The sequence below is a fragment of the Marmota monax genome, unplaced genomic scaffold (genome assembly GCF_021218885.2).
Source record: "Marmota monax isolate L192 unplaced genomic scaffold, Marmota_monax_Labrador192_F-V1.1 WCK01_AAM20220418_F8-fsc00064, whole genome shotgun sequence".
NCBI classification, from domain to species: Eukaryota; Metazoa; Chordata; class Mammalia; order Rodentia; family Sciuridae; genus Marmota; species Marmota monax.
In genome coordinates, this window is record NW_026694542.1 from 6,958,220 (window position 1) to 7,069,402 (window position 111,183).

At 49.6% G+C, this 111,183-nt stretch overlaps 6 protein-coding genes and 2 long non-coding RNA genes across 19 annotated transcripts; 3 read left to right on the forward strand and 5 right to left on the reverse strand.

Annotated features, from left to right (window-relative positions):
* Positions 1 to 3,125: 3,125 nt before the first annotated feature.
* Positions 3,126 to 11,531, reverse strand: Spata20 (spermatogenesis associated 20). 3 transcript variants are annotated; one of them, XM_046420385.1, is made up of 17 exons: positions 11,398 to 11,510; positions 10,520 to 10,639; positions 10,215 to 10,394; positions 10,050 to 10,114; positions 9,721 to 9,875; positions 9,501 to 9,644; positions 9,207 to 9,408; positions 8,623 to 8,753; positions 8,430 to 8,534; positions 7,931 to 8,005; positions 7,622 to 7,831; positions 7,347 to 7,539; positions 6,888 to 7,056; positions 6,424 to 6,635; positions 4,625 to 4,824; positions 3,659 to 3,739; positions 3,126 to 3,481 (listed from the first exon to the last, which is right to left on the reverse strand). In XM_046420385.1, the coding sequence occupies exons 2-17, from the start codon at positions 10,594 to 10,596 to the stop codon at positions 3,311 to 3,313; spliced, it is 2,370 nt and encodes a 789-aa protein (XP_046276341.1). In that variant the 5' UTR covers positions 10,597 to 10,639; positions 11,398 to 11,510; the 3' UTR covers positions 3,126 to 3,310. The 3 variants fall into 3 exon arrangements, with proteins under 3 accessions (XP_046276341.1, XP_046276342.1, XP_058427505.1); XM_046420386.2 differs by lacking the exon at positions 10,520 to 10,639 and having other exon boundaries at positions 11,398 to 11,531; XM_058571522.1 differs by lacking the exon at positions 11,398 to 11,510 and having other exon boundaries at positions 10,520 to 11,262.
* Positions 9,008 to 27,658, forward strand: LOC124076465 (uncharacterized). The gene is made up of 6 exons (XR_009224568.1): positions 9,008 to 9,180; positions 9,716 to 9,862; positions 20,672 to 23,602; positions 24,396 to 24,615; positions 24,970 to 25,181; positions 26,870 to 27,658. It is a non-coding gene; the product is annotated as an uncharacterized LOC124076465 (long non-coding RNA).
* Epn3 (epsin 3) lies at positions 15,768 to 25,011 on the reverse strand. Of its 5 annotated transcripts, XM_046420388.2 has the most exons (11): positions 24,745 to 25,011; positions 22,265 to 22,413; positions 21,044 to 21,726; positions 19,762 to 19,880; positions 19,089 to 19,169; positions 18,746 to 18,880; positions 17,755 to 17,842; positions 17,053 to 17,322; positions 16,796 to 16,909; positions 16,435 to 16,665; positions 15,768 to 16,283 (listed from the first exon to the last, which is right to left on the reverse strand). In XM_046420388.2, the coding sequence occupies exons 3-11, from the start codon at positions 21,585 to 21,587 to the stop codon at positions 15,955 to 15,957; spliced, it is 1,911 nt and encodes a 636-aa protein (XP_046276344.1). In that variant the 5' UTR covers positions 21,588 to 21,726; positions 22,265 to 22,413; positions 24,745 to 25,011; the 3' UTR covers positions 15,768 to 15,954. The 5 variants fall into 5 exon arrangements, with proteins under 5 accessions (XP_046276344.1, XP_046276346.1, XP_046276343.1 ...); XM_046420390.2 differs by lacking the exon at positions 22,265 to 22,413 and having other exon boundaries at positions 21,074 to 21,726; positions 24,745 to 25,010; XM_046420387.2 differs by lacking the exon at positions 22,265 to 22,413 and having other exon boundaries at positions 24,745 to 25,010.
* Mycbpap (MYCBP associated protein) lies at positions 26,215 to 47,351 on the reverse strand. 5 transcript variants are annotated; one of them, XM_046420383.2, is made up of 19 exons: positions 47,210 to 47,351; positions 40,364 to 40,491; positions 39,406 to 39,565; positions 39,151 to 39,254; positions 38,205 to 38,388; positions 37,812 to 37,927; positions 37,159 to 37,309; positions 34,630 to 34,745; positions 34,425 to 34,540; positions 33,881 to 33,992; positions 33,185 to 33,374; positions 32,317 to 32,504; positions 31,422 to 31,568; positions 30,635 to 31,051; positions 30,127 to 30,248; positions 29,334 to 29,449; positions 28,666 to 28,817; positions 28,317 to 28,487; positions 26,215 to 26,386 (listed from the first exon to the last, which is right to left on the reverse strand). In XM_046420383.2, exons 1-19 carry the CDS (start codon positions 47,250 to 47,252, stop codon positions 26,285 to 26,287), a joined length of 2,835 nt encoding a protein of 944 aa, XP_046276339.1. In that variant the 5' UTR covers positions 47,253 to 47,351; the 3' UTR covers positions 26,215 to 26,284. The 5 variants fall into 5 exon arrangements, with proteins under 5 accessions (XP_046276339.1, XP_046276338.1, XP_058427503.1 ...); XM_046420382.2 differs by lacking the exon at positions 47,210 to 47,351 and adding an exon at positions 46,993 to 47,189; XM_058571520.1 differs by lacking the exons at positions 39,151 to 39,254; positions 39,406 to 39,565; positions 47,210 to 47,351 and adding an exon at positions 46,993 to 47,191.
* Positions 47,352 to 61,414: 14,063 nt separating this feature from the next.
* On the reverse strand, positions 61,415 to 72,488 carry Rsad1 (radical S-adenosyl methionine domain containing 1). The gene is made up of 9 exons (XM_046420575.2): positions 72,354 to 72,488; positions 71,855 to 71,988; positions 71,549 to 71,753; positions 68,581 to 68,946; positions 68,319 to 68,382; positions 67,755 to 67,902; positions 67,518 to 67,572; positions 66,698 to 66,801; positions 61,415 to 66,511 (listed from the first exon to the last, which is right to left on the reverse strand). The coding sequence occupies exons 1-9, from the start codon at positions 72,486 to 72,488 to the stop codon at positions 66,394 to 66,396; spliced, it is 1,329 nt and encodes a 442-aa protein (XP_046276531.1). The 3' UTR covers positions 61,415 to 66,393.
* A 108-nt stretch (positions 72,489 to 72,596) lies between these two features.
* Positions 72,597 to 74,909, forward strand: LOC131423257 (uncharacterized). The gene is made up of 2 exons (XR_009224569.1): positions 72,597 to 72,843; positions 73,272 to 74,909. It is a non-coding gene; the product is annotated as an uncharacterized LOC131423257 (long non-coding RNA).
* A 546-nt stretch (positions 74,910 to 75,455) lies between these two features.
* Positions 75,456 to 107,538, reverse strand: Acsf2 (acyl-CoA synthetase family member 2). Of its 2 annotated transcripts, XM_058571525.1 has the most exons (17): positions 107,372 to 107,538; positions 88,718 to 88,913; positions 88,232 to 88,360; positions 87,935 to 87,988; positions 87,422 to 87,540; positions 87,108 to 87,273; positions 86,456 to 86,551; positions 86,147 to 86,304; positions 85,782 to 85,873; positions 85,407 to 85,483; positions 79,275 to 79,382; positions 78,682 to 78,729; positions 77,752 to 77,903; positions 76,831 to 76,972; positions 76,630 to 76,740; positions 76,371 to 76,439; positions 75,456 to 76,113 (listed from the first exon to the last, which is right to left on the reverse strand). In XM_058571525.1, exons 1-17 carry the CDS (start codon positions 107,479 to 107,481, stop codon positions 76,063 to 76,065), a joined length of 1,878 nt encoding a protein of 625 aa, XP_058427508.1. In that variant the 5' UTR covers positions 107,482 to 107,538; the 3' UTR covers positions 75,456 to 76,062. The 2 variants fall into 2 exon arrangements, with proteins under 2 accessions (XP_058427508.1, XP_046276247.1); XM_046420291.2 differs by lacking the exon at positions 78,682 to 78,729 and having other exon boundaries at positions 107,372 to 107,537.
* Positions 80,784 to 85,191, forward strand: Chad (chondroadherin). The gene is made up of 4 exons (XM_046420293.2): positions 80,784 to 82,114; positions 83,905 to 84,068; positions 84,319 to 84,464; positions 84,672 to 85,191. The coding sequence occupies exons 1-3, from the start codon at positions 81,341 to 81,343 to the stop codon at positions 84,458 to 84,460; spliced, it is 1,080 nt and encodes a 359-aa protein (XP_046276249.1). The 5' UTR covers positions 80,784 to 81,340; the 3' UTR covers positions 84,461 to 84,464; positions 84,672 to 85,191.
* Positions 107,539 to 111,183: the final 3,645 nt, after the last annotated feature.

Here is a 111,183-nt window from a genome sequence, read left to right on the forward strand (position 1 = left end):
CCAATCCGGGCACCCGAGTTGTGCAAATGAGGCCGGGCTCATTTGCATTTCATGCTAATAAACAGATCCCCTAAGTGCCTATTTCTCCTAGCTGGTGTCTCTGCTCTCATTCTGTGTGTGGCGCTGATCTTGAACCCAGGGAGGACTTCTGGGAGAGGGGGGCTATTTATGACAAGCTCTGATCGTCTGACACTTTCTTCCCTCCTACGGGTCCACAGTCTGGCCTGTTGGCCTGCCCTTCTGGCCAGGGTCAAGAAGCCCCAGGGCTGACACAAGGAGGTAGGGATTCTCACCACCAGTGTTTGCAGAGGGGAAATGAGGCCAGAGGCTTACCCAGTCCAGTGGTCAGGTTTCTCTAGTTTTCAGTAGGCCCCACACCCTCATGCATCACCCAAGGCCACCCTGATCTTTGGGCTGCAGTGTTATTAAAAAATAAAATAAGCCCAGAAAAAGGGTAGGCACACATGACCATATGGATAAATTGAGATAGACTTCCTGGGGTTGGGGTCTTGGGAGAGACCTCTCACCTGGAATATCCTTAACCCAGTATGTAGGCATTAGAGGATTCTTATATTTGGCCAGAGATGCTCACCGGTTACCTGAGTGGGGAGTGGAGGAAGAAGGCAAAGGAAGACCTGGAACAGTGGTTAACTCCAGCCCTCCAAGTCTCAGCTCTGACGTCACCTTTCTAGACTGGCTTTCTTTCTGGCAAGTGTTTAACGCTATTAAGTGCCAAGGTACTGAGGATATAGTACTGAGCCAGACAATAGTCTGCAAGCTCATAGTACTTAGTCCAGGCGGGGATTCTGTTTATGTTTACAATAGTGGAATGGTTGTCTCTGCTTCCAGGCTCCCTGTTACCTGAAGGTAGGGGCAATGTCGATTTTGCTCTCTGGGCCCTAGTCCAATGTTTGGCACACAATAGGTACTTAGTAAATTTTCTGTAGCTGAATTTATAACCTCAGGCAGGGAGGGGGAAGAGGAGGGAAAAGTTCCTTTCTTTGGGTCTTGGTTTCCCCAAAAAAGAAATTAGAACTGGATGTTGTCTAAGCTCTCTTCTAGGCTGAGAGATCTCTCTATATGCAGCTTGCCCTGCCCTGCCAGCCCCTCGGGTACCCTACAACCCTCAGACCTTTCCCCTCTCCCACAGCCCGTCTGGCTTCCTCAGGAGCTGAGAGAATCTTCCCATCTGCAATGCCTTCTACTCAGGGATGATATAAACATCATTCTATGTGGTCACCTCAACAGCCCTGGGAGCTAGATGGGTGGCCCCTCCCTACTTCTCAGATAAGCAAGCTGAGGCTCACTTAAATGACTACCCAAACCATGATGCTTTGTCTCCAGTGACCCTGGCCCACAGCTGCTGCAGAACAGTCATGCTGGCAGAACAGGGAGCACATAAAGGGAAGCCCACAAAGGAAAAGGGATGCTGCGGGGGCTTTCTAATCTCACATCTACCAAGATTTATATCCAGCCTTGCCCTCTTTGCAAATTCAAGGATTCCTGGGAGAACTAACCCTTTAAGGCCCTCTTTCCTCTGAAACCATTTACAGAATCCCATTGTCATGTATGGACCTGATCCCAGATCGGAGGGAAAGGAGATGCAGAAACTAGACTGGACGGGGAGAGATAGAAGACACCAGGCTGCACCCTTCTTCACAGCTGTGGCTGGGCCTCCTAAGGAAAGCAGCAGGGAGAGATGCTGATGTGCTGAGGGCTATTAGACCAGGCTCTTACCCTCTCTGGGTCTTGAAGAACTATCCATATGAGATGCTGAAGGTACTGGCCTTACCACCTCATTCATGAGGGTCAGTGAGACCACGGTGGCAAGAAGGCTGTGCAAACTACTCAGACCGTTCCAAAACCAGGCCTTGGGCTGCCAAAAAGGCCACCTGTGCCTCAGCATGCTATACTTTCCTTCCCTGCCACCCCCTGGGCCAGGCTCTTCATGTCCAGCCTCTGATTTCCTGGCATGGCTGAGTGGGCTCCAAGGAGAAAGAGGCCAGCTGACCTTGTTGGCCAGGGCTCTAATCCCCTCCAGATGGGCTGGTGGCTTGCACCAAGGACCAGCTGCCCAGACGAAGCAGACTGTGGTTCCAGGTACCATGTGTCACTATATGTGACCATATACCAGGGAGTGACTGTCCAGTCTCCTGGCTTTTTCCTGCTCCACTCCCCACTGTTGACATCTCCCCCAGAAGTGGCCCCATTTAGGCCTCCTTGTCTCTAGCAGCTTCTTTTGGCTATCAGTATCGCTGGGCTTGGGGCCTAGGAGGATGACCAGACTCAGCAGACCCCTGAAGGCCTGGGGGGAAGCTCCCCCCACCCCACCTGTCAGCCCCATCACTCCACACCTGCCCTTCCCAAAGCACACTTCCCTGTCTCCTCCCCTGGTGGGGGCTAGATGGGTTTTCTGGAGCCTGCAAAGATGTGTGTGCCAAGGAGAGGACTCAAGAGCATCTCCCAACATCTAGCAGGCAGGAGAAGGTCACAGGAAGGTATCAGCTTACTCTGCTCAGGAAAAACTTAGATAAATTTGGGGAAGGACTTCCAACACAACAGATGCTAAAAAAAAAAAAAAAAAAAAAAAAGAGAGAGAGAGAGAGAGAGAACTTTCCTAACTGGCTTGCAAAAAGCAGGGGATGAACAATCTGACCTCTTGCCAGAGGCCTCCCCGCTTCCTGATGAGGTCAGGGAGGGATGGATCCCCTAAAAAAATGTCTTAGTTCTGATAGCAGCTGCTATCGTGAACCATGGCATATGCAATATTGCCATCCTGTCAAATATAAAGTGTCCCTTTATCCCTTCCCTGCTCAGAACAAGGGGAGGGAAGGGCGGGACTCTTTGCTAACCCCTTCTACAGGCAAGGACTGGCTTTCCCCCTCCTGGGCTGGTATACATCCCTGTCTCCACTCAGGTCCACTGTACTTAGTTTTAGCCCACTGACCTCAGTTTCATTCAGGCTCAATGACTATGGATGGGGGCAGGGTCACTCTGGAAGGTAAAGGGGGGATGGAAGAAGACAAAGAGGTCAGCTGAGGACTTGCAGAGGAAGGGGTCCTAGGCTGCTAGTTCCCAGGCCAGAGCTGATCCCCTCCCTCACAAGTGAGGCTGAGGCCCCGAGGTCACTGCGGGACGGTGTTCGGTTTATTCCAGGGTAAGTGGGTGCCCATGGGGGAGCAGTGAGGATGGCCAAGGTCACCTGGTGGCAGGGTGCCCAGGGTGGCTGCAGGTTGTACACAGCCTTGATGGGCCTAAGTTTCTGGTCACTTGGGAAGCGCCACCTTTTGCCCTGGCCCTGCGGAGTCAGTCACTGACGTAGCAGTTTTCGTAATTCACAGGGCTCAGTGATGGGCATTGAGCAGGCTTGATTCTCACACACATATGCAGTGGCCCGGTCTTCTAGCCGTCGCAGGGTACTCAGGAAGGGCAGCTGGCGGGACAGGAAGCTTGAGGGGTCCCCATCAGCCAGAATCAGCACCTGGAGCAGTGGCAGAGCAGAGAGGGTCACCTGGAGGAAAATGCTGGGACACTACAGAGCCCATGGTGGAGATGACCTCTCCTCAATCCTTCAAGGCAGATATTGGGGAACTAAGGAGAGGCAGCAAGGGCAACTCAAGGGAGGCAGGGGTGGGGCTGGGCTCATAGGGATACACACCTTGTTAGGCACAAAGGTGGAGTGGACACACTGCAGCAGAGCCTTTGTGTCCTTGGCCTGGGGGTCTCCACAGATCACAATCTGGCCAGAATAAAAAGGTCATTCCAGTGTTAGATGAGGGAGGAGCTGAACCCCAGACCTACCAGGGTTTCCAGATCCTCCCTTCGCACCACCCTTTCTCTCTAAGAGGAATGGAGACTCAGCTACCAGGAGGCCACACTGGATTTAATGCTTTGCAAGTGGAGACACAGACCCCAGGAGAATACAGTGACAATGCCATGCACAATGGTAGAGACACAAACATGGGGACACATACCCAAAAGACTCGATACAGTGGGAGACACGTATCACAGAGACACATCCACAGGGAGATGGTACTCACGTATATACATAGCAGATACCCATACAGGGGAAGATGCCATACGTACAAACCCCACCTCTCTCTCTCTCTCTCTCTCTCTCTCTCTCTCTCTCTCTCTCTCACGCACACACACACACACAACAGAGCAAACATGTAACACAAGCAGGCACACCTGAAGACGGGGGTACACATGCAGATAGGCAAATGCACACTGCCAACACTCACAAGCGTGCCCACGCCCAGAAAGGCAGGCACATGCACACACAGACACGCTCCCCAGGGTTGCACACACATGGCAACACCACACATGGGGTCAGAGCCTTACAGAGAACACTTCACCAGCAACCAGGGACCCATATTTAGTCCCTGCCTCCTGCACCCATACTCTGAAGGCCAGAGACAGGCACTCACATGGGCATGTGCCCAGGCCACAGGCCATCTCCTCAGATGCACACCCGCCTACAGGCACCTCCACTGCAGAGCAGGGACCTGCCTCAAGGGCACTTGCCGGGGACAGTCCCAGGATCCCTATCCCATACTTTCTTCCCTGTTGCAACCCGGCTCCCCTCCTACCCAGGTCCCAGCCAGAGGAACAGCACCCCCACCTGCTTGAGGGTCTGCTGGTGAGCTGAGAGGGCTCGGACCATCTCAGGCAATGCCACGGGGACCCGGCGCATACGCTCTGAGAAGGCGGTCAATAGACACACACACTTGTCCATCCAGTCCTTGTGGCCGGTGAAGCCGTGCAGCCGGAGCAGGTTGTGAGCCGACACAGAGTTGGCACTGGGCTCCGCACCATCCTGGTCTGCAGGGCAGAGGGAGGCAGGGGTTGGAGGCAAGAAAGGGTCACTGGGTCTCAGGATCCTGCCCCAGACTAATTCCGGGGCCACGGGGGAGGGGATGGAGGAAGACATCTCCTCCCTGCTCTAGCAGTGGTTGGTACATGGCTCTCTCATGGCACCTTCAACTCCTCTTGCTGGCCGGCCAGTCTCCAGGCCCCGTCTCACTGCTGATACCTCTGTCCACCACCCAGCTGCTCAAGCCAGAGTGGCCACACCCTTCCTGTCTCTCACCCCCCACTTCTAATCTGAGTCCTGCCAGGGCTGCAGCCACAATACATGCCACTTTGCCACTTCTCTCCATCCCAAGCTCAACCCTTAGTTGAGCCTTCGCCAATGCCTGCATGCACTGAACACCATGAATGGTCTCCTAACTGGTCACTTGTTTCCCCTACCTCCATCCCTTCTTCACCATCAGAGTGACTTCCTTAAGCAGGTCTCCTGAGCCTTTCCCTCCTTTTCCTGCAGGCCCCAGTGCCCTCCTTTCATGCAGGCCCTGTCCTCTGTCCTCCAGGGCCCGGGCTTCCCCCTTGGGGTCTCTCAGACTCTTCCCTCTGTCTGAACAATCTCCACAGTTCTTCTGTGACCCCATAGTCCCTACTCCTGCCTCCCAGGCCTGGTTCAATCTGATCTCCCCTCAGGCTGAGCTGGATCTCCTCCTCTTGGTTCTCTCCTGAGGCCATTTCATTTATTCAGTAAACATTTACTGAGCACCTACTACAACTTGCCAGGATTGCACTGGACCCTGGGGATAAGTCCTGCTCTTTGAGAGACCATTAACAACAGACAAGACATGGGGGCAGCCACATGGTATAGGGCTCCTACTTCTTTGCAGCCCTCATCACAACTTTAACTACATGTGGCGAGTGCATTATTGCCTTATTTCTGTTTATTAGCTGTCTTCTACTACACTGTAAGCTTCCTGAAAGTAGGGACCACGTCAGCCTCATTCCAGGTATGAATCCCTGGATGCCAGTGACCATTGAGCACCTAGATAAATCTTTCCATCAACCCTGTGAGTCAGTACCAGCATTAATATCCTTTTACATATAAAGAGAGGCCAGGGATTGGGGTTGTAGCTCAGTGGTAGAGTGCTTGCCTAACATGTGTGAGGTACTGAATTTGATCCCTAGCACCACATAAAAATAAACAAAAAAGGTATTGTGTCCACCTACAACTAAAAATTAGAGAAGGGGGGGCAGCATGGTGGCACATGCCTATAATCTCAGTGACTTGGGAGGCTGAGACAGAAGGATGGCAAGTTCAAGGCCAGCCTCAGCAACTTAGTCAAGCCCTAAGCAATTTAGCAAGATCCTGTTCTCAAAATAAAAATAAATAAAAGGGCTAGGGATGTAAAGTGCCCCTGGGTTCAATCCCCAGTACCAAAAAATAAAAAATAAAAAAATAAAGAAAGAAACAGGTTCCCACGATTGTAAGGAGCAGAGAACAGAGATGTGAGGCCAGCCCATACCAGCTCCTCACCACCACCCTGAACTATGCTTTGTGCAGGGAAAGCCAAACCCAGCTGGGTGCAGGACCCCAGGCCAACCCACACCCACACTGACCATCTTTCAGACGTAGGGGCAGGCCAGACCCCAGCTCAGCCTCGCTGCAGAAGTAGCCGCCTCCCCTGGAGTCCCAGAAGAGCCTGTCTTGTGTGTCCTGTAGCCGTAGAGCCCACTCAAGCCATGAGCTCTCCTGTGAGGCTTCATACAGGTCCAGCAGGCCCCGTACCACGAAGGTGTAGTCCTCCAGGAAGCCCCAGCAGGGCGGGTTGCTGGGGACACAGGCAACAGGGGAGAGGCTAGTGAAGGCCGGGGGCTTTCACAGAGGGGACATTTCTCATGTGTTCCTTCATTTAATCCTCAAAATCCAGCTATCTGGTGTCTGCCACTAGCCCATTTCCCAGAGGAGTAAATGGACCCAGGGAAGTTAGGAGCTCATAGTGAGGCCTCATCCAGAGGAAGGGCAGAGAGGGGCTAGGAATACATAAGGAAGATGAGCCCTCCCAGCCTGCCTGGTCCCCCACCTGTGCTCCACAGTCCCCCCATTGCCAGCATAGCAGGTGCGCTTCAGGCGGCCACTGGCCACATCAAACATGTGCCGCTTAAGGAACTTGGCACAGTTGGTGGCATAGTTGATCAGCTTGTCTATGCCCAAGACAGCCCCAGTCACAGCGAAGCCAGACACCATCAGGCCTGGTGGGAGAAGAAAGGGTGTAAAAGATGAGGCCAGAGCTCTCCAGGGAGGTCCCCACCACACCCCAGGCTCTGACCCAACACCAGTTAGAGCTGGCCTCCTGGCCCCTGTAAGGTGACCCTGGGCAGGTCACTTCCACTCTCTAAGCCTCGAATGAACACATTTGCAAATTAAGGATAATAAATCTAATAAAAGAAGAATCCGCAGTTTTAAGGGTGCCTGACAGACAGGGGAACTTGGTGAGGGGAATTCTACAAACAGGATTGGGCCTCAGACAGGACTGCCCCACCATTCCAGGCAGCCAGCATCTTGCTGTCCAGGTGTGGCTTTGGCCGGTGTTTCCGGGCCTGGAAGAGCTTCTCCAGCCCCGTGGTGAGCAAGGTCCGCACAGCTTCCACATCCAAGCCAAAGCGGGCAGCAGTCAGCTCCAGAGAATACCTAACAGTCAACACGTTCTGGCCCTGCAGCTCCCCGTTGGGGTCCTGAGGAAAATGGCCTTATCAGAGGGAGCCCACATACCCAGCAGGTCTTAGGCCCGCTCCTGTGTTCCCAAGAAGTCTTCACCTGACTGGGGCTGATATTGCCAGCCTCTGTGAGTCCATAGTGTTTCATGAGAAGCTGGCCTGAGGTCAGAGGCTCAGTGGCACCCTGTACAGGGTCTGGGAGGAGCTGCTGGATCTCTTTCACTGTCCACACATAGAAGGCACCCTCTTTGGGCTGCGAGCCCCGCTCTGGGGGTGAATCTGCATCCTCTGCGCTGTAGAAGCCTCCAGACTGTGAAAAGAGAAGAGTTGGCTGGGTCCCACAGCCTGAAGGGCAATGGAGGCCCCAAACCTCTCCTACAGCCAGGCCCACCTTCCTCTGGATACATACCCGGTGGTTCAGACTCCGGGATACATACTGCAGGATGCCTTTAGCAACCTCAGAATAGAATTCATCACCAGAAATCTGGGGAGGGAGGAGGCTGTCAGTAGAGGCCATTGGGGTGGCCCAGGTACATAGGGGTGATATTCTCCCGGGAAATTGGGAGAGGGGAGCCGGGTAGTAGGAATTAAGAGTTGAAACTAAGAGTGATGGACCACGCCTGTAATCCCAGCTACTTAGAAGCCTGAGGCAAGAGGACCTGAAGATCGAGGCCAGCCTCAGCCACTTAGTGAGACCCTGTCTCAAAACTTAAAAAATTAAAATGGCTGAGGATACAGCTCAGAGGTACGGTGCCTCTGAGTTCAATTTCTAGTACTGCGAGAAAAGAAAGAAAGGAAGGGAGAAAGGAAGAAAGAAAAAGAAAAACAGAAAAAAATGAAAGAAGAGCCACAGTACTAGGAAGGCCTTGGGAGAGGCAGCCAGGGTTAGGACTAGGCAAGGGGGTCACCTGGAAGGCCTGTGAATAGGCCACGGCGAGCTGTGCCTGGTCATACAGCATCTTCTCAAAGTGAGGGACGTGCCACTGGCGGTCCGTGGAGTAGCGGTGGAAGCCCTGTACCAGGTGAGAGATGCAGGGCTGGAGGCTGATCCCAGCCACCGCCTCCCACTGCTCCTCCAGGGAATGCCCTGCTGCCCCTCACCTGGCCCACATGGTCCCGGATGCCCCCATTGGCCATCATTTTCAGGGTGTGCAAGGCCATCTGCTGGGGCCGAGAGCCATCCTGGGTTAGACGGTGAGTGAGCCAGTAGGAGAACAGGAAGTTCAGGATCACTGTGGGGGTGGCAAGAACAGGTGAGTGAGAGAATGATGGAGTGTGGATAGTCAAGAGGCCTCTGGCCAGGCTGAGGTCAGGAGGTCAACAGTCAACCCAGAAGAGTTCACTTGACAGGCAGGCCATCTCTGGAAAGCCTGAGAGTCAGGAGGTCAATGGGCAACCCAAAGGACACAAGGTCATCACCTGAGCTGGAGAATAGAATATCATTGGCCATAGTGGACCAGGGAAGTTACAGACCAGACCAGTAACATTGCCCAGGGTCATTGACCAGGTTGGAAGATCGTTATGTAGGTCAGGGTCAGAATGTCATCATTAAGAGCAGGTATCAAGTCTCCTGGCCAGTTGGGAGGACAGAAGGCTAATGACTATGCCAGGAAGCAGAAGACCATTGACCAGGACAGGAAGCACAAGACCAGGTCTGGGGTAAGGAGGGCTTGAGGAATGCTGACCTGGAGTGGGAAACTTGGGGGCCTCAGCAAAACCACCGTACTCCTCATCATAGCCCTCATCCAGCTGCTGGAAGCAGCGGGTATTCATGGTGGCGGCAGAGGGTGGCAGCTGGCGGTCACCCATGCTGATCTCCGAACGGGCCAGCAGGGCTGTTGTAACACGTTGGCTATTTTCTAGCAGGGTGTTCTTATTCTGCTTCCACTGTGGGAGGAGAGGGCACACCTGGAGGTCAGCATGGAGCTCGGGGTTCCTTGACCTGGGCTGGAGTACCTCCCTCCTGGATGCACACCTACCTGATCCCGTATTCTCATCAACACTGTGCGGAAGCCAACTCGGGTCAGGCCATCCTCAGGGGGGAAATAGGTGCCCCCCACAAAGGGCTGGAGGTTGGGAGTCAGCCACACATTCATGGGCCAGCCCCCACCACTGCTGGTGGCCTGTGGAGAGAGCATCAGGGTCAGGGGAACTGCTGTGAACAAGTGACAGGATTTTTCCCACTGGAAAACAGCTCACCTGCACAAACGTCATGAACACCTTGTCCACGTCGGGCCGCTCTTCCCGGTCTACCTTCACACTGATGAAGTCCTCACTGAGCAGGCGGCCAATCTCCTCGTTCTGGAAGGACTCCTCCTCCATCATGTGGCACCAGTGGCAGGTAGAGTACCCCACTGGAATGCAAATGGGGCAGCAAAGATGGGACAGAGCAGCCCAGGGGCCCCACCTAGACCAGAAGCTGATCTCTAGACCCCTGGGAGCCCGTAAGGCCCACAGGACCTTTCCCCTACTGACCAACCCTTCCCCCCACACAGCCCTCCCCATTTCAGAGAAGGTGGGCACATTACCTGAGAGGAAGATTGGCTTGTTTTCTTTCCTGGCCTTGTCAAAGGCTTCCTGTCCCCAGGGGTACCTAGGTCCAGCAGGGTGTGGCATCAATCAGCAGCCCTGGGGGTTGGGGGGGGGGTCTGGGGCCCCAGCTGCTTCAAGGAGAGCACTGGAAAGGTACTTACCAGTCCACAGGATTGTAGGCATGTTGTAGAAGGTATGGTGACTTCTCATTGATCAGGCGGTTGGGGGCTTTCTGGGGTGTGGCTGGGGGGCAGCTGGGACGACTTCCCTTCCCTCCGGCAGGCATGGGCACTGAACTATTGACTGTAGCACTACGGTCCTTGTCCCGGGAGGAGCTACCCCTGGTATGGGCAGATGGGTCACACAGGTCAAGGCCTGCCCCACTTGTGCCCATGCCCACCTCCCCCCATATCCCACCCAGCTTTCCTTCGAACCCCAAAGAACCCCAACTCCCAGCCCCACACACCTTTCTGAACCACGGGGGAGACGGTGGCCTTTGTGCTCCCCCTTAAGTTTTTTGGGGGGTGAGGAGAGGTGGCTCATTGGGCGCTCCCTGCCAGGTTAGTCTCCCCCAACCTCTCAAGACCTGGTGGTGGGAAGGATGACTGTGAGGTCAGGGCGAGTCACAACGGGCAGAATGGTCCTTCCAACACCATTCTGTCCCCCTAACAGGGCCCCTCCCAAGGGTGGTTTACACTGGGCGGGGGAGGGGTCCTCTGGCATACATGGGGGCATGAACTGGGTAGAAAGGTACAGCTGCTGGTGGCTGCTCTAGGAGTGGCTGGACCACACATAAACAGGGTCAGGGACTGAGCCAGGTGATGGGAAACCAGAGGAAAACAGTCCAGAGGACTCCTTACTCAAAATCCACCACTGGGCAGCCCAATGGGCCAGGTCCTGTGTCAGACCCGGAGGACACCCAGGGAATCAGAAACACCCCATCTGAAGGAGTTCAGCCTAGGAGAGTGATGCTGGGGGCAGACCTAATAATGGACAGGCCCCACATCAGTATAGGGCAGTGACGGGTCACAATATGTTACTGAAGAAGGGCCCTAGTCCAGCACTGGGCTCAAGGAGGGCTTCTTGGTGGTAGCCTCAGATTAGTCCCCCCAGGAGCCAGCCCCATAAGTGGAGGGGGTTGGGGAGAGACGGAGGCCCTTTCTGCCAGTGCAGGTCTCAGGACCCTTCTGCAGGGCCAGGTGTCCAAGTCAGATCAGAGGCAGGTGGGGTGCGGGGAGCACCAGGCATGCGGGGCTGGCCCGAGCAGGCACTATGGACCCAGAGCCAGGGAGACCGGCCACCGGCGCCGCAGGTGCAGGGCGCACCCCAGCGGCCCGCTCGTACCTGCGGCTCGCGGTGAGACCCAGCCTGGCGCGGGGCAGCCGGAGGCTGCGGCCCATCCAGGCCCGCGCCCCCAGCATGGCTGCTCCGAGAGAAACCCAGCGGCAGGCTGCGAGGGGCGGGCCTGACGCCCTCAGAGCCGCGGGCGGGTCTTCGCCCGGACTCGGAGCTGAGTGTCTGGTCTCTGAGCGTCGCCATGTGGCCGAGAGGAGGATTGCAAACCGGTGCAGCCCGGGCTTTAGAGCCTGGGGTCCATCCCTAAAAACTGCTTTGGCTTGAGTAACCCTGCCAGCCAGAAGACGACTCTCACGGATATGGGGTGCCAGGGCCATGGGATCTCAGAGCCTCAGCTAATTTGACCTTTTTTTGAGAAATGAGACTCTAGCTGAAGGCATGTCTTGTCCAGCTCTATCCAGCTAGCAAGTCTGGTTCAGTCTCTCCAACTTCAGGTCCTGCTCAAATCCTACCCACTCCAGGAACATTTTCCTGAATAATAACACTGAGCCAATTTTATGTTGTATAGTATGCTTTATACACATGCATTGAGCCAGTATGCAGTAAGTGTCCAAGTGTCCAGTTCCTGCCACTCTGCCAGATACCGAATAGAGGGTGGACAGAGACAAGCCTGTTCCCTTGGTTTTACTCACAGACAGTTGAGAGACAGAGGCCAGTCAGACAGCCACACAAATGAATATTCAACCACCCACTGTGTGCATAATATAACAAGGTACTTGATCTGGTGGAAGGGATAAGAAGGGAAGGTTTCCCTGAGGAAATTACATTTGTGCAGTAGCCATAGAGAACAAGAGGAAAGAAATTTAAGGGCGTACAGGCCTGGGGGCAGGGCGCTGGAGAAGTAGGCCGAAGGAACAGCATAGGCAAAGGCCCCCACATGTCACAGTGAGTCAGGGATAAGGAACTGCAGGTCAGAAAGCAAGGGGAAGATAGGTCATAAATGAGGCTTGGAGGTTGGGGAGGAGGGCAGGGACCAGGTCTTGGAGGAACTTGTGAGAAGAGGAGTTTTGATGAGAGCAGGAGGTAGCTGTTGGAGGGCTTCAGTCAGGAGAATGACCCAGTTGGGTTTGCATTTGGGGAAGATCTTGCTGGCTGCTCAGTGGAGAATGGATCAGAAAGAGGCAAGAGAGGAAGCAGCAGTGATTGGGAGGCCAAAGCAGCAAGACAGGGAGATGGAAGGGTTGTCACAAGGCGGGGGTGTAGCTGCAGAGAAAAGGCAGGGCTGGGGGCCTAGGCACGATTATCAGGACTGGCCCAGTGGAAGAAGAAGGTGTCAAGCATGATTGGCACTTTGGATCTGTTGTTTGAGGTGCCTTTGAGATGAACACAAGGAGATGGAGGTGACAAGGCTTGGAGCACAGAGGGGAAGCTGTTGGGAGAGAGGAATGAGGGTTTCTCCAGGGAGAAGTCCCCCAGCGGAGACTGCATTAGAAGCAGAAAGAAGGCTCAGTTCTTGACTCCATAAGCCTGAAAAAGTCACAGACATGAAATGGCCAGAGTGCAAGCTCACAGAGGGGAGTCTCAGAAGCAAAAGGACTGGGGATTACAAGAAGGAAGGTACAGGAATTGGGAATCCATCCAGGATAGACCAGAAAAATCCCTGGGTTGGTGTGGTGACCATCATCCAATGATACCAGGCTGAGAGCAGGCAGCAACTGGAGAGCATTGAGGGAGGGCAGAGAGGAGAAATGGAGGGATACCCTGGACACTCAACGTGAGAAGAAAGATACTTTGGGGATGAAGCTAATAAGAACACATATTGATGGGAAGAATTTGGTTGAGAGAAAGCCATTGAAGCTATGGAGGAGAGAAGAGATCCTTAATACTGAGCAGTTCTGAGAGTGGGGGACTGGCAGGTGGAGATGCTCCAGAGGACATCCTCCAGCTGGGAGGAGTGAGATCAGGAAGCCTGGAGGAAACTGGGACGGTGACAAGTCCCTAAGGGTGCTAATGGGTCAGGGAAGCTGAGAGGTCAAGAGGCTGTGAGGTCATCCTCCTGGATAAGGTGTTGAGGTTGGATCTGGGTGGGGTCAAGTGAGCCAAGAGGGAAGCATCCTGAGAATGAGGAGGAGTGGCAGCCACAGGCAGGAAGGAGGCAGGGCAGCACCACAGTGCCAGTCTCCAGGAGGAGGGTCTCACAAGGAGGAAGATGTCCCAGAAGTAGTTACCGGAAGCAAGGCAACTGAACTATTTTTCCCTGGAGACATAATAGCCCCTCTTGGAGTCTCCAGGGGAGAGTTAATTTAGGTGGGAGAGGCACAGAGATGGATCTGGGACCAAGGAAGATAGAACCTTCCCAGTTTGGGTGCAGCAGAAGATAGATGGGGGCTGGGCTGTGTGTGCTGCCTGGAAAAGCCAGGGACGAGGGGCAGGGATCATTGTCATGGTCAGTGCGTGAAGAGGATGGACCCCTGGCTCTTGTTTATTTGTTTGTTGAAAAAGTCATAGATATGAAATGGCCAGAGTGCAAGCTCACAGAGGGGCGTCTCAGAAACAAAAGGACTGGGGATTGCAAGAAGTTCAGTCCACAGTTCTGTTTGTTGGCAGAACTGTGGATTGAAGCTGGGACCCCAAGCATGTTTGGCAAGTGCTCTCCCCCTGAGCTGCACCCCTCCCTCCCAGCCCAAAGAAGGAACTCTTGACCCCATTTGACAAGTAGGGAAATCGAGGCACAGGCAAAGAGAGGTGAAGTAATTTTACTCAAGGTCAGACAGCATAACCACCTATTAAGAGATTATTATCATTAAGTTCAAACTTGGGAGCAGAGTTTTAAACCCTGTCTGTCTGACTTCTAAGTAAGTGCTCTTGTCCATCTGGTCTGCAACAGTGGGACTCCCTCCCTCCACACAAACAAAGCAACCCACCCCAGGAGGACAGTGGCATCACACACCCCCACCATCAACAACTTGGATATTTCTTGGGAGGGCTATGGAAGGCTGTTTGCTCTCAGTACCTTAAAAGGGGAAGGGGCTAACAGCAGGCTGGCTTGCAGGGCCACCCCTAAGCACTGAGGACACACCAGTGTCCAGTGATCCAGTGATCACGAAGCATTGAGTGAAAGTAAAAGTGGCCGTGATGGCTCCCAGGATGAGTACCAGGCCTTGTCCCACTCTTGGTTTCTAAAACCCTTCACGAACCTGCAGTAGGAGCCGACTCCCACTGATAAAGGGAAGTTTCTTGTCAGCCTTGGTGGTGGGGGCAGGCTCAGAGCTGGATTTAAGATGACCCAGTAAACATAGGAACATGAGTGCTCCTGACCTGGCTTTGCTGCAGCTGCGTCACATCCCTCCCACCCCACACACACCTTTTGTCTGCTCTGCTGTACTCTGAGCTCCTGCAGGTTGTGAGCTCAGCAATTCTTGGATTCCTCCCAGGACAGCCCAACACTTTGTCCACAACAGTCAGTCAATATTTGCTGAATTAAATCTGGGGCCCAGTCTGGGAGCTCCTGGATGAGGAGCCAGACTGTCTGATGACTTTGAATCTCATCTCCTCACAGCCCTTGATTTGTGACTTTGAACATGCCACTTAACCTCTCTGATTCTCAATTTTCTCACCTATAAAATGGGAGCTGCTGCAAGAGAGACCTGTGCAACTGCACTTGGGAGGACCATGCACTTGGTTTGATGCTCTGCTGTTCCTGTATTGAAATTCTTAACCCAATTTTGAAGAGGGTACCCTGCATTTTCTTTCTTTTGTGGGAGTGGGAAGTAGTGGGGATGGAATCCAGGGCACTTTACCATTGAGCTATAGCCCAAGTCCTTTTTAAATTTTTTTTTACTTTGAGGCTAGGTCTAAGTTGCTGAGGGCCCACTGAATTTGCCCAGGCTATACATGAACTTGGAATCTGCCTGCCTGAGCCTCCAGAATTGCTGGGATTATAGGCGTGTGCCACCACATCTGGCAGCATTTTCATTTTGCAGTGGACCCTGCAGATTCTGTAGCTGTCCTGAATGGGAGTGACAATATTCCCTGTCTCCCAGAGTTGCAATGATTAAAAGAAATGTTCTGCCTAAAGTGCTTAGCACATTAACAAGTGCCCAGTAAATGGGAACAAACGCCTACCGTCCCCTATTAGATCATCCCCAGTGCTTGCTGATATGCGATGAATAAATGAAATGACCATGACCGAATGAGTGACAGCCTGGGAACATCTGGAAGCAAAGGTGCCAGGCCAACAGGAGATGAGGCTGTGGATGGAGGTTTGAGAGGAGTTAGTTGTAAGGGAAATGGGACCGTTTCGTGCCCTAGATTGTAGAGCAGTAGTTTCCTCCACAGCCAGTGATGATCCCTCCTGTAGTCCAGACCCCAGTGCCACACCCCACAAGAAGTCCCCTTGGTAGTAAGAGCTGAGCCCGTGGGTTCCAGTCTTTATTGTTGGGGTGTGGTCTAGCCACCTCCGCCCCCAAAAACGTCCTCAGTCTCCAACTTCAGGAGTGCACCTTCCGCCTTGCCCCGCGAGGCTGGGATCGGTGCTTGACCAGCACTGCCGCCCGGCCCAAGGTCACGAGGGGGCGTGGCCTCGCGCTCAGGCTGGGGCGTCGCTCAGAGGAAGGGGTTGGTGCCAGTCTGCGGGCCCGGGTGCAGCGGCCCAGCCGAGGCGGAGGTGGGCAGCAGCGGCTGCGGCAGGCTGGCAGGCGGTGGGGCGAAGGCTCCAGCCTGTGGGAAGACGCTGACGGAGGCGGGAAGGGTCATGCCGACCGGCACGCTGCTGAGCGGGAGGGGCAGGGAGGCACTGTAGGTCATGGAGCCCAGGGGCGCCCCGGTAGGCCCGCCGACCGGCAGGCCCAGTGCAGGTGACCCGGTGCGCAGCTGGTTCAGGGTCGGCCTGCCCTGCTCACCGAACGGGTTAGTGGGGGACGGAGCGCTGAGTCCTGCGAACAAGAGAGGGCGCAGGAATGGGCGGCGAGATCGGGGTCTTAGAGCCAGGGAAGAGGAAGACAGCAGCTGGGCAGCAGCTGGGCTCTGCTAGGAGGGCAGGAGAGAGCAAGGCTCCTGGTATTGAGGGACTCGGGGGTGCCCTACCTGTCAGGAAGGGATTCCGGGTCTTCGCAGCCTGTGGCACCTTGACCAATGAGTCAAGGTTGACCAAGGAAGAGGCCGAGGGGCCCAGGAAGGACTCTGGGGTACGGCAGGTGCGGGTCTCCTGTCCAGGCTGGGTTAATGCTTCTCCTAGTACATCCAAGTCAAAGGCATCTGGCTCCTTGGTGCTATTTTGCTTGGAAGTGGGACTAGGGTCTCCAAACAGGTCCAACTCTGAAAGGTACATGATAGAGCTTGTTGGTGGGAGACAGATTGGCCACTGAGGTGAAGGGAAGAGGGCAGGAACCCCATCTGCTGGGCCACTCATTCCCAAAGCCTCCGTATCTCTTGGCCTCCTGCTCACCCACAGGACTGCTGGGCTTCCCTGAGGGCAAGGCCTGCCCCTCCAGACCCTCCTTGGTTTTTGTGGATTCTGGAGGTTTGGCAAATAGGTCGAAGTTCGAGGTACCACCTAGAACTAGACAAGGAGAAAGAGGGAGATGAGTTGGCATAAAGGGCAGGCACTGGTCTGACCCCTTTCCTGGGAAGTGGCCCTCTTAGCACAGTACCTGCTGGCACCAGAGGGAGGGGGACCCAGAAGACCCTCTGCCCTCCGCTTACCAGGTGTGTCAGAAGACTCCATGGAGGCCCCCCAAGGATCAGCTCCAGTGCTGGGGAGTTTGTGGTGGGGAGACTTTGGTGCCCAGGGGTCTGTGGTGGGGAGTCCGGCAGGCAGCACTGGGGTCCTGCCCCAGGGCTCAGAGGAGGAGAGGGTAGGAAGCAAGTCCCAAGGCTGGCTTCGGGACAGAGGATTTCCTGAGGGGACTGGAGACCAGAGGTCTGCAGAAGGTCCCCAGGAAGAGCCACTGGGTTCTGTGTTCGGCCTGAGACCTAGAATGGGAATAGCACAGGTGTAAGCCCAGACCCCCAGCTCCCAGAATCCCTCGTGCAGGGCCTCTCCCAGTTACACAGCCCAAGTGGGAGGTATGGGAGCCACTTGACAGGTGGAAGGCTGCCTCAGGAGCAGCCAGAAGCTGGAGTCCAGGTTAGTTATCCCAGGCCTCTGGACCCCCAGGCATGGGCAATGTTGGCCACCTTCCCATTCAGGGCTGGAATGGCGAGAGGGCAGCAAGAGAACCTCTACTGAGATTCACATCACTGGGGGTTCTTTCACCATAAAAGCCAGGTCACAGAGGCAGCTGTGACTGGGGGAGGTGAGTGATTTGCCCCAGCTAATGTGGGGAAGTGGTTGACCATAGTGGCTGGGAAGGAAGGGGCTTTCTGGGACCAGCCTAGGAGCCTCTTGCAGGCCTGCATACCCACCTGGGATGTCCCATGGGTCAGCAGAGCAGTGTGTGGAGGGTGGGGCTGTGGCAGGTGCAAAGATGTCAGCCAAGTCCAGGATGGAGGACTGTGGAGGGGAGAGGCAGCTTGGACGTAGGCAGGGCCCAGAGGGAGGGCAGGCCCTGACCTGCCAGCCTAACTCGAACTCATTCCCTCCTTTATTCATTCCACAAACATCTCTTAATGATCCCTCACCTCTGTACAGCTTCCAGTTTATAAAATGTTTCCTCATCCATTGACTGCCCACTTTCATAACAACCCTGTGAGGAAGGTAAAGCAGGTGATGTACCCACTTTACAGATGAGCCAGTTCAAGCCCAAAGAGAGGAAATGGTTTGCCTGAAGTTACACAGCCAGGGAGAGGCAGCGCTGGGATAGAATTCAGGCCAGCAGAAAGAGGCCATAAGAGCAGAGATGATTTTTTTTTTTAAACAAACCTACCTCCATAGGTCAGTGTCCAAGAGAAACTGACCACAATGAATGTGGGCAGAAAGGGGACAGAGACACCCCACGGGCAGCCTGAATAGCTTTGGAGGGTGGTCTTGCTCTCAGAAACCATGTACTCCCCCACCCACCCCTGCCAGGCTGCCCAAGATGTCTTCAGCACCATGTGCCAGAACCAGCCCCTAGTCGTGATCCACAGTATCCCGTGATTCTACAATATCAGGATCAAAGAACTTGCTGTGTAGAAGGGGAAACCAAGGCCTAGACAGTGATATTCTCCAAGTCATAAAGTAAGTGGCAGCAAATCCAAGAATCTTGGTCAGGATCTTGTCACATCCCATTTTGCTATCAGCTCAAGTCTAGACCACACGTATGGGACCAGGGGCTGTTACATGCTGCCACCCCCATTTTCCTTTAATAAATATTTAAGTAGTACTTACTATACACCAAGCACTGTTCTACGCTCTACAAATACCAACTCAATTACCTCCAGGCCTGCTGGCCTACGCACTCCACTTGCTCCCTACCTGACTGGTTTTCAGCTTCTCTTCCTCCTTTTTCTCTTCTCTTCCTGGTTCTGTGTCCCCCCGATGGCGATGGTGAACCACAGCCCCTACACCATTGGCCACGGGGGAGTCATCTCCCCGCCAGGACCTAACCTCCTGCAGAAGGTACAGAGGCAGGAGGAACATGAGCAGTTCAAGCTGAACTTGAGGGGACCTGTGCGCCCAGCCTGGGGTCAAGGAGAGAGCGGGGTGGGAGGCACCAAGTTAGAGCAGCAGAGAAGCCGGTTAGTGCCCATAGCACCTCCACCAGCACCGCACTGGGGCACCTGCAGCCCAGGCCCAGGCGGCTCAGCCCACTCACTACCTTCTGGTGCTCTTGCTGGCTCAGGCGCAGAGCCAGCTGCAGCTGTAGGTCCTCGTCCCTGTGGGAGGCTGGGGGTACTGGCTGCAGGGAAGAAGATGGGTGAACTTGACTCAGCACTCCCCACCCTTGGCCAGAGGGCCAGCATAGCTTTGCCCAGGAAGCAGGGATGGAGACAGAAATGGCCACCATAAATGGGGCAGGCAGTGAGGATGTGGCTTAAGGATCAGGAAGCTGGGTCTTTCTCTTCTGGTGGCCTGAGTGCTCCCCTAGCACCACCATGTGTGCCCAGCTGCTTCTTACCTGGTCTGCCTGCATCCGCAGAGGTTATGGCAGAGTTGATATCAAAGGTACTATCACTGTCCTCCCTAAAGGACAGCTGATGGGGGAGCAGCAATCCCAGTGTTTTCAAGGATGTCTGTCAGCACGCTCCCCTCCCCCATCACAAGGCCCTTCATGCATACTGTATACCCCAACCACACGTCACACTCCCAGGTCCAACCAGAGAGGACTGAAGTCCAAGAGGAGTCCTGCCTGAAACAAACCCAGGGACACAGGCCCTGCACTGTCCTTGAGAGAGGAGTAGGGCTTGAGGCCCAGGGTGGGAAACCCGAGTCATGGAGCACCAGGCCTCTCTCCTCCCTCTGCGGCTGGCCCCGGACAACTGAGGTCTCACCTTCTCAGCCTCCTCTCGGCTCATGGCCAGTGCTAGCTGCAGCTGCAGCTCCTCTTCTCCTGACGTCTGGGGCCGCGCTTGCTCCAGGTCCGAGGCATAGCGGGGGGACGAAGAGGCAGCTGCAACAACCATCATGGCCTCTATGACCACACTAGTACCCACAGGGCCACAGTACCCACACTCCTCTGCCTGCTGAGAAGCTGAGGATCAGATAGGGAAATTGAGGCAAAAAAACAACTCTCAAGGGCTCCAGTGAGCCAGGTGTTTTACTGGGCACTTCCTGTAGATTCCCCATTCCACCCAGGAAGTGCAGATGCCAGTGCCACCTGAGCAGATGGGCAGACACCTCAGAGGGTGTCTGGCCAGGATCCTGAAGCAGGACTTGAGCTCAGGTCCCCTGACTCCTGCTCTTGGACTCTTCCAGCTGGACCCCACTGTGCTTGGAGCCAAGAAGAGTGGGAAGGCAGGAACTTCCAATATAACAAAGTCACAGCCAAAGCTCTCAGCAATGAAAGCAGGGCCATTCTAAGCCACATCAGGTAGTGCATACCTATAATCCCAGCTACTCAGGAGGCCAAGGCAAGAGAATTGCAAGTTTGAGGACAGCCTTGCAATTTAGTGAAACTCTGTCTCAAAATAAAAAGGGCTGGGGATGCAGCTCAGAGGTGGAGCTTACCTAGGTTCAGTCCCCCATCCCCAGCCTCCAAAAAAAGGAGGGCTATTCCAGAGTTCCTCAGATCAGCCTTCACTGCTGGGGGAAGCATTCAGGAACTGCACAGCAACTGCCCCTATTTTTAAGGGCAGTGCCCTCAAGAGAGAGAGTTAAGAGGAATGCCACATGTCTGGTTGAGGGCCTTTTTTTGTTTTGTTTTGTCTTGTTCTTGTTTTGTTTTGCTTTGTTTTTAAACAGATCAAACAACAGAAGTTATCCCCATCTTACAGATAAGGAAACTGAAGTTCAAAGAGTTGGTTATCCAGGTCACACAGCTTGGAAGGGGCACAATAGATGGTATCTGACCCCAGTCTGTGCAACCACCATGCCATCCTAGCGATGGTTAATTAATAAATTGAATGGCAAATGTATAATAACATTATATTTGAGCTAACTTGAGCAGTGCTTGCTATGTGGGGGCATTATATCTTGCACATTACACTCCTTATCTTGCTGGTCCTCATAACATCCCTCCAAGATAAATACTATTCACCATGGTTCACGGTTGCAAAGCCAAGGTTGGACTCTGGCCACCTCCCTGTCCCAGCCACACTCTCGGGGCTCACTCACAGGTGTAGGAGGATGGAGAACCCCGCTCACCGCGGCGGCTGAAGCCCAGCTGCCCGCTGCCGATGCCTGCGCCCTCCAGGGCCATGCGCTCCTTGGTCTTAAGGGCATGAGTTCGCTCCTGCCGCAGGCGCTCCTCGTCCTTGAGCAGGGCCATCACCTGCTTGACCTTCTCGCGCACGTTGACGCCCTGGTCCTTGCCATCGCGGTCGATGTACTGGAAGTCTTTGAGCGTCTGGATGGTGTAGAGGTTCTCGCGGCACTGGTGCGCCACGCGCTCGGAGCCAGTCTTGAGCAGATAGTCCAGCAGCGTCAGCGCCTTGTACACGTGCCGCCAGTTCTTGCCACTGTCGTTGAGCCGACGCCACAGCATGCCCATGACCTCGGCGAAGGCCACCGTGTTGAAGGTCAGGTCGGCGATCTCCGACATAAGGGAGCTGGGTGGACCCCAGGGGTCATTGCTAGTAGCCTCGCGCACTTTGATCTCCGCCTCGGAGTAATTGTGCACGATGTTCTTCACTTGGCGGCGGAGCGCAGAGGTCGTCATGGCTGGAGACTTGGAGGTGGGCGGCCCCCGCCCCCGTTGGAGGTGGAGGGCCGAGGTCCACCGTCGTGAGGTCACGGTCTTGAAGGGCGAGCCGCCGTGCTCTCAGCAGGGCGGCTGTGTCCTTGGGTCCCACATGGGGCTGAGGAAGAGAAGGTCTGGAATTCAGGATCAGTGCTCCCCTCCCAAGGGTCACTCAGCACTGACAAAGGCCTAGCCAGAGTGTTCCAGCTGGTGGGAACAGCCGTCAGTGGACACTCACTTTTATTTTTCTTATTTTACTTATTATTCAGCAGGTATTTGTAGCTTGGCATACCCATCTACACAACCACACCAGAGATGCCATGATAACTATCTCCACTCATGCATGGGGATAGTGAGACTCAGAGAGGAATTCCATGGCTTGTCCAAAATCACAGAGCTGCTAAGTGGGGGGCCAGGAGGACCCAGAGTGGCCTCAGCGAGGACCTTAACATGACTGCTGTGATGCCCACTCCCTTGCCTCGCTCCTGATTGGCTCCCTCTGAGGAGGATCTTGCTCACAGCTTTCCTGCCTTCTTTGTTCACTCTCCTCTTTTCCTCCTATGCTGATTTTTATAGTTTGATTCATTCAGCACCTGGTTCCTGGGACCTTCCCTGGGTCAGGCCCTACACCAAACTCAGTGTGTTGGTTCACCCACATTTGGTTGTAAGGGTATAGATGATCACAGTCCAGTGCAGGCATGCACAGAAGCACAGAAGATGCATGCAAGGAAAATCTGAGGAGACTTCTTGGAGGAGGTGGTGGCTGAGCCAAGATCCGGGACCCAAAGGGAAGGAGGAGAAGAAGCTGAAGGGGGAACCAGAGAGAAGGCAAAGGAAAGGAGCTTGTAGGGGTAGCTGTGTCTCTCAGAGACCTAGCCACCACTACCCCCTGCCACCCCCAGAGGCCAGAGAGGGGATGTGACCTGCTCACATCACATGGTGTGTGGTTGGAGGGCTTGGGGCTGACATCTACATTTCCATAAGATTAATCTGGTACTTATTGTCACTGTTACTAAATTGGTAATTAATGAATCTGAATATTTTACTATCTCAGTTCCATTTTCTCAGCCAAAATAGAAGTTCCCTGAAGGCAGGGACAATTCAGGCTTTCAAACTCCCAAGGCCCTGGGTACATAGAAGACCTCTAATAGCAAAGCACAGGGAGGAACAGGGCTAGCCTTCCTCTCTTGCCCCAGCCTCAGGGCCAGGCCCAAGACAGAAAAATTCTCTCAAGGCTCTATCAGAAACCAAAGAGGAACCTCTCTGCCACCTCCCTTCCTCTGGCACTGGTACAGGGACAAGGCACATGCACTGGCTGAGCTTGTAGAACCTCCGCTTCCCCCATGACATCCTGATAGCCATGGAGATCACACCTCCCAACATCACCCTCCACCCCAGCCTGGCTGTGTGTCAACTGGTCCCCAGATTGCCAAAGACAGGACTCAGAAGGCTGTCCTGCTCCCAGGGCCCTCAAAGCCACTCTCCTTCCATCCCAGTGCTGAGCTCAGTCCAAAACACCCCACAGGCCTTGGCAAGTCCTGTCAGGGCCCAGGTGCCTCAGAGGGCATGGCCCCGAGGATCTGATCCTGTGGGAGTCAGGAAAGAAGAAGTGTGGCTGGCCCAAAGTGCTGCCTACCTTCTGTCTGTCTTTCTGTCCAGCTGGTAGTAGGCCTTCTGTGGGGATGCTATGGCCTCAACTTGTTTAACTCCTGCCCTCCCCCTTGCTAGTGACTCAGACCTGTCTTTACCTCCCCAAAGGGCGGGGCAGGCCAGCAGTGGCAGAGTCAAGATGGGAAATAATTGTGCACAGAAGCTGGCCCCAGTGCATGCCCCTCCCTGCTGGCCAATGGAACTAGCAGAACCAGTCTGGTATCCTGATTCCACCAGAGCCCTACCTGGGCCTGGCTGCTCCAGCCTTTCTTCCGGTCTTAGTGGGAGGGGGACCTCCTGGTGTGGCCGGGCAACCCTGCCTGGACTTTTCTTCTAGGAGGAAGGTGGGCATCTCTGCACACCTCTGCAGGAACTGGGGTGGGAGAGGGGCCAGAAACAAAGGGAGGTGCCTTGACCTCCTCCCCCTAGAGTTTGAGGGGACAAGGTAGGGAAGAAGAGAGGGCAGAGTGAAGGCAAGGGAGTCCGGAGGGGGGAGGAAAGGCAGTCAGGAGGAGCAGCTGGGAGCCCTGCCAGCCGAGTTACAAGCAAAGGGTTTTATCGAACACAATATGCCCAGGAATAAAAGGGAGTGAAACAGAAACCCCGCTGCCGATAAGGCAGCGGCAGCCCCAGGCAGCTTGTATGGAATTACTGCAGTGACCTTGAGCCAGACCCTGTCAGGTGGAGGGAAGGACACTGAGAAGCCAGGACTTGGGAGGCCAATTCAGATGGGGCAGGAGGCAGGAGGGGACAGGTAGAGGGGGCGAGTAGGCTGGGCTGGGACGGCAGGGAGGGTAGGGGTCTATACACGACTCAGGAGAATTAGGGGGCTGGGGCTTCTCTTCTCAGGGTCTGCAGGATGGGAATGGGGAGAGACCTGGAGAGAGTCCCAAAAGTCAGCACTGTGTAAGCAGATGGCATCCCCAGAGTGGGGTTCAGAGAGATGGGCAGAACCTAGATCTGTCCAGTCACATGCACAAGTTTGCTCAAGTCCGCATGTGCCCCTCCAGCCAGCAGCCCCTCCCCATCCTCTACTCCCCTCGGTCCATCGTGAACACGGGAGGAGTGGCAGGACCTTTCTTTTGCTGGAGGGACAGGAGAGTGATGCTAGCCCTAAGCTTCTGTTGGTTCTGTCAGCTCTGGGGCAGCTGTGTGCTGGGGGCACTGGAGTGGGCTGAGGGTCACCCTGGGGCTAGACGTGCAGCAGGAACCGAGGAAGAAGGACCAGCAGAGATGTGCCAGAATTTGTGAGGAGTGCCACCAAAGATGCTAGATGCCACCAAAGACATTAATCCCGGGATGGAGAGGGAGACCCTGAGTCTTTCCCGGGGGTGACTCGGAGGGGCAGAGGACACAGGTAAGAAGCCTTCAAGTCCACTACAGCCCAGCCCTGTCCTTTCTAGCACCTGGGAAAGAGACCAAGCCCCAAGCCCACTCTGCCCCACCTGTCATGGAGGGCTCTTCTGCTGCCAGGGAGGGAGCTTACCTCCAGTGCGGGCTCCCTCAGCCCCAGCCCGAGCAGCCTCTGCAGTGACCCTCTGACCAGCAAGGCAGGGGGATGGCACAGCCTTGGGAGTGGCTCCAGAGCCATCCACCATGGACCCTCGACCCCAAGACCCACCCTCTCCCAGGAGGCACAGACCCCTCAGAAGGGTGATGGCAGGGTCCCCCAATAGGCTGCGGCTCTGCCTCTTGCCCGTTTGCCTCCTAGACTCTGGCCAGCGCGCAGCACTCAGGAGGAAAGTTGCTCGGCTGGCCGGGCAGGTCTGCCTCAGCAGTAACAGGACACAGGAGGACGCAGGGCAGGCGGTGTGTTAACCCCTTCCTGCTGCCTCCAGGAGGGCGGGGCATTCGGAGACAGTCCTGCCTGCTGGTGATCCCCCAGGGTGCGGATCTGGAGCCTGGGACCCAACCCATCCCACAGTGAGTTAACCCTTCCCTTACCTCCTCAACAGGAAACAGGGGTGGGGGCTTCCCAACACCCCCACCACACCACACCTCTCCTCCTCTAGAGGACATTAAAGCGGAGGGCAGGACCATTCCCTGGGACTGTCCCCTTGTGGGCTTCTAGCCGGCTTCCCCAGCCACCCTGAGGGGCTTCAGGACTCTCCAACTGGGAAGAAAGCACCCTGCCCTCTCTGAACCTCCTTCTCTCAGGTCTCAACTGGAGGGTGCTGGAGGCCCATGAGGTCATTATCAGAAACACCAAATGTGAATACGAGGGGCTTTGAGCCACTCCTGAGCCTCCCACCCACACCTGTCTTGCCCCATCAGCACATCAGACCACAAGCCCCTCTGCCACAGTTCAGAGAGTGATGCTCCAATCTCAGGAGCCTGTGGCCCACTCCACACAGGAGCCCTGCCCACATGGGTGCCACCCTTAGAAAACCCTGTGGTGCTGGGTCTGATCAGGGACCTCAGCTCACTTCACATTCCTCTATACAGGGAAGGTAGTGTGAAGTCAGGCCAGCTGCTTTAACATAAAGCGGGGAGAAAACAGATTCCAGAATCTCTGGCTGAAGACAAAGGGGTCTGCCCTCCAGGGTCTAGAAGGTGTGGTAGTGTCTTCTTGGGGACTGGACTCTGAGGCCAGCTGAAGTGGGAGATCTCAAGGAGCCAGGTCCCATGGGCTCTGCTTCTCCTAGTCTCACACTTTGTCAAACTTGGTGATGACACTTTGGAAGACCTGGCTCCAAGAAGCATGATCCTTTTTAGAACCAAGACAGACTGGAGCAGGAACTACGAAAGTGACGCTATCTGTCCTGTCACCTGATTTCATTCCTTGTCCTGCTACCAACTTGCGCTTCTGTTCATGCTCTCTATATCACCTCCCGGGTGGGGATGGCTCCAGGAGCAGGGCAGAGGGGAATCCGGGGGCAGGTGGGCCATGGGAACACCTGGGCCATGAGCTGACCTCACTGAGATCCAACACCAAGACACAGATGCACAGGGGAAGTGGTAGAATCTGAAAGGGTTCTTTATTAACTTATCAGCCAGTTTCCCAGGAGGATACATGGGCCCGAGAGTCAGCTGCAGAGATGCAAAGATTCCTCAACGTTCTTTATGGGGCTGAGCTCGTCAGCCAAGATCATCAGGTCAGTCACTAGGACATTCAGCAGTTCAAAGACCTGGAAGAACAGGACCAGGACAGATGTCACAGGCAAGGGCTTGCTCTGTGGAGACCTGACAGAAAGGTAGCTATTAGTCAAGAGATGCTAGAAGAGATGGAGAGAGGAGGACCAAGTTCAAGAGTTTCTATAGAATTTCTGTTTTTTGCAAACAATTTTATTTTTCAGACCTACTCTGGGAGGTAATCCTGCCCTGGGGGCTCTGGGAGCCTACAGATGTTAAAAGGGCAACTCCAGAGAGCCCAGGGAGCAGCACCCATTAGCCCCTCAAGGGTGGGGTTGGGCTCAGTCTCAATTCCACTCCTACCTCCCCGGAGGCCAATTTGTCTTCCTGTAAGATCATAGATGCCGATACTGAAAGGCGTCCAAGACTGTCCCCTACTAGGCTGGACCACACAAGCCTAAGCAATTTGATTTTTAATATCAAAGAGCTAAGGAAGAGTTTGCCCCATGAGTTCTCAGAGCCCTTTAATTCCTTTCTAGACCCCATCGATCATCAGAAATCTCAGTAACGTCACCAGCAGCAATTCTGATCAAATGAGATCCGGAGTGTTACTACAGTGCACAGTGATGTAAGCCTCACTCCCAACTGTCCACATCAGAGGAAGAGAAAGCACCACTACAGACTCGCTGACACAGCCAGCTGGCTTTGTGGCCGTCCCTTCCAAGCAACAATAACAAAAAAGAAAACAACCTAGAACCTAGGACCCACTGCTTAAAAACAGATCACGATGAAGGCTTTCCTGTGGATGTACCCTTGCTACAGTGTGAATGTGACCTGTCCCCTCTGAAATTTGATTCCCAGTGTAAAGGTGTTGAGATTGGTGGGACTTAAGTCACTAGACTCCACCCTCGAGAAGCATAATGTCTTCAGGAGCATGAGAGTTCTAAGCCCAATATGGCGGTGCCTGTGATCCCAACTGCCTAGAAGACTGAGGCAGGAGGATCACAAGTTGGAGGCCAGCCTCAGCAACTTAGGAAGACCCTGTCTCAATTTTTTTTTTTTTTTTTTTAATAAAAGGGGCTATGGATGCAGCTCAGTGGTAGAATGCTTGCCTAGTGTGAGCAAAAGCCCTGGGTTTAATTCCCAGTACTGGGGGGTGGGTGAGCTCTCTTGGGACTGGATTAGTTATAAATGAGACACCTGTGTTTTGCCCTCTTGCCCTTTGGCTTTCCACCATGAGTTGAAGCAGCAAGGCCCTTGCTGGCACCAGGTTCTTAGACTGCCCAGTCTTCAGACTGTGAATCAAAAATGAACCTTTTTCTTTGTAAGTCACCCAGTCTGTGGCACTTTGTTATAGCAATAGAGAGACAAAGATGATCCTGTGTAGTTTTCTCCCAAGGAACCTGTCTGCCAGGGTGCACATAAAGGCAGCGGTAGAAGTGGCAGAAAGAGAAGTGCTTCCTTGTTCTCCGTTCCCTTGGAGTCTGTTTCCTGACAGCAGCCAGAAGGACCTTCTAAAGCCTAAGCCATACCATGTTGCTCCTCCATTCAAGATACTGTGTGATTTCTCAGTCTCTCAGAGAAAATCCTGAGTCCTCCCAATAGGCAACAAAGTCCCATGTGGCCACCCCATGTGCCTGCCAGTGGCCTACTCCGCTGGCCTGCTCCCTCCAATGCAAGAGTTGCTTCCTCTGCCTAGGACACATTTCTAGCTACCCTTCACCCTTCTTCAAGCCTTTCTATGGTGTCACCTTCTCAGGGAGGCCCCTGCCCCTGGCCGACCCCGATTCGTGGTCTTTGTCACAGTGCTCATCTCCTGACATGCATGCATGAGGGCAGCCTTACACTCTAGGATGCCCCTCATGAGGCAGCTCTGCCTCCATCACTGATGGAGCAGGAGCTCATTTGGGGAATGAATGGAATGAATGACGCAGGGGGAGGGAGGTGTGGGGGAGGGGAGGCTGGCTACTGGGCTCCTCCCTTCACCTCTGTGTGCATCCTCAGCATATATTTCTCCTTGACCAGGGGATCTATGGGTTCGTGGGAAGGAACGGTGCTGTCAGGGGCAGGGTCGTCGGAGGAAAGCCTGTCCCGACTTGAAGATTTCAGTATTTTCTTGTCATCCTTTGCCTTCTGCTTCTTGCTGTTGATGCGGTCCTGCTTGGAGAAATGGACACACACACACACACACACACAGCCTTCAGGAGCTCCCAAGGCAGGACAGATACCTTTTCCACAGCAGCTCCCTGGGAGCTGGGCCTTTTGCTGGAGAGACCTCCAGGTTCCTGCTGCCCCTTGAACGCCCTCCCCAGACCCCAGACCATGTCCCACATGCCTCTTTCCCTGCCATCCTGGCTCCTTTTTTGTCCTCTTTGTCTCTGATTCCAAGTTGCTTCTTTTCCTGTATTGCTCCTTTCCGGCCTTCTGTCTGCTTCCCAATTTTTCCAGCTGTCGTCTTCACTTCCGTGATGGGAGGTGATTTTCGATCTAAGGGGAGTGAGTGGAAGAGCATGTAGCAGGCCCCCTGCGGTCTAGCTGGCACCACAGGCCTGTGAGGGGGCTGGGAATGAGATGGAAAAGCAAAGGGTGAGGCTTTGAACCCTCTTCTCAGAGGCTTGGAGAGAATTCCCACAGGTTGAGAGCAGAGGCGGGCACCACTTCCCTGAGCTCCTTTATTCAGGCATGTGACCTTGTGGTACAAGATTGTGGGGCAGGGGCAGAAGGCCTAGATTCTAGCCCCAGCTCCACTATGCTCCATGTATGGCCACAGACAGGTCATTTAAATTTTGGGGACTTTTCCTGCAAACTTGGGGGACTTGAATGAAGGTGATCATTAAGGTAGCTTCTAAGCCCCAAATCCTGGCAGCAGACAGAGGATACCATATGCCCACTCCATGGCCCAACCTAGCAGAGTGCCCACCACAGGGGTACAAATAGCCAAGGTACAACTGCTGTCTGGGTAGAGTGCTGGGGAAGACCACTTGGTGCTGCTCAGTGTCTGACCTTGCTCTTCTGGAACATCCAAATAGATAGTCTCCTTCTCAGGCAGGCCTAGCAGAACCCTTAGCCACAGGGAGTGGTTCACCAGGCTGTCAATTACATCTCGCCACAGCTGCAAACTAGAGGGCAAGATGTGTTGGAGAAAAACCACCACTCCCCACTTGTCCTTGAATCTGCAGAGGCTTAGGTGACTCCCTTCAAAGACCTTAGTGCCAAGAACTACCATGGAAATGCCATGCCACCAAGCAGATGGCATCCTCACCAAGATTGTGCCAGTGCTCAGATGGGAGTCTGGCTTCCCTGGGGCAGCAGCCAAGAAAAGATGGCCCAGGACTGGGGTTGGAGGCCTCCCTGAATCCCGTCCTACTTTAGCATCTAAACTACAGTTTGGGGCTACAGTTAGGCTTGGGTCCATCCCACTGGAGGGGCTGAGCCTTGCAAGAGTTTTTTAGCATGAGACTCCTGGGGCTGTATTCTGAGAGCCTTACAAAAGGCCCCCAAGCCCACCCAAGCAGCTGCCAGGCAAGAGAGAAGTGAAGCTTTTACTGGGATCTCCTTTTTTCATTCTTCTACTCATTGAGAAGGAACAAGAGAAGGAGGAGGAGGACAAGGCAAGGTATGCACCCTGCAGCACCTGCTCCCCAGGGAGCAGAGGCAGCTGTGGAGCTGCTGTGGCAGGTCCTAGAACATCCTTCAGCAATCTGAATTCAAGGGATGTTCAGCCCCTTCAGTCCAGGAACTCCCTGACAAATGTCACCAAGGGAAGGAGAAAAGGGACATGGGGAGGGGGGGCTACCACAGCTGGTGCAGGAGGTTGGACTGCAATGGCTTCTGCTCCTGGCACAGCTCCAAGGCTGCCTTGTTGAGGCTGATCAGGGCATCCTCTTTCTGGTGGTCTTCTGGGAGCTTCATCACTGCCTGGTGAGGGGCATAAGCACCATGGGCAACTGTTCTGCCCTGGCACAATGGGGGTCCCTGTGTCATCTAGTGATGAGACAGGTGGCTGAAGAATCAGGAGCCGTGAACTCTAAGGTGCCTTTTGTGGCACCTGGAACCTCCCCCAGAAATCTGTCATGAACCCCTTCTCTGAGGTTTGCCAGGTCACCGAAGGAGCCCTTCCTACACCAAAGCTTCCTGAGGATCCCAGGGAAAAAAGCTGAGTCAAAAGATCACTTTTTCTGGGCCCTCGGGAAGGTTCACTCACTGCCCATGAGGTGATGGAGCTAACTGGTTTGGGGCAAGGAGCAGTGTGCCCAGCTGTCCAGGGCCATTCTCCCCTAATCCTTTCCAGGTCTCAGACACACCTTTCTGAATTCCTTCAGGCAGAGGTTCCACTCAGTCAGGGGGACACCTGGCAGCTCACAAGGGCTCCTGGTGCTATCCACCTCTGGGATCTCCACCAGGATCTCCTCCATGATGCTCTTCCTCTGTGAAATCTTGGTCCCCACTCTAGTCTTCTGGAACGTGGAGTAATCTTGAAAGTTGCCCTGGGCCTCATTCTCATGCCGGGATAGTTGAGGCTCCCTGACTGGGTTCCTGAAGTTTGTCATGTTGTCCACATTCGACGACGCCTTCTCCAGATGGGCAGATGGGGTCACTGGCACCCTGGGGCTCAGGTGCTCTTCCTCACCTGGCCGGGCCTCCTCAGACTTGGCAGACAGGATCCTGCACTGGTTCCACAGTTGATGCAGGTTTTGTACCACACGGTGCTGGTAATACAGCTGCAGGAGAGAAGCCGGATGACAGCAGAGAGTGAGTGGCTGAAGCCAGGGGGACTCCCCCTCCCACTCCCCCTCCAGCCTCCAATTTAAAACTTTTTTTTTTTTTTTGTATTTGGGCTTCCAAGAAAGTCTGGGTTTGGATGAAGGAGTCTATGAGGCCCTGTCCCTACCAAGCACCCACTTACTAACTATCTCGGGCACATTCCCTAATCTGTCTGGGTCTCAGTTTCCTCAGTGTAAAATGAGGATATAACAGTACCCACATCTTATCATAGGACTGGTGTAAGGAGAAAGTGAGTTACTTGTGTCCTGGCACACAGATGGGTTTGGTCCCACAACTGCCCAGAGCACACGTGGTGCCACCCCGTACGTGAGGATTCCTATGGCAGAACAACTCCTCCTCAGTGAGATAGGCATCCACGGGCGAAGGCATGCGCTCCGGGGTTAGGATCCCCCTCAGCAGCTCCTGCAGCACATCCTTTGCTATGGAGACTGCATCATGAGTGGCCAGCTTGCTCTGAGGAAGGGAAAGTGGCATAAGGTGGCAGCCCAGGCTCCCAGCACCCATGTAAACTTGAAGGAAGCCAGATCCCTGGGACTGTGGCTTCCTCGGGTCGAAATTCCTGCTTACACACGTACCTGCCTCAAAACTCTTTTGGTCTTCCCACACCTCCTTGTTCCCTAACAGAGGATACAAAGGGTCCAGAGGAGGCCACTCCTGGGGGACAGCTGCTCCTGAATGGTATCTGGATTTCCCCCAGTTGAAGCAGAAGGGGCACTTCTGAGAACTGGGGGTGGCAGGTTCCCAGTTCCCATCTCACACTTACTAGGATGTCAGCTTATGGGGTGGGGTGTTGAGGTAAGCTATTTAAATTGTCATCTCTGGTTTGGAAGTCTTGTCTGTTAAATGCCACTCCACTGCACAGTACCAGACAGCAGTGAACAAAAGACAGCATTGGCATAGAGGGTCACATGATCTCTTTGCACTCCAGGGAATATCCTGCGCAGTCTGCGTCTTAAAGCACCGTTTCATCTCTCACTCAGTTGGTGCCCTGCGTGGCTGCTGCGAGCAGCCCCTCCCCCAGCCTGCCTGCCTCATCTTCTATACACAAAACTCTGGAAAGTATTTAAGCAAGAGTAGGTACCCGTTTGTGAAAAATTAACTTCTTGGGCTAGGAGAAATAAGATCCTTCCAGGCACAGCCAGAAAGAACACCAGAGTAACCTATCTGATGTTCCCAGGGGCCAACGTTCCAGGTCCCTTACCTCCAGCAACTTCCTCTCATCCTTAAAAATGTCCTGGGCCAGGGAGACTGCGTGGAGATTGACCTGCAGGAGCGCCCCTCCCAGTAGGGTGGGATGAGTTTTGAACTCCCAACATTCCCTGAAGATGCCAGCACTCGAAGACTTAAAGAAGAAGGTGAAGTTTTTCGTTTCCCCAGGCAGAATCACACCTGAGAGGCAGAGACGGGTTTCCAAGGAGGAGGCACTAGTTGAGCCCTAAGTTCACAGGTAGAAGTTTAACTAAGCCCTAAGCTAAACACACACGGTTAACTAAGGTCCAGGTCTGGTGACCAACCATCCTGGTTGGCCCAGGACTGAGAGGATTCTTTTTTTTTTTTTTTTTTTTTAAGATAGAGTGAGAGAGGGAGGGAGAGAGAGAGAGAGAGAGAGAGAATTTTTAATATTTATTTTTTAGTTCTCGGCGGACACAACATCTTTGTTTTGTATGTGGTGCTGAGGATCGAACCCGGGCCGCACGCATGCCAGGAGAGCGCGCTACCGCTTGAGCCACATCCCCAGCCCCTTGAGAGGATTCTTGAAATATGTGACTTTGAGCTTGAAATCTTGGAATGTTCTATGCAAGCAGGGATACTTGGTGATCCTAGCCCCAGGCCTATGCATCTAGATAACTGAGCCCCTAGAATATTCCTGCTCCCAAGTGGCTCACCTTCCTGTGTTCTCAAGAGACCCATCACTCTCAACAGATAGAAATAGTTAGACCACACTGGTCACAGAAGAAACAGGAGGGACAAGCTTGGGAGTTGGGGCTCCAGCTTGCGGTAGCTGGGTACTATCTAGATGTTGGCGTCTCCCAGACACGGAGCCAGTGAGGAGAGAAGTTTCTAGGTACCTTCCCGGTTGTTAAAGTAAAACTGCTGCATCCTGTCTCTCTTCAAGTGTTGGAAAGAGTCCAGCTGGGGCAGCCGTCGCCAATCGTACCAAATGGCCACAGTGCCATTATTGACTACAGTCAGTTCTGAAGATGTTTTCTCCCCTTCAAGGGTTTCGAAAGTCAATCGAACACCAATTCCTACTTGCCTCTGGGGAAGGAGGAGACACAAGGGTGGTCTAGGCTGGAGACCCTGGCTTAGGGTGACCATTTCCTCCCAGTTTGCCTGTGACTTCTCTTGGCTTAACAACCAAAGTCTCATGTTTCAGGCCTCCAGGGCCCATAGCCTCAAAGTAGTGTCATACCCCAAGAGTGGCTGTCTCTGAGGTCACTATCAATAATACAAAGAGAATTTCTACCCCATGAACATTTCTGCTCCTTAACATTAGAATAATATTTTGTAACTTTCTGGAAGTCCCATCTCTGTGAGAGAGTTTGTTTATTTACCTGGTGGGTCAGGGTACAAAGTAGGTAGCTTGTAATTTTATTCTTGCTCAAGTAAGTGTTGCTGTTAACATTTTCAGACATGCTGAGTATGACCAGATAAAAAACCCAAAATAGGAGACCATGAAGGCTCCTTGTGAATGTCACAGTCACCTTGGGCCTGCACCCATGAGAGTCCCTTCCAGCAGGTGAGTGAGGGTGAGGCAGTTTTACCTTGTCCTGCGGGTTGCTGCCTCTGATCCAGCAAGCTGGCTTCCCACAGAATAGCAGTGAAGGGCCGAGAACAGGCATAGAGACCGAATCAGGGCAGTTGTCCAGTAAGTCTCTGTAAAACCCAAGGACTTATTCACCTGTAGGCTGCACACTCAGGCCACATGGAACCCATGGAGATGATTGCCAAGCAGTCTGGGGACATAACTGGCTGTGCCCTGCAGTACAGTGTGATCAGTCCTGCTCCAGCCTACCTTCTTCCCAGGTCCTCCTGCCAGAGTCCTTCTCTTTGAACAGCAATGGGAGGGGCTGGAGGGCCCTTTTAACCTGGAAGCCCCCACCCAGGTTGTTAGAAAAGAGCAGATGGCAACAGAAAAGCTAGCACAGGTGTTGTGAAGCCTATGGCTAGAGGAGTGGGTGGAGCCACTAGCGAGGCAGGCACAGAGACACCCTGATTGCAGGGAGGGAAACCTGCCATTCAGTACTTGTGGCCACCCAGGGAAGCCACACTCTTCAGCCTCCTCCCTGGGGTGCAGGCCCCACTCACAAGCGCATTTTGTCTTCAGGGGGGCTTTCCAGGAGCCTTTCAAACACTGTACGGTCTTCCACAGTGACAGATGAGAATGGCTGCCCTCGGCCCACCACCTCCAGGCCATCAATATCCTCAGAGGGACAGAGAAAGGACACATTAGCTGACTGAAGAAAGGTACCACCCCAAGAGACCTCACACTGGGCTTGGAGGCTCTCCCAACCTGCTGGCTAAAATCCAGCTCAGCCAGGATGCTCTGTAGCTCCTTGCGTCTGTAGATTAGAAACAGACTCCGATCCCAGGTATAGCGGTACCAAGCATCCTTCTGGCCTGGCAGTCCTAAAGTGGGGTCCAAGGACACTCAGCAGGGCTGCTGTCACACCCCCTTCCCTATCCACTACTCAAGGCCCATGAGAACACCCATTTGACACCATTTCTGAAAAAGGTGAAAAACTACAGTTTTCCTGGGGCAGCCAGACTCATGCCCCAGAGCTTCCCAGAAGCCCTGGAGACCCTAGGAGATTAGTTTCCAAAGAGCCAAATCTTTGGTTTACAATAAGAAGAACAAGAGCAGCTACCTTTTACTGACAATGAGCCAGAATTTCTTAATGTGCATAACTCACGTCTCCTCTTTAACCCTCTCACAATGCTATCATGAGTATTCTGCAAATAGGGACCTGAGGGCTAGAGGGTCAAATTCCTCAAGGGAGTTCAGAAACCCAACCCAGCTAGGATCTGAACCCAGGCAGGCAGGCAAGCTCTCAAACAGGGCTGCAAACAAAACACCACAAACCACACAAGCAAGCCATGGGTCAGATCAAATGTCCTTGATGCCATACTGCAGAGGTAAAGAGATAAGCTTCATCCTAGTAATTCAGTCTATTTAATTCAATATGTCAAAACTATTATTATTATTTTGATTAGCTGAATTTTGATTATTGTTACTGCTTTATTTATGAAATACTCACAGACTTACAGAAAAGCAGGGAGTACAGGCAAATCCTCATTCCTACACCATGGGGGGAGAAAGTAACTGACCAAACACCTCTTACCCCAGAATACTTTTATTTAGTGTGTGGTGGGGTACAGGTAGTAAGGATTAAACCCAGGGTACTCTACCACTGAGCTACAATACTAGCACTTTTTATTTTTATTTCTTTTTTTGTGATAGAATCTTGTTAAATTGCTGAGGTTGGCCTCCAACTTGCAATCCTCCTGCCTCAGCCTTCTGAGTTGCTGGGATTACAAGCATTTGCCACTGTGCCCAACTGCCTCAAAATATTTCTGTGTGCATTTCCTAAAGCAAGGGCATTCCCCCTTGGGATCACACTCCACAGTGAAATCAGGGAGCTGACCTTAATAGATAACTCACATCTTACTCTCTCCCTCCCCATTCAAGTTTCAACAACATTCAGACTCCATACATCCAGCAGTCATGTCACTTCAATCTTCTGTCTGGAACATTCCTCGGTCTTCCTTTAACTCTCTTGACCTTGACACTTCTGGGTGTTGTAAAGCAGTCCCTCTGTTTGAGTTTATCCACTATTTCCTCACAAATGGATTCATATTCTGCATCTTCAATACTTTTTTCCCTTTTGCATAATGACAGAGCAAGAGTTGGGGGAAGATTCCCTTCAGAGGGAGCCCAGGGAGCTGGCAGCTGTTCCCCTGAGGGCATCTAGGCTGGAAGAACCCCCACCACAACCAGGCACTCAGCCAGGATCTTCCTTGAAATCTCTTGCACCATCCTGAAACGTGCTGGGTGTGTGTGATTCCAGGGCGAGCTTCCACCAGCCTAATTCCCCAGGAGACTGAACATCACCGCAAATCCATCAGGTCAGGAAAAATCTAGAGGGAGGCCCTTTCGAATGGCAGTGCAGCTGTGTTGAGAAGTATCTTTTTAATCGCCTTCTGGCCCAGAGATCAGGCTGGAAAGTGGATCCAGCCGTGTCCCATGGGTCACTAGGGCTGTCATCGTCCTTTCCTCATGGAAATGTCCTGGAGGGAGCGGGCTCCAGGAGGTGTGAGAGCCCATCCTTACTCAGGCTGCTCTCTGCTCCTCCTCAACCCGGTAGCCCCAAGCCCACCCGGCACATGGACTATCAAAACTATTATCAATCCACCATGTAATCAATATGAAACTTATTAATAAAATATACTTTTTCAAACGAGTCTTCAAAACCCGGGGTATAGGTTGGGTGTAGTTGTGGCAGGCCTGTAATCCCAGTTGACCTGGGAGGTTAAGGCAAGAAAAATCCCAAGGTCAAGGCTAGGCTGGGCAATACAGCAGGACTCTTGTCTCAAAAAAATAAAAAGGGCAGGGATGTAGTTTAGTGGTAGAGTATCCCTGGCTTCAATTCCCAGACCCAAAATAAATAAATAAATAAACAAATAAATATTTTTTAAAAACTATGAAAGCAAGCAAGCAAGCTGGGTGCAGTTACACCGACAGGGTGCCTTCACCCCATAGACCAGCCACATTCCAGGTGCTCGCGGCTGCCGGTGCCTGGAGGCCGCCGCACTAGACAGCACAGCTCTATGGCCCTCACTCCCACCTTGCCCTTTCTGTGATTTCTATCAGGTGTTGAAGGCAGAACTAAACCTCATGAAGGGTGGGGTCTTGCCCAAGATCACACTGAACCAGGCTTTGGTCCCAGGTCTACCTCAGAGTGCGGCCATGCTGTCGCACCACACTGCCCTGCTTCCCACACCAGTTACCAGAAGCCAGGTGGTTCACAGCCCTGCTGCTCACCTGTTTCCACCCGGATGGACCGGGGCTTCCTGATGCGAGCAATGGGTTCCACGAAGCCATGCTGAGTTTTTGTTTTGGTTATGACCAGACCTGTCATCTCATCTCCCAAGTATTCCAGTGGACTCCAGAACACACTGGTGTCCTTATAGCTCTGGTAAGGAAAGAGAGCACAGTGAGGTCAAGTCAGTGCCTCAGCTGGCAGCTGGTGGTGGCCTGGGAAGACAACGGCACCATAGACTTTTCTCTGAGGAACCTGTTGCTGCCCTGACGGCAAAAGTACCTACTTTCTTGTTTGTAGGATGCCCTGTGGTAGCCTCTACTGACCCTAGAAAGATAATGTAAGCTGGTCCAGATGCTGGTACTCACTGATGGGGAGTCCAGAGGCAGGAGACTAAGCCTCTAGGAGACAAATACTAAAACTCATAGTAACTCAGTGACAAACTGACTCCTGGCGACCACCACAGGCTTAATTAATTGAACAGTCCACAAACATCCACTAACAAAATTTAGTAAAGGTCCCAAGGGCTTTGCAATGCTTTGCAATGCATAGATTATTTTCTCCCCAAGTATGCAACCTGAAACAAGTCATTTCTGCGTCCCAACCCCTGCCCCCCATGGCCCAGCACTGGGCACTTGGGAATGGCCGCCCTTACTTTCCCATCATGTTGTGTTGGAAGTATCCGGTCAATGAGCTCCCGCTCCTCCTGGATCTGTCTGTAGGTGTCCCCGGAGTGCATCAGCAGCTCACTGACAGGCTTCTTCAGATGCTCTTAAGAGTAGGAGGCAAGAATGCAGCTATTAGAATGCACCAAATCAGAACAAATGGGCCCTGGAACTACACAGGGCAGCCAGGTTGGCCAGCCTGATTATAGAACCAATAAACTACGGTTTAGGAGCAGCAAGCTTTTGGGAATGAACAGCACAAATGTGGTCATCATCCAGGATCTGGACAGGTGGGGGGAAAGAAAACACACACACGCACACACACACACCAGAGCCTTCGAGCCAAATGGAGACTAGGCAGGAGCCCTGTCCACTCTGCTCACCACTAAGGGCTTCCTGCTGCTTCTTTCGCAGAGTGATGTGACGCTGCCAGTTTTTCAGAAAGTTCTGCTGAGGAGGTGGGACCCAGGGATGTCGCTTCTCTTCCTTCAGGTCTTTCTGCTGCGGTTCTTCCTTAGCTGAGATGAGGGTCATCAGACTGGGCGGGATGTGGATCAGCTCAGCCAGCTGAAAGGACAAAGTGAGCACATGGAAAGCGGTGAGTCGGCCCAAGCTGAAGTTTCCAGACACCTAGGTTCTGCCATTGTCCTGTTCTGCTGAGAATTCCTCTTTAGGACTGCAGGGTGGCAAGTGACAGAAAACAAATCAGAACCTGGAGGCTTTGGGATCAGACGTCAGCCCCTCCCTTCTTTCCTCCAAAAGGAACCTTGGTTCTGAGGTTGTAGTCATCTTTCAGCATGGCCTCTTCCTCATAACTGATGCTAACTGGCACTTTTGCCCAGGGAGATGGAGCTGTTTTTACATGTTCCCATGCCCCTTAGCACCTGCCCAATGAAAGCGAAGTATCTAAGGGACAGAGAAGCACTGCATGATGAGGAGGTCACCCAGGGAGCAGTGGTAAGCCACCTTCCTCCACCACAGAACTGGGGAGAGCAGGCACAGAATAGCAGAGAGCAATGAGCTGGGCCCTGCATCCGAGTGCCTTGGTGGCTTGGCCTACATACACCATGTCCTCTCCCCCTTCAGGTACGTGAGGCAACATCTGTAGCCTGAGAGCAAATCCCTGACTTCAGCTGAACCAGCTTCAATTGGCTTCTGGGACTTGTAACCAAAGCATCTAAACTACCCTCGGGGGAGGGTCAATGATTATCTCAGACTTGAGGCCCAGAGAGGTTTGACTCTTAGTCCAGGTCCTGCTTGAGTCTCCAGCAGGGAGACTAAAGTGGCTTTGGCGACTTCTCTGAGCCAGGCAGCTCAACACAAACGAACCTGGGTGTTCCCTCTAGCAATCGCAATTCTCTTAAAGTCCTGGAGACTCCCCAAGATGTGGTGAGGCAGGATCTGATCACTGCCATCGAAGTGGTCACCTGGACCTGGGGGGAAAAGAGGGGTGGAAAAAGACAAACTATAGGTAGCTGGTGTGACCTACCCAAGGGGCTGCCTTTCTAATGGGGATCCAGCTTTCTTTCAAAGTTGACCCATGAATTCAAAGCCCGGGGGTTCCAGGGTCAAGACTGATCATACCAGAGTAGTCGAGGGGCTTTGTGGCTACTTCTGGATTAGCAGGATGTGCTACTAAGTGGCAGATCTTCCTCCTAGTATCCTTGGGTTTGGGTTTGCGGATGATAAATTTCTGGGAAATGAAAGGCTTGTCCTCTGTTTCAGGAAGGCGAGGACTGTGTTGCTAAAAAGAAACCAAAGAGAGAATTCCACCTGAGAGGAGGCAGTAGAAGAGCAGTACCATCTTCTCTGCCCTGGTTCTTGGTGGAATTCCTGAGGGCTGACCAGTGTGTTCCCCAGCTCTGTCCAGGAATCGCCGATGTAACAGACAAGAGGCAGAAATGTCTGGAAGGAAAAAATATCTTGATGACTCCAGACAGTTCAGGTGAGAAGTGGCTGCCTCTTTCAGGAAAGGCCTGGGGTTGGGGATCAGCAGCTTCATCTAGATCTCTCTCTTTTCTGAGTCATCCCATTTTCCCATCTGTGAGATGGGGATAGTGTCACGTCCCCTCTGGGAAGCAAAGTATGGCATCATCTTGTCTCCTGTGGTTCTACATGAATCTCAGAAATGTGAAAACAGCTGGGCGCGGTCGCAGGCTCAACTCAAGAGGCTGAGGCAGGAAGATCGCGGATTCAAAGCCAGCCTCAGCAATTTAGTGAGGCCCTGTCTCTAAATTTAAAAAAATATACAAAACAGGGCTGGGGATGTGGCTCAGTGGTTAAGCATCCCTGGATTTAATCCCTGGTACTACAAAAGACAAAAAGAAAAGAAAATAGAAAAGAAATGTTAAAACAAACAGCACAGTAAAATCCTTTAGATGGTAAAGTGAATAGAATTTGTGTTCAATGGCTTTTTCCCATACCACGAAATGCCCCTGTGAGTAGCGGGCTGCTGGAGAGACCTTGGCATGGCTGATGTTTTAGGTTACACAGGCTGGTAGCAAAGTGTCAGCAGCAAGGGACCCATGCACTTTATCCTTACCTTCTTCAAGTCTTCCTTCTTGATGGCTAAGGCAAGAATGTCATCTCCTTGTAGGATATTGCTCACGGGCTCAGGCTCCTCCTGGATGGGGGGTGTGGGCTGTTCGGGTGCCTTGGCTCGCTTCTTTTCTGAAGAGAAGCAAAAAATTGGAAGTGCTCAAAGATCTTTCTGTACATATAACTATATAAATAAAATTACAAATCCTGGGCTAGGAATGCAGCTTAGTGGTAGGGTGCTTGCCCAATGTGTGCGAGGCAGCTAGGCCCTGGATTCAATTCCAACACTGCAAAAAATAAAGTAAACAAATCAATAAATCCATATTAGACTGCATGGTAAAGGCAGAGCTGGCCACCTGGACAGGATAGCAGAGGCTGCCAAGATGGTCTGGATAGCACTTGGCTGAGGGGGTGGGAGTTCTCTCCTGGGGGAGCTCCTACCCACTCCCCCAAGCTGGGTCCAGTGGCTGAGACTTCTGTAGCCAGAACTGAGATTAAAATATATATATATATATATATTCCATTTCTGCTTGTGTTACTTACAAGTTGGACAACCTTGGTGCATATCGCCTGACCTCTCTGGGCCTCCCTCCATCTTCCATATGTGAAAAGAGGAAAATGGACTAAATCAGTGGTTCCTAAATGTCTGCCTCAGAATCTTCTGGGGAGTTTGACAATTACAGCTTCCTGCGTACTGCTTGCCTGGCCTTAGAGAGCTATCATTTTTCTTTCTTTCCTTTTTTTTTTTTAAACTCAAGGGAGTTTTATAAATTAAATCCTGGGATTCTGATGCCCAGTGCTTTGGGACACCTGGGCTAGCTGTTTTCTTAGCCTCTTCCAGAGCTGGCACTGGTCTGTTCTGTATGAAGGCATTGGTTTCTCAAGACACTGGTTAAAATGCAGATGCTCTGACGGGGAGCAGAACACCTCTGACCATCTGTTTCATATTATTTCATGTAAAAATGTGGAGCAGCTTCTTTGTGCCAGGAACTGTGCTGGGTTCTGGGGAGAAACAGCAGAAGGTGTCTTCAAAGGGCACACAGCTCATGAGAGATAAGGCTGCCACCTAAGCTGGGGCACTAGGGGGCATCCAGGGGTCCACTGGGTCTGTGGCATGGTCGGGAAAGGCTTCCCAAGGAGGCGATGTTTAAACTGAGAGTGGAGAGATGGAGCCCAGTCAGAAGAGGGAAATAGAGATTGGGAAGAGACATTCCAAGGAGCAGCAGGAAGCGGGCTGGGGGCAGGAGGAAAGGGAGCCCTGCTTTGGAAGGCAGATCGTGTGTTTTAAAATAGCTGGAGCGCAGCAAGGTGGGAGGCAGGAAGCAGAACAGGAGAGGGAAGCAGGAGCCCACCGTGAAGAGTTGAGCCAGGCAGAGGACTTTACGGTGTGGTCCACGGCAAGGCAGCAGGGATGGGCCAGGTTATCTAGAAGCCAACTGCAATAATGAAGTGGTTGACAGGGACAGGGGCTCACAGGACTGGAACAAAGTAGAGAGACTGAAGTGTGCATCTCTCTGGTGGCTGCTGGGACACGCTACATGGACATCACATGGGACAGAAGAGGGGCACTCTCTGACCAGGATGCTGCCTGCCTTCCAAGACCTGGCACAAATGTGTTGAGTGTACTGCTTGTTTCTCTGGCTGGTAACCCCATCCTTTTCCCTCTGGTTCTGAACTGTTTGAAGTAAGGCCCTACACAAAACAATCACAAGAAAACCTAAGCCCTGACTTCAGGGCATTTAAAACAAAATTTGGTTTTATCTACAGTTCTCTAAGTATCCTAATCTTTAAGAGACCATAGCACTAAAATATCAAGGCAGGGGTGTTGGCTGACAAAATCAAACTACCTTTTAAAGAGATGTCTACATAGTTGATGGGGTGAGGGGAGGGGAAAAAGAAAAGCCAGAATCATTCCAGACATAACTCTGAATTCTGTCCATCAGCCGCAGCCCACGTCCTCCGCTGCAGGGTCTGCAGGAGTTCACGACATCCACACAGACAGGCCTGAGCAGCTCAACCTGAGCTTTGGCCTGATCTGCCTCCGTGCGTGGAGATGCAGCATGGGGTTTTGATTTCTATTTCTCTCTCCCTTCTACACAAACACACCAAAGCTGGTGGCAGCCCACAAGAGAATTAGAACCAGCTGAAGGTCTGCTTTTGTAAATATGTTGGTATCATTCATCTTTTTCAGGACATCTGTTTTTTCTGCCCATCACCTTGGTTGGTCTACATCTTCCTAAGGGATTACATTCTCCAGATGGTGTTTTTCTCTGGTGGCTATAGCATCACCACGTGTAAATACAAACTATCAACGCTGCTGAAGATTTCTGGGGGCCCAAACCCCCATCCCTTGGAGTGATACAGAAACTAATTCTTCATGTTTGGTTGAGATTGAAGTAGTCAATGAAACTTGGGTCTGAAGTTTTTCTGAGAAAGCTATCTTGATGCAGTACAATAGGGCTCTGTTACTGTACACCGCCAGGAAAGGGTGTGTTTCAGTTAATAAAATGGCCATGAAAATGAGATATATATTAAAGTTAAATTCATCCTAGAGATGGATCCAAGGACCTTCAATGTGTTATAAATGACGGATGAGATGATATAAAAGATTACGATATGGCTTCTCCTGTTGAGGGACTGAAAGATGAGTCAGACCGTAACACAAAACAATCACAAAACACAAGAGCCTGCCTGAGAAGCCCAGCCAAGAGGTCTGCTTAGGCATCAGAGAAGAACAGAGCCCTGAAGGTCACAGAACTGAAGGCTCTCAAGAAGGTTTGGAGGAACGGTTGCAGAGACAGCTTCCCATGATCCTGAGAACATGGACGGGGCACATGTGGAGCAATAAAAAGAGGCGTAGCGCTTGCCTAGCATGTGTGAGGCCCTAGGTTCGATCCCCAGTACTGCAAGAAACAAACACAGAAAGGAGATGTTCCAGGTAAGGCCCCGTCTGAGCTCAGCAGGAGCAGGGATGAACAGGCAAGTGTGGGATACGGTAACACAAAAGCCCTGCTGGGGAAGTGGGGTGCCGCTGGGAATGAAGCCAGGGCAAGGCGGCTCTGTGAAGCATGGCTCTGGCATCTACCCTCTGGTCCAGGAGAGTGAGCTGATGACAGTGGCATTTAGATCCATGGAGTGGGATGGAGGGGAGCCAGATGGACTGCAGGGAGACCAGGGAGGAAGCATGAGCCTCCAGGGGGCTTTTCGAGGCCTGCTGCAGGATGCCCCGTGGTGGAGTAAGTCACTACTGAACCCGTGCAGGCCCAGCTCTTTCCTCTTCTTTCTTCTGGAAATGTCGGCTGAGCGGGGCCACTGGTAAGACACAGAGCTGGCCTTTCTCTGCTCTTCCTGAAAGCCTGAGCGGTCAAAGACACCTGCCTTCTTGTCAATAGCAGTCAAGGGACACCTCTGTTAGAGCAAGGAAGCTGGAAATGAAGCCCTTAGGCTGGGAGTACGGATGGGAGAGGGAACTAAGGAAGGAGAATTAACCTGAACTCCATTCTTGGCTTGTTTTATCTAAATGTTATTATTTCCAAGTGCTGATTAAAGCCTGTGGGAAATTCTGACCTCAGGGTTGCACTGGGGGAAATCAAGGCAGGAGCTGTCCCTACCAGGGTAGAGCTATAATGGGTGGGGGAGGGGGACATGGTGTGACCAGGAGTCTTCCGTGTTTCTTAGAACAAGACCAGGGAGAAACCTGGGACTCAAAAGGGCTCTCAGGTCCCTAAACAGGTTTCCAGTTGCCATATTTGCTTGTCTTTTTGCTTGTGATTCAGAGACCTTGAGAAACAGCACTAGATTATAAGATTATATTTGTTCATTGGCTGCAGCTGCATTTTATGGGAGAAAGTACCATCCTACTACATTTGAGACTTCCCTGAGAACATTCTGGCAAAAAGAAATCTTGCATGTTAATAACTCCCCTCTCCATACCAGGGATTGAACTCAGGGTACTTAGCCACTGAGCCACATCCCCAGTCCTTTCTATATCTTATTTTGACACAGGGTCTCACTGAGTTTCTTAGGGCCTTGCTAAGTTGCTGAGGCTGGTTTGAACTCGAGATCCTCCTGCCTCAGCCTCCCAAGCTACTGGGATTACAGACATGCACCATGGTTCTGGAAACCACGTTAAAACACTCTGTTTTTTTCTCCCTCCTCACTCTGGTGCATGTTCTTAGCTTCAGGGCTATTTTACAAATGAAACCTTCCCCTTATTAAAAACAGATATGCAGTGAAAAATCTTTGTTTACAGCAGGATTTCAAGTCTGATTAAGATGGCGCAGAAACAGGAGAGCATGAGGCAGTGGCTGGGAAAGCCCTTGACTGCCCTTGGGAAAGCAAACCAGGTATTTTTTTTCCTCTCTCTTAACTATTAGAAAGTATGTCATGAAACAGCATCAGCCTTTTATACTATGAAGAAGCATAAAAGAAAGCTATACTGAAAAGCAACGAGGCTCTTGTTAGTTTTCTGGGCCTCCTGGGGGACCCTACTGCGCGCAGGCCTGCCCCTCTCCTTGCACGAGGCTGGCTCCCCCGGGGCCTACAAGAGCACACCCAGACTTTCTGACCTCGCCTGTAAAGGCCTTTTATGGCTTGGTCCCTGCCTACCAGCACAGCCCCCTCAGGCGCCCATGTTCATAAATCTATGAACTCATGCTTCTCTCTAGACCTAGAGAAACAAACCATTCCTTTTTAATTTTTTTTTCTTCTTTCTTTTTCTTTGGATCTGCCATAAATGTCACCTTCAGAAAATCTTTCCCCTTAACTCTACCATCCCAAGTCTGGGTCAGGGGCTGAGCCCCCTTAATCCTCCTGGGCACTAATATCCCAGCCTCTATACTTCTGCATTGTCTGAATCCTCCTCCAGGTCCTCTCTAGAGGGCTGGGGTCACACACTTCATACTAAGGGAGGATAGAAGAAATAGAAGACAAGTGGAAAAGAGATAAAAGGAAGGAAAACAAGTCTGTGGCTTTAGTCTGAAAGCTTTGGTTAAAGTTTCTCATACCTTCTCTCCCCAGGCCCATATCCCTCTAGGCCTGGCCCTCCCCAGTCTAGTTTTTCCCCAGGCCTTTCACTCCCAAATTTCTGGTCAGTCTACAAATCTTCTCTCACAATCTTAAATCTACTACAAATTCACTTGCTTATGAAAATTGCCTTGTACAACATACTTTTAGAATAGATTAAACAAAGGGAGACATATTTTAAGAAACCTATAGAATAGGGTACTTTTCAAACACTATCTGTCAATCAATTAGAGGAGACAGCATCAACATGAAAATCCTGAGAACTGAAAGACCACCACAAATCGTCTTGTGATTTCCAGGCTAACACCATCCTCACAAACCTTTCCATGCCCACTCACCCTCAAGTTCCCTTTAAAAGAAGAGCCCCAGCAGTCTATGGTGGTACACACTTATAATCCCAGCAACTCAGGAGTCTGAGGCAGGAGGATCGCAAGTTCAAGGCCAGCCTCAGCAACTAAATGAGGCCTTAAGCAACTTAGCAAGACCCTCTCTCAAAATAAAATAAAAAGGGCTGAGGACTTAGCTCAGTGGTAAAGTGCTTGCTTAATATGTGTGAAGCTCTGGGTTCAATCCCTAGTACCAGGAGCAGAGTTGGTGCGGGTGGAGGGGCCTGATACCCCAAAAGGCCATCTCACTCTCAAGATAGCCCACATCTTCTTTGAATGTGTACTTCTTGCTTTCCTATCTAAATCTCTACTGTGCCTCTGACACATCTGGAAATTCTTTTCTATGACAATTATGAAGGACCCCTTCATCCTGAGTTGAGGTTCCCCTCTCTGGAAACTATTCAGACCCCTGCCAGTGACATTATCAATACCCTTGTTGCCCAGCGCAGTGTCCACATACAGCAGGTCCTGGATAAATGAAAACAGTGCTGAGGATGCGTCTCAGTGGTAGAGCACTTGCCTAGCAAGCATCCACCCTGGGTTTGATCCCCAGCACCACAAAACAAAACAACAAAAGGCAGAGGGGGGGTGGATTGCAAAGGGGAACTTGTCCCTGGGGGTCAGTCTGTTGTCAGGAAACCTGTGGCTCTCTCACCAGCAACCAGAGGGTAACTACAGTCAGGAAGTAGTCACTCCAGGTTAAACTAGCTGGACAAGTGTCATATGGCTGGAAAGGACATGTGGTAGAAAAAGGCAGTCCCAGAATAGAGGGATTAAGCACTTTGGGTTTTTCCAGCAGGACTCTGAGGTGCAATCCCCACCCCCAGACACCCATCAAGGTGGTTTCTTGCACTCCTGAATTCCTCTTCCCAAGGACCGCTTGGCCTTAAACTCTTCCCTGGCACCTCACCTAGTCTAGGGATCTGCCTCCAGTGTGCCATCCTATGATATGTTTAGAGGTGGGGTCCTGTCCAAAACATGTCCCTAACCACTGATCCCTGAAGCCTCCCTATGAGGCTGTGTCCCCACCCCCAAGGCCCAGTGTGCGGGGCTTCCTCCCTTGGGAAGTCTCCAATGTGTCCCTCACGGTTAGGATTCCTATGCGCTGGACTCCATTTCCCAGTGGTCTTCACTCCCATCCTCCAGGCTCCCTGTCCTGAACCCCGGGGTCTCAAGCGTCCCTGTCGGGTTCTCCTGAGCACCTAAGGCAGCCAGTGCCAACCTTTCATGTTCTCCGGGGGCTCCACGAACTTGCTCGGTATTTTGGTGCGGGACTCCTTCTTGGAACTCCTCATGGTACGGTCCCCTGCTGCAGCGGGGCCCTGTGCCTCGGGGCCCCGAGACCGCGGGGCTGTGAGGTCTCTCCCCACGCCCTCTCCCGCCAGCGGCCGCCGCGGCGTCCATAGCAACCAGCGGCCCGCGCGGCTGCGCGCACCTACCGTACAGCTTGGGCGGGGACTGCTTGTTAGCCACTTTCTTCATCGTGCCGCGCCTGCGCGTCCGCCATAGGCGAGCTCCGGCGCTCTGACCCGAGAAGGCCTGGGCCGACTCGTGACGTCAAGGCAGCGTGGGCGAGCGCGGTGACGTCACCTGCCAGCCTCGGGCCTTTGCGCGCGGGGACAGTTCTTCTGAGGGCCTGCTGATAAGCCGGGGATGGCTTCCCTTTGGCCTTCTGTCCCTTCCCAAGTGAGCCAAGCTTTTACCCCGACTTGGGGTCCAAGTCCCTGGAGATGCTGTCCTTGATTCCCCAGTTAAAAGTAGCCCCTCAGTGTCATCTCAAATTTATACACCCATCTGCTGTCGCTGCTGCTGGTTCTTTCTTTTGTCAGAGTCCTAATGCTTTTTGGAGTTATCTTGTTCATGAGGATGTCTGTGGTCACATTCGCTGCCAGAATGTCAGCTCCATAAGAGCAGGACCGCCTGACCCTTGCCCTTCCTCAAACCCCAAATTTAGCACAGAGCAGTTGCTCAGTAACTGTGTCCAATGATGAATGAAGGCTCTAAAGCCAAACGGAACTGGGCTCCTATCCAAACCTTGCCTGATTGCTAGCTATGTGTTCATGGGCCAGCCCCTTGACCTCTCTGAGTCACTTGTTTTCTTCACTTACATTGCCTCCTTCACAAAACCACTGTAAGGATTAAGTGAGTAAACATTTAAAATACCCAACACAGTGCCCACCCCCCACAAACTCTAATGTCTTTTCTGTCAATTCTCAAAACCATGATGGTGTCCGAAGGAGAGAATACTCTATAACCATTTCACAGATGGAGAAATTGAGCTCCAGAGAGGAAAGGGCAAAAAAAAAAAAAAAAAAAAAAAAAATCACCAGACTTGCAAGAAGCATAACTTGAACCTGGTTTCCCCAAGTCCCAAGGCACTGTCTCCTGGGCCATTTATGAGCTCTGTCACAGTTTGCCCTAGACAAAGGAGGAATCTAGGAAGGATGTCAGCTGGGCTGGTCAGTTCCCCTGCGCCCTGAGTGTTCCCCACTCCTTGTCCCCCTCCCCCAAGTCATAGCCCCTTCTCCATGCCCCTCGAGATCTTACACCCTTTGAGACAGAAACATCCACCAAGGGCAGCTTCTCTCCTTCTAAGGCCCAGACACCAGCCTCCCTGCCCCCTCCAGAGTGACTCTTCAGTTCACTCCATGAATATTTACTGGGCACTTATGGTACACCTGGGGGTGCTGTATCACCTGGGTCCTTCAGGAAATAGACAATAAGATGGAGATAGGAGGGCAAGGGGTTTATGTCAGAGAGGAGTGGGAAGCATGGTAAGGCTTATGAATGATGAGAGGGTGGGTATTAAAACAGCATATTTAAAAATAAAATAAGACTTAAAAAAATGAATGAAGGGAGAGGAAGCCGGCCTGGACCGGGAGAGCCTCAGAGAACTGCAGGTCTGATGAAGTCTAGGTCAACCAGTGTGTCTTCCGGGCAAACAATGTTTGTTAGAGGCTGTCGCCTAAACAGGGGAACATCAAATTCCATCTTGAAGGTGGACTCAGGAACAATTCACCTCCATGGCTGCCACAGGAGCTCCGCTGGAGGAAAGTAAGACATGCTTCCTCCTGCCCTCTAGGAGTTCAGAGTCCACCAAGAGAAAAGATGAACACCATGAAACTCTAATCTGTGCGCCCGGCTTCCGGAAGTTCTTTTAACTTCAGGGAGTTACACAGCTTGTGCCTGTCAATGGAGATCAAAGGACAAGGGAAAAAGGGGGGGTTCATGGTCAGACAGGTATGCCGCCGGCTGGGCTCTGCCACTAGCCCCTGAGTGACCATACACAGGTCTCATTTCCTCTGTGCCTCATGAAAGTGTCTGAACCAGATCAGAGCTGCTTAACCTTTTGAGAATCTGATCAAAGTTAAGAATCTTTCCCCAGAAATGTGCATTTGATTTTTTTTAAGGTGGTAAAATGCAGGTAACATAAAATTCACCTTTTTTTTTTGAAGTGGGGTACCAGGGATTGAACTCAGGGACACTTAACCACTGAGCCACATCCCTAGTCTTATTTTGTATTTTATTTAGAGACAGAGTCTCACTGAGTTACTTAGGGCCTCGTTTTTGCTGAGGCTGGCTTTGAACTCGTGATCCTTCTGCCTCAGCACCCCCAAGCTACTGGTATTATAGGCATGGGCCACCAAGCCGAGCAAAATTCATCTTTTTTTTTTTTTTATGGTGATGGTGCTGGGGATTAAACCCAGGGCCTTGTGCATGTGAGGCAAGCACTCTACCAACTGAGCTATATCCCAGCCCCCAAATTCACCATTTTAACATATAAAATTTAGTGGCACTTAATACATTTAGTGTTGTGCAACTGTCACTATTATCTAGTTCCAGAAAGTTTTTTTTATCACCCCCAAAGGAAATCCTGTATGCATTAAGCAGTCAGCCCCCGCCCCTTTCTCCCAGCCCCTGGAAACCACAAACTCTGTTCTGTCTTTATTTTATTTTTGCCTATTCTGAGCATTTCATGCAAATGGAACCATATGCTATTGGGTCTTCTTTTTCTTAGCATGGACTTCAGCCCTTTTTGTGACTGAATAATATTCAGAGCAGCAAAGCCAAGCAGTCTCCTCCCAGGTGGCAACTCTGAGCTGTTCCTTGATCTCAGGGTGAAGGAGGTAACTGGGTTGACAGAAGGCATGACATCAATTATTGCTTAATGTCTGTTTATTTCACCCAGCCAGGTGCTGAGCATGTCATCAACTACTCTTTCTAGAGGCTAGTCTAGACTGCACCATTCCTGTCCTGGGGACAGCCACCAGCCCAAAGCCCAAGGCTGAAGGGAGTATCTTCTCAAACCCCTCACCTCTAGCTTCCCCTCCCCAGTTCACACCACCGTTCAGGTTCAGTCCCCTCCAGTTGCTCTGGCCCACTGCCCTGTCATCTCCATGCCCCCCAATGCCCCTCCCCCACACACAGCTGGCTCATCCCCACCTCTGGCCTCGCTATCCTCACCTCTGTTTGCCATCCCCCTTTACAGGACACATCACGTCACTTGCTCAGGTGACACTGTTCCCAGGATGGACTGACTTTAGTCTCAAGGATGACACACAGACCAGACACCATCCCGGGGCTCAAATTCCTCTTCTTCTCTTCTTGAGAACACAGGTATTTTAGAGGCCACGGGACTAGGTGTTAGGAGCACCAGGGCTCTGGAGTAAAACATGGGCTTGCATGTCACCTTTGCTCCTGCCTGGGCTGTCCTCTTTAGAGTGGCAACAGTGTCACACTCATGGGATTGCTGTCACCCTCTGTTGTCCTCCAGTTTTGTTATCCTCGGAAGTATCACATGTACTTCTGCAGTGTCCCTGTCCCCTGCTGAAGCGTACACTCAGGGAGCAGAGCCTCCCCTCTCAGATCCAAGGTGTACCCCAGTTCTGGGAACAGCCTGGCACACGCAGGCCATCATGGCGGATGGGACAAGTTGTGGGGGCAGCCTGGAGAAGTGTCCGTGGGCAGGAGAGAGCTGCTTCTTCCCACACAGCAGCACCCAAGGGCAAAAACCACAAACCACAGTGACATGTTCTGGAGAGGTTTGCGCTAAGATGCACTAAGATGACTTTTCTAAGAATCCAAGCTCCCTTCGGGGCATGTAGAAGTTCCAGTCTGGGCTGCTGTCGAGGACATGAGCCAAATGGATGGACATTGGGTTCTGGGGCTCTGTGCCAAGCCTCTCCACAAAAAGAAGTTTCTCCTCTGGCACCTCTCTTTCCTTGTCCTGGTTCAGAGAGGTTGCCCACGGAGGGCAGAATCTTGCAAGAGAGCTGGGCCTCTTCCTCTAGACTGCAAGGACCTGAGGAGCTATCCACCCCATCAGGGAGAAGACTGTTCTAGTGGTACGTGGCTGGGAACTGTGAGGGAGTGCGTCCTTAATGACAAGGAGTGGGCCTGAGTCCTTAGCTGTGTGACAGGGCTGATGCCTCCTGGGTTTCAACTGATTTCTTTACAGCAGAGTCAGCACAGCCTTAATGGAGCTCCCAGGATCAATTCAAGAAGGAAAAAAAGAAAAAAGGGTGTATCTGCAAGTACTTGGAAAGCCGTACAGATGAAAGGGATTACAGTTAAGACCCAGAACACTCGGATCTACTAATTTCTCTCTAGACAGCATGGAGGCAGCATAATCACTCCCCACAGACGTCCACATCCTAATTGCTGGGGGCCATGAATCTGTTAGCTTACATGGCAAAGAGGACTTTGCAGATGTGATTAAGGATTTGGAGATTATCCTGGATTATCTGGTGGGCCCTCGGTCATCACAAGGGTCCTTAAAAGAGGGAGGTGGAAGGGTCTGAGTCTGAAAGGGGCATGTGACTTGAGCCATGGTGGCCAGGAGCCAGAAAATGCAGCGGCACTCCGGGGCTGGCACAGGAGATGCACAGCTCAGCCGTCACCCTAATTTTAGCCACTTCAGACCTCTGATCTCTAGACGTCAGAGAATACATCTGTGTTGTTTTAAGCCACTAAATTTAAGGTCATTTGTTGTGGCAGCAATGAGAAGTAATAACGACATAGTGACAGAAGCACTGTTTCAAATGTGATTCTCCAACTTTTTTTTTTTTCCTTCCCAGTCAATGAAAGCTTCTGTTCTTCCCAAGTTACCTCAAGGTTTCTATGCCGTCATTAAATAGGTCACTGAATATCTGTCTTGAGTTTCATTTTAGCAGATCATGCCCTACTCGACACACCCAAGTTCAAATCCCAGCTCTGGGATTTTCTAGCTGAATGACCTTGGGCTAGGTCACTTGATCCCTCTGAGTCAGTCTCTTCCATGGCAAAATGGCAGGGGGCTGGGGTTGCTATGAGAATTAAATGTGATTTCCTCCAAAAAGTCTTTTTACAGAAATTGAGTCATGTCTGGGTTACAGACAAAATACTGAATTAAATTTTAATTTTAAATAAATAACTTTGGCGGGGGCTGGGAGTGCTGGGGATTGAACTCAGGGGCACTCAACCACTGAGCCACATCCCCAGGCCTATTTTTTGTATTTTGTTTAGAGACAGGCTCTCACTGAGTTGCTTAGCACCTTGCCCTTGCTGAGGCTGGCTTTGAACTCACGATCCTCCTGTGTCAGTATCCTGAGCTACTGGGATGACAGGCATACGCCACCACTCCTGGCACTAAATAAACAATTTCTAATGTAAGTATGTCCCATGCAATATTTGGAACATATACTTACACCAAAAACGTACTCATTGTTTATCTGCAATTTAAATGTAATTGGGTGTCTGCTGTTTTAAACTTGAGAACCTTAGTCCCATCCCAGCTCAGGAAGCTTTCGGGAACAGAGCTAAGGCTCTCTTAGGTCTTCCAACCCCAAGGTCGGTGAGCATCCTGCTCTACCACAGACCTGACCTTAAGTAGAGTCCCTGAGCCACATGACAGCTGGACTTAACCAGTGGAGGCTTAAATAATAATCTAAGCTTTAGAAACCCGTTTCATACTTTAAAGATATTTTTAAAAAAAGAAAATAAAATTAAAATACAAATAAATGCTTGTATGTACACATATACCCATAAAAGGCATGTAAAATCAACAAGTATGCATATGAATGAAGGAAGAAATTATATGCTTATTCTTTTTTTTATTGGTTGTTCAAAACATTACAAAGCTCTTGACATATCATATTTCACACATTAGATTCAAGTAGGTTATGAACTCCCATTTTTACCCCAAATACAGATTGCAGAATCACATCGGTTACACATCCAAATTTTTACATGATGCCATATTAGTGACTGTTATATTCTGCTACCTTTCCTATCCGCTACTATCCCCACTCCCCTCATATGCTAATTCTTCAACCAATATTAAATATGTGAATTCAATCTCTAAAGGCAATGCTCCATTTAGAATTGTTTTTCCTTTCTGTGTTACCTGGACCAACCCTCAAATTGGCAACTAACTACTGAGGGTTTACGTGAACTGAGCAGCCTTCTGAACATTTTATTGTACTGATTCAATTTTTTTTTAAAAAAGTTAAGATAGCTGGGCTTAGTGGCAACAACTCAGGAGGCTGAGGCAGGAGGACCACAAATTCGAGGCCAGCCTTAGCAACTTAGTGAGATTTTTGTCTCTAAATAAATAAATTTTTTTTAAAAAAGGGCTGGGAATATAGCTCAGTGGTAAAATATCCCTGGGTTCAATCCCCAGTGCTGAATATATAAACAAATGAGACAATTCACATAGCATAAAATTTTATATAACACAGACTCCACCACTTTAAAGTGTACAATTCAGGTTTTTTTTTTTTTTTTAGAGTATTCACAAGGTTGTGCAATCATCACCACTATCCAATTCCAGAACACTTCCCTCACCCTCAAAGAAACCCTATACCCATTAGTCATTCCAATTCCTTCTTCCTTCCTAGTCTCTGAAAACCACTAATCTACTTTCTGTCTCTTTCTGGACATTTCGTGTCTATGAAATCATACAATAAGTAGCCTTCTGTGCCTGGTTTTACTTAGCATAATGTTTTCAAGGTTCATCCACATTGTATGGACATCATTTCTTTTTATTGCTGAATAATATTCCATAGCATGGATAGACCACATTTTCTTTACCCGCTCATCAGTCAGTGGGCACTGGATTGTTGCCATTTTGTGGCTATTACGAAGAACACTGCTATGAACATTGGTGTACAAGGCTTTGTGTGACCATATGTTTTTCATTCTCTTGGGTGCAGGACTAGAGTTGCCGGGTTACATGGTAACTCTAGGTTTAATTTTTTGAGGAACTACAAGGCTGACTTCCACACAGGTGGCACCATTTACATTGCCATCAGCAGCATCCACAGGTTCCAACTTCTCCACATACTCGCCAGCACTTCTTTTTCTTTAAAAATATACTGTAGCTGGGCACGGTGATGCACACACCCATAATCCCAGCGGCTCAGGAGGCTGAGACAAGAGGATCATGAGTTCAAAGCCAGCCTCAACAACTTAGTAAGGCCCTAAGCAACTCAATGAGATTCTGTCTCTAAATAAAATACAAAAAAGGGCTGGGGATGTGGTTCAGGGGCTGAGTGCCCCCGAGTTCAATCCCTGGTACCAAAAAAAGAAAAGAAAAGAAACAAAACAAAAACCCATACTGTGCCCATCCTAAGTGTGTAGTAATATCTGGTCTGGAGTTACATTTCCTTCATGGCTAATGATGTTCAGCTTCTTTTCATGTGTTTGTTGGCCATTTGTGTTTATTATTAGAAATGTCTATTCAAAGCCTTTGCTCATCTATTTATTTTGGTACCAGGAATTGAACCCAGGGGCACTTTACCACTGAGCTACATCCCCAGCCTTTTTATTTTTTAAATTTTGAGACAGGGTCTCGTTCAGTTGCTGAGACTGGCCTCAAACTTGTGATCTTTTTGCCTCAGCCTCCGAGTCTTTGGGATTACAGGGGTGTACTACAACACCTGACACCTTTGCTTGTTTCTTAATGGGACTGTCTTTATTGTAGAGCTGAAGTTCTTTATTTATAGTGGATAGTAAACCCTTATCAGAAATGTGATTTGCAATATCTTCTGTAAATTTATCTTCTCTTTTCTAACCCAGGCCCTTGCACATGCTAGTTAAGTGCTCTAACACTGAGCTATATCCCCAGACCTTTCCTTTATTTTGCGACCGGGTATCACTAAATTGCCCTGGCCGGCCTCAGGCTTTTGATCCTTCTGCCTCAACCTCCCAAACAACTGGAATTATAAGCATGTGCCATCGTGCCTGACTTCTTTTACTTTCTTGACAGCGTCCTTTAACATGTAAAATTTAAAAATTTTGGCAAAATCCAACTTAACCTATTTTTCTTTGTTTTAATAATGAGTTATACCTTTTTCCTCCTTTTTTCCCTTTTTTGTGGTACTCAGGATTGAGCTCAGAAGAGTTTTACCTCTGAGCTATAGCCTTAGCCCTTTTTATTTTGAGAGAGGGTCTCACTAAATTGCCCAGCTGGCCTTGAACCTGTGTTCTTCTTGCCTCAACTCCCTGAATAGCTGGGATTAGAGGCATGCGTCACTGATCCTGGAAAGTACTAACTTCTTAAATGTTCACAGCAATCACATAGGGAATATTATTAACATCCCCATTTTTCAGGATAAAAAATTGAGGCACAGAAAGGCTAAGTCTAAGAGGATTAGCAGCAAATGGGCAGCAAAACTGGGATCTCAATTCGGCCTCAGTCCAACCACTCAAGCTGGGGTGCACGAGTGGGACCCCCACATTGTCCCAGGACCTCCCAACCTTGCTCAAGATTAGGATTGTCAGTTCAACATTTTGCATAGCTCTTTTGCTGTTCATGAAGATTAAAGGGTCCATGTTTGGTGGGGCTAGGAGCAGGGGCGTTTCCATGACAACTTCCTCAACGCTCTAAAGTGGCTGAGACCACATTGATGCTGCTAAGACCCTCAATAAAGGGCTCTGGCCTCTCGCTGGGGTCTTAATTACAGTAAGAAAGCTCCGCAGAGGATGTGAGGCCTGTGTAAGTTGGTCAAGTTCAAGGGCAGGCAGTTGCCCCAGGCAGAGTCAAAATGGCAGGAATGCAGGTAAGAAGGCCCTAGGTTCTAGGAAGGGCACCAGGAGAGACCTAATCCAGAAGCAGAGCAAGGCACACTCATGGGCATCCCAGGGATCAGGGGTCTGGGTGGCAAGTGGGGATGTCCCTACCTGGATTGATCAACCACCTGAGGAAAGGGGCCATTCCTGTCAGACCTGTTGAGGGAAGGCAAGGAGCACTGGTATGAGGAGTCACACAGTGTGGGTGCCAGTCGCCTGGAGGTGGCTAGCTGGCACCGTGGCAAACACCCTCCCAGCCTCCCAGAAGGCTGCAAGTTCTACTCTGAGCCAGGGAGAAAAATTTCCAGAAGCCCAGGGCTTCCTTCTGACAAGTTTCAACATCACAGGGAAATTATAGGTCTCTGTCTGTCTTGTCAGGCACCAGGAAATTCCTGTTGGGGATGCTCATTCCCTAGAGCAAACATGCCCAGGACACTGAGAAGCAGTTAAGAACACGCCACCCCAAAATATCCCTCTCTGGCATATTGACTGTTTTCAGGTGAAGGCACTTGAGAAACTGCAGGTGCAAGAAGATCACTCTGACCTGACCTTCCTTGTTCTTCTTAAAAGTAGAGGATGACAAGCTGGGGTGGGGGGTGTGGCTCAGTGGTAGGGTGCCTTCTAGCAGGCCTAGGGCTCAAGCCCCAGAACCCCCCCCCCCAAAAAAAAAGGCAGTAAGTGACACTCCCATGTGGAAGAGGTCCTCTTTATTCTAGAAATCATTGTCATCAAGGATAGAAAGTTGAGGTCAAGGGAGAAGGATACAAACCTTCATCTTTCTAGTCACTTCTCCACCCAACTAACTGCCCAAGCCCCTCTGCCTTGCCCCATTCATCATTTACTACTCTTCGTCCAGTTCAGGCAGCGTTCAGCTCTCGGCCTTTGGCCTCCATTTCCTGGTGCAAGTTAAACTTGTGTTCCTTTGTGTTTTCTCCTGTCAATCTGTCGTACTTCAGTTTAATTCTCAGGCCCAACCCACAAACCCCATGAGAGTCGAGGTGCACTTTTTTCCTCCCCTGCAGCTGTAAATCACAATGACAACACCAACAGTAATCCTCACGACAAGTGTCACAAGCACATTTTGAGCCAGGAACTGCTCTAGGCTCTTCCCGCCCAGCCATCCATCATCGCCCAGCCATCCATCATCGCCAACCTTACAACAGCCTTGAAGGAAGGGAACTGTCTCTGCTTTCAACAGGGAGGAAATTGAGACTCACAGGGTGAGTAGCTTGGGTCACCCAACTAGTAGGTGGCCCTGGCCCCTCCCAGAGGCATGGCTATGGCAGCTCTCCGGGATCCTAAACACCCCTCTCTACTGCCCTGAGGAAGCAGGGAGCAGAAGCTGCTGTGCAGGCTGGATGTGAAATGGGAGCCCCCACCAAGAGGAAGAGGCAGGGCCACCTGGCTCTGGGGGACACAGTGGCCTAGGACTGCTGCCCCCAGCTCCCTCAGTGACTACTCAGCAGGGTGCAGGTAGCCAGGCTGGTCCTGTGATTCTGAAACAGGCCTGAGCAGTGGACTCACTAGAGACCTTTGAAAAATACAGATTCCTGGGTCTAGGGATTTGGATTCTACAGATGCAGGGCAGGGGGCAGGCAGGAATGGGCATTTTATGGAGCCTGAGTGGTTCTGATGCATAGACAAGTTTGAGGATCCAAGGCTCGTCCCACCCCTTCACTAGTCAGGAAACTCGGAACTCAGAAGAAGGGAGTATCCCAGCTAATCATGCAGATGGGAAGTGACAGAGTGGAGATTTGGATCTAGGTGAACCTACTGTCAACCTTATCCTGACGCTCTTGGGAGGAGAATGGAAACTTAAACAATGACCATATCCCTGGAGGTGGAACAAATATGCCTGAGACTAGGACTGATAGAAAAAGTCACAGACAACAGATAACACTCAACTATATAAATATGGTTAACATTGTAGAAAACTCACTTCCGAAAAGGAACAATCCATGAAAGATAAAAGAGAAGCTTATCAGAAGCACTATATGCAGCAAGGAAGACAAGGAGTTAATATATTTGTAACATCTACCTATCAATTAATGAATCTATCTAGACAGTCCATTTGACTTGATCAGGAAATCATCAAGCGGGCAGTGCGGTGGCACACGCCTGTATCTAGAGGCTCTGGAGGCTGAAGCAGGAGGATCGCAAATTCAAAGCCAGACTTAGCAACTTGTATCAAAAATAAAAGGACCAGGGATGTGGGTCAGTGGTTAAGTGTCCCCGGGCTCAATCCCTCATACTAAAAAAAAAAAAAAAAGAAGAAGAAAGAAAAGAAAAGAAAAAAAGAAAGCAGGCTCTAACTGGCTAAATAAACAAAGAGCTTAAATGTGTACACAACACAATAATTACTAAACAAATATCTAATGGAAGCCAATCACAGTGGCACAGGCCTGAAATTCCGGCAATTTAGGAGGCGGAGAGGCAAGAAGATCACTACTTCAAAGCCAGCCTCAGCAATTTAGCAAGACCCTGTCTCAAAATGAAAAATAAAAATAAAATAAATTAAAAGGGTTGGGGATGTAGCTCAGTGATAAAGCACCTCTAGGTTCCATCTCCAGAGGGTATGTAAGCTGGTTGATAAACCTTTAAAATGTAAATTAAAACAAGGTACCTTTAACATGTTAGACCATTTTTATATATGTATAGATAATTTAAATATTTAAATTTATAGAAAAGGATTAAGAAGGATTTATATGATGGCAGAGTTATCTAATTGCCTGTGAATATCCATTCTCCCTCCCCCTGCTTTTTAAATATTATTTTATTTTTGCAATGATCAAACTCAGGGTTTCCTGAATGCTAGGCAAGCATTCTACCACTCAGTCACATCCCTAGCTCCACCCGCTTTTTGATTAACCAAGCTCCTATGTAATGGAGCAGTGTGGGTAGTAAAGCAGCAATTCTATCAATTTTAAAACTACATTTCCCAGAGGCCCTTGTGGCTAAAGGTGGCCAATTAGAAGCAAGCTGATGTCATGGAGGAGACAGACTTTAGGGAAAGCTAAATCAGATGAATCAAGGAGCTGATTCATCTGAGAGCAAACATACTGTTGCCCCTCCAGGCTTTCTCTTTCTTGTTACCTGGAATGCAGACATGATGGCTGGAACTTCAGGGACCATAGCAGACCATATGGAGACCTTAGGTATGGAAGCCACAAACTGAGAATGCAGAGCAAAAAGTTAAACGCTGTTTTTTCTCAAGACAACGACCTTGGGCGCACCATACTAACCTCTTTTATATCTAATGGAAAAATAAATCCCTATCTTGTGAGGAAAAATAAATCCCTATCTTGTTAAAGCCTGCTAGTTTGGTTTTCCATTATATGCAGTTGAACCTCAACTGATACATCAAACCCCTGTGGAAATGTAAAGGGGACTTTCACACTTTATTTTTTTATAAGATGATACATTCACATGTATTATTTTGTATAAGCCCGGTTTGGAGACCCAGAAAACCCCCTTGAGTTCTTGAGTGCCAGCCCCATCACTTCCTAACCATGTGACCTTGGGCAGACAGTTCTTTAAGCCTATTTCTTCATCTGTAAAATGGGCATGATAAAAATAGAACGTCTTTCATTGGGTTCTGGTGGAACTTAAATGAGCTAATGCAGATAAAATTCTTGACACAGTGCCTGGTTTACAGCTGTTATTGAACTACATACTATGCTACTACCTAGGCGTGGGTGGTGGCAGAACCAATTAGAAAAACCTAGGACATGTTGTTGAGTAAAAAAAACAGATTGCAAAATTGGCACCTGAGTATGATCCCTCTTGTGAAGAATTATTTTTATTTCTCCATCTATATCTATGCATCAAGAGATATCTGGAGGGATGGTTGTCCAAATGTTGTAGTGGTTATTTTCCTAGTATAATTTTTGCTTTCTTCTATATGGTTGACGGAGAAAGCATGCATTTTTTTTCCCCTTATTTGGGGGGCGGGGGTTGGGCAGGAAAATAAATAAGAGAAAACCCTTTGGAAAAGAATATAACAATTCATGCTAGGAATCATTAAAGCACTCAGACACTTTAACCCAGCGATCTCTCTCTGGGGCACTGACCTGAGGAAATAATCCAAATAAAGGAAGAAGCGATATCCATAAAAACATGCAGTGCAGCATTATTCATAATAGGCAAAATCGAGTAACCATGTAAGTGACTTCCATTAGGGTAATGATTATTAAATTATTCACTCATCGGAACGTTGTGCACCAATTAAAATGGGAAAGAAGATGACCACGGAGCAATGTGGAAAACTGCTTACGAAAAATGAGAAGTGAAAGGGGCAAAATGTAAAACTAGACCTGTGCCTGGGTGCTCAGCAAAACATGGTGTGCTTCTGGACAAGGACAGAAGGAAACAGGCAGATAAAAACCGCAACGGCTGGGGCCGCTTATCGTGGGTGAGGTTTTTTTTTTTTTTTTTTTTCCTTTTTCATCTACAATGCTGTTTCTTTCGTGCTGTTTGCCTAAGAATAAATTTAAAAGTTAGTTTTAATATTTCCCTCAGGGAAAAGAAGAGAAGGCAGGGAGAGGAAGATAGAAGGGAGCTCTGGGACTCTCTGAAAGGGTTTCTGGCTAAGAAAAATTCAGAGGTCATTTATAACACTGGGCAAGTGGCACCAGCTCAGCCTTCTACCTGGAAGGTTCCAAAGGCTGCATCCCCTTTGCTCTCTGACTTTACGGTAAGCAAATGGACCAAAATAGTTGCCAAAGTTAGGGAGGCAGTGTGTTAGCGGACACTGAAGCCACGTTTAAGAATGCTCTTCAGGCCAGGTGCAATGGCACACACCTGCCATCCCAGTGGCTGGGGAGGCTGAGGGAGGAGGATTGTGAGTTCAAAGCCAGCCTCAGCAAAAGTGAGGCTCTAAGCAAGTCAGTGAGACCCTGTCTCTAAATAAAATACAAAATAGGGGTGGGGATGTGGCTCAGTGGTTGAGTGCCCCTGAGTTCAATCCCCAGTACCTTCACCTCACCACCCCCCACCCCACAGCAAAAAAATCAAGAATGCTCTTCAGGCACTGGGAATACAACTCAGAGATAGAGCACTTGCTTTGCATGTGAGTTTAATCTCCACCATCATAAAAAATATGTATATATCAGATTGTGGATCTTTTGGCAAAACTGATCGTGATTGCTATCGATGAGGCTGTAAAGAAATGAGCAGCAGTGAGCTGGCGAGAGCACAAGCAGGCCTTCTGGGGGACGGTGTGGCAAGGTGGACCCAAACAAAGGATGCGCACACCCTTAGAGTCAGCACTTCTGCCTCTTGGATTTATCCTGAACCTAAGGAAATGATCCAACAAATACATCAAACTATTTATTTAAGATGATCACTGCACAGTTTATAATAATAAAAAATGAGACCCCATATCTTAGAAAAGGAATTGTAAAACTAGATTTTTTTGGCATCACCATGCAGTAGGTACACTATGGATCCATACTAAAAATAGGACACAGAAATAAAACTGAAGTAGAAAGAGGCTGGGGATACAGCTCAGTTGGTAGAGCGCTTGCCACATGCACAAGGCCCTGGGTTCAATCCCCAGGACCATTATAAAAAAAAAAAAAAAACCTGACATAGAAAGATGCCTACAAGAAGGCCCCAAAGCAAGACGTGTGTGTGTGTGTGTGTGTGTGTATATCTATATATATATATATATATCTTAATTTTGTAGGATTGAATATCTAAGTATGTTCATTTGCATAGAAGAATTTCTGCAGAGCTACACACTAGAATTTTAACAGTAGTTAATCTTTGAATGATGGAATCCTGTCACTGTATCAATTTAGTTTTAGTTATGCTGCGCTAATAAACTGAAAAATCTACTGGTTTACAACAGAAGAATGTAGAAACTAACACATGTAAATTAACAAATGTTAGAATTCTGGTTGTGTATCTTTGCAGAAATGAACATACTTAGGTATACGAGTTTACAAAAATGGGATACTATATATGTCTTGCTTTGGAGCCTTCTTGCGTTATCTAATAAATTAACAAATGTTCATTTCCCTCTCCATCTCATGTCTATTGTGGCTGGTTGCTCCTCTGCCCATTTTCTTCACTCTGGAACCCAGGTTGATAAAACTGTCTCTGATAAAACTGAACACTGCAGGTCACTGTGACAGAAGCATAAGATAGATGGTGGACCACCCACCAGCTTTGACAACCAGGGCTGAGCTAGTCTCATGGCCCTTTCTGGGTTCAAAAAGGCAGGTGCAGGTCACAGTGGCACATGCCTGTGATCCCAGTAGTTCCAGAGGCTGAGGCAGGAGGATGAGGAATTCAAAGCCAGCCTCAGCAACTCCTCTTCCTTAAATTAGGCCAAATCCTAAACCCTTTCTGGTTTCTCTGCCTCAGGGAAAATATTTTTTTTCAGAAAAAAAATGTGTATTTTTGTTGTTGTTGTTGTTGTTGTTTGTTTAAAAAGGACTGGAGATGTGGCTCAGTGATTAAGTGCCCCTAGGTTCAATTTCTGTTTCCAAAATAATGATAATGATGATGATGATGATGATGGTGCAGGAATTTTATGATCCTCCCATAGGCCTCAGGAAGGGCACTCTGAGGAGGGTAGCAAACATTTTGAACAATAATGCAATCTACCACCTAAGTTATTTCATCTGATTACTTGACCTTCTTTTCTCTGCAGAATTAGGTAGGGAGAGAATGCAGGTCTAGTCACAGAGGTAGGGCCTGGGTAGTGTGGGGTCTTATTGTTAGAGCTGCTCGAGGAGGGGGAGTACAGTGGCTACTGTATCCACGGGTTCTGCATCTCAGCTCTGACCAACTGACAATGCAAAATATTGGGGGAAATATTTTTTTCGAATCTGACCAAATGTGCAGACTTTCGTTTCTTATTATTCCCTGACCAATACGAACAACCATTTATATGGCATTTCTACTGTATTAAGTATTATAAATAATTTAGAGATGATTAAAAATATACAGGAGGATATGCATAGGTTATATGCAAATACCACTCCATTTGACATAAGGGACTTGAGCATTCTCAGATTTTGGCATCTGAGAGGGTCCTAGAACCAATGCCCCTACAGATACCAAGGCATAACTGTTTGGACATTGAGCCCAAGCTACCAGTACCAGGCAGAGATGGCAGCTTCAAACATGAGACAAAGAAACCAGAAAGAGGTTAGGATTTGGCCTAATTTAAAAGGCATGCCAGCCAGGTGTGGTGGTGTACACCTGTAATCCCAACTGCTTGGGAGGCTAAGGCAGGAGGATTGCAAGTTCAAGGCCAATCTGGGCAACTTCAGGCACACGGAATTACCAGAATGCTTGCCTAGCATGTGCAAGCCCCTGGGTTTAATCCCCAGAACAGGAAAGAAGGAAGGAAAAAAAGAGTTTTTAGGATTAATTAAATGGATGGATGGCCGAATTGACCTGGACCCATAGTAAGTATAAAATGATGGTGAAGCAGAAAGTTCTGAATTTAACAGAAAGTTCTGGATGTCCAGAAGTATTAAACCAGGTCTGCAACTTACTCCAGAATAATGTTTTGGTCAATGATGGACTTCGTATATAGTGGTAGTCCCTAGGCCACATCCTAGTTTTCTTAGTTTGTGAAAGTAGATTCTCAGTGTTCACAAAACAATGAACCATCGAACAGTGCCCTTCTCAGAACACATCCCCATGGGTAAGTGACACATGACTGCATTTTCCAGACTTGAGTCAAGTTAGAAAACTTCTTTGAATGTTCCTGCCTGTAAAATGGAAATTGAAACAGCTGTCCTGCCTACATCACACTCCCTGGGGGAGGGGGTGGGGCTCACGTGGAGGCTTTAAAATTGTCAGTGCTCTCCTTTGCAGGTGGAACGCTTGGTCCTTCAAGCTGTACCCACAGTACATGTGACTACATGTACCGCTTGTCTCCAACTTCTCTCATCACCTTATTACCAAAGCAGGCGGTTTACCCCTTTTACTTCTTTTTTTTTTTTTTAGAGAGTGAGAGAGATAGAGGTAGAGAGAGAGAATTTTTTAATATTTATTTTTTAGTATTTGGCGGACACAACATCTTTGTTTGTATGTGGTGCTGAGGATCGAACCCGGGCCGCACGCACACCAGGCGAGCGCGCTACCACTTGAGCCACATCCCCAGCCCTACCCCTTTTACTTCTGCCCACATAAGGAGGGTGAGAAGATGACAATCAGAGTCCCAATAAGGGAGGAGCAGGACCCTTTGATGGATGAGCCATGGAAGAACCAGGATGTGGAGAGAAGGACCCCACTCCCATGCATGTCTCGGAGTACCTCTTTCGTCCCAACCCCAGCCTCCCATGATGGAAGGTGGGAAACGTCACTCATCAGGGCTTCCCCAACCCAACTGGTCACTGGAGCCACTTAGGAAGCATTTAACAACTAGATTCCTGGGCGCTGCTCTCAGGAGATTCTGATTCATAAGGAGAGGGTGGGACCAGGCTGAGTCACAGAAGGTGATCTGTGCCACCCCTACCTGTTCCTGGCTTGTGCCCAGCCCTCGGAACAGGTCTCGTGAGGTGCCCAGCATGCAGTGCCCAGACATCTCAGGTGGCACGAGCCCTGGCAGCTGGGAGAAACCTGAGTGGGCCCAGGTTATCTGATGGCACACCCATGCTCACTTCTTGAATATCAAGATCAGGGGAAGGCTCAGGAAGAGGTGTCTCTGGGCAGCACAGGTCACCCTACAAGCTGTCCCAAGGCCAGGCTTTCCAGGGCAGTAGGGGCACAGGAGGTGGTAAGAAAAAAACACCTTTTCTTGCTCCCAGCCCTTCAGAACCAAGTGATGCCTCAGGCTCCCACAGCCTGCCATGGTGCCTTGACTGACAACCTGGGAAGAACCTCTTCCACATCTGTCAACATCTCCCTAAGGGCTGAGGCAGGTCTTCTTCTTCTCTGTGAGCCTGGTACAAGGCTTGGCACACAACTAGTGCCAGCTGAATATTTCATGATGAAAAAGAGAGGGAGTGATGCTTACCATGTTACCACAGGGTCAGAGAAGACCTGACATTCACACCCACTGAGTACAGGGAAAGGCATGTGCTCACCTCTGAGAGACGGGGAACCCAATCCCCCATCACCTCCTAAAGGCCAAGTCTATATGCCTCAATCTGCAGTGGAACTAAATTACCTTTAGCATCATGGTATCCTCTGACATGGTAATGAGTTAAAGTTACAGAGCTTCCTAACTGGGCATGGTGGTGCATGCCTATAATCCCAGTGGCTCAGGAGGCTGAGACAGGATGATCACAGGTTCAAGGCCAGCCTCAGCAATTTTGTCAGGCCCTAAGCAATTTGGTGAGATCCTGTCTCAAAACATAAAAGGGCTAGTGATATAGCTAAGTAGTAAATTATCCCTGGATTAAATCCCTAGTCTCCCCCCAATCCCCCCAAAAGTTATGTGGCTTCTTGCCAGGAAAATGTACCTCCAACCCCACCAAACATAGGCACACACACTCACATCTGGTACCAATTTCCAGGTCACAAGGAGGATTAGCCCTTTGACTAAAATGGAAAGGTTTGTTTTTTTTTTTTTTTTTAATGGATAAAGAATGTAGAAAGAATGACAGTCAGAAATTAACATTTTGCAACTTCCAAATTAAGAACTGATTTGGGCAAGGATCATCAGTAGATGCCAAAATCACTGAGCAAGTGATTATTGGAGAACAGGATATTCAATTGGTCTCAAGATATCACACATCATCTGTTGTGTTATTTAATTTCAAGGAAAACTATATCTATCCATGAAGAAACAGAACATCCATCCCCTTAATTAAGTGGTCAAAATTAGCATTACTGATAGTGGGTTGGCCTAGCATTAGGGACCCTGAGTTACACAACACCGAGTATCAGTATTGCTAAAAATATTCAACCTGAATTCAATCCTTAGGAAACAATCAGACATACCCAGAATGTGGGACATTCTATGGGACAAGTGGCCTTGACTCTAAAAAACCCAATGGTTTTCTAAATGTCACATATCCATATTAAATCCCTTCCTATTTAAGATACCTGGAAAGGATCTGATTCATACAGCTGTCCAGGACCTCACAACAGGGGAAGGCCTCTCAGGGAGGCAACTGCCTACATAAAGATTTCCAAACACTGGTCATTATTTGGTACCAAAAATGTAAACAGCCAGGTGCACTGGTGCATGCCTGAAATCCCAGCAGCTTGGGAGGCTGAGGCAGGAGAATCACAAGTTCAAGTCTTAGCAACTTAGTGAGACCTTGACTCAAAATAAATAAAAAGGCCTGGGGATGTGGCTCAGTTGTTAAGCACCCCTGGGTTCAATCCCCAGTACCAAAAAAAAAGAAAAAAAAGCTGTTATGGGTGATGAACAATTCCCAGTCATGGAACATACACTGGTGAGTCTGAAAAGCTGGGTGGGATGCCAGTTCCCAGCCAAATATCCTCCCACCCACCTCATTGTAGCCACACCCCTGGGGATCCCAGGGCCAGGCAATGACTACTTGGAGCAGAGATTAGCACCTGCCAGCAGAGATGCCTGTAGTGCTGGTCCAGACCCCCAAGTCCACCTGGCATTGCCCTGGGATACAGGAACATCTTCTCATCCTCCTGGTGCAGGTGATGGGGTTGTCTGGTGCCAAGCCTCTTGGAGTCGAGGCAGGAGGGTCAGCAGTAGAGAATCCAACACAGCCAGACCCTGCCAGGAACACCGGAGACCCCTGGAAAACCAAGAAGCCTGGATGTGACGGCTTCATCTTACCAGTTTCAATGCTATCCCCACCTGTGCCAAGGCCCCAGCACCCACAGGCCCATCCTCACCAGTATCTCTCATTTCCTGGTCTCTGGGTCTGCAGTCAGGGATCTTGGGGACACCTATGTCCCCTCTGCCCACTGCCCCAACACACCTGTGGTCCAGCAGCAATAGGTCCTGCTCCAGTAATTCCTTTACTTCCTTGTTTGCTCCAAAAATGTCCCACAGGGTCAACGGGGGCTCAAATTGCTGCCAGTGCTGGGAAACCAGAGGTTAGAAGTGATGAGCCAGCTGAACTACTCTGGGTCTCATGGCAGGGATGAGAGGTGAGGGAGGATCCAGTCCAGCATGGGGGTCTCAGCAGCTGATACTCATAAACACCAGGACAGGTCAATGGGTAGGTGCAGAGGTGGGCACTATCACCTCTGTGGCTCGTTCAGGTGGAAACCCAGATCCCAGCCAAGCCAGGTCTCCATCTGCTCCTCCTCTCTCTCCTCTGCCTGCCAGGGTACAGCAGCCTCAGGTTTTATGGACTTGACGACATCTAAAGCAGTTCTGAGTTTAATCGATCATTATCTATTGTGCTTCCTATCTGAGGTTTCAGCTCTGCTTAAAAACACACGGAAACCCTTTATCTCATCTATTCCCTCACACAGCTGAGAAAATCAAGGTTCAGAGAGTGGAAAGGCAATGTGCCCTAGATTTCAGTAGAATAGGGGCCAACACTGGATCTTTCCAGCCCAAGTCCCGGGTTCTTACCGCTGTACCGCACTACCTATAGCATCTGCTCATCAGGCCTCAGCTGGACCACGGCCCAACCTCTGGCTGTCAACCCCAGAGGTATAGGAGGGGTGTGTTTTGTGGTGTTTTCTCTCTCTGTGTGTGTGTATGTACAGCGGGGAACAGGAGGAGAAAGAGGCTGACTCTGCAAGGCTTAGGAAGAGAAAACAGTACACAAAAACCTTATTCCTTACCTGGTGGGTGAGCCCCACGTCAGTGCGTAGCCCCATGGCCAAAACCTCCTCCAGCCTGAAAGAGAAGTCATTGAGGAACCTTGGAGAGGGGGCCTTTCCTCTCCCACTCTACCACTGATGCTGGGATATGTTGGGGACTATGGGGAGGGCAAGGCAGGACATAAAGAAGTACATGTGGAGATGCTTCTGGGGTGTGGGGAACTTTGGGTGAGGAGCCCTCTGCCCTTAGATGCTCACAGCTCCAGTTTGCCCAAGGGGACACGCTTCCGGGTGCCATGACCAAACAGCATCACTTCCTTCATCCAGTTGTCTGGTTCCAGTGTCTGGATCCGAGCCTCCCAGGCATGGCCTCCAGCCCCCTGAAGCGTAAATCGCCCATGGGCCCCTAACAACATCAACAATGAACCCCACATTAATGAGCTAACAATGGGTTCTTATCAGATTTACATCAGTGGTTCTCAAGTCTGGTCCCTGGACCAAGAGCTTCTAATATGCTAGAAATATAAACCCTCAGGCCTAAACCAGCCCAGATCAATCAGAATTTCTGGAGGAGTGGCCCAGCATTCTGGACTTTAACAAGCCCTGCAGAGGACTCTAACACACACTGAAGACCCAGAAACAGCAGTCAATCAAACACCTTACAATACATCCTCAACAGTTCTACACAGTAGATATTATCGTTAGCTGTACTTTACATGTGAGGAAATTCAGGCTTGGAGAGGTTAAGTAAGTGGCCCAAGTTCACACAGCCATGACATTCCTCTGCTAAGTCATCCCTTCTGTTGCTCACAGGGGACTTACCGGGCCCAATGCCAAGGTATTGACCGCACTGCCAGTAAGTCCAATTGTGGGTACTGAGCGCCCCCTGTGGGGAAGAAGGGAATAGTCAGCGCAGAGGGAGGAGGTTTTCCTGTTTGTGTTCAGGGACGGGGCACCAGGTTACATTGTCCCACTGTCTGGGGTCTGAGAGCACCCAGCAGGGCCCTTCTCCTCAGAAGCCCGAGTTACCTAGTTATACTCAGCCTGCCATTCCACACCTCCAGCCAACAGCCCCAGGACTCACGTTCCTGGCAAAGTTGGAGACCTCATACTGGCGGAAGCCAGCCTCCCGGAGCAGCGCCCGACCCTCCTGGTACATCTCAGCGGCGAGCTCTGGGTCAGGGGCAGGAAGAACACCCCGCTGCACCTGGGCGAAGAGTGCAGTGCCCCGCTCCAGGGACAGCTGGTAGAGGGAGAGATGGTCGTCACAGTGGTGCAGCAGTTCCTGCAGCTGCCTGAGCCATGGCCCCACCTGTTGTGCTGGCAGCCCCAGCATCAAGTCCACGGACACGCGGCCAGGGAAGAGGCGCCGGGCTTCTGCCAGCGTCCGCAGAGCACTGCTGGTCGAGTGTGTCCTCCCCAGCAGCTGCAGCTCAGTGTCATCTAGAGACTGGGAAGAGATAGTCAGCTGTTAGTGTGCTGGCCAGCTCAGAGAGAGACAGCAATGCCACAGACACAGCATTGTAGAAACAAATATGGGGGAAATGCAATACCTAGCAGGCAGTGGGAAGATGGGGAAGGTGGGGAACAGTCAAGTCAGTACCTAGAGCTACTACACACTGAAAGGCAATGTAATCCTTATAATCCTCCAAAATTAGCTCCATTTTCCAGATGAGAAAGTTGAGGTTCAGAAATGTTAAGTAACTTATCTTGAGGACATATAACTGCAAAGTCAGGACTGGCTCCAAAATCAAGAATCTTTTCTTCCTTTACTTTTTATTTTGAAATAACTTATAGGAAAGTTGAAAGGTACAATAAACACTTTCATCTAGACTCACCAGCAACATCTGACCAGTTACTTTGTCTCTCTCTAAATGTGCAGACAAATTATTGTTATTATTTTGAGAGCAAATCATAGATAAGCACTGCCCAGAACTTTCTGTGATGATGGAAATTTTTTGTATCTGCACTGTTCAATACAGTAGACACCAGACACATATGTTAATTTAAATAGTCACATTTCAAGTTCTCCACTAGCATGTGGCTTGTGGCTGGTGTGCTGGACAGTAGAGTTACAGGTATTATATCTCTTAATTTTTAAATCCTGAAATGTGTATTTCCTAAGGACAAGGACACTCTCTTACATAACCACAATCCAATTATGGAATTCAGGAAGTGTAACACAGATACAACACCATTACCTAATAAGTAGTCATATTCAAATTTGGCCAACTGTCCCAGTAATGTCTACTATAATAATTTCCTCCTTTACAACCAGGGGTCACCCCTGGCATTCGGCTATCATTGTCTCTTTAGCCTCCTTTAATCTAGTCCAGATTCTCAGCCTTTCATGACATTGACATTTTCAAAGAGTACAAGCCAGTTGCTTTTGAAAATGTCTCTTGGGCTGGGGCTGTGGCTCGGTGTACAGTGCTTGCCTAGCTAGCATGTGTGAAGCACTGGGTTCAATTCTCAGCACCATATATAAATAAATAAAATAAAGGTCCATTGACAACTAAAAAAAATTTTTTTAATATTCATTTCCCAGTTGTAATTGGACACAATATCTTTGTTTTACTTATTTATGTTTATGTGATGCTGAGGATCGAACCCAGGGTCTTGCACATGCTAGGCGAGCACTCTACTGCTGAGCCACAACCCCAGCCCCTAAAAAATTTTTTAAAAAACTGTCTCTTAATGTGTGAATGCTGGAGATCAGCTGTACAACAGTGTGCTTACAGTTAATAATACTATACTGGCACCCAAAATTGTTTAGGAGGGCAGATCTCACACTGCCTGTTCTTACATTAATTTTTTTTTCACAAGGAGTTGAATCCAGGGGTGCTTAACCACTAAGTCACATCTCTGCCCTTTTGATGTTTTGTTTTGAGACAGGGTCTCACTAAGTTGCTTAAGGACCTTACTAAGTTGCTGAGGCTGACCTTGAACTTGCGATCCTCTTGCCTCAGCTTCCCAGGTCCTTGGGATTCCAGGTGTGCCCTGCCACCAATCTGGCTTCTTACATTAATTCATTCTCTCTGCCCGGCCACCTCTGTGTTGAGGATGAAACCCAGGGTTTCAAGTATGCTAAGCAAATCCTTTAGCACTGAGAAGCATCCCCAGTCTTAATTTACCTGATGTTTCCTCAAAATTAGTTTCAAGATATACATTTGGGGCAGGAATGTCTCAGAATTGTGAGTCTCTTTCAGTTTATCCAATCAAGACAAAGCCCATGACCCTAGGAGAAGTGGTTCAATGGAAGTGGTAGTGTTAGTGGTAGTGTTGAAGGTGGGCAAGACTGGCTATGGAAATATTAGCAGGTGAACCTAGAACAGGCTTCTCCCTACTTGAGAACCTTCGGTGGCTCCCCGATCACCACTAGGAAGAAACCCAAACTCCTTCAGAAGTGCTGAGAGCTTTCAGACTATATGTGCAGTCCTGTCTCTATAGCCTCTGGTCACAAGGAATGATTCACAGCTCCCCCAAAACATGCAGGTCTCCTCCATATCCTATGTCTCTTCCTCCCACACCCTCTTACCTGGTGAACTCCTCCCTTTTCTCAAACATTATCTCCTTCAGGAAGCCTTCTGTGATTTCGTTAGACTAAGGTGCCCTCCAAGTGGTACTCTGAGAGCCCCCTTTATAGACATATTTCCATGCTGCAGTGATCTGACCATGTGTCTGCTTCCCCACATCTCCAATCATGTAATACCTCATTTCTGAGTACCTACTATGTTCCAGGCCCTATGGTGGTGCTTAGTGTACAAAAAGGCATGCCAGAGGCCTACCTCATGAAGCTTACATCCCAGTAGAGCAGCAGATGACTAAGTGTCATCACAAGGGCTGGGAATGTTGCTCAGAGTAGAGCACTTGCCTAGCATATTCAAAGCTCTGGGTCCAATTCCAGCACTGGGGGGAAAAGTGTCATCATGGGCTCTACTGTTATTGAGCTCTCACACCCAGAAATGTTTGCCCAATGAAAAAGTGTCATCAAAGGGGAGACAGCCCTGAAGGTCTGGATGCATTGGGAGGGGGTGGGTGAGATGGGTTACCTGGAGGCCAATGGACAACCTGTTGACTCCTGCTGCTCCAAATTCTGCCAGCCTGGAGGCTGGGGACGAAGTGGGATTAGCCTCCAGCGTGACTTCCGAGTCTGCAGGCAGGTGAGCTATCTGTGCCACAGCCTCCAGAACAGCAGCCACAGTATGGGGACTGGCTAGACTGGGGGTTCCCCCACCAAAGAACACAGACTCTACCCTGGGGAAAGATGATGGAGAAGATGACACCGGGAGAGGCCTGTGGCATGCTCTGCACCCGTCTTCCTCTCCAAGACCCCGGCTACAGTCCCCAGTACAGACCGTTGCACCCCGCTGAGCCGCAGCAGCGTCTGCACCTCAGTGACCAGACAGTTCCGCATGGCAGCCTCCTCCACACCGCGAGGGATGTATTTATTGAAGTTACAGTAACTGCATCGCTTCTCACAATATGGCCACTGCGGGCAGAGGGTGTATGTGCAGGGTGAGGCGTGACTCTGGGCACCCTGGGCGCTTCCTGGGTTCATAGCAAACATTTCCATCCTCATTCCGAGGTCGGTCAACAGTGGCTAGGACATCTAAACCACCACTCCCAAAGCAGGTCGCCCTGGGATTATTATCCCCACTTTAGCATGAGAAAACTTAGGCTTGGAAGGTCACAGAGCTGGTGACTACCCTGACCTTGACATTTCCCTGCCAGGGCACCAGGACCTATCGGAGACCTCGTCTGGGGGCGGGGAAAGACAGCAGGCAGGTCCACCGCGTGACAAACGCCACCTGGGTTCTGGTACGCCAGAACTCTGCCCTCCCGCCGGCCACTCACGTGCACGTAAACCGCCGCGCGCCTGCTCGCGGGCTCAGGACTTGGGGACCCTCCCCCACTGTCCACGCGGCGGCGCCTCTGGGCCGCTTTGGCTGCTGCCACCAAGCCGCGGGCCCGGGCAGCGGGGAGAACCATGGCGCACAGCGCAGTGGGGACTGGGATCGTGCCCAGGGCGCACGGGTGTACGCAGAGCAGGGTCGCATGTGCTGCCCAGGCGGAAGGAAGAGAGGCTGCGTGACCTCGCGCTGCCTCGGAAGGCCTTGGATCTGCGGCGCCACCTGCCGGACACCGATGCGCTCATCGCAGCCTCCTGTTCTTCCTCTCCCAAGAACGCGGGGCGCGTCTTTTGGTACCCTATACCAGGGCAAGTTCCCTGACCCATCCAGGAGCTTAGTTTGTCCCATCACTTCCTTCACATTTCATGTTCCTGTCTCAGAGCTGGGCGCTGAGGACATCTAGGTGCAGAAGATCGGGAGAAGTCAACGAACAGGTGAAGACAGGCAGCACAATTAATGCAATGCCTGCTGGACGCCAGGCCAGTGTGTTCAGTGCAGGGAGGGCCTCTGTTATAAGAGCCATGGAGTCTCTGAGGGAGGAGAGGACACTTGGGCTGGATCTTGAAGGAGCAGAAAGTCCCGGAGGGATTGGCTTGCCATGAGAGTATACTGTAATCTCTAGGTCAGGCCAACCCAGGACAGTCAGAGATGGTGTGTGCAGGAGAGAGTGAACAGGTGATAGCTTGCAATTCTCAAGAATAACTGTGGAATGTGCTGGAGGTACAACTACTGAGATAAGGAGGAACTGGTCAGAACAGCTCAGGCTCTGTTCTAGTACCTCTTGTCCTCTTCCCCTCACCCTAAAGAAGACTTCTTTCTTTTTCTTTTTTCTTTTTTTTAATATTTTTTTATTTTTTGGCAGACACAACATCTTTGTTTGTATGTGGTGCTGAGGATCGAACCTGGGCCACACGCATGCCAGGCGAGCGCGCTACCGCTTGAGCCACATCCCCAGCCCAAGACTTCTTTCAATGCTTTAGTCCAATATGGCACATGGTCACCAAGGGGAGGCTGGTTTCCAGGGCCCTTCAAGTCCAGTGCAAGCAGGGCACACACAGATGAGACTCTACTCACACCAGGAAACTTTTCTGAGCCTTGGGGCAACTGGCTTGAAATGAATCCAAGGCTTCTGTTGACCCTTGTTGCCTATCTATAAGTAATACACCCACTTCATGTAGTGTGTGTGTGTGTGTGTGTGTGTGTGTTTTGTCTCATGGAACTTGGACAAGTTAGTGGCCAGTGCACAGTGAATCTGCTTCTGGGTTCTAGCAGGGTGCTGTGGCACACACCTGTAATCCCAGTGGCTCAGGAGGCTAAGGATCAAGAGTTCAAATCCTATACCAAAAGCGAGGCATTAAGCAACACAGTGAGACTCTGTCTCTAAAGAAAATACAAAAAAAAAAAGGGGGGGGTGTGCTGGGGATGTGTCTCAGTGGCCAAGTACCCTGAGTTCAACCCCTGGTACCTCCCCCAAAAAGATAGCTGGCTCCTAATCCCAGCTGTGTGGCCCTGAGCAAGACACTGAACCTCTTTGAGTTTCAGTGACAGTGTTTGTGAATTGGGCCAATGCCTATGTGATAAAGTCATTGGCAAGATTTCAAAAGAAAATGTACATGAAAACATCTAGTGTAGTGCCTGGCACTCAGAGGATCCTAAATATATAATCATTTCTTAAAAAGTAAGACAGCTGCAATTGCTGCTGCTGGAGACAGACATCCCAGGAGGTGAGGGCTGCAGGCGGGAGAAAAGTTTGTCTCTGAACTGGGAACTGAAATGGAGGGAAAACAATAAATTCTATAGCTTCACTTGCTTTTCATTACACGATTTTAGTTGACTTTTCAAATCACTAATTTTGGAGGTTGCAGTGGAGTGATATATTATTAGTCTCCCACCAGTTCTGCACTAGATAACACCCCTGACATGGGGGTCATGATTATAAACAGTTGCCCAGGTTACTTTTCAGGGACCCGAAGGCTATTGATTGAAAAACAATGATTCATCACTTGGGCCTATGCAAGTATCCAATTGGTGACATTTTGACATCAAGGGGCCAAAAACTCCACCCTCAGATGGTGCTAAAGGGACCCCATTTTCTAAAAATGTGTCCTATGAAGAGCTATGAAGACTGGTTACATTGTCAGGTGTGGTGGCACACACTAGTAATCCCACCGACACGGGAGTCTGAAGCAGAAGGATCACAAGTTTGAGACTAGCCTCAGCAACTTAGCAAGAGCCTGTCTCCAAATAGAAAAAGAAAAGGGGTAGGGATGTAGCTCAGTGGTAGAACACCTCTGAGTTTAATCGTCAGCATGGGGGAGGTGAGCACACTTGGGATGTGCCAACCACTGATCACCTCCAGTCACACTGCTCTTTATCAATTGCCCTGCTTCTTTATCCCATAAATATCCCCAAGCCCTGCCCTGTGGGAGGTAGGTCTGAGACTTGGTTCTCCCATCTCCTCATGCTTTGCTGCTTCATGAATAAACTTTCTTTTGCAAAACTCATGGTGTTAGTGATTGGCAAACTGCACAGCAGGCAAAACAGGCTGGTTAAGTAACAGTACCTATGTGCCTTGTAGAAGCCAACTGTTTTTTTATTTCTTGGGTCAAATGACAGCCTCCTTTATTTTTACTGGGTTGATTGGGAAGGATGGGAGGAGTGATAGTTAAAGGGTATGGGGTTTCTTTTTGAGGTAACAACAACATTCAAAATTGACTTTGGTGGTGATGGTTACACATATCTGTGACTATATTGAAATCCACTGGTGCCAGGCATGGTGGTGCATGCCTGTAATCCCAGCGGCTTGGGGGGCTGAGACAGGAGGATCAAGAATTCAAAGCCAGCCTAAGCAAAGGCACTAAGCAGTTCAGTGAGACCCTGTCTCTAAATAAAATGCAAAATAGGGCTGAGGATGTGTCTCAGTGGTCCAGTGCCCCTGAGTTAAATCCCCAATACCACCTTGCCAAAGGAAAAAAAAAAAACCACTGGAAAAACTATATTTTAAATGGATGTTTTGGATAGTATGTGAATTATATCAATAAAGCTCTTATTTTTTTATCTTTTTTTATTAGTTGTTCAAAACATTACAAAGCTCTTGACATATCATATGCTCTTATTTTTTTTTAAAAGAATATTTATTGTTGGACTTCTCTGGCAACAATGTGAAAAATGATGGATCAGGTAAAGCTTACAAAAGAAAAAATGGAAGCCGGGTATGGTGGTGCACACCATAATCCTAGCAATTTGGGAGGCTGAGGCAGGAGGATTACAAGTTCAAGCCTGACTTAGTAATTTAGGAAGACCCTGTCTCAAAATAAAAAGGGCTGAGGATGGTTGTAAAGTATCCCTGGGTTCAATCCCCAGTACCAAAAAGAAGAAGAAGAAACAGAAAAAATGGGTTTGCAACCTCAAAGGGATGGGGTGAGGGTTAGATTAAACAGATCATCTACTTAAAAAGTAGTATTCAGAGGAATCAGTCTGAAAGTGCTGGTTTCTCTTGAGACTCCTCCTTTCTCCATCCACTGTCGTTCCAGAGAGAGTACTCCAGCCAGAGACCAGGAAACATAGAGCTCTTTATGCCAAATGACAAAGAAGACTGGGGCTTGGGGGGAGGGGCGGGAGGCAGGCCGGGTTGGACCCCTCCTCCCCTGGATTCACAGTTTCAGATGTCTTTCCATCTGCTCTCGGAGTTTGTATTTCTGGATCTAGAGGAAAAACAAAGGAGCGAGAGTCAGGTGGAGTCCCCGCCTGTTAGGGTGAGCAACCACAACCGTTTGCTTGGGACTGAGGGTTTTTTCAGTTTTTAGTGTTAAGATTGAGAAAGCCTGGGACAAATCAAGATGAGATGACAGGTTAGTCCCCCTATGCTGCCTCTCCTGCTCACCACGGAGAGAGGCATGGGTTGGGCCACCTGGAGTCCCATGACACCCTGCCCCTCCCTGGCCACCTCCACTTCACACACCTTTCCTGAGACCGTGAGGGGGTAGTCCCTGACAAAGACGATGTAGCGGGGGATCTTGAAGTGGGAGATCTGCAGAACAGAAAGATAAAGCAAGACGCTGGGCAAAGTCACAGGGCTAGGGTTGGGGCAAGAGGGCTCACTTGACTGGAGAGTCATGTCTGTAAGGGTGGGGCATTCCCCAATCCTGGATGGTTGGCAGGAACAGGTGTGTGAGGGAACACTCAGGGGTCGGGGAGATGGAGGACGCTGAGGCTCCCACCTTCCCTTTGCAGAAAGCTTTGATCTCTTCCTCAGTGGTGGTCTCCCCACTCTTTAGCCGGATGCAGGCACAAATCTCCTCCCCCATCCTGTGGTCCTTCACTCCCACCACCTTCCAAGGTCAGAGACAAATATCAGACATCATGATTTTCCTGCTTGTTTCGTGGATCACACCTGGGCTCACCTGGCCTGGGTGCCTCACCTGCACTTCCTGCACCTGTGGGTGTGTGTGGAAGAAATCCTCAAGTTCTGCTGGGTAGATGTTCTCACCGCCCCGGATGATCATGTCCTTAGAGCGACCCACGATCTTGCAGAAGCCCTGCTCGTCTATGGAGGCGATGTCTCTGTAGGTGAAGCCGAGGAATGCCCTCTATTCTCTGCTTTAACTGGCTCCCTTGCTCACTCATTCATCAAACATTTATTGAGCACCTGCTATATGTCCCCCATTGTTCTAGAAGACCCAGCAGGAATAAGACACATTCTCTGCAACTTATAGTCTAGGTAGGAAGGCAGAGAACAATAAACCAGTACAATACCTATCACATATTTTCTCTTTCTCTTTCCCTATCTGTGCACTTGCTTTTCAAGGCTGGTTTCTGTTTCATCATTCATGTCTTAGATCAAAAGTTTCCAAAGGCCTTCTCTGACCACCGGCTCTGAGGAAAGCTCCCCTCCCCATTACAGCCACCTTTTCTCCTATAGTGCACACAGCATAGAATCCCATTTAATTTTTTGATGTCCAAAATAATCTGTCATCCTCTTCCAGACAAGTGGGAAGTAAAAGCAGGGTCCTTTTTATCTTGCTCTCCACTGGGGCAACAGCAACAAGAACAATGCTGGCCCCTAGGAGGTGAGTACTAAGAATGTGCTGAGCTAACAAATGAGTGACTGAATCAATCTTGGCTCCAATTTTGGGAATATGGCTACAGCACACTGTTCTGGTGTCTTGTCTCCATGCTAGGTGTGGTTACCCACGTTGTACACATTTTGGAAGTCAAGTCTCCAGGATGAGAGGGGCCCTCTGGACACCCACATCCTCCTTGTGCTAATGTTTCCAGCTCAGTCTCAGAACCCACAGTCTCCCCTCAGTAGCCGGAATCTCTCCCCCACCCTGCCTTCTCACCCTGTTCGATACCACTTGTCCTGCCCAACTGCTTCAAAGGTCTTCTGAGGCTCTCCCCAGTATCCCTGCATGACGCAGTACCCTCGGATGCACAGCTCCCCGGGCGTGTTCAGCTCGGCCAGCTCCCCTGTATTCACGTTCACGATCCGGGCCTGGGACAGGTCAACTTCAGGCTGGGGCCACCTGCCCACTCGTTCCAGGACTGGCAGCTCTTAGGGATGGGGAAAGCTTTGCCTTCCCTTCACCCAATAATGAAGTCCCCTGGCTCTGCCCATCACAGCCCAGGGAAAGGAGAGAGGCCAGAGTAGACTCATCACCAGTCAGAGACCTGAGCTGGCATGAAAGATCAGTCAAGGCCAAGGCCAGGGGTGCTGAGGGAAGAGGAGGCAGGGAAGGAAGCTTGTGGAGGGCCAGGCCAGCTGAAGAATTATAAACTGCAGAAGGGAAGGGAGTCTCCTCTGACTTCCTGTTAAGCACCAAATAAAGAAGCCAAGGAGGGTGGTGTGGCAGTGCCATGTGATCAGGAGAGGCAGTCTGAAAGCCTACTACAAAAGGAACCACACACAGCCAGGCGCAGTGGCACATGTCTACAATCCCAGCAACTCAGGAGACTGAGGCAGGAGGATGGAAAACCCAAGACTAGCCTCAGCACCTTAGTGAGGCCCTAAGTAAATTAGCAAGACCTTGTCTCAAAAAATAAAAAGGGCTGGGGATGTGGTTCAGTGGTTAAGAGTTCCTGGGTTCAATCCCCTGTACCGAAAAAAAAAAAAAAAAGAAAGAAAAAGGAGCCACAGCCAGTGTGTCTCGGTTTGTGCATCCAAATATGGGCATAAATATGTCAGTTCCAGACTACCTTCCAGTTGGGTATCCCAGTGGGGGTGGCAGTGAGGCTGTCAGATATGGGAGGGGCTCATATTCCTGCATACTCACTTCCCATGGGACTGCTCCAGTTGGGAGGGTAGGAGAGAGGAGATGCACCTGAGGAGAGGTGAGTCCCAAGGGAAGCAGCTGCATGGAACCCCTGGCAGTAACCCCACAGGGACAGAGAAACTGGTATGGCAAAGGAGTCATGGCTGGGAATTTGAAATTGAGATGAGCTCCGGACAGTGTCTGAGGTGCAAGGGACCCCCAGAGGGATAGGCTGCTTGGGAAACCATCTACACCCAGTCAGAAGAGCAACTCCACCAAAGCGAGAGGCAAGAGTCAACGGGGGAGAAAGAGCTAGGTAGGAAATATCTCTGTGCTCTGGCCCCTCTTTGAGGCTTCCCTGGCTGCCCTGAAGCAGACAGTGGGCTTGGCAAAAACACACCTCAGACAGGAAGGGAGGCAGCTGGCAGCTGCTCAGGGCCTCTCTCCCAGCTCTTCCCCTTTCAGCCCACAGAGAGCCTTGGCCAGGCCCAGCAAAGATCCTGCTTCTAGGGGCTTTCAGCATCTTCTGTGAACTGTTGGGACCTCTAATGGAAAGCAATAAATGTCTCCGAGTGGTGGAAGTTGAGGTCTGAGGGTCTTGGTCGGGGGCTCACCTCCGTGTGAGGCATAACTCTGCCCACACTCTCTGCCTTCTGCTCCAGAGTGTCCTCAGGGAAGTTCATGAAGGTCACAGGACTATTCTCTGTAGTTCCATAAACAACCTAGAGGGTCCAGAAAGGGGGTTTGACGGGAGCTCAGCAATTACAGAGGGATGGGTGAGCTACTCAGGGCAGTTGAATAGTAGGAACTGAGACATCATTGGTTGATAGGGGCCCGGGAAGGGGGCAGAGACATTGATCTCTGCAGGGGTCCCAGATATGAAATAAAACTGAGACCTGGGAAGCCATTCTGTCCTAGCCAGGGCTCTCAGTCCTGCTTCCTTAGAGCAGTCACATGTCTGTCTGTGGCTCCTGGCATTACCAACATCCTAGACTTCTTTCCCCCATCCACATGCTGCCTTAGCCCCACCTTCCTGATTTCAGGCCACAACATCCTCTCTCCCTTCCTTCCAAACCGAAGGCCCCATAAACTTGATGAGAAAGCCAGTCCACCTTGGCCAGCTAGGAGTGGCACAGATGCAACCCACCCCCAAAACCTGGGACAAGTGCCTGACCTTGGGGTGGGTGCCCCAGAGCTCTGCAGAATTTCCTGTAAATTTACTTTCATCAAAATAAAATACAACCAGAGCAGGGATTTAAAACGCCTGTGGCACTCACAACCCCCAGCCCCACCCCTCCTCTTTCAGTGGTTGGAACATCCTGAGCATCAGAAAAATCAGAAGCCAGCCTAAATACCATCAGAGAATGTTACAGATCACCCTGTATTCTACTAGATCTTTGTCTGTGGCCCCCGATCCCCCTGTATCAGCTGGTGTGGCTCTGGCAAAGCTGGGGTCTAGTTCCTCCCCTATCCCCCAAAATGGACAATACCTCTTGCCAGGCAGCCCAGAGCTTACCTGGGACCAGAGCTATGACCTTCCTGCTCACCCTCCCCTGTCCACAGGAATCCGGACACGGTGGCTGGCAAGTGGGCACTCAGAGACCTGACCCAGCTGGGGAGGGCTGCCCACAACCTTGTGCATCTGGCAGCCTGAACTGGCCAGGGCTGATCCTGACCCCGCCTCATCCATCCTCACAGTCCTGGGGCCACTGCCCAGGCATGGCCTCTGCCAAGTACACCTCGGCGCCACTCGGCTGCCACCCTAAGACCCCTCAGGGGTGGATCCTGACCACTGGGAGATGGGGATATTTGGGGGGAGATCTAGGAGGGGGATGGTACGACTGTGTCCCGTGGCCTGTGGTCTCCGAATGTTTTGCCAGTTCTGTGGGTCACTTCCCACGCCTCCGCCCCCAAGTTCCCACTTCTCTGCTTAGCCTTCAGCCCTAGAAAAGAGGGTGGGGTGCGCGGGACAGAATCGCAAGCCTAGGACTAGAAGAGAAGAGTCAGGGAGGAGCCCAAGGATGAAGGCGCTCCTTAGGGTCGGCTCTGGAGTGTCTAGCCAGAAGGGGGAGCCCGACGCCAGAAGGGCTCTCACGCTCGGCTGGCGCAGCACAAGAGTCCCATTAAAGCGCCGCCGGCTTGCCGACCACGGCGAGACGCATCCCGCTGTCCGGCCCCGCTTCCTCTCTCCCTGGGTTCAGGGCACCCCGCCGAGTGTGCATTGGGTGGGGGAGACATGGAGGCTCAAATTTGAGCAAACAAATAAGTTCGGGGAACGCCTCCTCTCCGGTGTAAACTTGGGGCTCTAGACACACCCATGATCGCCCCCCCCCCCAAAAAAAAAAAAGCCCAGGGAAAGGAGGTAGGGGGAGAAAGGGCATCTCATCTGAGAGCAGGCAGCAAAGGTCTCAGACTGAGGGGTACGGTCTTGGCCCCCCATGCATGGTCGCCAGGTGGGGGAAGGGCCCCTGGCCCTGTCGCCATGGAGGGCGGGGGAGCATCTCTGGGCGCGAGGGAGTTAAGTCCAGTGGCCTCGATGCTCCACGTAGTAGCTGGCTCAGGCCCCCGGCTGCGGTCAGGGCCACCATATAAATAGGGCGGGAGACCCGAGCGCCCAGAACTTGCCGCTGCCCGCACCTGGCCGTCGCTGACCCTAGCCCCGGCTCCAGGCATCCTGGCCATGGCCCGCGCGATGCTCTTACTTAGCCTCGGCATTCTGGCCAGCCTTCTGCCGGCGCTGGACGCCTGCCCCCAGAACTGCCACTGCCACGGAGACCTGCAGCATGTCATCTGTGACAAAGTGGGGTTGCAGAAGATCCCCAAGGTGTCAGAGAAGACCAAGCTGCTCAACCTACAGCGCAACAACTTCCCGGTGTTGGCTGCTAACTCGTTTCGGGCCATGCCGAACCTCGTGTCGCTGCACCTGCAGCACTGCCAGATCCGCGAGGTAGCCGCGGGCGCCTTCCGCGGCCTCAAGCAGCTCATCTACCTGTACCTGTCCCACAACGACATCCGCGTGCTGCGTGCGGGCGCCTTCGACGACCTGACTGAGCTCACCTACCTCTACCTGGACCACAACAAGGTGACCGAGCTGCCCCGCGGGCTGCTGTCCCCTCTAGTCAACCTCTTTATTTTGCAGCTCAACAATAATAAGATCCGTGAGCTGCGCGCAGGCGCCTTTCAGGGCGCCAAGGACCTGCGCTGGCTCTACCTGTCAGAAAATGCGCTCAGTTCTCTGCAGCCCGGAGCTCTGGACGATGTAGAGAACCTCGCCAAGTTCCATCTGGACAAGAACCAGCTATCCAGCTACCCCTCCGCTGCCCTGAGCAAGCTGCGGGTGGTGGAGGAGCTGAAGCTGTCCCACAATCCCCTGAAGAGCATCCCAGAAAACGCCTTCCAGTCTTTCGGCAGGTACCTGGAGACCCTCTGGCTGGACAACACCAATTTGGAGAAGGTGAGTGCTTGACTGCAGAGCTCTGCCCGGCTCCTTCTTCTCCCCCTGAAGGCTGGGAGCTAGGACCACAGCCGGGCACCATCCCCTCTCCTCAAATTCCCTGTCCCTCTGGCTATCTCAAGGCAAGGAGCTCTGCCACCTCTCCCTCTTCTTGTCACATCCCCACCCTAATCCTTATCTGGCTGCCCTCCCAGGACTCCTGCATCTAAGAGGAGAGGGGCTACCCTGGCCCCAAAAATGGCCTCTTAGGAGGCCTCTGTAGTGCTCCCAAACCCCCACTGTGAGCAGTGCCCACCTCTTCCGGTTGGGCCTTCCTCCCCTCCTCTGCTGTTTTTCCCAGTCTCCAGTAAACCTACCATCCCATAAAGAAAGGTTTGTTTATTGAGAAGGCTTCCAGAGTTTCTGGGCAAATCAGGCCCACAAAGAGACCCTGTTCCTGGTGGGGGAAGGCCTGTGTGCTAAGGTGGACTGGGGAGTGAGGGGGGAGCAAATACCTGAGGAAGACCTCTACACCCCTCAGAGGTCCTGGTGGATGTGCTGCCCCCACCCCCACCAATACACACACACACACACACACGCACACTTACTCACTCACGCCATGATATTTTCAGGTTCATTCTACCTAAGTAGGGAAGTCAAGGCATGGGGACCAAAGACTCCCTAGGCTGCAGAGCCATATGAAAGAGCAAAGGCAAGCACTCCATTGTCAGCCCTTTGCACTAGACAACCCACAGGAAAGCCTGGGCTGTGTGTGCTTCACTGTCCCCCAGACTGCTGGCTGCCCTTTGCCCATTCTAGTCCCCAGACCCATCTCCTGTGTGCATTCTCACTTAGTCCTTCTTCCCCTGGGATGCCAGTCTGGCCAGATCTCTTCCTTGGGACTGGAAAATCACCCTGGGACAGAGGCTTCAGACAGGAGGTTTGGTTGGGGGCCAGGACAAGGTAGAGGACAGTCTGGTCACTAGAGAATGTCACACCTTAACCTAGGCTGTAGGAGAAGGCACAGACATGGAGAAGATGACAGAATCCACCTGGGCAGCAGCCAAACTTTGCCTGGTTGGATGGAGCCTGCCAGGGCTTGCCCTTCTGTAGCTCAGACCCCACCCCCACTGGTGGTGGGATCCTCTATGAGCCACTAGTGCCAGAGTGGCCTTTTGGTGGGCAGCAGAACAGCATATCAGGGACTGATTTGGGTTAGGGGCAGCCAGACAGGAACAGTGGCGCCTGGGGCCAAGATGTGGGCACCAATGGAACATTTCCTCTGGAGCTGTCCAACTGGCCAATGTTTTCACCAAGGTGGCTCCACAAATAGTGTCTGGCAGGCAGTGAGGATAAAGCTGGGGGAAGTCCCAGGACCCTGGGCTGTGGGCAGCCTGGGCCTGCTGCCTACCCTGCCAAACACTGACCAGGTTCACCGTGTGCCAGTCTGAGCTCCTGGGGACAAATTCTGGCTGCCTTAGCAGCCCAGTATTTGCACAGGGAGTGTGGTGCCCAGGGGAGGGGTGTGGGGTGTGGTCCTAGGGCTACTATTTACTCTCTAGTGTGACTCTGGCTAAAGGGACAGAACTTTTTTTTTCCTTTTTATCATCTGCTGGTTAGAAACAACACCTCCTATCTCAAAAGGGCCATGGGGATTAGCTCATCAAGATAACTTGATCACTCTTCTTTGAAAACTCCTCAAGGTACCAAGGCCTGTGTCCAGGGGAAGACCCTGCTCCTCTGTGGGGACAGAACTGGGAAAGGCTGGACACAGGCTAGAGCACTCATTCCGGCCCACCTCACCTCCCTAGTTCTCAGATGGTGCCTTCCTGGGTGTGACCACGCTGAAACATGTCCATTTGGAAAATAATCGCCTGAACCAGCTGCCCTCCAACTTCCCTTTTGACAACCTGGAGACCCTCACCCTCACCAACAACCCTTGGAAATGTACCTGTCAGCTTCGGGGTCTTCGGCGGTGAGAATATTCCCATGTCACCCGCAGAATCTCCCCTCATTTGGCCCCACATTTAGCTATCCTGGGTACACATTCCAGATCTGCTAGTAAGCACAGGACCCTGGGAGCCTCAATTTCCTCATTTGTAAAATGAGGATGACAGCTCCAGTCTATCCTGAGGTCAAGTCCATCCTGGCCCTATAGTTCACTGTCCCTTCCCCTCAGTATTCCCACACCTTTCCCCAACCCCAGCAACTTTCTGTTTCTCCAGATGGCTGGAAGCCAAGGCTTCTCGCCCAGATGCCACCTGTGCCTCACCCGCCAAGTTCAAGGGCCAGCACATCCGTGACACAGACGCCTTCCGCAGCTGCAAGTTCCCCACCAAGAGGTCCAAGAAAGCAGGCCGCCATTAAACAGGTGGGGGCTGGGCAGGCAGGTCCCCCTTTTTCCTCTTTGGAGATTCTAGCAAGTGAGCTGGTATCACTCATGATTCCCCCACCTCTGCAGGAGGGGAGAACTGGTGTTCCCCTCTGGGAGGAAAAGATAGTGCCCAGGACTCCCACTGTCCTCTCTTACATTGTTTATGATGTTGGAGTCCTAACACACATCCTCACCTCACCACAGGTCCTGACCCAGCCAGTCCTGGTGACTGGCCTCTGCCTTCTGCCGGAGAGACTACTGACCTTCCCACCACCACCCGCTCCTCCCCTCAGCCTCTGCTGATGCACAGAGCTGCCCACAGCGACACACGTCCTGGCAGAGGGCCCTGGGCACTGTACCACCAACCCAGCTCCACCTGACAGGGTACAGGGGAGGACCCAAAGCCCCTCTCAACCATCACGGCTGGCCCTGTTGTGGCTCCTCTCAGAGAAGCTGGTGTCAACACCCCCGAGTCCAGCAGAACCAGAGCAGGGTGATCATCAGGATGGTCACCCTCTCAGAACCATCCTTCTTCTGTTCCCTCTCTCCCTGCCATTTGGAAACAAATATCAGACCCTTAGCCCACTCCCTGCTTCCAGAAACGATCTCAAGCCCTTCCTCCAACTCTGCCAGCCCCACCTGCCAGGACGCTCTCACAGGACACCAGTGCTTGGCTGCACATCCTCCCCTGCTGCGTTTCTACCCCAGATTTCTATAAGTATAAATTTATGGATGTATAGTATTTACTCCCTGGTCACCTATCTCCATGCCTCGTCAGGTGCTGAAGAGGTCAGACTGTGTTTTCTCATTTCTGCTTTCTGGAGAGAGGGCTGGCCTAGGGGTCACCTTTGGAGATCTGGCCTCGGTTCATCCCCAGACCTGTCATTCAGTCCTCCCCCCACCCTCCCCTCACCCCCAGTGACTCTGGCTGCCACTCACCACCAGCTCCTTCATGTTCATTTTGTGGATGATGGCTCGGACCAGCTCTGGAGGTGCAGGGGACCCGGCGATCACACCTGAATCAGAGAGCGAGGCTGACACAGCTCCCCCTTCTCCCAGATCAGTGGACCCCCTTTATCTACTGCTGGTTGATCCTGGACCTTCTTTCCTTCTTTCCCTTATCCTGGGCCTATTTCCACACCTAACATCTGGCCTGCGCCTGGTGTCCAGGGACACTGGGGATTTGCCTCCCTCTCACCCATGTTTTCACAGGGCCCTTCCTGCCCCCCCTAAAGAGAAGACTGGCTCATTCAGGCCAGTCCTGGGGGAAAGCAGCCCCGTCCCCATGCCTGGCCATCCTTGGCCCTACCCCACCTCCACATAAGGATGATAAGTCGTAACTGGAGAAGTCGGCCTGGTTCATAATGTCCACGAACATCGTTGGGGTGCCATATATGAAGGAGCCTCTGTGTAAGGGGAGGGTCTTCAAATTAGGCTTGGAAATGGAAAGGAACTCCCTCTTCCCACCCCACCATGAACCTCATTAAGGGCCAAAGCCAAAGCCGTGGGGAACAAGCAGAAGCTCAAGGCAGGAATTGGTCTTCTCCTGGGAGTCCCCCACGACCCCATCCCAGGTCTCATGACTAGAAGGAGGAGACATTTTGGAAAAGGTCAGGGCTCAGGTGCAAGGACTAGGAGAATCTCATCAGCCCGTGGGTAGCCTGTCTACCAGTGCCCACTTCTCTCTGGTGATGGCCTCCAGCGCCTTCTTGCCATTGAAGCTCGGAGAGGACAGAAGGAGAGTGGCACCGTGCATCAAACACATCATCGTGCCCCCCACGGAGCCCAGGCAGTGGTACAGGGGGCAGGGCATGACCACCCGCAACTCCTCTGGCAGCTAAAGATGGAGACATGAGGCTGAGTCTATCATGGGAGTAGAAGCCCCAGAAGCCAGTTCCTCCAGCCAGCAGGGGGAGCCCAGCAAGCTGTCCCGCTCTGCCCACCTCCCCACAGCCGCCAAGCCTTGCCCCAGTCCAAACCCATCTCACCTTCACATGCATTTTAAGGCGCTGGCCTATCATGTTGGAGTTGTTCACAATGTTGTAGTGGGAGAGGGTGGCCCCCTTGGGGCTGCCTGTGGTTCCCTACGAAGACAAGCAGGTGACACCTTGGCCTGCTTTCCCCCATCTCCTTCCCACCCTCGGCCACTGCCCAGGATCGATGCCCCAGATCCATTTGCTTCTCTGGTATATGTACCAAAGGTCTACCACGCGCAGCATGGGACCAGATGTGGGGATCCAGAAATGCGAACGAGAAGGACTCAGTGCTCATGTCACTCCCATGTGAGTCACGTGAGGAAGCTCAGGGAATTCTGTGGCCCACTAGCCGTGTGGGCTTGGACAAATTCTCTCTCTGGGCCTCAGATTTGCTTCCACTAAAGGAGGGACAAGTTCTATCACTTTAAACTCTGAGCCCTAGTGGTTCAGTAAATCTGTACCACAGCGGGGAGCAGGAGGGCCAGGAAAGGGTCGTGTGACAAGGACACCAGCGATTTTCCAAGGCAGAGCAGAAGGGTAGAGGCCAGTTTCAGGAGAGTGCCTGCTCTCCTGACTTCCTGCGGTCTCCCCATCCCTGGGAAAGGGTCACAGAAGGAGGGGGCATGTGTCAGCTGGGCTTGGGGCCTGGAGACCTCTGCCCTACCGAGGTGAACTGGATGTTGATGGGGTCATGGCAGGACAGGAACTGCTGGGTGTGTCGAAGCTGGGCCAGATGCTGCTCTGTGCTACCAGCTGCCACCACATCATCCAGCAGCAGGGTCCCCGGCAAAGGGTCGTCCACCGAGATGACTGTGGTCAGATCTGGGAGACTGGGGGATAGGGAGGATGGTGAGAAGCAGGGGCTGTGGGTAAGTTAGGGGTTGCTCCAGGGGATGCCAGCCCCACCCCTGGGGCTTGATGGAGGGTAAAGGAGTCAGGGATGCTTCGTGGTGCTCCCCAAATCCAGGATACACTTACCTCTCACTCTTTAAGGCCCCTGGCTGGGCCTTTTCAAGCTCCGGACAGATCTGCTTCAAGATGTTGTAGTATTGCTGGGTCTTGAATTGCTTGGGGAATACGAGGGCTTTGCAGCCCACCTGTGGAAGGGCACCCCCCCCACTTATGATCAGCAGGAAGCCCCAGACTAATCAGCTGCTCTTTTACACATGTGCATCACTACCCTGATGTACGCAAGCACCATCCTCTGACCCACACACCGGCTGCACCTGCATGCACCTGACTCCACAGCAAACACACAACCAGCTCCAGACACCACACCCTGAGACATGGGCCACACACGCAGAGCCACACTGGCCCATGACCACTGTGATACACATGTGCTCCCCAACAACACACACGCCAGCCTTGTGTCTGGCCCACCACCAGAGGCTTGGGTCCTCCTTCCAACCACAAACAGCTGGGGGAGAGACACCCTTGCTGCCTGGCCAGGTCTGGCCCCTGAGCCAGGCACCAGCAGGGGCGCTGAGCTACCTTTTTGAGGACATACTCCAGTTCCATAGCCTGGTAGGCTGGGTTCACAGACACCTGGGGGGAACAAGGAGGGAATGTCTGTCCTGGGCAGCCACTCCACCCTGCAGATGCCCCTCTACTCTCAGAAGGCACGAGGTAGCACACCACCCGGTCTACGTGGTGGGCCTTAAGAGACAGAACTACCTGATCTGAAATCAGCCAGGCACTGGTTTGGTTCTGGGGCCAAGAGGCAGGTGGGTTCCTCTCGAGTGGCATTCCCCCCACAGATACCCCCCTGCACCATGCAAACCTCCTTACCAGAATGATGCCTGCCTGGGCAGTGGCCAACTGCATGAGCACCCATGCATAGGAGTTGGGTCCCCACATGCCCAACCGGTCACCCTTGCAGAGGCCAATGCTCAGAAGACCAGAAGCAGCTTTATCCACCTGGTGCAAACAGATGGATCACAGAGGGTGAGATGGGAGCAAGCAGGAAGGGGCCCATGACTCTCACCCTCAGCCCTTGGCCCAAGGGTTCACATCAGAATCACAAGGAATACCGGGACAGGCAGATTCGCCTCAGTGGAGCTCTGGGTGGAGCTCGAGGTACACACAGTTAACAGTGCTCCAGGAGCTGCTGAGACAGACCATCTCTGCCTCAGTTATGTCTGCTTCTCTTGCTGTCCCTTAGGTCCTCAGGCCACCACACTGCCCATCATCATGTCCCACCCTCCAGCTCCACCCACCCAGGGAAGCCTGGGGACTGGCACCTGCCCCCTTTGAGGGTTCAAGGTCAGGACCCACCTCTTCCTTGAGTTGGGCGAAGTTCAGCCTGACGTTTTCATGGAGGACAACCAAGGCCTCTCGGTCGGGGAACCTCTGTGCTGTGGCATCAAGGCACTGCCCCACAGTCTTGTTGATAAGAGGGAAACTGGTGTGTCCCTGAAGGTAGCTGAAGCCCCCAACGGGCAGAGGGGCGGTGCGTTCCAGCTCTTGGGAGCTGTGGGGAGAGGGTCACGGTCTGAACTGTGCCAAGCTGGCCCTCCCTGCCAACAAGGACACCCAGCACACCCAGCCTGGGGTCAGATTGCCAATGTGTCGGAGCAGAGTTTTCTCTGGATCTTTTTATAAGCCCAGGACACTTCCTGTGACGCTTCCCCAACCTCAAACAAAACCCCAAGGTAGTAGGATGGGGACAAAGCCACCTCAAGTAGGGGACAAGGGTTCTTCCCTCACCTGCCTCACCTGAAGGATAAAGTGCCCCAGGAAGCCTGTGGGAGACCACTTATACACACACAGAGATCTTATGAAGCATGCCTGTACCTATACCCCCAATCCCTGCCTGCCAGGAAATAAAAAGGTCCCTGGGGTTCTTAGGAACCAGTGAAACCCATGCTTGGACCCAGAGTGGGAATCCAGGACCTTGGGTTCTTTGATGGGCCCTTGTTTCTCTCCTCTGGGTCTAAAGTTCAAAGACAGAATAGGCAAAGGGTTTAGGAGGCAGATGGTAGCCCTAGGAACGGTGGTTGGAAAGATCCTGTTATTTGACAGACTGACCAGGTTGCAGCAAGAATCTTCCCTCGGAAAAAAGTCCCTGTGTTCTGAATGGCACCTGGGTTCAGGCTCCCAACTCTCAGGTGACACGGCAGAACAGAGGTAATTGTGACAGGAAAAGAGGGGGAGTATTTGGACCACATGGTGATCTCAGGCACCACAGGGCAACAAGACAGAAGGAGATGGTGCCACAGTAGCAGATGTCCCGTGCCAGGCACAAATGGACTGTCCCTAAAGAGGAAACGCTCATCTCCTCTACGTCAAATATCTAAGGTTACTTTGTTTTTTTAAGGGTTTTATTTATTTGTTTGTTTGTCACACATGACAGCAGAATGCATTTCAATTCGTAGTACACATATAGAGCACAATTTTTCATTACTCTGGTTGTACACAAAGTAGAGTCACACCATTTGTGTTTTTGTCCATGTACCTAGGGTAATGACGTCCATCTCATTCCACCCTCTTTCCTATCCTCATGCCTCCTCCCTTCCCCTCCCTCCCCTTTGCCCTATCCAAAGTTCCTCGATTCTTCCCATGATCCCCCACCCACCCACCTCCATTATGGATCAGCATCCACTTATCAGAGAAAACATTTGGTTTTTTGGAATTGGCTTACTTCACTTGATATGCTCCAACTCCATCCATTTACCTGCAAATGCCATGATTTTATTCTCTTTTAATGCTGAGTAATATTCCATTGTGTATATATGCCACAGTTTCTTTATTGCCTAAGGTTGCTTTAATATACAGTGAGAAACTGATGTGATTCCATTTTTGAAAATAAATAAATAACAGCAGCTTCTACCTCAAGGCCTGTCCTAAGGAAGGGGGTATGACCCTTGTCCTTGGAAAAATCCACAGAGCACTCCTAAGCACATACCCACCCTGCTAAGTTGTTTGTCTACAAATAACAGGAGAGATCTGCAGAGGTTCCAGGTGGCTCTGACTCAGTCAGTCTAGGTGAGGACCCATAGAAACCCCCTAGCAACCACCAATCAACATGAGACAGGGAAAATACCTGGGATGCCAGATGACGCCCCCAATAGTTTATGGTGATTGATAACATGTTGGGAAACCATGTAGTTTAGCATGTAGACCCCTCATAGCCTAAATCAATCAGTTCAAAGGAATCCCCCTCTTGTACTAAACAATCACCCCTACCCAACTTGTTCCCACCAGTGAATGTGCTAATCAACGTTAAGAGCTGTTGTTTGATTTTCCTGCGGTATGGAATGATTTGCTGTGTGATGTTGTGATGCATAGAGTATCCCCCCAAAACCTATAAAATCTCACTGAACAAAGGACCGGGACTCACTCCTTGGGACCGCTACGTCAGAAACAGTTGTGAGTCCAGGCTCGAGCTTGCAATAAAGACTCTTGTGTGATTGCATAAGATTCGGTTCCTGGAGGTCTACTGGAGTCCCAGGAATCTGGCATTACAACAGAAATGTATTTGGGGAGCTGGGGTTGTGGCTCAGTGGTAGAGAGCTTGCCTAGCATGCATGAGGCACTGGGTTCGATTCTCGGCACTGCATACAAATAGATAAAACAAAGGTCCATCAACAAATAAAAAAAATACTTAAAAAAAGGAAAATGTTATTTAAAAAAAAGAAATGTTTTTTGAAAGACATATAAGTGAGAATTATGAATTCCCTTCTCCTCCTGGTAAGGAAGCTGAAGGGCAAAGAAATCAGATGCCTGCAGGGATGGCAAATAACTGAGCTGAGGCAGGGAATTCAGTGGAACTTCAGCTGCCTCAACACCTACAGCCAGGTCTGCCACCCTGATCCAGGGAGGAGGCATAGGGAGGGGCAATTCCTGCTCTTTCCACTTTGAATTTATTCCCTGTCTGACCATCAGAGACTATCTGGTCTCAAATTTTATTTATTCCACAAAATATTTATTTTTTTCTACTAGCTGATCCCAACACATAGACTAGAGTAGACCCTGGCAGAAGGGAGACAGGTGGCTCCTCCAGAGAGTTAAAAGAGTTCTAGAAACTCCTATCAATGCAATTTGCTCATAAAGGTAGGAACCACCCCTGTCATTTAGTCATTTCAAAAGCTGATTCTCCTTCCCTGGCCAAACCTCAATCACCTGGGGCCAGATAGGCAGCCATTTGTTTTTCTGTTTTTAAAGAGAGCTGGGGAAGTTCCTCTCTCAAACAAATGTTTTGTGGTTTTCATTTTTGTCATTTTGTTTTGTTTTGGGGTGTGGAGGGAGGGAGCTTAAGGAGTTGGAGGAGGAGAACCAGCAGACCTTGTTGGTCTCAACTCACAAAACTAAAGTCAACAACCTTTCATGCGGCCATCAGCTGCTTAGATTGGGGAGGCCTTCCACAGCCAGATGGGACTGAAGCCAGGAAAAAGACAAAGCCCAGCCCCACCCAATGCTGCCCTTAAGACAGTTGGCCCAGATCTTATTTTATAATCGAGAAGTTGGGAACAAGGAAATTTGGGGATAGCAGTCGGTGGGTACTGGAAATTCAACCCAGGGGCTCTCTACCACTGAGCTACACTCCCAGTCCTTTCTTATTTCTTATTTTGGGACAAGGTCTTGCCAGGTTGTCCAGGATAGCCTCAAACTTTCAATCCTCCTACCTCAGCCTCCCCAGTAGCTGGGATAATAGTTATGTACCACCACATCCAGAGAGGCCATTTTTTAAAACTTTTTTTTTAATTTGTTCTTTTTAGACTCCATGTATGTATAATATACTCCATGTATGTATAATTTTGACTATTATACATACATGGAGTATAACTTCCAATTCTTGTGGTTGTACATAATGTGGAGTTACACTGATCGTGTATTCATATGGATATAGGAAAGTGATGTCCAATTCATTCTACTGTCTTTCTTATTCCCACCCTCCTCCTTCCCCCTTCATTCCCCTTTGTCTAATCCAAGGGCTTCTATTCCGTCCCCCCCATTGTGTGTTAGCACCTGCACATGACAGAACATTCGGCCTTTGATTTTGGGGGATTGGCTTATTTCACTAAGATTGATAGTCTCCAGATCATCTATTTACCAGCAAATGCCATAATTTCATTCTTATTTATGACCAAGTAACATTCCATTGTGTATATATATATGCCACATTTTCTTTATTCATTTATTTGGTGAAGGGCACTTAGTTTGTTGATTCCATAGCTTAGCTATTGAATTAAGTTGCTATAAACATTGATTTGAGGCTACTGTATTGAACTCAGCTCCTGCACTGGGCTCCAACTGACCAGACTGAAAATCAAAATGGAGTCACCCAGGCTGAAGTTCCACATTGTCAAACAAAATGAAGCCATTTATATGAACTTTCAGGATACCAGGAAAAAAATGAGAAAACAGCCTAATTTCCCACAGGCCAGTTTCAATCAGCGTGATAATGATCCTCACTCAAAATATGGTAATCTAAAGTAATCTAATCTTAACCCATCAGCTATTTTTCTGCAGTTCTATCTCCCTCTCCTCAGTATACAAGGAAAGTAACTTTGAAATTTGTTCTTTGTTTTTGCTTTCCCTTCTCTGTCTATAAGCCCAACCTCTTTGGCTCAGTCCATTACAACATTTCCTGTATTTTAGAGAAAGTAGTTGAAGCAGACTCCCTCTGAAATGAGGGGCAACTTTCTGATAACTTGTTTTGTTGTTGTTGTTGTTGTTATTTGTTTCTCTTTCTTTCTTTCTTTCTTTCTTTCTTTTTTTCTTGCAGGATTGGAAACAGCCCCTTTTGAAATTAGAGCTCCAAACTGATTTAACTTCTGAACTTCCTCCACTGGCTGAGAACAGACCAAGGAAACTGAAAATGACCAGTTCCCTGGCTGACTAAATCTGCTGATGTCTATTTCCTGTCTTTTGTTGTACTTTGCTGTCATTTCTATTCTAAAAGCCGGCCTCATCTTTGAACTCTCTGAAGATGGAGATTGAGATAGAAAGCCTCCTCTACTTTCCTTCAAAGACAGTTTTGAATAGATTGTCTTCCTGCCAAGCTGACTCCCCCGAGTATTTGTGAGGTACAACAAGCAGTAAAGCTCTTGCCCCGCATATAACATAGAGTTCCTGGATTCTAGGACTGAAAATAAAGCCAACTACAATGTTTAAACTAGCCAGGCTAGTGGCATGCGCCAGTAGTCTCAGCCACTTAGGAGGCTGAGGCAGGAGGAACGCTTGAGCCTAGTAAATTTAGAACTCATTTACTATGTGGTTAAGGTGCCTCCTCTAATCAGCGTATTTCCTGTGAGATTTGTTCTTGTTATTCTCCTCCTCTTTTGTGAATTAAAAAAGAAACATCTGGGGCTGGAGTAGTGGCTCAGTGGTAGAGCGCTTGCCTGGCATGTATGAGACTCTGGGTTTGATCCTCAGTACCACATGTAAGTAAATAAATAAAACAAAAGATCTGTTGGCCACTAAAACAATATATATATAAAACAAGCATCTATTTGTGTGACAATACACCAGGTGATTCATGAAATCTTTCTGATCATCTCCTTATTTAACCATAGAAAACAGTATAATTCCATGTCTATTCCAGAATAGACAAACCCATAGTCAGAAAACCACACCTATAATTCCAGACACTCAGGATACTGAAGCAGGAGGATTGCATATTTGAGGCCAGTCTCAGCAATTTAGCAAGTCTCTATCTCAAAAAATAAAAATATATGGGGGTGTAATTGGAGGTAATTGGGTGTAATTGTAATTTGAGTATAGTATCCCCTTGGGTTCCATCTCTAGTACCACAAAAAGAAAAAGAAAAGAAAGTAGATTAAGTGGTTACTTATGGCTGGGGAGGATGGGAGGACAGAGGGGTGGTAACTAAAGGATAAGGAGTTTCTCTGTGAGTCCATCAAAATGTCAAAATGTCTTTTCTTTCTTCTTTATTTTTTTAAATTATCTATCTATCTATCTATCTATCTATCTATCTATCTATCTATCTATCTATCTATCTATGTGTGTGTGTTGAGAGCCACAGCCTAAGGGGCCCCAGCAAACTTCCAGCTGCCAGCTGATTGGCTCCTCTGCGGTGATGCTCATTGGGCTGTTTCCCCGCCCTTTCAGACCACATAGCTGCTCATTGGGGGACTCTTTTGGCTCCGCCCACATGACCCAGCCAATCGGCCTCAAGAGCAGGAGGAGTGGGGGGTTGAGAGGCTAGTGGGAAGCCAGTGGTGGCAGTTGGGCTCTGAGGGAATTCCTGAAGACCTCATGTGGCGCTGTGTGTGTTCTAAAAATAAAGTTCGTTTCTGCTTGATAAGTGGCTCGAGAATTGTGCCCAGACAGACTGTGGCGTGTGTGTGTGTGTGTGTGTGTGTGTGTGTGTTACTAGGGATTGAACCCAGAGGCACTCTACCACTAAGCCACATCACCAGCCCTTTTTATTTTTTATTTTGAAACACACTCTGGCTAAGGCGCTAAGACTGGCCTTAGAACTTGCCATTTTCCTGCTTCAGCCTCTTGAGTTACTGGGATTATGGGTGTGTACCACTGTGCCCAGTTTTTGAAAAGAAATAATCCTATTCCTGAATGTAGTAGTATTTTCCTTCTGGAGAGTTCCATTAAATGAGAAAGTAATTTATGTGCTCTCTGCAGTTCGTAGCTCACTGTGACTATTCGTTCTCCAGCCCATCTCAGACAGGGATGCACATTCTCCAGGATTAGGATTGCTTGCTACTTAGAATATAGCTTACTAGACTCGAGGCTTTGGTCCAGAAGGCAGCTCAAGACTGCTTTCAGGAATATTGCTCCTGTAGGAAACTAGAATCCACTCCATGACCATCTGCTTCACAGTACAAATTTCCAAGAATGTCTGTGGAGACTTTTAAGGGCTAGCCAGGAATGTAATGATTCTATTTTATGAAAAAGATAAGCACTCTCAGAGGGGAAGGCAGAGATGGGCAAGCCTACAGGGCACATGAGCAGGAGAGAAAAGAACACTGAACTCTTCCTCTGTAAAGCCGCCCAGGCAAATCATCCCAGTAGTCAAAGGAGCCAAGGCTTTTACTTCTGTTTTACAAATGGAAAAAAAAATGATAGAGAAATTAATACTGAAAAAAAAAGTTGATACAAACAGCTTTATCATCTGATCACGGTTTTCCACTAAAACGACCAAGTGATGCGCACAGGACACAATGACTGTTGAATCTGCTGCAACTTCACAGAAGAGCAGAGACAAATGGCCACTAAACATAGGAAAATTTGTCTGTCACAAATCAAATCAGCACTTCAAAGAGGCATTTGTCCTCCAAGAGATAAGCAAAGATTAAAACCATTGATGTTATATCTGCAACTAACCTTCAAACAATGGCCAAAATGTATCTCTGTTTGCAGAGAAAGGGGGTGCAGGCCAGGGGGGAGAGACCCACTGATCTGTTAGCATTGAGATTTGAAACTCAACCCTCAATCATTCATCTAGATTATTATGATATGGAGCCCCCCAAAGCTTTTTTCCCCTAGCATTGGAAATTGAACCCAGGGGGCACTTTACCACTGACAGCTCTATGTTTTTATTTTTTATTTTGAGACAGGCTTTCACTAAGTTGCTCAGGCTGGCCTTGAACTTGCAATCCTCCTGCCTCAGCCTTCCAAGTAGCTGGGATTACAGCGTGACATTGCACAGGGCCCCCAAATTATTTTTCTTATAACTTTATTTTATTTATTATGTGGTGCTGAGGATCGAACCCATGCCTCACACATGCTAGGCAAATGCTCTTCCACTGAGCCACAATCCGGCCCCCCAAAAATTCTTATTCCAAAAAAAAACACATGTAGATAAATCTGTAGCTATGTAATATAGAGAAGAAGCTATTTAGCCTGTCTGATACTGTAATAAACATAAAGTTACTATAGGGGAAAATTAACAAATTAGCAATCCTTTGCCCAAACCACATTGCTGTCTTTCTAAAGGAGTCTATGTTTAATTTCAAAATTCCATGACCAGCATTCTCATCAAACAGCCCTCCTAGACAAGGTATTAGCAGCTTCGGCTAAATGAGAGCTCAGCCTGGCAGCCTGTATTCCTGCTGGCGTGATACCATCAGTAAGACAGTTTACCCCAGAATACGACAGAGTACTGGATTATAATGATGCTACTGCTATCTAGGGGCTGGGACTGTAGCTCAGCCCCTGTTTAGCAGGCCAGGGATCCTGGGCTCAACCCCCAGCACTGGAGAAAATAAAAAATGAGCTTAAGTTTCTCTGATTAATAAAATGGTTATTCATCTCAACATAAAAACAAGAATGATTGATAATAAAGAATGTTGGCAAGGATGTGGAGAAATGGACCAGAGTGTAAATTGGTAAAAGACTTTTAGAGGACGATGAGCACAGGGGCCACGAAGCCTATGAAAGAGGCTTTAGCAGCCCTCACCAGCCTGGCCTCCTCTCTGGTTCCTAGGAATTGGAGAGAGGCTGATTGCAAATCAAGAAGCACTTATATGTTAATGATTCCAGAAAGTTGCCTAAAGAGATCTCAAAAGAGAGCCTTCGAGTTCCCCGCAATTTGTAGCAAATTATTTTGTTAATTCCAAGTGATTATTCAATTCACATGAAATTTGCACTAAATTTTGCAGATGGAGGAATGAGGCTCAGATAAATAATATGCCTCACCCCAAGCCCCGGAGACTGTAAACGGCCAAGCTGGGACCCAACCCCAGGACTGTCTGGCTTCCAAGGCCTTGATACAACACAAAATGAGTTTTGGTAGAGCCTTATGCCTTAAAAAGGACTTCCACACGTGCTTCCTATGATTCTCCTATTAGTCCTGGACCACATATTTTTGCAAAGGAAAAAGCAAGAGGTCTGACACTGATGGGTGGCAAATACAGACCCTCTCCTATGCCCATTGCTCTTTCTACTGCGGCCCATTCCCAGCCTCCTCTGAGACCCCAGTGAAGGCCAAGGTCCATGGAGATCCTCTCCAGGGAGGATTCCTTCAGCACCTGTTCCTGTAGGCATCATCTCTTGATGTCCTCAAGCATATCCAAACTCTTTCCCTTATTTGTGGCATCTGATTCCTGAAGTAGCCACCCGAGGTAGGGATGATTGCAAATACCTAAACAAACAGATCTAAGAGGACAGTGTTTGCTTTGCCTCCTGTACATATTGCCTACTGATGAAGGTGTTTGGAACTTGGAGCAGAGGTTGGTAGGTGGACCTTGCCCTTGCAGGAGGCTTGAGCTGCCTCGGACCCTGGGCAAGGCCTCATAATCTTTCAGGAACAACTGGGGAGGAAGGATGGGCAGGACTGGTATGGGGCCCAAGGAGCTGCAGGAACATCTCCCAAACTGAGGTCAACCACCGCTTTCCTGGAAACAGTGTCACACCAGGTCACAGAAAAGCTTTTGAAATTATATTGAAAGTAATATCCTGTTTGGTTCCAATCGTGGACTAACACTGACCTCTGTCCCTTCCTCTCACTTGTATCTGATGCAAGTTGGTCCCCAGGTCCTAAGAAAAACATACACCATCAAAAATGCTAAAAGAGGGCTGGGGCTATAGCTCAGTGGCAGAGCACTTGCCTAGCACGTGGAAGGCACTGGGTTCAACCACCACATAAAATAAACAAATAAAATAAAAACATGCTATTCATCTACAACTACAAAAAAAAAAAGAAAATTTTTAAACATTTACAAAGATTAAAAAAAGGCTTAAAGACAAGCAAATGCCTATGTTTATGAATTTCATTTTAAATATGAAACAAAGGATTGATACTTAGCCTGCATTTAAAAAAAAAACATAAATCAATAAGGGCAAATAATCAGACACAATAAATGGGCAAAGACAATGAAGAGAATAGTCACAGAAGACATAAATAATAAACATTTCAAAAGATGTCTAATCTCCCTGGCAATCAGGGAAATGTAAATCAAAACCACAATGAGATACCCTTTCACCTCCGCCAGAAGGCACCACAAGCACTCCGGAGGTCAGCAATACTAAGTATCTGCAGCCATATAGGAAAACAGCAAAACGTGTTTGCTGCTAGTGGTCACAGTAGCACAGCTTCTCCATCCATAGCAATATCTAGAATAGCTGAAAATGTCAATTCTTCAGCACAGCAATTCCACTGCTAGAGATATAGTCACGCAATGGATGAATATGTCACAGATAAAATGAATAACCTAGATCTACATGTGTCAATGTGAACAGATCTCAAAAGCACATACTACGAAGTGAAAACACAAGGAACTAGCATGCAAATTTTTTTTGCTATAATCATAAAAGCATAATATGCATTGTTTATGAATACAAAACCTAGACTAAAAGCACTTATTACTCACATCGTATGATTATAAGTGCTTTTACATTCTTTTTTTTTTTTTTTAAGAGAGAGTGGGGGAGAGAGAGAGATTGAGAATTTTTTAATATTTTTTTTTTTTAGTTCTCGGCGGACACAACATCTTTGTTTGTATGTGGTGCTGAGGATCGAACCCGGGCCGCACGCATGCCAGGCAAGCGCGCTACCGCTTGAGCCACATCCCCAGCCCTACATTCTTTTTTTTTCAGTCATTTTGTTGGTACTGGGGAGTGAACCCTGAGGTGCTTAACTCATTAAGTTGCCCAGACTGGCCACAAACTTTCAATCCTCTTGCCTCAGCCTCATGCGTCACCGTTGTAAGTATGCATCTTATATGAAATGCTTAAGAAAAATACAAAGGGATTTCTGAGCATGGTGACGCATGCTTATGGTCACAGCTACTGGAGAGGCTAAGATAGGGATTGCTTGAATTCAGGAGTTTGAGGCCAGCCTTGGCAACATAATAAGGCTCTCTTTAAAATAAATAAACAAACCTAGGGGCTTCATGGCATCCTAAGGAGGGTATCTGAAACATCAGAAAGACTGAGCCACCTCTTGGCATGGACAGGAGACCTACATTTAATGCAGAGAAGAGCCCCAATCTGTCTGTGAAGTTCCTGGGCCATACTGGTAGGAAGCCTCACATGCCCATCCACCACTCTATGTGTTCCAACAAAATGATCCAGTGCATCTCTGAACTCAGAGCCATTGAAAGACAGGCTCTGGAGGGTTCTGAAAATGGAGGACTAGAGGACCCCACCATATGGTAACTGCTCTCAAAGACCGAATTGAAATGACCGTTCTGCAGCGTGATGAGGTAGGAAGGCTGTGGGAGAACACCGGAAACCAGCTCAGAGACCAGCAATCTGGTGAAAACCAGAAATGCTGGGTTTGGGAAGAAAGAGAATTAATAAAAGGACTAGATTGCAGCAGCACCTGGCATGTGGTGACTCAGTGGGGAAGGGGATACTCCCCCCCAATGACCTGAAAGAAAGTTTTCCAGTGAGTGTAAGAAAAACAGGATCCTGGGCTGGGGATATAGCTCAGTTAGTAGAGTGCTTGTCTCGCATACACAGGCCCTGGGTTCAATGCCCAGCACAAAAAAAAAAAAAAAAAAGAAAAAAGAAAGAAGAAAGAAAAGCAGGACCCACTGTCCAGCAAATTTACAATCTGAGCAGGAAAAGTTGAGATATAGCAAAGTGAGCAGGGGCAGGCGTGGACAGAGTCCCGGCACTTCCTAGCGGATTTGGTGGAAGTGGGGGAGCAGCACTAGATTAGAAATCCCTGCAGGCATCCTTCACTTTTCTTTTATCTCCCTCTATTTATTTTTATTGGTCTTGTTCTTGGTTTGTTTTCTTTTGGGGTACCAAGACTTAGCATCCAATAATGTTTTATTTTTCACTGGATTGGTGGGCACCCAACCTGTGTCAATCTGAGCACAGGTGTGAAACTGTAACATACACTTAGGGGAAGCTTTAGGTATTGACCCAAAGCAGCAGCTTCCAGTCCAGGGATCAGCACAGCAGAGACTAGCAAAGGGCACTGTCATTTGAATTGGTAGCCCGATCTATGGGCTAAGAAGCAAGGACTGACATAAGGTAGAACTGGGTTGGGTCAGGATTGGGTGGAAAGCTGCACCCACAGCATCATACTGTGGACCTTGCCATCTCCCCAACACCGAGAAGTAGTTGGAGAATCTGCTGAAGTGGCCTGGGCACTTTCCACACAGCCCCCACCCACCCCCCAGCACATGGACTGAGGCTCTCAGTACCAGAAGTCCTGGGTAATCCAGGTTGATTCACAGGCTCCCCAGGTGAGAGGGTGGGCAAGAAGCCCCTGCTCCTACCCCCAGAAACAAAAATATCATCAAGCTAATCGAGGGTGAATTCTTCTCCAAAAGGATAATGCTCCACCAAAACATGCTGGCAGGCCAGGAAGGGGTGGAGCTCAGTATACAGACTCCCCTAACAAGTTTGGCTAGTTTAAGTCAAAGCTATGAATGAACAAATACTACTAGAATACTGCAAACATTCTCATAGCTGGGGGGATTATAAAATTGAAACCCTGTAAAGAAATGTGTCTACTTTTAAAATCTCACCAGGAGAAAACTGAATTTTTTTATGTTGTTGTTTAAATATCTCCTCTGCTTTCTTCAGTCATCCACTCATCATTCAAAAGTATTGTTCAAACCAGGCACAGTGGTACACAGGCCTGTGATCCCAGTGGCTCAGGAAGCTGAGGCAGGAGGATCGCCAGTTCAAAACCAGCCTCAGCAATAGCGAGGTGCTAATCAAATCAGTGAGACCCTGTTTTTAAATAAAATACAAAATAGGGCTGGGGATGTGGCTCAATGGTTGAGTGTCCCTGAGCTCAATCCCCAGTACCCCCCGCAAAAACACAAAGAGTTAAACAACATAGAACCTCTGAAAATTTTGTAGTTCCTTAATAATTGAACCCACAAATATCAAAGTGGATGAAATCCCAAAGAATTTTAAAAGTTGATTGTTAAAAGGATCAATGAATTTTAAAAAAATCTAAGGAATTAACTAAAGGAGAAGATAAAGAATATCAAAGAGTACTTTAGTAAAGAGAGATTCTCAAAAGAAAAGAATCTTGGCAATGAAAAGTTCAATAAATCAAATGAAAAATTCAGTTGAAAGTCTCTCAACTAGATCAGATCAAGTAGGAGACAAAAATCTTGGAGCTTGAAGAAAAGGTGGCCAGCCTTGAACATTCAAATCATATTAAAGAAAAATAAGAAACTATGATCCAAATATGCAAGAACTCTGGCACAAAATTAAGAGACCAAACTTAAGGCTAATAGACATTGAGGAAGGAGCAGAGATACTGGCTAATGACATTGATAGCTTATTCAGTAAAATAATAGCAGAGAATTTCCCAAACTTTGGCAATGAGATGAGCATTCAGATAAAATCAGCTAATAGAGCTTGGAAGAGAATAAGTCTCATTAGAAGACTAGATAAGTAAATGAGAATTAGGATCAAAACAAATCTTAGAAATAAATCAAAATTACAGGAAATATTACAAATCTCTATAGTAACACTGAATGTAAATATACTCATTTCTCTAAGTAAAAGACATAGACTAGCAGATCGGATTAAAAAACAAGGCCCAGTGGCTCAGCAGTAGAGTGCTCACCTGGCAAGTACAAGGCACTGGGTTTGATATTCACTATCAGATTAATAAAAGAATAAATAAAATGAAGGTACATTTAAAAAATGCCCAAAGCCCAATGATACATTGACTGCAAGAAACACACATCAAGGGCAAAAACATCTACAGATTAAAAAAAAGTGAGAGGATGGGAAATGATGTTTTCTTGTTTCAAAATAAGAAATAAGGGGCTGGGGTTGTGTCTCAGCGGTAGAGTGCTCGCCTAGCACGTGGGAGGCCCTGGGTTCGATCCTCAGCACCACATAAAAATAAATAAATAAAATAAAGCTATGTGTCTAACTACAACTAAAAAATATTTTAAAAAATTTTAAAAAAGGGGACTGCAGTTGTGGCTCAGCGGTAGAGCTCTCGCCTAGCATGTGCCAGGCCCTGGGTTTGATCCTCAGCACCACATAAAAATAAATAAATACAATTAAGTATTGTGTCCAACTACAACTATATATATATATATATTTAAAAAAATAATAAAATGGGCTGGGGATGTGGCTCAGTGGTTAAGCACCCCTGGGTTCAATCCATAGTACAAAAAAAAAAAAAAAAAAAGACATAGGCAGCAACATCCTCCATAGGATTCCTATAGCTCAGGAAATAACACTGGGAATCAATAAATCAAAGGGATGGCATCATACTAGAATGGGAGAAAATCTTTGCCAGCTCCTCTTCCAACAGAAGATTAATATCTAGAATATATAAAGAATCTTTTAAAAATTCAACACCAAAAAAATAATAACCCATTCAATAAATGGACAAATGAACTAACCAGACACTTCTCAAAAGAAATACAAATGGCCAAAAGTAATTTGACTGTTAAATGTCTTTGGGCAGCAGGGGAATGCAAAATTAAAACTACACTGAGATTTCATCTCACTCTAGTTAGAATGACAATCATCAAGAATACAAATAACAATAAATGCTGGCAACGATACAGGGGTTGGGGGTGGGGCGGATCTTACACACAATTGGAGGGATTGTAAAGTAGTGCAGCCTTTATAGAAATTGGCATGGAGTTTCCTCATAAGACTAGGAATGGAACCACCATATGATCCAGCTATACCAATCCTGGGTATTTACCCAAAAGAACTAAGGTCAGCATGTGCTAGAGATACATGCATACCCATGTTTGTAGCAACATAATTCACAATGGCCAAGTTATGGAACCACCCTAGGTGTCCATCAACAGGTAAGTGTATAAAGAAAACAATATACATGATGGAAATATTTTATTTTTATTTTAAATTGCTACTAGGAATTTAACCCAGGGGCGCTTTACCACTGAGCTACATCCCCAGTCCTTTTTTTTTTTCCCCTCCACATTTTTTATTGGTTCATTATAGTTGTATATAATAGTGGGATTTGTTGTCACATATTCATACATGCATACAATATAACATAAATGGGCCAATATCACTCCCTAGCACTTCCGCCTCCCTCCTCTCCTCTCACCCCATTTTTATTTTTTATTTTGATACAGGATCTCACTAAGTTGCTGAGACTGGCCTTGAACTTGTGATCAAACTTGTGATCAAATTTTTTTAGAGAAAAAAATTAACGTGAAAGGGGCATGAGAGAAATTTCTAGATCTGTCTGGTCTCTATGGTGTCTTAGTTACATATAGCTATGGAACCCTTAAGATGTGGCTAGTTGGAATGAAGACATGCCATAGATATTAGACGCGCACCCCATTTAGAACACATTATGAGAAAACAAAAGAAAGTATCTCACTGGCAATTTTTTTTTCAAAGATTGATTACACATTGAGATGACATTTTAGCTATACTAAGTTAAAGAAGCAATATCATCTGGGCTGGGGTTGTGGCTCAGTCATAGAGTGCTTGCTTAGCATGTGTGAAGCACTGGGTTTGACTCTCAGCACCGCATATAAGCAAATAAAAATAAAGGTCCACTGACAACTAAAAAAAAAAATTAATTAATTAACTTAATTAAATTTTAAAAAGAAGTTCTATCATCAATTAATGTCTCAAAGCCAGGTGTAATGGTGCATGTTCAGAGGCTGGAGGATCACAAGCTCAAGGCTAGTCTGGGCAATTAGTGAGACACTGTCTCAAAAATAAAATGGGCATGGGTATAGCTTAGTGGTAAAGCACTTGACTTGCCTAGCATGTTTGAGGACCTAGATTTGATCCCCAGTACTACAAACAAACTCTCCCTGGCCGATCTTCTCCATCTCACCATGTGATGCTCTCTGCCACATTACGACCAGTGGGGAAGGCCCTCACCAAATGCTGAGCAAATAGGACTTCATGCTCTCGTACTTCCCAGCTTCCAGAACTTGAGCCAAGTGAACCTCTATTCCTTGTACATTGCTCAGTCTGGTATTCGGTTATAGCCAATAGAAAAAAAAGGCAATTAAAATTTAGTGAACTTTAGTGAAATTTACTGTATGTAATTATATCATAAAGCCCTATGATCACCACCCAACATACCCTGAGGGAATGAATATACAGCCTATGAAAGAAACAGACTACAAAGACTTCTTGCATAATAAGGGTCACAGTAAAGTTCTTGAACAAGCTAGTCTATTGGTGGTGGCTTCCATTCTCACCATATTAAAAGGAATCACTGGTATGTGTGTCTTTGTGGGTATGGAGAAAAAGTACAAAGGAAGTTGTTATTTGGGTCCAGTAAACTCCCTCAAACAGAAAGGGGATCGGGCTAGGGTGTAGCTCAGTCATGGAGTATCTGCCTAGCATGTGTGAAGCCCAGGGTTTGATCCCCAGCACCAAAAACAAAAACAAACAAACAACAACAAAAATACAGGGGACATTTCTGAAGGCCAGAAACACTTGGATTCAGGAGGCATCTATGCTTCAGGTTTCCCCTTGAGACACTGTTATAGAGCCCCAGGGGAAAGAGCCCGGGAGTCACTCATAGCTAGAGACTGATTCAAGACATTGTCTCGTGATGAAATTGCTAAGGTACATACAAGTTCTAGATCTTAGCTTTCTGGAACTAGCCCTGCGTCAAAGGAAAGGCAAAACACAAGAGCAAGCTTTTGTCCATTTACTCAACAAACCAGCAAGTGGGTATTCATTAGCAACAAACTAAGCCAGGTTCAGAGGTTAGGAAACATGACCCAGAAGTGAAGGATCCAAGATGTCACTTAAGACGGACTGGCTACGAAGTTATTGCTCCTTCCTGACAAGCAACCCCAGTGACCTGAAATAAGAGGCCTGGGGTGCTGGGCAGTAGGAAAGAAACTACATGTGACCAAATCAGAACAAGTGGAAGACAGAAGTCCAGAAGCTTCCATACCGTGGTACCTGGAACACTACCAGTAATCATCTTGATTTCTCTCTCTCTGCCAAGTTCCTAGAAGGCTCAGGACTGAGTTCTGAGGCTTCTACACCCACAGCACCTATTAGGGCTGGACACAGCATGTGTTCTTAGGTGTGCTTGCTGAATGTTTGAGACAGCTGAGGCTTCTGAACAGAAAAGTAGGGAAGGAATCAGACCATGGGTAAGAGCACAAGAGAGAGGGAATGGAAGGATTGGAAAAAAGTTAGGCCAAACACTCAGGAAATCTTAACTCCCTACATAAACAGGCCTTTTCCTGACACAGAGACAATTTCTCTGAGTCCTGATGTCCCCCTCTCTCAGAGGTCAGAGGCCTGGGGCAGGAAAGTGACCGGCTTTGTTTAACACAAGAAAATGTCAAAGGTCAGGAATATTGCTGTGTGGCCCTATGAGCCTGATTTAGCATCATAAAATTTATACATTTTGAGGAGTAACTTTCAGAGTCCTCATGGCCTAAGAGGGCACACAGGAGTTCAAAAGCAAGGCTTGGAGGCTGGGGCGGGGCGCTGAGCTAGCCTAGGAGGGCACTGGGAGGGAGGGAAGGAGGGGGATGGAAGAGAACCCAGTTCTCTTCTTCCAGACCCCATCTGTTGACAGAACTGGATCCCCCTGGGTTTTCTCACAAAATGAAACAGAATGATGTTAAAGTATGGTGTTTTCTGGATTTTAGGAACATTGCTAATAAATAAACGTGATTCTAAGAGTTTAAAAAAAATAAATAAATGTGATCCTAAGAGTTCTGGCCTACTAGCCTAAAAGGAATGTGCAACTCCCTTGAACTCCTCTAGCCATTTTTTTTTTTTTTTAAATACCAAATCTAGTTGTTGAAGACCCAGTCCTGTTAGGTTTCTTTTCTTTTTCTTTTTCTTTCTTTCTTTCTTTTTTTTTGAACTCAGGGGTACGCTGCCAATGGGCTACATCCCCAGTCCTTTTTATTTTATTGTGGGTCAGGGTCTCACTAAGTTGCTGAAACTGGCCTCAAACTTTTGATCCTGCTACCTCAGCTTTCTGAGTAGTTGAAATCAGACTTGCACTACCGCACCCAGCTAAAGTCCTCTTTCTTTATTTTAACTGTGGAATTCATTCTTCCTTTTTTTTTTTAATAGTTGAAAGGCTGTTGCTTACATATTGCTAAATTGTGAAAAATGATCCTCAATCGTGCCTCCCCAACTTTTTTTCTCCCCTTGAAATGGCTGACATGATAACACAGGATAGGTTGCTAGATATTGCTGTCAGAAGCTACACAAAGAGAGAAGCCAGATGATTTCATGGTCCTTCTTTATGCAAAAAGCACTAATCACACTCTTTATGGTTTCCTGTTAGGTTTCTTCCCTGTCCAGGCCCACAGCCCATATGGTGTGGAAAAATGGTGCCCTGACCGCAGATTTAGCACCCTGCCTAGATGGGTGGCAGGGCAGTCTGCACACTGGGCTTGCCAGTGCTGGGTGCTGAAGGTAATACCACCTCTAATCTCCTGGGAGAGCCAATCCACCTAACCAAGGCCTTTCCCTTGCAGTCTCAGGGGTCCTCCCAAAGGCTTGCAACATCAGCTTTACCTACATCCTCCACTGCCAGCCCCCATCCCTTTGCACTAAGGATGGACAAAAACTAAGGCCCAGGAGTAGGTGGCAAGGAACCTATTTGTCAGCAGCTGATGAGGACTGAGGAGACTGCTGAGTTCAGTGGCCTGAGTGGGGGGAGGGGAGACATCCAGGCAGATCCCCAAGTTTATCCCTGAAGGAGTTGCAGCTCAGAGGCTGGGTTCTAGGGACAGAGCACAGATCTTGGCCCTGGCCCCTGCCCCTCAGGATAGATCGCTACAGACCCACACTCCTGGGCCATAAAGGGAAGAATCTACAGTCCTGGACTAGATCAGACTCAAGACAGGACCACTGTGGCCAGCAGCGGCCCTTGTCCCAAGCCAGGCCAGTTTTTCCTGTTGCCTAGGTACTAGAGTACTAGATGGGGGTACCAGTGAGAACCATCCCAAGGAGGCCCAGAGACGGGCTTCCCAGCAAGTGGGATGGGTCCCCAGGGAAGCTCTGCAGGATCCCCCCAGCTCCTTTCCGGGGGACTGCCCAGCCCCCTCTCCGCCCCGGGGCGGGTACCTGAGCGGACGGACGTGCTGCGAATTCGCTTCCTGCCATCCCGGAGAGAGGACAGGCCGGGGCCCCTGCACCGCCAGGCTCATGGCACACAGCCTCCGGAGGCGCAGCATGCCGGCAGAGACAGCTCGCTCCACCGCAAGTCCGGCCCGAATAAACTTTTAAAGTGAGCCGAGGCGGGGCGAGCGCGGAACAGGCGGGGAGGCGGGAGGGTCGCCTCTGCCTATGGGGTGCGGAGGACTCGGTCCCGCCGGGGCGGAGCCAGACGAGGCGGGAGGGGGCGACTCTGCGCCCTGGGCCACCTTCGCATGGGACCGCGTCCCTCCCAGCCCACCCTCCAAGAATTGCCCTGGTTTCCCTCTGAATCCGAAGGCCTGGCTGCAGCCCAAGACACGGCCTGGGTGTAGCAACCGAGGAGTTTGTTAATTTCCTAAAGGGGAAGACGGCGGAGCCTCAGTGCTGAGCCAGATGGCAAGGTCAAGGCTGCGCAGGCCCCTGCACCCGTTTAGCGCGAGGGCAACGTGGGAACCCACGGGGTGGTGAGCCAGAGATTAAAGGAACCAGCATCCAGGCCCCGAGGGCTGCCAGCTGGAACCGGGAGCCTGAAACAGGCGGGAGGCTCGGGGACAAAGAGTGCTGCGAAAGAATCCCTCTGTGCCCGCAGGCGCGGGGTCAAGTCCCCAGAGAGGCCAGGCATCCGCTTCAGGCGGTATCCCCACCTCACACCCTCCCCCTATGTCTCTGCCTTGATGCCGCCCCCGCCACCAAGCATGGTTACAGGGCTGTCCACCGTCTGGTGGCCTCATGGACTGGGACCTGTGTATCCTATCTGCCATCTTCCTGTGCCAACTTAAGACCTAAAACACAATTCTCTGAGTCTCCCTGAGGCTGAATGGAAAGCACTCAGCTCAAGCCTCCTCCCTCTCTCTTTGACTCTTCTTTCAGAGGAGGAAGGGGAGAGTAAAGGGCAAGAGGTCATGGCAAGTGGCCTGCCCTCTCCTGACTTGGAGGCCCTGAGGAAAGCCAAGCCAGGTGGAAGCCATCGCTGAGGGTGGAGCCTGGCCTGAGGAACCTTTGAGCTTTGGCTCAACTGAGGTCACTCCACTGCTCCTCTTTATGATATTCAGAGTGATTTCAAAATACTGGGTTGTGAGGATGGTCCCTACCTTTCACATTTTATGGGATTGCGGCAACTAATCAAAGGAGCAGAGAGATGATGAGGAGCTGGACTTGCAAGGGCATGTCTTCCTAACCGCAGGCAACTTGGAGCACTGGCAAGTATCCCTCATCCAGGCTCCTAGTCCTGCCTGGTAGCCTTTGCCACTGGCTTGCTGGGTAACCCTGGGTAAATCATTGCCCTGCTCCAAGTAAATCATTTTCTCTATGAAGTAAGGGCTAGTGCTGGTCCCACAGGCCCTTGTTCTCCCTTACTAGTTCAAGGGTCTGTGCTGGGATGAGGGAGGAGCTCCATCCTGACCTGACCTCCATCCTGGGTTTCCCAGACACTGGGCTGTCCTGGAAGTGGGGAGCAGGGCACATGCCCATCCAGGCCATCCAACTTTCTATACCAGCTCAGACCCTCTTGCTCCCTGGGAGACTTTGTGCCTGAGCTGAGCATGTCTGCTGGATGCTGCACAGGACTCTCACAGTTTATGTTCCCTGGGATTTTGTTCATGCCATTGGTTATCCCCAAGAAAACCCTGATTTCCTCCCATTTGCCAATATCCTTCCCTTTTCTGCTTCAAAAACTGACTCATCAGATAAACACAATAGCTGGACACAGTGACCCATGCCTGTAATCCCAGCAACTCAGAAGGCTGAAGCAGGAGGATCACAAGTTTGAGTCCAGCCTCAGCAACTTAGACTCTCAGCAACTTATTGAGACCTTGCCTCAAAATAAAAAATAAAAAGGACTGGGGGGCTGGGATCGTGGCTCAGCGGTAGAGCGCTCGCCTAGCATGGGCTAGACCCAGGTTCAATCCTCAGCACCACATAAAAATAAAGACATTATGTTGTGTCCACCTACACCTAAAAAATAAATATTAAAAAAAAAAGGACTGGAGATGTAGGTCAGTGATGAAGTACCCCTGGGATCAATCACCAGTGCCAAAATAATAGTAATAATAATAATAATAACAACAACAAAACTATGTTATGAGGCATTATCAGACAAAAGTCTTTTCTCAAACAGAAAATCAAGAAATGGCAGAATAAGAAAATGTTTAGAGGTAAATAACAAGAGAAAGTAAGCAACAAGAAGATTAAATAAGTTAGAATAGGTCAAATGAACTTGAAACTGTTCATTTGACCTATTTTTCCAAAGAAGATACACAAAGGGCCAATAAGTACCTGAAGATACTCAATATCACTAATTGTTAAGGAAACAAATCAAAACCACAAGATACCACATTATATCCATAAGGATAACTACTATTAAAAAATAACAAGCCATGGGGCTGAGGTTGTGGCTCAGTGGTAGAACACTCACCTCCCACGTGCGAGACCCTGGGTTCGACCCTCAGCACCACATAAAAAAAATAAATAAGTGAAATAAAGGTGTTGTGTCCAACTACAACTAAAAAATAAATATTTTTACAAAATTAACAAGCCAAGAATGGTGGTGCATGCCTGTAATCCAGGCTATTCAGGAAGCTGAGGCAGGAGGATTGCGAGTTCAAAGCCAGCCTTAGCAAAAGCAAGACACTAAACAACTCAGTGAGACCCTGTCTCTTAAAAAAAACAAAAACAAAAAAAAACAAGATAGGGCTGAGGATGTGGCTCAGTGGTTGAGTGCCCTGAGTTCAATCCCCAGTAACCTTGCCCCCCCCCGCAAAAAAAAAAAAAACAGTTTGAGGCCAGCCTCAGCAACTTAGTGAGACCCTGTATCAAAATAATAAATAAAAAATAAGAGGGTTGGGGGTGTTTTTCAGTGGTTAAGCACCCCTGGATTCAATCCCTGGTACCAAAATAAAATAAAATAAAGGACTGGGGTTTTAACACAGTAGAGCACTTGCCCGGCACATTAAAGGCCCTGGGCTTAGCCCCAGCACTGCAAAAACAACAACAACGAGTGTTAGTGAGGATGCGGAGAAATTGGAATCCTTGTGCTTCATAGAATGTAATCATAAAAGCATAATATGCATTGTTTATGAATACAAAACCTAGACTAAAAGCACTTATTACTCACATGGCATGATTATAAGTGCTTTTCCTTTTTTTTTTTTTAGTCATTTTATTGGTACTGGGGAATGAATCCTGAGGTGCTTAACTAATGATCTTTTTATTTTTTATTTTGAGACAAGAGCTTGCTAAGTTGCTCAGTGCCTTGCTAAGTTGCTGAGGCTGGCTTTGAACTTGCAATCCTCTTGCCTCAGCCTCTGAGCCATTGGGATTACACTGGCTAATTCTGAACAAATGTAAAATGTACAGAGAAAATGATACAATATACTGATTATGGACTCAGGGACATTTTAAAAGTAAAAACACATCTAGGCAAAGTGGCACATGCCTGTCATTCCAGCAACTGGAGAGTCTGAGGCAGGAGTATTGCAAGTTGAGGCCAGCCTGGACAAATTAGTGAGACCATCTCTCAAAATAAAAATTAAAATAAAGGGCTGGGGATGTAGCTCAGTGATAGAACACCCCAGGGTTCAATTCCCAGTCCTGCAAAAAAAAAAAAAATGGTAAAAAGCATTGGGCCTTCAGGTGTAGCTCAGTGGTAGAGTTCATGCTCAAGATCCTGGGTTCAATCCCCACAGTACAGCCACTATGGAAAATAGTATTGGGGGGAGGGGCTCCCAAATATAAAAAATAGA

Excerpts from the sequence above, each read along its gene's own strand:
- Spata20 (XM_046420386.2), bottom strand. The coding sequence starts at position 11,474 with ATGCTGGGGGCGCGGGCCTGGATGGGCCGCAGCCTCCGGCTGCCCCGC. Across the intron at positions 9,645-9,720 it reads TGTTCATGACGTTTGTGCAG|GCCACCAGCAGTGGTGGGGG; the intron begins GTGAGCTGTTTT and ends CTCTCTCCACAG. Across the intron at positions 7,540-7,621 it reads GCAATATCAGCCCCAGTCAG|GACCCCAACGGGGAGCTGCA; the intron begins GTGAAGACTTCT and ends CATTTTCCTCAG.
- Epn3 (XM_046420388.2), bottom strand. The coding sequence starts at position 21,587 with ATGACGACCTCTGCGCTCCGCCGCCAAGTGAAGAACATCGTGCACAAT. Across the intron at positions 18,881-19,088 it reads GCCAGCAAGAGCACCAGAAG|GAGGTTAGGTCCTGGCGGGG; the intron begins GTAGTGAGTGGG and ends TACCTTCTGCAG. Across the intron at positions 16,284-16,434 it reads CCGGAATCCCTTCCTGACAG|GACTCAGCGCTCCGTCCCCC; the intron begins GTAGGGCACCCC and ends TCTTGTTCGCAG.
- Mycbpap (XM_046420382.2), bottom strand. The coding sequence starts at position 47,065 with ATGAGGAGTTCCAAGAAGGAGTCCCGCACCAAAATACCGAGCAAGTTC. Across the intron at positions 38,389-39,150 it reads TTGCTAGAGGGAACACCCAG|CTGGCTGAGCTGATCCACAT; the intron begins GTTCGTTTGTGT and ends TTGTCCTTTCAG. Across the intron at positions 31,052-31,421 it reads TCTGCCATAGGAATCCTCAC|CTGTATTACCAGCACCGTGT; the intron begins GTACGGGGTGGC and ends TCTCTCCTGCAG.
- Rsad1 (XM_046420575.2), bottom strand. The coding sequence starts at position 72,488 with ATGGTTCTCCCCGCTGCCCGGGCCCGCGGCTTGGTGGCAGCAGCCAAA. Across the intron at positions 71,989-72,353 it reads GCGCGGCGGTTTACGTGCAC|TGGCCATATTGTGAGAAGCG; the intron begins GTGAGTGGCCGG and ends CTCTGCCCGCAG. Across the intron at positions 68,383-68,580 it reads TCTCCAACTTTGCCAGGAAC|GGGGCGCTCAGTACCCACAA; the intron begins GTGAGTCCTGGG and ends TCTTCCCCACAG.
- Chad (XM_046420293.2), top strand. The coding sequence starts at position 81,341 with ATGGCCCGCGCGATGCTCTTACTTAGCCTCGGCATTCTGGCCAGCCTT. Across the intron at positions 82,115-83,904 it reads ACAACACCAATTTGGAGAAG|TTCTCAGATGGTGCCTTCCT; the intron begins GTGAGTGCTTGA and ends TCACCTCCCTAG. Across the intron at positions 84,069-84,318 it reads CAGCTTCGGGGTCTTCGGCG|ATGGCTGGAAGCCAAGGCTT; the intron begins GTGAGAATATTC and ends CTGTTTCTCCAG.
- Acsf2 (XM_058571525.1), bottom strand. The coding sequence starts at position 107,481 with ATGCTGCGCCTCCGGAGGCTGTGTGCCATGAGCCTGGCGGTGCAGGGG. Across the intron at positions 88,361-88,717 it reads TCGCCCAACTCAAGGAAGAG|GTGGATAAAGCTGCTTCTGG; the intron begins GTGGGTCCTGAC and ends TGTTTGCACCAG. Across the intron at positions 85,484-85,781 it reads CTTATCATCCTTATGTGGAG|GTGTGATCGCCGGGTCCCCT; the intron begins GTGGGGTAGGGC and ends TCTCTGATTCAG.